A 144,179-nucleotide genomic window follows, 5' to 3' on the forward strand; every position below is an offset into this window, starting at 1 on the left:
TGTTTGCCAAGACTCTCCACGGTGGATGGAAGAAGTATCAGGGTGAGGATTCTGTTGACCAGACTCTTGGCTACTGAGACTCTACTTTGTGGAAGACAGGGTGGTGCTTAACCGACTGGAAGCATTATCTGCTACAATCCAACCGACCAGCTGGTTGCATCGGTCTGACTTTGAGAGTGGTGTCCTGCGCCTCCCTGCAAACTGGGACATGAAGCTAAGTATCGTGGATGAGTTTCTTGTGCTCTGGCAGCAGGCACAGTTTCACCGTGCCCAGGGCCACAGCCTCTGCATGCACCATCAGCAGCACGGCCACTTCCCTGTCCTTTACTGCTCACCCTGCGCATATTAAATAGTATATATGCTTGCAAGTATGTCATGCGTACAGTAGCGCAGGTTTTGTAAGTGTATGCGCAAATAAAGTACACAGAATATCACAGATATTTTTAGGATGCGCACACACGCTAAATAGGAGGTATAGCGCAAGTAATGTTGCTGTCACCACCGCCTAATAAAAAATTACACTGAATGAATATCACTGATATTTAGGATGCACAAACGTTATACAGGAGGTATACCGCAAGTAATGTCACTTTCACCACAGCCTAATAAAAAGTTACACTGAATTAATGTCACTGATATTTAGGATGGGCAAACGTTATACAGGAGATGTAGCGCAGGTAATGTAACTGTCCACAGCAGACACCGTCTACAGAAAAAGTACACTGGATGTCACAGATATTTTTAGGCTGAGCACAAGTTACACAGGAGATATAGTGCAAGTAATGTAGCTGTCACCAGCGGCGAAAAAATGACACTGAATGTTACTGATATTTCAAATATGCAAATGTTATACAGGAGATGTAGCACAGGTAATGTAACTGTCCGCAGCGGACATCGTCTACGGAAAAAGTACACTGGATGGCACAGATATTTTTAGGCTGCCCCCTTGTTAGACAGGAGATGTAGCGCAGATAATGTCGCTGTCTGCAGCCACCAAACAATTGCAAGCTATTTAGCGCAGGTTGCGCTAAAAATATATATTGCTGCAAGATACAACTATAGTCCTTAAAAGGACTTTTGGGTCTCTAACATGTTTTAGCAATTTAGTGCAGGTTGCACTAAAAATAAATATTGCTGCCACACACAATAGTCCTTAAAAGGACTTTTGGGTCTCTAACAAGTTTTAGCAATTTAGTGCAGGTTGCGCTAAAAATATATATATTGCTGCCACACACAACATTAGTCCTTAAAAGGACTTTGGGGTCTATAACAAGTATAAAAGCTAAAATATTCCCTTTTCACTTCCTACACTATCTCTCCCTTCTGCTCTCCAGCTCTCCCTGACTAAGACTGAGCCGAACACGTGTCACCGGGTGCTATATAGCACCTGATGATGTGTTCCGGCCAGCCAATCACTGTAATGCCAGTAGCCAAGATGGCTATGGCATTACAGCAAATTGGCAGCACTTATGCGCACATTTATTGGCTGCGTAGCAGCCAACAAACGTGTGGGGAGGAGACTCGAGCATCACACGGTATTCGGCCAAACACCACGATGTGCTGAGCATCGCAATGCTCGAGTAAAATTAGTGTTCGGCCAAGCATGCTCGCCCAACACTAGTAACAACATTTAATAATAAAATGTATTTATATAGCGCCACCATACTCTGCAGCGCTTTAAAAGTTCATAGGGTTCATATACAAAACAAAAATAACTGAATAATATGCAACTGAAACACTAGGAGTCAGGGCCCTGCTCGCAAGAGCTTACAATCTTATGAGGAATTGGGGGTGACACATAAGGTAGTTGATTGTGATAAGTACGATTCGAGCCATTATTGAAATGACAGGCGTGGTGCTGGACGATCTGCTTTGGGTTTGGGACTACTAGAGGATCGAGTTTAGGCCAGAGGAGTTGGTGGGGGGAGGTTTAGTCGGGGAATAGTCAGTTTAGGGAGCTTGATAAGCCTGCCTGAAAAGATGTGTTTCTAAGGCACGTTTGAAGGTGGAGAAGTTGTGGATTGACCTAGTATTCTGGGGCAGAGTATTCCAGAGAGTAGGTGCAGCTCGAGAAAAGTCTTAAAGACGGGAGTGAGAGGTACGAATTATGGAGGTTATTAATCTTAGGTCGCTAACAGAATGGAGAGCACGAGTCGGGTGGTAGATGGAGATTAGGGAGGAGATATATAGAGGTGCAGCACTGTGGAGAGCTTTGTGGGTGAGAAGTTTGAACTGTATTCTCTGGTGGATGGGCAACCAGTGAAGTGACTGGCACAGGCTAGTAGCATCAGTGTAGCGGTTGGATGGATAGATGAGCCTGGCTGCAGCATTTAGGACAGATTGAAGGGGCGAGAGTTTAGTGAGAGGGAGACCGATTAGTAATGCGTTGCAATAATCAAGACGAGAATGAATCAAGGCAACAACAAAAGTTTTTGCCGTTTCCACCGTAAGAAAAGGGTGGATTCTGGCGATATTCTTGAGGTGCAGATGACAAGAGCGTGTAAGTGAATGAATATGGGGAACAAAGGAGAGATTGGAGTCAAATGTCTAAAATCAGTTTTGAATAACTTGAGGGGTGTAGTTTCTAAAATCCTCAAAGTGACTTCAGAACTAAATTGGTCCTTAAAAAAGTTGATTTTGGAAATTTTCTTAAAATTTTTAAAAATTGCTTCTGAAATTGTAACCCTTCTAATGTCTTAAAAAATAAAATAACATTACAAAAATAAAACATAAAGTAGACATATGGTGAATGTTAATTAATAACTATTTTATGAGGTATCACTATCTGTCATAAAGAGGTTGTCCGAGTTATGAAAAAAATATATATACTGTAAATCTGATGGACAGTAATATATAACTGAGCTAAGAAAGTTTTAAGTGAAAAAAATTATATTTCGTCATTTCCCCGATTCTCTTCTGGCTCTTTGTTTACCTGCAATAACAACAATCTCTGCCCCACCCCCTGCTGTGCAAAGGGAGTGAATACAAGTGCTGCCCCGAGTGATATGTCTGCCTGTTGGTAGACTCAGCAGAATGTTGTATTTGTAGGACTACAAGTCCCATCTGTACAATGACACTGCTGATACACACAGGATCTTCCCCCTACCTGTTCTTGTGCAGAACTCCTCTAGTCTGTGAGCTCCTGTGCCCAGCATTTGTCTCCTCACTGCCTGCAGCTGCTCAGTAAAGCCTTCAGCCCTGATTCTGTGCAGTTGAAGGGGTTAAGAATCCAGGGAGAGAGCAGACAGCAGCAGATGGCAGAGAAGGGGGGCATGGCCAGCACAGTGATATCTCGTTTACAGACACACATCTGTTCTTTCAGGCTTGTGCACAAATCATCAGAGCAGGGAGAGAAGCTGACATCACAGGTCATGTGACCCTCAGTGAAATCTGAGAAACCAGCAACTGGAAATAAAGTAAGTGAATTGTAAAGTCCTTTCATTTGCCTAGTTAGAAACATACAAAGAAGAAAAAAATAACTCGGACAACCCCTTTAACCTTCTCCCGACCGCCTAACGCAGGGATGCGTCCTGCGGGCGGCCGGGTTGGTCCTCATTGACGCGCTGGCGCGTCATCCCGCGAGAGCGACGCGCTGCTCTGAAGTTATACTACAGCCTGCCAGCGATGATCATTCATTGTATAAAAAAATGGGAAAAGTTGTCTTTTACAGAGATATTTATCTCACCCAGCATGGGCATATGTAAAAATACACCCCAAAACACATTGCCCTACTTCTTCTGAGTACAGCGATACCACGTGTGACACTTTTTTGCAGCCTAGGTGTGCAAAGGGGCCCAAATTCCAATGAGTACTTTTAGGATTTTACAGGGCATTTTTTACGCATTTGGATTCCAAACTACTTCTCATGCTTTAGGTCCCCTAAAATGCCAGGGCAGTATAAATACCCCACAAGTGACCCCATTTTAGAAAGAAGACACCCCAAGGTATTTCGTGAGGGGCATGGTGAGTTCATGTAAAATTTTATTTTTTGTCACAAGTTAGTGGAAATTCCATTTCCGCTAACTTATGACAAAAAAATAAAAACTTCCATGAACTCACTATGCCCATCAGCGAATACCTTAGGGTGTCTACTTTCCGAAATAGGGTCATTTGTGAGGTGTTTCTACTGTCTGGGCATTGTAGAACCTCAGGAAACATGACAGGTGCTCAGAAAGTCAAAGTGCGTAAATTAATTTTTTTTGAACCATAGTTTGTAAACGCTATAACTTTTACCCAAACCAATAAATATACACTTATTGCATTTTTTTTTATCAAAGACATGTAGAACAATACATTTTGAGAAAAATGTATATAGAAATGTAGTTTTATTTGAAAAATTTTACAACAGAAAGTGAAAAATGTAATTTTTTTGCAAAAATTTCGGTCAATTTTGATTATTTTCAAAAAAAATTACAATGTCAGCAGCAATGAAATACCACCAAATGAAAGCTCTATTAGTGAGAAGAAAAGGAGGTAAAATTCATTTGGGTGGTAAGTTGTATGACCGAGCAATAAACCGTGAAAGTAGTGTAGTGCAGAATTGTAAAAAGTGGTCTGGTCATTAAGGGGGTTTAAGCTAGGGGGGCTGAAGTGGTTAAAAGCAGAGAGATTCAAATTTTGAAAATAATTTTGTTTTCCAAAGTTTCTGTAAATGTGTGGTAAAAAATATTGAATCACAGAAAATAATGCACTATAATAATAGATGCAAGCATAACATATGGACTAAGCCCTCACTCTATTGATAAAATCTGAGACACTTAGTCAATACATTTTGATCAAAACACATCTAAGCCCACCTATTAAGCGACAAGGTGGTCTCAGTTCAGGCTGGTCATACACTAAACCTGCCTATGCCATTATACATTTATGTTCAGGAGCGTAGACCCCGCACATATAGTGTGTTGCTCCTAGTTACCTCCATGTGCAACAGCAACCGGTGGGAGGAGGAGCACACCACCTTAACCACTTCAGCCCCGCTAGCTGAAACCCCCTTCATGACCAGAGCACTTTTTACACTTCGGCACTACACTCCTTTCACCGTTTATCGCTCGGTCATGCAACTTACCACCCAAATGAATTTTACCTCCTTTTCTTCTCACTAATAGAGCTTTCATTTGGTGGTATTTCATTGCTGCTGACATTTTTACTTTTTTTGTTATTAATCGAAATATAACGATTTTTTTGCAAAAAAATGACATTTTTCACTTTCAGCTGTAAAATTTTGCAAAAAAAACGACATCCATATATACATTTTCCGCTAAATTTATAGTTCTACATGTCTTTGATAAAAAAAAAATGTTTGGGCAAAAAAAAAAAATGGTTTGGGTAAAAGTTATAGCGTTTACAAACTATGGTACAAAAATGTGAATTTCCGCTTTTTGAAGCAGCTCTGACTTTCTGAGCACCTGTCATGATTCCTGAGGTTCTACAATGCCCAAACAGTAGAAAACCCCCACAAAGGACCCCATTTCGGAAAGTAGACACCCTAAGGTATTCGCTGATGGGCATAGTGAGTTCATAGAACTTTTTTTTTTTTGTCACAAGTTAGCGGAAAATGATGATGATTTATTTTTTTATTTTTCTTACAAAGTCTCATATTCCACTAACTTGCGACAAAAAATAAAAAATTCTAGGAACTCGCCATGCCCCTCACAGAATACTTTGGGGTGTCTTCTTTCCAAAATGGGGTCACTTGTGGCGTAGTTATACTGCCCTGGCAATTTAGGGGCCCATATGTGTGAGAAGTACTTTGCAATCAAAATGTGTAAAAAATGACCGGTGAAATCCGAAAGGTGCACTTTGGAATGTGGGTCCCTTTGCCCACCTTGGCTGCAAAAAAGTGTCACACATCTGGTATCGCCGTACTCAGGAGAAGTTGGGGAATGTGTTTTGGGGTGTCATTTTACATATACCCATGCTGGGTGAGAGAAATATCTTGGTCAAATGCCAACTTTGTATAAACAAATGGGAAAAGTTGTCTTTTGCCAAGATATTTCTCTCACCCAGCATGGGTATATGTAAAATGACACCCCAAAACACATTCCCCAACTTCTCCTGAGTACGGCGATACCATATGTGTGACACTTTTTTGCTGCCAAGGTGGGCAAAGGGGCACATATTCCAAAGTGCACCTTTCGGATTTCTCAGGCCATTTTTTACACATTTTGATTGCAAAGTACTTCTCACACATTTAGGCCCCTAAATTGCCAGGGCAGTATAACAACCCCACAAGTGACCCCATTTTGGAAAGAAGACACCCCAAGGTATTCCGTGAGGGGCACGGCGAGTTCCTAGAATTTTTTATTTTTAGTCACAAGTTAGCGGAAAATGATGATTTTTTTTTTCTCTTTTTTCCTTACAAAGTCTCATATTCCACTAACTTGCGACAAAAAAAAAAAATTCTAGGAACTCGCCATGCCCCTCACGGAATACCTTGGGGTGTCTTCTTTCCAAAATGGGGTCACTTGTGGCGTAGTTATACTGCCCTTGCAATTTAGGGGCCCATATGTGTGAGAAGTACTTTGCAATCAAAATCTGTAAAAAATGACCGGTGAAATCCGAAAGGTGCCCTTTGGAATATGTGCCCCTTTGCCCGCCTTGGCTGCAAAAAAGTGTCACACATCTGGTATCGCCGTACTCAGGAGAAGTTGGGAAATGTGTTTTGGGGTGTCATTTTACATATACCCATGCTGGGTGAGAGAAATATCTTGGCAAAAGACAACTTTTCCCATTTTTTTATACAAAGTTGGCATTTGACCAAGATATTTATCTCACCCAGCATGGGTATATGTAAAATGACACCCCAAAACACATTCCCTAACTTCTCCTGAGTACGGCGATACCAGATGTGTCACACTTTTTTGCAGCCTAGATGCGCAAAGGTGCCCAAATTCCTTTTAGGAGGGCATTTTTAGACATTTGGATCCCAGACTTCTTCTCACGCTTTAGGGCCCCTAAAAAGCCAGGGCAGTATAAATACCCCACATGTGACCCCACTTTGGAAAGAAGACACCCCAAGGTATTCAATGAGGGGCCTGGCGAGTTTATAGAAAAATAAAATTGGGCATAAGTTAGCGGAAATTGATATTTTTTTTTTCTCACAAAGTCTCACTTTCCGCTAACTTAGGACAAAAATTTAAATCTTTCATGGACTCAATATGCCCCTCAGCGAATACCTTGGGGTGTCTTCTTTCCAAAATGGGGTCAGTTGTGGGGTGTTTGTACTGCCCTGGCATTTGAGGGTCTCCGCAATCATTACATGTATGGTCAGCATTAGGAGTTTCTGCTATTCTCCTTATATTGAGCATACAGGTAATGAGATTTTTTTTTTCCGTTCAGTCTCTGGGCTGAAAGAAAAAAATGAACGGCACAGATTTCTTCATTCGCATCGATCAATGTGGATGAAAAAATCTCTACCAAAAAAAAAAAATGGAGGGGAAAGGCGTCTGCCAGGACATAGGAGCTCCGCCCAACATCCATACCCACTTAGCTCGTATGCCCTGGCAAACCAGATTTCTCCATGCACATCAATTGATGTGGATGAATAAATCATTGCCGGGATTTTATTTTTTTTACATACAAAGTGTTTGCCAAAGCATAGGAACGCCGCCTCCTCCTCAGCTCGTATGCCTTGGCAAACGTATCTGTTACTGCAGAGTAGAAATCTCGTCTTGCAGCGCCGCATACACCGACTTGCGTGTAATCTGACAGCAGCGCAATGCTTCTGTCAGAATGCACATCAGTGCTGCAGCTGGTCGATCGGTTGGTCCACCTGGAAGGTAAAAAAAAAAAATAAGAAAAAACCAGGCCGCAACGCAATAATTTTATTAACTTTGCAACAGAACATATAAACTTTAACTTTTTAAACTGAACATTAACCTTTTTGCTTACTGGTGTTTTTTTTTTTTTTTTTACCTTTATAGAACAAACCTCTCCTTCCCTATGGGTCAATGTGCAAAGCGCAAATCGCCCAAAGATGTGGCGAAGTGCGTTATGCACTTTGTCCCATGTGAAAGGAGACGTTTGCAGCAGCTGTGTGAGTGAATGGGCCCTAATAGCCCTGTGTGCCTGTCCTGGTGAGATGATCCCTATGCTAATAGTGTACCTGTGAGTGGTACTTTCGGAAACACTCTCCAAAGCATAGGGCAGGGTGGTCAGGACAGTCAGGACAGAAATAGCGGGTGTCACGCCTTATTCCACTCCTGCTACAGACACGACATCTTTTTCGGGGTGACGGTTGGGTTTAGGTACCAGGAACGACATTGGGGAAATGTCGCTCGTGTAGACGGCTAACTACACTGGTGGATGGGGCCACGGAACCTCCTGGGTACAGGAGGTTCTCGATGATCTCTTCCTGAAATTTGAGGAAGGATCCAGTTCTCCCAGCCTTACTGTAGAGAACAAAACTATTATACAGAGCCAATTGAATTAAATATACAGACACCTTCTTATACCAGCGTCTGGTTCTGCGGAAAACTAAATACGGAGACAACATCTGGTCATTGAAGTCCACCCCTCCCATGTGAAGGTTATAGTCGTGGACTGAGAGGGGCTTTTCAATGACACGGGTTGCTCGCTCAATTTGTATTGTCGTGTCTGCGTGAATGGAGGAGAGCATGTAAACGTCACGCTTGTCTCTCCATTTCACCGCAAGCAGTTCTTCGTTACACAGTGCGGCCCTCTGCCCCCTTGCAAGACGGGTGCTAACGAGCCGTTGGGGGAAGCCCGCGCGACTAGTTCGCGCGGTACCACAGGCGCCAATCCGTTCTAGAAACAAATGCCTAAAGAGGGCCACACTTGTGTAAAAATTGTCCACATAAAGATGGTACCCCTTGCCGAATAAGGGTGACACCAAGTCCCAAACTGTCTTCCCACTGCTCCCCAGGTAGTCAGGGCAACCGACCGGCTCCAGGGTCTGATCTTTTCCCTCATAGATCCGAAATTTGTGGGTATAGCCTGTGGCCCTTTCACAGAGCTTATACAATTTGACCCCATACCGGGCGCGCTTGCTTGGGATGTATTGTTTGAAGCCAAGGCGCCCGGTAAAATGTATCAGGGACTCGTCTACGCAGATGTTTTGCTCTGGGGTATACAAATCTGCAAATTTCAGGTTGAAATGGTCTATGAGGGGCCGAATTTTGTGGAGCCGGTCAAAAGCAGGGTGGCCTCTGGGACGGGAGGTGCTGTTATCACTAAAGTGCAGGAAACGCAGGATGGTCTCAAATCGTGTCCTGGACATAGCAGCAGAGAACATGGGCATGTGATGAATTGGGTTCGTGGACCAATATGACCGCAATTCATGCTTTTTAGTTAGACCCATGTTGAGGAGGAGGCCCAGAAAAGTTTTAATTTCGGAAACTTGGACTGGTTTCCACCGGAAAGGCTGGGCATAATAGCTTCCCGGGTTAGCGGTTATAAATTGTGTGGCATACCTGTTTGTTTCGGCCACAACTATGTCTAAGAGCTCCGCAGTCAAGAACAGCTCAAAAAATCCCAGGGCCGAACCGATCTGAGCTGTTTCAACCCGAACTCCAGACTGGGCAGTGAAAGGGAAAACTACAGGTGCGGCTGAAGTTGGGGACTGCCAATCAGGGTTTGCCAGCACCTCTGGGATTCTAGGGGCTCTACGGGCACGTCTTTGTGGTGGCTGCGACGGGGTCACTACTGCACGTGCCACCGTACCAGCTTCAACTGCCCTTTTGGTGCTCGCTACTTCACCAGGTTGTACGGCAGTGCTGGTACTAGGTCCAGGAAGGGCTGGGCTGCTGGTGTATGCCTCACCACGTAATCCGACAGCACCAGCCCCACTCTGCTGCTCTTGAAGCGGATCCTGCGCAACCAGCGGTCTAGCGACACGGGGCCGGGTACGCCTGGTGCTATCAGGGACCTCAGCCTCCTCGTCCGAACTTTGGGTCAGAGAGCCACTGCTTTCTACAGGTTCGTATTCTGACCCGCTGGATTCATCAGATGAGGGTTCCCATTCCTCATCCGACTGGGTCAGAAGCCTGTAGGCCTCTTCAGAAGAATACCCCCTGTTTGACATGTGGGCAACTAAATTTAGGGGTATTCCCTGAGACTACCCAAGAAAAAAAAGCAAGCCTGTCTTACAAAGGGGAGGCTAGCGAAGTACCGGAGGCCGCTGCGGTTGATAAAAAATATCAAAACTGATTTTTTTATCGCCGCAGTGCGTGTAAAGTGAATGTGCAGCGATAAAAAAAAAAATTATTTTTTGTCACTGCGGTGGGGCGGGTGTGGGCGAACGCACGTGTGGGCGACCGATCAGGCCTGATCGGGCAAACACTGCGTTTTGGGTGGAGGGAGAACTAAAGTGACACTAATACAATTATAGATCTGACCGTGATCAGTTTTGATCACTTCCAGATACTATAAAAGTACAAATGCTGATTAGCGATACGCTAATCAGTGAATAACGGACTGCGGTGCGGTGGGCTGGGCGCTAACCGATCCCTAAACTACCTAACCAAGGGACCTAAACTATACCTAAAACCTAACGGTCAATAACAGTGAAAAAAAAAAGTGACAGTTTGCACTGATCACTTTTTTCCTTTCACTAGTGATTGACAGGGGCGATCAAAGGGGTGATCAAAGGGTTAATTGGGGTTCAGGGGGGTGATCTGGACCTATGTGTGGTGTTGGTGGGTACTCACTGTGTAGCCTGCTCCTCTGCTGGATCCAACCGACGAAAAGAACCAGCAGAGGAGCAGGCAGCCATATAACAGATCATATTTACAAATATGATCTGTTATCTGGTGCTCTGATTGGATTTTTTAAAAATCATCAGCTTGCCAGCCACGATCATTGGCTGGCAAGCTGATGACGATTTACTCCCTGACGAAATGCCGGCCCGAACTGCGCATGCGCGGGCCGGCATAGCGCGTCATCTCGCGTCTCGCGAGATGACGCGTATATGCGTGACTCTGCGCAGCGATGCCGCCTCCGGACCGCACATCTGCGTTAGGCGGTCCGGAGGCGGTTAAATCAAGGTCGACTATTAGATAGGTGGGGCAAAAGTGCACATGAATACTACTCCGAAAATAGGAGCGTATTCACAAATCAAGGTGCCACTCCTTCAAGACAAGTTAAACAAATCACGGAAAAAAATATATAGGGCTTAGTCCATATGTTATGCTTGCATCTATTATTATAGTGCATGGTGCCATATTTAACAATAAACCCATTAATAGTTAATAATAAAACACAAACTTCAGGATGGATGAAAAGGCCGCGGTCTTTATTAAATTCTTGGGGGTTACATAACTCAACCACTTTAAAACCATATTGAATAATATTAAAGTCCATATACTGAAATAATTTAAGTCCACCCAGAATTCTGAGCGACCAACCCCCCCCTAAAAATGAAACAAAGACCGCAACAAATTGCAGGGAGGGCGGGCGGGACAAGCTTCTTCACTTCTTCTTGACACGGCGACTGATCTCCTCAGGTACGACACCTTCTTAAATAGGTAAACTTCCCGCCACACCGCACTATTAGCCAATCCAGCACCTAGATAAAAATAGAACAAGGCCCAGCAACCGGACAGCAACAGATTAACCAATGACAAGGACTGACCCTTCAGCTAAACCGACCAATCCTGAAGCTGCCCGGTATCCAGCTGGCTTACTTCACCTGAGGAGAAATAAACACATACACCACACGACAGAAAACCAAAATGGGGGGGGGGACCAAAACCCACCAGCCCCATATGTCTCAATGGCACCATGAGGTGCAAAGCCCATTCAGGCCATGCCCCTATCATTATTTTCTGTGATTGTATAAATGTAGCCATGTACATCCGCAACATTCATTATCATATCGTGCAGGATGTTTTATTTTATTTTTTCCGTAAATGCAGACAGCACACTGTGTGCTGTCCGCATCTATTCCGTCCCCATAGAGAATGAATAGGTCCAAAAATTGCGGAACGGATGCGGACCCATTTGCGGACGTGTGAATGGAGCCTAAAAGACTCCATTACCTCAGCCCCACATGGTAGCACATGTTCTATTAGTGGGCATTAACGAAAACCAATAGAAACATGAATAAATAACGACAAACACTAATATATGGATGAATAATGGCAACGATCTTTATTAAGTGGTTACACAATGGTTATAATAAAAACTTTAATTCAATAAATAAATACCAGAAAAATGTTAAAATATAAACCGTTAATAATCCATCAAGCTGAACCATGTCCACCCAGCGTGAGCTGGGAGACTAACCCCCTTTAATAAACACCATGACAGCTGGTCTTCTTTCTTTTCAGACTGGCACCGAACTTCAGATGGTGAGGTCTTGTAAAGGGCAAATCTTCCCGCCACAAGCTTGAATAACCAATCAGCTGTTGTCCATGATATCCCCAGCAACAGCTGAAGTGACCAGAACCAGCTCATACCAGATATACAGCTTGACCCACAGATAGCCAATTGGTAAGTCCACTGTAAAACAAGGGGGGAGGAACAGAGGACCGTACCAATACAAGTAAGCCCACAGAACGTGTGTCCCCCAAGCTAAACGCTCTGGAGGGCCGTATCATTACCACAGTCTGTCTCTGTTCTTCATGTCTCATTTACTCCATTCCTACAGAGAATCAGCTGAAGATCTTATCATCTGGATTCAGGATCATAACCCCAGACAAGTAGAGCAGAGAGGAGGATGAGGCAGCTCTTTACCTCAGTGCTCTGAAGAAACTTGTCCTGCTGTGTGACTAGGGCAGGTTTTGTGTTTACGAATAGGACGGCGGCCATTCTGTTTCTCCTAATCATTGCTCCCCAGACAAAACGTGCCATTATAACTAATGTAAGGTAGTTGGGAAAATATTTCTAATAAATAAATGAATAACTGATAGTCGGCAGTCCCCCACCTTAAATGACTTGTTCCGACTGATATAGTAAAAAAACATTTATTTGTTCACATATGATAATAAAAAAATATCATATCTGATTATCCGCAGGGCCCTGCTGATATCAATATTTTATAGATTTTTCTTATCATATGTGAACAAATAAATGTTATTTACTTTATCAATTGGAAGTCATTTCAGATGGGGGAGTGATAGTTATTCATATAACCACCAACCTGACCAGTTGTCCTCCTGGGTGGGCCCCTTCTGTGGACGGGCCCCAAAGCAGCCGCTTCCCCTATAGCTACACACCCTTGGACCGGATATTGGGTAGTCAGCTAGTAGAGCACCCCCTTAATCCATAGTCTGGGAAGAGGTGAGCCTGGAGAAGCCCTTTTTAGACAGACACATGGGGTAGACAATAATGGGGGCACACGGGGTAGACAATAATGGGGGCACATGGGGTAGACAATAATGGTGACACACGGGGTAGACAATAATGGGGACACATGGGGTAGATAATAATGGGGGCACACGGGGTAGACAATAATGGGGCACACGGGGTAGACAATAATGGGGACACATGGGGTAGATAATAATGGGGGCACACGGGGTAGACAATAATGGGGACACATGGGGTAGAGAATAATGGGGGCACACGGGGTAGAGAATAATGGGGGCACATGGCGTAGATAATAATGGGGGCACACGGGGTAGACAATAATGGGGACACATGGGGTAGATAATAATGGGGGCACACGGGGTAGACAATAATGGGGGCACACGGGGTAGACAATAATGGGGTAGATAATAATGGGGACACATGGGGTAGATAATAATGGGGGCACACGGGGTAGACAATAATGGGGAAACATGGGGTAGATAATAATGCGGGCACACGGGGTAGACAATAATGGGAGCACAAGGGGCAGACAATAATAGGGGGACATGGGATAGACAATCATGGGGCACACAATAATGGGGGCACATGGCATAGACAATTATGGGGCACACAGGTTAGAGAATAATGGGGGCACACGGGGTAGACAATAATGGGGCACACAGGTTAGAGAATAATGGGGGGCACATGGGGTGGACATAATGGGGGCACATGGGATAGACAATCATGGGGCACACGGGGTAGACAATAATGGGGGCACATGGCATAGACAATTATGGGGCACACAAGTTAGAGAATAATGGAGGGTGCATGGGGTAGACAATAATGGGGGCACAAGGGGCAGACAATAATAGGGGGCACAGTCAGCAGACAGCCCAGGTGTATCTGGAGGGAATAAAGCAGCACCTCAGGGCAAACACTAAAAGGGGCACCAGACCATCTTAAGGACAGAGCCCCGCGGCACACCATGACTATATACATGTGGAGGCACCCCGCACTTATGGGGGGATCCCGCATCCTTTCCACACATGTGAAGGCAGCACGTCAGCAGATTTGCCACCGCATGCAATGACTGTGAAGCACATAAAGCCTAACGCCTGGGTGTCATGATGACGGCGGAGGATTTGTATAGGGAGCAGTACATTGCCAGCCCTGTGCCCCTGATCCACACACGTTCCCGGCGACGTGAGCCGGCCCCGCCCCTCCCGTGACGTCACCGTGCCAGTGCTGAGCTGAAGGAAGAGCAGCGGAATCAGGTCCACTTCCTGCACACACAGTGCAAGTAGCAGGCACACACTCTGCCCCTCCTGCCATGGATCTGGATGCCATCCTAGACAAGCTGGAGACTGGAGAGCAGGAGCTGGTGCAGAAAGCACTGATCGAGTATAACAAGGAGGTAAGGGAGGCACCAGGGTGATGGCTGGATGGAAGGAGGAAGCATTCAGCTTCTAACCCTAGAAATGGGGGTGGGGGGACTGCATGCAAATCCTCTTTACAGGGATCTCTTTTCTTCCTTCCTCATTATGCTGCCTGCAGTCCTAGAAATGCACTTGTTATAATGACTTGTTCTCATCTGGGGAACAGTAGCAATGATGTCACCTTGGTTATAATGTCTTGTCATGTGTTCGGTGCACTACAATTGCTAGTTTGTGGTCCTGGGTAGAGGACCTGATTTGTAGATGGGTTTAATATGTGTTTTAAGCAAAAAGGACTGCTTCTTTAATAATAATAATAATAATCTGCAGTACCAGACACAACCCATGGTCGGGAGTGGCGCTGTTTATGGAAGAAAACCGGAGGTATTATTATAATTCTGGAAACCCTTTTAAAGCTAAAATCTATTTACCATACAGTTAGTCCCAATATGATCGCCCCTGTGTCGCACTCACAGGAGTCTAGGAGCACTGTGGTTTTCGTGGTCAGCAAAAGTAGCTCTGCAGGGTTAAAGAGGACCTGTAAGCTCTTTAGTAACTGCTTGAATAAGTCTGGAGCATCTATTCATATGGCTTTATGTTGCAATCCCTATTATTCCTACTAGAAATGTATGAATGAATTGCCAGCAACCAGTAGTAAAGGTTGAGCTGGGTGTTACCAGTTGGGCTGTGTCCCTGGAGATTGGCAGCACTGTTTGGATTCGGCTGACTTAGCAGGAACCCCCTATAAAATCCTATATGTTCCTGGGGGCTAATTATACACATATAAAAAATAAAGGGGGAAAAAAAACCACCCACACAGTAACCTAAACAGTCACCATAGCTGCATTGTCAACCCAACATTATACATATTAAGTATCAAAATGTCACAAATTAAGGACGACATTGTAATAACTTTTGTGAGAATTTGCCACTTTAGAGAATAAATTGTTATAATTTGAAAGAAGAAAATCAGCATTTCTGTTTTACCTTTTTGTTCCTTAAAGAGGACCTTTCATCAGGCTAGCTCTAGTCTAATTATTATCCTACCTTATAGGGCTGCCCCCACTAATGCCATGGCACTTTTTTTTCTTTCTACAGAATCCCCCCGTTCGTCTGCTGTTGGCACCTTATATTATAATGAGGCGACTCGGTTATACTAGGCGGAGACTTGTATTTTCCCTGGCGCAGTTATCTTCTCCTGGCTGTGAGCGCATCCACTCAGAGCGCCCCGCTCTTAGCCAGGGAGAATGAGCTCGAGTTCTCGCGAGAACTTGAGTGTGTAGACATCCTTGAGCTCATTCTCCCTGGCTAAGGCCTCATGCAATCCGCAAAAAAACGGAAGCCACCTATGTTGCCTTCCGCAACAGGCGCCGGCAATATAAATGCCACTCAGTGTGCTGTCCGTATCTTTTGCGGCCCCATTGAAGTGAATGGGTCCGCATCCGAGGCGCCAAAACGGCGGCTCGGATGCAGACCCAAACAACGGTCGTGTGCATGAGGCCTAAGAGCGAGGCGCTCTGATTGGAAGGCGCCAGAATATATGGGGCCAACAGCGGACAAATGGGGGGTTCTGTAAAAAAATTAAAAAGTGCCATGGCATCAGTGGGGGCCGCCCTATGAGGTGGGATAATAATTAGACTAGAGCTAGCCTGATGAAAGGTCCTCTTTAAAGCTGGAAAAGAAAAAAAAAATGGAAAAACATAAATATACAAGCTATTAAAAAATTTAAATAAAAATGCACTAAATTGCAAACAAATGTCTGGACAGGAAGGGGTCAAGGTCCTCAACCAAGGTCAGCACGGCATGGTCATTGAGGGGTTAAAACAGATCCCGCCTGCTGTTTTCTGGCCCACTCCAGGTCCAGTAATGGGGCGTGTTGTTAAATGGCTGTTGATGATAAAAGAGAGAAAATGATGGCGGCCGATGTGTTTCCTCCATGTCACAGGCAGGCCGCTGTACAGGGTGAGGTCTCCCATATCTCCCCATATGACCTATTGTTGTAGAACTACAAGTCTCAGGATCCCTGATCCGCTTTCCTCCCATTCCCACTGTGCAGTAGATTAGTAGTGGTGAATGTTTTCTTCCATTCCCATCACAGACTCCGGGTAATTTATCACGTATGTCGAGGCCCCCAACCCTTAATGGGTTTCTGCCATATGATTAATGCGCCCAGCATGAGAACTGCTCCTGTGTATGAACGGCGCGCCGCGTTATCTAGGTGTAGAGGGAAACAGCGTGGGGGGAGAGAACCTGATTGGATGACGGTAGGGTCTAAGCGGAAAAGTACCATTTGGGTATACATAGTCTATCACATATGATGTTTCTGGGTCAACTCGATTGGCTAAGACATTTTTGCCCTCTCTGAGACCGAACGGAGCGTATTACAAGCAGCGTAAGGCCTTGTTAAGACATCAGTGACTCACGGACGTGTTCTGTTCTCTATGGACAACGCACCTACCCATTGATTTTAATGTGTGTATTCACATATCCGTGATTTACCACGGCGCATAGTTACACCAGGGAAGCATGCCCTATTTTCATCTTTGTTTACGGATCCATCTTGTTTCGCCTAGGTTTCACGGATCGTTTCTAGGAGACGCTCTTGAAATTAATTTCCAACTGAGCTGTGTCCGTGGAATGCGGATGACACACACAGGGCAGAAAACGGAAACACAGATCCTTCACGGATGAACCACTGACTGTCTTTTTACGGATGTCATGATGGACGTGTGAATGAGGCCTGAGGCAAAAAAATAGAACATGTCCTATTATTGTCCGCATTACGGACAAGGATAGTATTGTTCAATTAGGGGCCAGCTGTTCCGTTCCGCAGAATACGGAATCCCCACGGATGTCATCCGTATTTTCTGTGGATTCGTGTTTTGCGGACCGCAAAATACATAATGTCGTGTACATGAGCCCTTAGGCCTGTTTCACACATCCGTATGGCTTTTTCAGTTTTTCACGGATCCGTTCCATTTTGTTTCCATTTTGTTTCTGTTTCTGTTCCATTTTTCCATTCCGTTTTCCTGTATGGCGTATACAGTAATTACATAGAAAAAATTGGGCTGGGCATAACATTTTCTATAGATGGTTACGCAAGAACGGAACGGATACAGATGCATTTCCGTATCTGTTATTTTTGCGGACCCATTGACTTGAATAGAGCCACGGAACGTGATTTGCGGGCAATAATAGGATATGTTCTTTCTTTCAACGGAACGGAAACGGAATGCTTACGGAGTACATCTTGGTTTTTTTTGCGGAACCATTGAAATGAATGGTATACAGACCGTGTACGGAACGCAAAAAAGTCCCGTAAACGAAAAAAAAAAAAAGGTCTGTGAAAGAGGCCTTAGGTTACATGCACACGAATGTTGTTTGTTTCCGTGTCCGTTCCGTTTTTTTTTTTTTGCTGATAGGATGTGAGCCATTTATTTAAATGGGTCCGCAAAAAATGCGGATAGCACACCGCGTGCTGTGCGCATCAGAATGTCCGTTCTGTAGACCCGCAAAAAAAAAATAGAACATGTCCTATTCTTGTCCGTTTTAGGCATTGTTACAGTGGATTTTCCCCCCCAAAAGTATGGCGTACGGATGCCATCCGTTTTTTTAATTTTTTTTGTGGATCCGCAATTTGCAGACCGCAAAACGCATACGGTCGTGTGCATGTAGCCTTAGGACTCCTGCACACAACTGTATGGCTTTTTCAGTGTTTTGCGGTCCGTTTTTAGTTGGATCCGTTCTGTTTTTTGTTTTCGTTGTGTTTCCGGTTCCATTCTGTTTTTCCGTATGACTTATACAGTAATTACATAGAAAAATTGGGTTGGGCATAACATTTCCAATAGATGGTTCCGCAAAAACGGAACGGATATGGAAGACATACAGAGCGTTAGTTTTTTTTTTTGTGGACCAATGAGGTGAATGGAGCCACGGAACGAGATTTACAGGCAATAATAGGACATGTTCTGTCTTTCAACGGAACGGTAAAAACGGAAACCATGCATACGGAGTACATTCCGTTTTTTTTGCAGAACCATTGAAATGAATGGTTCCGTATACGGAACGCAAAAAACGGCCCATAAACTGAAAAAAATAAAATAAAACGGTCGTGTGCAGGAGGCCTTAAGATGAGATTTTTAAAATCTCATCTACACGGTGCGGAAATTGACTTGTGTTGCAGCTTTTGAAATCCGCAGCATGTCAATTGTTTGTTCGGATTTTCAGTGCAATACGAAGGGTGATATTTGGGACAAAATCCACAAGTAATACATGCAGATTTTTGTGTGGGAAACCCCCAAAAAATCTGCATAAACTACACTGCTGTGTGCATGTACCCTTGTGACTAGTGCATTTGATTTAGGCGCTTGCAGTTTTGATGTATTACATGGACTTTACCCTTTACGGTATTTAGCAATAATCCATACATTGGAAAATCTCTGCTGCGTCTGCTATAACGCTCGCAGCCCTTGGAAATCTTACCACGAGACGCTCCCGAGTACATGTGCAAGATGTCGACTATTCAGGAACGGCAGTTTTGGAAATGGGTCGTGTGTAACAACTTCCAAATCGTGAAATATTTAGAGCTGGCAGGAAGCATGGTCTTTAGTGACCTTTTATGCAATGCTGACACGTTTTGTACATTGCACATACAGAGGATTTAGTTTTAATGCTAAATAACCACATTGTTTGTACCTTGTTTTAATTTATTGCGTTTTTGAATCCTCCTTAAAGGGTTTTTCCATCCTGCTTCTTCATCCTCACCTGCAGCCAGCTCTGCCGTTCACTTCCTGGTTTCCTGCAGCTAAGGCTGGGCGGGCTGAGGCAGTGTGAGTGAAGGCTGGCCACGCCTCCTTATGACATCACACCGAGAGCTCAGTCCTTGCGTGCTCGTTCATGTGGATAGTATTCCCACTCCATAGCGTCCTCCCCCAGCCTCCCTCCACTGCATAGTGTCCCGCATCAGCCTCCAATAACCCCCTTGATTGTCATAAAAAATATAAAATCGTTGGTGGATTTGAGCGGCCAGCTGGGTGAAAATAAAGTGTCTTCTGCGGAAGCGCGGCCCTTGGGTTCGGGAGATGAAGCGGTGGCCATATCTAATGGTTACCTTGATACAACAATGGGGTAGGAGGGAAGGAATTTTGTCAAAAAGTGTGGGAATTCGATAAAACAACATAATTACAAAAATGATCCATGGCACCTAAGTAAAAGCTTACACTGTGATCAGTGAGGATGGGAATACCCCTTTAAGGGATCGCTGTCTACATTATTTTATACCTTTTATTATACTAGGTTGTTTTAGGTCTATCAAGATACGGTTGCTAGGTTGCATTTAAACCTTTTGGCACAGTGGCTAACTTTATTTTTTCAATTTTGTGTTTCTTTTCTCGACTTCCAAGAAGGTGTTGTGTGTGTGTGTGTTTTTTTTTTTTTTTTATATTCACATAGCTGTATAAGGACTTGTGTTTTTTAGCGGGACAAGTGATGTTTTTTTTAATTTAGTTTTTTGTGACTTTCACTGTGCACTAAAAATGACATGGCAACCTTATTCTGCGGGTCAGTACATTACTTTAAAAAAAATGGAAAACCTTTGAAAAAATAATAATTTTCTTTGTGACAGACACTTTTTTTGATATATTTCTGTCTACAGAACTGTATGAGGGCTTGCATTTTGTGGGGCGAATTTGTAGTTTTTACTGGTACCATTTTTGGGGTATGACTTTTTCTTATAGCTTTGAAGAGAATAAGGCTACTTTTACACTTGCGGCAGAGTGATCCAGCAAGCGGTTCCGATCCCGATCCGTCTCACAAATGCATTGCAAGAACGGATCTGTCTGCCTGTTTGTCATACGGACAAACGGATCCGTTTCAAATTTTGAAATGCGCAGACCGGAAGGACGTATTCTTAGCATTGCAGTATTATAAAATGCCGGATCCGGCTCGAATACATTCCTATGAAAAAAAATCAGGCAAGTGTTCCGTTTTTTTGGCCGGAAATGAAACCGTAGGATGCTGCGGTATTATCTCCGTCCTGAAAAGTCGAAGACTGAACTGAAGACATTCTGATGCATCCTGAACGGATTACTCTCAATTCAGAATGCATGGGGATAAAACTGATCGTTCTTTTCCGGTATTGAGCCCCAAGGACGGAACTCTATGCTGGAAAAGAATAACGCTAGTGTGAAAGTATCCTAAGATGACAAAAATGTCAAATTAGGCATTTTTTCTCCCGCTACGCTGTTCATGGCACTGAAAAATATTTATTTTAATAGTTTGATCCTTTTGGGAAGTGGCGATAACTGTTATGTTTATTTTTTTTTTATTGTTTATTTTTATTTGTAGACTAGGGGAAGGAGGTTGAATTTTCATTTATTTATTTATTTTAATATATTTTAAAGCTTGTTTTCACTTAAAGAGGACCTTCATCGGTCCAAACATTGTGAACTAAGTATCATGATATGTACAGCGGCGCCCAGCGATCTCACTGCATTTACTATTATCCCTGGGCGCCGCTCCATTCTCCCGCTATGTCCTCCGGTATCTTCAGTCACTTGGTTATAGTGTGCGGACTGCCCTTGTTCTCCTGGGCGCCTCCTTCTCCCAGGCTGTAGCGCTGGCCAATCGCAGCACAGGACTCACAGCCTGGGAGTTCTTTTTTCTCCCAGGCTGTGAGCTTTGCGGTGCGATTGGCCAGTGCTACAGCCTGGGAGAAGGAGACGCCCAGGAGAACAAGGGCAGTCTCCTCCTACTATAACTAAGTCCCCTAAGTCTCCGCCTACTATAAGCAAGTGACCGAACATACCGGAGGGCATAGCAGGAGAACGGAGCGGCGCTCAGGGATAATAGTAAGTGCAGTGAGATCCCCGGGCGCCGCTGTACAGATCATGATAGTTCACAATGTTTGGACCGATGAAAGGTCCTCTTTAAACATGCAATTGTCTGATCGCTGCTCCCATAGATTGCAGTAATTTACGATTAGCAAATATCCCATAGATTGCAGTAGTTTACGATTGCAATCTATGGGAGATTTGCTATGTTCCGATAGGAACATCTCTGTGGTAAGCCAGGTGGTCTCTAGCAGGCTCTAGCAGTTGGCACCCACCATGTACACTTTACCCATACACTCCCATACACTACGCCAAGTGTAGTCCCACTGTGCTCTGGTTGCTATGGGTGACAAGGTCGTTGTCAAGGCTAAGCTAAATGTGGGACTGTGACAGCCCCTTTATAATAAGTACATAGTTGTCAACTGTCCCGAATTTGCAGCAACCGTCCCTGATTTTCAGAGACATTGCTGACAAATTTGGGCTGTCCCAGGCCATAAATGGGTGAGGCTAACATTAACACTGTCCAAGGTGGTCGGTCCTGGCTGGGGTTGGGGTGTTCCTGAGTGCGGTGCTTAGATGCCCCAAATTTACCAACTAAAATGTTGGTAAGTATACCAGTACAGATGTGAACTAGTGCGTACTTACCAGTGTTTTAGTTGGTAAATTTGGGGCATTTAAGTCCCACAAGGAGGAATGCCCGGGGTGCCCACTTAGAGACAAGTTTACGGTTAGCCCCTCCCATTTTTGACTCGGGACAGTTTTGTCAGGACTGTCTCTGAAAATCGGGGAGAGCCCCTGCAAATTCGGGACAATTGCCAAATATGCTAATTGAAACAAAGACATAGGGTGCAAATGTACCCGCCAAACAGGCCCCCAAAGTGTCATACAGGGAGGCTGAAAAGGAACACTCCCTTTTTCTGGGAAGTTTACATTGTGTATCACATGCGCTTGTCTCATTGGCTCTGGAAGTAATTGGTAATCCATTGTACCGCCTGTGACTGTATCTGAATTGCTGACTGGCTTCAGACATGGTGCAATTGCAGTGGTTGGGTGTGAAATCCACAGCAGATCTGCAGCAAATTCCACATTCATTTACACATAGGATTCGTATTGAACATGGTGTGCCGTTATCAGGTAGCCTTGAATCGGCCTCCACATTGTCCTTGATTAATTATTTTGCGTCTGCCCAGAGACTGTGCACATACGGCAGGCGGGAGTTTCGATTCTCTCCTCGCTTATCGGTATAATGGAGACATATGATCTTCATAAACAAGGTTTAATTGCTCCCTGTAGAGCTCTCAGGATAGAGATACTGTGTGATTATGTACCTCGCGTCTCTTAAGACTTTTTCTGTTTTTTATTTTTTTATATTAAACATTTCAGTATAAAATTTTGATTTCTTTGATATCTATTTTATACAGCCTGTGGAAAAAGTATTAGAACTCTTTCATAAAACATTCACTAGCAGATTCAGTATTCATCCAGTCTGTTCCCCAAAGGCCATCGATATACCAGAGCCATACTTTAAAGAGGCTCTGTTACCAAGATCAACCCTATTAAACCAGGCATACTGCCTGGTAAGGCTCCTCCATGCTGATTAAAACCATCCTTTTGTCTGTATGCTAAACAGCTGCAGAGATATCGGTGTTGTTATTCATATGCAAATTAGCAAGTTAAAGCACCCGGAGGTAGGGCTGAATACTTTGAGCAGTGCTTTGTAACACCCCTTGTGCTCTGCTCACTCCCCCCTTCCCTTGATTGACAGGGCCAAACATCAGCATGCTGAGGGCATAGCTGTTTCCTAGCATGTACGTATCGTATACACTATGTACTATAGCTTCACCACACTAAGTTCACACTTCAGTTATTTTTATCAGTTATTGTGAGCCAAAACCAGTAGTGGAGGTAATCGAAAGATCTGCATCTGCTCTGTATTTTTGACCCGTTTTTTTTATTTTTTTTTTGCTTAGAAACCTGGAACCTATTACTGGTTTATTCACAAGCACAATATATGATTATTAAGAAACCAGTCTAAAACATAATTCTCAATATGATAAAGATATAGGGGGTCATTTATTAAACAGAAATACGCCTCTATTAGACATATTTCTGATGCAGATTGCGATGCAAAAGTACTTTGCGCCGCAATCTGCGGTTTTATTTTTTCCCCACTCCTACCACTCGCTTTCCGATGCTCACTAGGTTGCTGCTCCTGCTTGTTTACCTCAGATTTTGTCACTCAGGCCATCAATTGATCCTGTCTATACACAGGCTGGAAGTAAGCAAGCTGGGAAATGGAAGGTACCCTACACTAGGGGGTTACCTTTAAAAATTGTTTCAATCCTGGAATACCCCTTTAAGGGAGTTATTCTTATGAATAAGAACATTTTATGAACTATCTTTCTGTATTTCATCCATCCATAACTCCATGGCTCTATGTCAGGGGGCCAAATTATTAGACACTTCTCACTATTGGACATACAGGTATATACTTAAATTCTATGTGCACCTTTTTAGATCAGCTCTTAAATTACAGAGGTTTATGGACAGTGTCTCAGATACAGAATGAGTAGGTGATAGAGGTCTCGGCCCATTGGAATTGATACCTATTTTGTATCTGACCCCTGGTATCCTCCGTTACATGGAAAGCTAAAACATAGTTTTTTTTAACATTTAGTTTATAGTAGGAACAATAGGAATATGTGTTAATGAGCTGAGTTACAACTAGTTATTTGAAATGTGTTGGACCGCTAACCAGAGGCCAGTACCTTGGCTGATTGCCTAGTGTACAAGCCCATTATAGCCGATAGAATGGGTCCTTGAAATCCGAAGTTCTGTAGGACCTAATCCAGGAACCCCCAATGTACCCTGTCAAACGCTTTTTTGGCATTAAGACAGACAAATAGTGTGGGGGCCCTGGACAGGTAAGCCAGCTGAATAAGGTCAACCATGCGCCTAGTGCCATCCCTGCACTGCCTCCCAGGAACAAACCCCCCCCATGTCAATATTCACTTGTTCACACAACCATGGTTTTGGTCCGCATCCGAGCCACATTTTTTGCGGGTCAGATGCAGACCCATTCTCTTCAATGGGGCCGCAAAAGATGCTCCATTCCATGGCCCCGCAAAAATTTAGGAATGTCCTATTGTCCGTTTTGCGGACAATAGGCATTTCTATAATGGGCCTCCTGTTCCATTCCGCAAATTGCAGAAGACACACGGGCGGCATCCGTGTTTTGCGGATCCGCAATTTGCGGACTGCAAAACACAGCGCGGTCGTGTGAACAAGCCCTTAGGAGGGAAGGAAAGTGTTAACACGAGTAGCCAAAATTCAATAATGATGTAGGACATAAATTTGCAGGATCATCAGGGGATTTACCGGGCTTGGGGAGTGTGACAATGGTAGCCATCAGCATATCTGGGGGGATGTCTCTCATGAGGACAAAGCCATTGTACAGCTTGCTTAAATAAGGAACCAGATGCGACTGGAAAGTTTTATAATAATTGGAAACAAAGCCATCAGGGCCTGGAGCTCTGTCTAATGGGGTGGCTTTAAGGGCTGATAGAATTTCATCATCAGAGATGGGCCTGTTCAGAAACGTGAGCTGTTCACTTATGAGGGAGGGCAAGGCTATCGATGCTAGGAAGGATTGAATATCCTTCTGAGTAGGTTGAGGGATGGGGGTATCGCTATTTAGATTGTACAGCCGGGCATAATATGAGGCAAATACGTTCGCAATCTCCTGCGGGTGGGTGACCACTGATGCATCATAGTAAAGCTTCTCTATTCTAGCCTCCACCACTCTGCGTTTAAGTCGGCGCACGAGCAGCACTTCCGCCCTAACCCCCATGTGGTAGAAGTTTGTCTGCATACGTCTCAAAGCCCATTCATGTTGGTACAGGAGGAGAGATCTCAGGTGTATCCTGTGGGACTGTATCTCTGCTAACAAGGAAGGGGAAGGCTGAGTCTTAGCCTTCTCAAGTTTTAATAACTCCTCAAAGATCAGACGTTCTCTGAGTCTTTTGAGACGAGTAGCAGATTGTAACAATATCCCACTCATATATGCCTTATGTGCGAGCCACAGGGTTGGTACAGATGCATCTGAAGTATCATTAAGGCTGAATGCACACGGCCGTGTTTCACTACAAGAGTTCTTTAGTATTAGGCCGAATGCACATGGCCGTGAGCGGTCCGTGGACCCACGGGCTGAATTCCTGCTGAGAGCAGGAGCGCATGGCGTCATTGGTTGCTATAACACCGTGCGCTCCCTGCTGCTGCCGCAATACAGTAATACACTGGTATTATCTATACTGGGTCACTTTCTTTAATTGACCCAGTCAATCTGCCAACATCTTGTATTGAAAAGCTCCAGCTTATAATGATGAGTCCTGAATATTGATGAGCTCCTGACTCTCCCCGCCTACCTGCTGCTGATTGACAGTTATTTTCCATAGGAATCAGCAGCAGGTGGGCAGGGGAGTGGCTATAGCTCTGAATTAAAAAAATGCTGGACTCCTTGACATCACGCTGGACTCAAATCAGCTCATTAGCATGCGGCATGTGGCATCTTTGTGTGTATATTAGGAGATAACAATCTGTCACACCAGTAAGTGAATACATCTAAGGTACTTTTTAGTAGTTAATGATTGTATATAATTAGTTAGATTATAATCAAATATCCACATGACAGGTTCCCTTTAAGTATGTATGGGTTTAGTATCCATTGCGGGGGCAGCATTAAACCAGCATTAATCTCTAGGCTGATGGGCGCATGGTCAGACCAAGAAGCGTACCCAATGTCCGACCTGACCACCTTGTGTATTAAATCTAATGCAAATAAAGGTCCTCGTTTTCCGCTTCTTGGCGGCTGGTGAGTGAAAGATGCGAGGGAAACGACGGTGTACACATCTCTGCAGGTCTAAATCCTGACTCAGGGCAACATCGCATTTGGCCTTAAGTATATCAGACCAAAGAGAGCTCCTGAAAGATGAATTCAGACCTCTCACATTATTAGAGTAGACCTTCAACCCCATACCAGGAAAGTAGATGATTTGCTAGACACAGGTGCCTGTAAGCATACAGGACAATTCTCAAACCGGTATATGCATGCATGGGATAAATTGCAAGGCTCTGAGCCTCAAGGACAAGTCCAAAACTAACGAAACAAAAAACAGTCTCATTAGGTAGAACTGGTGCGGCTAAAAGCTAACATTGAGAAAACAAGTAGCTGCTCAGAGGAAAAACATCTCCACGGAACAGAGCAGATGGTGTGGGGAATATTGCAGGTAGTAGTCACTTACGTGTCCCGTCCCCCAGCGGACGATCTGGGAGGGGGGCAGGGGGCTTTTGAAAAAAAAACAAAAAAAAAAAACACTTATGGCATCAGTGGGGGCCGCCCTACAAGGTAATACCATAATTGGCCTATGTCAAAACTGATGAAAGGTCCTCTTTAAATAAGTATTTATGCTTCTCAGTAGTTTAGAGATAAGGTTTGTTTGATACTTTTACTTTGTGCCATAATCTGTCACACACTTAGAAAAACAGTTAATTCTTTGTGACAGAATGGCTCAATATTTTTAATAAAGGCCAATTAAAAATATAATTGTTAGCCAAAAATAAGTTCAAGGCTATCATAAAAAAATTGCCTCCAAAGGTGTACATAACCTTTAATTTCCCAGGTCAGTGGTCGGTCCACATAATCTGTTGGCTTCATGGCTGATGTTTATGTCTAAGTTCATTTGGAGAAAAACCTACACAGACTACCTATGAGGGCCACATATATTGATTAAATCACAGCCTATACCACTCTGTGCATACCCAGATCACCAAAGAAAAAGCGACCATATGTAAGCAAAAAATATATACTTTATTAGAACACCACAATAAAACACGTATAATGGAGTCTTACATCATTGGCTGGAGTAAAAAAGGTATAAAAGAGGGACACAGGGGGGAGGGGACCAATACATGTGAATACATATAGGGGAAGCAGCAAATGTAATTAAATAAAAAAAACGCTACCCCAAGTTAGTAACAGAAAATAGATACTACAGCAGGTTTCCACACAGGCAAAGAGCCTAGTAAAGTACATAGCAATAGTGCCTCAGGTAGACCAGGAACCACATATAGTAGCTCATTCAATTGTAAACAAACGTATTAACGGTCACATCACCCATCCAGTGTCCCTCACTTATCCTACGTGTTTTGCCGACTTCGTCAGGGGAAGTTCATATGGAGCCCTGATGATGGTATATTGTTAGCACCTCTGCATCCATGTAAGAGTTTAAACTTCAGTGTGAGCTGTGGAGCTACTGAGGACCTGTCAAGTCTGACACAAGACTATTTTTGTTAGGAGGATTTTCCTGTGAATGTAGTATATACCTGGAGCCCATTAATATGATCTGTTGTCTATAGATCTGTATACAAGGCAGAGGAAAACTGGGTATGTTCAGGTAGATAATAAGAGTTACTATGGATCTTCAGTCGTAAACTGGACTATTGTGGTATGCTGGTGAATTTTCTTAGTCTCTTTGAGTTAATGTGGTTTTCTTTTCTCTTTCAGAATTCTCAATGTTTCTTCTTCAATTCGGAGCAGAGAGAGCAGAGAAAGGTGAGAATTGTCTTTACAGGGGGTTAAAACATTTGCCAGTCTTCAGTGACCTCATGCCCTGTTCTGTGCAGATCCAACCTTTATTTTTCTCTTTTAACCTGCCCCATTCTTGCATTTTAGGGTGTGGCATTTGAAGTTGCTTAGCAACCACTTTAGGATGTGTCTGGGTGACAACTGTTTGAGTTTGTGTTGATTTATCCACTATACTATATCCTAAAAGGTATTCTAGGATTTTAATATTGATGGTCTTTCCTCGGGATAGGCCATCAATATCAGATCTGCGGCGATCTGAAACCCGCACATCCCGATCAGCTGTTTCAGAGTGGCACTGGCGCTGGCACTACTTGGCTCCATGCATTCTGTAGTGGTGGTAACTGCAGCAGTTACAAGCTCCATCCACTGCCCAGTGGATGGACCTGTGTTATTCCACTGATGACCTCCAGTGCCAGAACTATTCTGAACAGCAGGGGTGTTGGACCCCCACCGATCAGGGGAAAGGCCATTCAATATAAAAATCCTGGAGAACTCCTTTAAAGCGGTTGTCCAAAGATTTAAAGTTATTTCCTTCCCACAGGATATGTATGTCTGATTAGTGAGTCCAACCACTGGGACCTCCAATGATCACGAGAACAGAGGTCTTGTGAAATGGCAGTCCAGCATACACAGTTCCCTTCCATTTATCTCTATAGAACTTACTGGCGATAGTTGAGTACCTTCATGAGTAATGGCGTGGCCGCTTTACGGCTCCTTTCATACGAGGTGGGGTCAAGGACCCAATTTTGTGATCAGTGGTGATCCCAGTGGTCAGGCCTCCCATCATTCAGACGTTTATTGGGGTTAAGTTAAAATCTTCGGACAACCCCTTTACTATGAAACCTGTAAACTGTTATGGCATCATTCTGTGCATCTCCAATTTGTTAAGGAAACATATGGAGGTTTTATTTATTTTTTTGGTTAGAAAGAAGTGGGGTAAACAAGTGTACTGTGCTCCATTATGTTTTCTTCTCTAGAAGCTTATGATGGCAAGAAAAGAAGAAATGTGTTTAACATCACTTCAACCATGTGTAGTATATCATCCAGCTTTTTGTCATCTGGATACATTTGGGCAAATCGCTCTCATATTTACTTTGTGTTGTTCTGTCTGTCTCCTGGTTGCCATGGATTACAATATCTTAAGCCGTATAGCTCTGCATTATCACATTTTTTAATTATCCACCCTCCCTTTTTTTTCTTTCTTGAATTTACTTTCTTCTGTGTCAACTCCTTAAACTGCAGCGCCAGGAGCTGGAAGAGGTAACATAATGCCATAGTCTAGGAGTAGGCGGCACCCTCCCTTTGTGGACCAGTTAGATCCGTATGTGCTGATGAATGCAACTGGTTTATGTGAATGGAGTAAATCTTTCAGCATATTCTACAGTTGTTCTCCATGTCTTTGCATCTGTGGCCAGACGTTTTCTGGGTGTTTAATATTGATGTCCCATTGTATTGTCTGGGTTGCTGGACCATGATATGGATCATCTTCCCCATCTCTAGTCTTAAAAGGAACCTGTCACATTTAATCAGATTTTCAGGCGGCATGTATTTTATTTATTTAAAGGGTTGTCTTACAAGTTAAATTTAATTTGCATATATGTTGATGCTGCTGTGGTGATAATCCATAATCACTATTGTGTTTACATACCACTTGTTTAATAAGATTCCGTGCATAGCAACCGCTCCTCACAAGACTTTTTTCTGACTATCTTCTCAAGATGGCCGCCGATACCCTTACCCTCCGTAACTACCCAGAATTCTTTCAGCTCATCTCGGGAACGCGCAGCCTCACCCCAACCAATCGGCTTTCTCCAGACTTAAACATGCCCTCTTCCTCCTGAGTAATCTCAAATTTTTATTGTGAATATCGGCACTATCCCAATACAATGGGAGTGTGTACGCATCGATTGGTACTGCCCACTACTACAGGGCTCCAGATGGCGACCAAAATGGTCGCAAATGCAACCTAAAATTGCTAAATGGCGACAAGACTTTGTAGTCTTGTCGACATTTGTGCCTAGACCCGCCGCTTTCACAATTAAACTGACATGGCACGTGCCATGTTCTCCTCAACAGCACAGGGGAGAAGGAGGCAGTCCCTCCCCCCTGTACCGCTGCCACCAATGGTCTGATAGCAGGGAGGAGGAGGGGCTGTGCCACCAATGATTCTACTTTATAATACTGGGGTTGGGGGGGGGGGGTGCAGTGCACTGCGCCACCAATGAATATCATTTATGCTTCATACAAACGCAGGCTGCGCTGTGGGTGCCGGACATATCCCATACCCGGCACCCAGCCTCTATGTCTGCACGCTGCAATCCGCTGCTATTAACCCTTCAGGTGCCGCACCTGAGGGGTTAATGGCGGCAGATCGCAGTGCGCAGACATAGAGGCTGGGTGCCAGCTACGGGACATGTCCGGCACCTCCAGCCTGCATTTGTATTAAGCATAAACTATATTCATTGGTGGCGCAGTGCACCAAACCCCCAACCCCAGTATTATAAATCAGAATCATTGGTGGAGCAGTGTCCCCCCCCCCCCAAAGTATTATAATCATTGGTGGTGCAGTGCGCCCTCAACCCCCATCCCTCAAGTATTATCATAAGGGGGTAAATAGGTATTAAATAAAAAGTAAAAACAAACAAACACCAAAATAGTAAGTTTAAATCACCCTCTTGTCCAATTTTACATCTAAAATATATAAACAATAAAAAAAAATGACATATCGCCACGAACTAAAAATATCTCCTATGCGGTGAACGCCGTAACATAAAAACAAAACAAAAACTTGCAATTTGCCATTTTTTGGTCACATTGTCCCGACAAAAATTAGGATCGGACTGTTCTATTATGGTCCAGACGTTCCATAAAATCTGGAATGCACGCGGCTTTTTTGGTGGTTTTATTTTTTTCACATGAGTATCGCAATACTTTTTTATGGTATCGAAATCAAAATGTTGGTATCGTGACAACCCTAGGTAAGACATGTGTGATTTTTATTTTTTATTTTTTTATTATACCGTAATTATATGTATTTTAAATTTGGCAACTAAATTTTTCAGGTTAGGAGCCAATGGCTCCTGGATATTTTCTTTAGTCTGGAGCCCTGTACTACGTCCTTCGTCTTCTGTATATAGGAGACGGAGGATACCTAGCAACGCTGTTTTAGCCGCACCACTGAAATGCCTGGGGGAGAAAAGAACATGCTGCAATTACTGGGTAATTTAATACCTATACAAAAGTATTAACTAGGGAAATAAGGTAAACTTAGTCAGACCAATCCAATTACATAAAAAAAAAATACATATATGACAGTTTCCCTTAGACAAAGTTAATACAAGGCACTTACTAATGTTTTGTTATTGTCCATATTACCTCCTTTTGTTTCATTTTTCGATCACATTATACACTGCTCGTTTCCACAGTTACAACCACCCTTTCGAGCCAGCAGCAGTGTCTGATGGCTGGGAACACTGGTGTGCGCATAGGCTGGCACTTTTTCCTACCTATCTATCAATCTATATTTATTTATTTTGATTTTGGGGAAAGGGGGGTGATTTGAATTTTTATTTTTATATTTTTCAAAACCTTTTTTTTTACGTTTTTGTTAGGTCCCCAAGTGGACCACAATTTGCAATCATCAGATTGCAACTTGTACAGAATAATGCAATTTCCTCCATTATTCTGTACAGAAATCACTATATTCCAGTTCAGTGTTGCCACCTGTCGGCCAAAACTGGGATATACTAATAATGAGCCTGGAAGCCTAGTACAGGCTGTGGCTCATTACTACAACAGGGTACTTTCTCCCGATCTCCGCTGGGGGAAAGCGCGTCTGACCTGGAAGCATGCTCTTTTTGGTTTTGGCGTTCACAGATGCCATGGTCACATTTGACAATGGCATCTGAGGGGTTAAATGTCTGCGGTCGGCATTACCGCCATTCGCAGACATTAGCCGCGGGTGCCTGCGGTATGAAACGGCAGGCGGCTATGGCGCTCACTCCGCTCCAGAGTGGGCACTATATTTAAAGACCCGACGTACGGCTGATGTCGAGAATGGGTTTAAAAAAAAAAGGCCAATTTTTTTTCTAACGGTGCTGGACTGGTTCTCCTGTCGCTGATTGTTTACAAACTGCAGTGGGGATGTGGCAGTGGCATGTGACCACTGCAGCCAATCGCCATCCTCAGCAATCTGACGCTACAACGTTGCATACACCTGCACTTCACTGTGTAGATCACCGATGCTGTGCTCCCAACACTGTCACATGTGTGGTGATGTGCAGTTGTACATAATGTCCCTGCGGCAGCAAATTGCTGACCTTAGCAGTTGTACAGGACGTCGCTGCTGCAGACAGTCACTGTTCTCCTTCTGACAACATCATAAACAGCTCCAGGAGGACCAGACCAGCATCACAGAGAACATAACATTTTTTTTTTTTTTTTTTTTTAGACTATTGCAGGATTTATCTAAGGTAGTTAATTATCTCGGACAACCCCTGTACTAGAGAGAGGGCGGCTAAAGGATGGTCCTATGGAATATATATAAGACAAGTAACTAAGAACCCCTTTGAAGGTAACCTGTCACCTGTACTATGCTGCCGGCACTGATGCAATGTGAGGGAGAGAAGTCTGCCGAGGCTCGGTGCCACCGCCCTCCCCCACCATCTCCTGACGATGACAGATGGGTTTCTTTCCTGTTACACATAGGAAAGAGACCTGTCTGTCATCGTCAGGAGGCGGTGGAGGGTGGGGACAACGAGCCTCATCGGACTCCTCGCCCACGCATTGCTGGCCTGCGCTGTGAGGTTCAGCATGTCAGCAGTGACAGACCGTGTGGTAAGCCTTCAAGCCATTGTAACCCGCAGTAATAGAACTTGCCACTTATGAAATAGAACAGACGTCATTTGTTTTATTCTGGCTGATGCTGTTCTCAGTGATCACAAAGTGGTGGCGTCATAGTTATCCCTGGGGTTGGGAAGGATGAGATATGTATTCCTTAACAATGCTAAATGTGCGTCAGCTGAAGATTTGGTTAAAGTCAAAGCCATTCTTCTGTACGAGAACATTCATTCACTGAAGCAGTCAATGGCTTACAATAGGCTCACTCGGTACTGATGGAGATCACGGAAGGAGCAAAAATGGAATCTTCAATGATAGTTCCCATTATGTTCTCCTGAGTATAACCAAGGAATACAACTGGACCAGGAATAGAAATTTCCCTTTGTTGAGTTTAAAGGGTTTTTGTCACCAGAAATACCTAAATTAAACTGGTTGACATTAGCGATGTGCTAATGTCATATGAACCTAACTACCCTATTCCTAGTTTTATCCATGTCCCCGTTACTCCATAAATGTAACTTTTATAATATGCAAATTAGCCTCTAGGAGCAGGGGGGTGGGGCGTTGCTCCTGCTCCTAGAGGCTCTGTTCTCCCACCTCTGTCACCTCTCTCCAAGTCTTGATTGACCAGGCCAAGCAGCGTTAACATCCTCCTCCTGAGGTGCATGGTAAATCTCACGCCTGCGCCGTGCCGTTTAGTATTCGGCGCAGACATAGTGAAGGAAGGACGCTCACTGGCTGCCGACTTCCTTACTACGCCTGCGCAGAACACTGAACAGCATGCCGGAAGCGAGAGATTACCATGCACTCAGGGCCGGCAGGAGGATGTGAACGTTGCCTGGCCCTGTCAATCAAGACTTTGGCAGAGGTGGGAGAACGGAGGCTCTAGGAGCAGGAGCAATGCCTCCCTCCCCTGTTCCTAGAGGCTAATTTACATTTATGGAGTAACGGGGGCATGGATAAAACTAGGAATAGACTAGTTAGGTTCAGCTGACATTAGCGCATCGCTAATGTCAGCCAGTTTAATTTAGGTATTTCTGGTGACAGAAACCCTTTAACTTCAGGAACCTTAGTTACCTGTGACCGCAATGCGTAGGATACACACTGCACGCGTGGTATATCAGTGATCTGAATATTAAAGGGAACCTGTCATCAACTTTATGATGACCTGACTGAGGGCAGCATAAAGTAGTGACAGAAATGCTGATTTCAGCGGTGTCACTTATGAGCTAAAAGTAAGTGGCTGCAGAAAACCAGCATCATAATCATTGCAGCACAGGCCTTGAAAAGAGTCAAATCTACCTGAGAAGAGTCATGGTTATACATAATCTCCTGCTCTCTCGCCCATCTGCTGATGATTGGCAGTTCTCTCCTAGAGAGAAAGGGAGAAAACTAGGTAGAAGACGGTCAGTCATCAGCAGGTGGGCAGGAGAGGAGGAAGTCATGAATAACCAGGACTCTTCTCAGGTGGCCAGGACGCTTTTCCAGGCCCAGTCTGCAATGATTGTGATGTTGGCTCTCGGCAACCACTTACTTTTAACTTATAAATGACAGACCGCTGAAATCAACTCACCTGTCTCTACTTCATTCTGCCGTTAGTGTGGGTAGTATAAAATTGATGACAGGTTCCCTTTAAAGGGGAATTCTACCGTATTGATAAAAATAAATATTTCCCCAGAGAGTCTTAATGATTATTGGTAAAGGTCAATAACACTGAATCCTACACTGCACGGAGTTCCTACACAGAGTCTTTCCTAGAAAAATACCATCAAATCAAACTCCAAGTCGGTTCTGGGCTGTTACAATGAGCAAGCTATTAAGCCAAAAACTTGCCACTGATCAGCTCATCTCATGCCACCCAAATTCTGGGTTGTTTGAGAGCTTTAACTTCTGCAGCCATTTATGGAATGGTGTGTATTGGTGTCCATATGGCATATTTGTGGCTATTATATAATCCTGAGCACCCACTCTCCACCTTCATTGTTCCCACGTCTCATATGAAGCAGTAGGAAACAGAATGGTCTTTGTGGGGTGTTATAAGTGACACGTTTTGACAAGTTGACTCATCTATAGGTCCTTTATTCGTCACATTTTATACTTTAAGCAAATCCAGAAATTGGCATTCATACCAGTGGTGAGAATTGTCAGTCAATTCAAGAGGGCAGTGGATAGAAGTCTATTGATAACTCAAGGTAAACAGAATTCTCTCAGATGCGATTGATGGTTATTAATATGACATTGTGTTATTATTTGCATGAAATTTAAGATGTACTCAAAGGAGTTGTCCAAGAGGTAAAAATGACTGGGAAAGGCCTCAGAGTGGGATAAAAGGAACTGTACTCGCCCACACCATCTCCCACTCTGTTGCTTACCAGGTCCCCGCTGGTTTCTGCTTCCGGGTCCCATCTCACCATGCAGGAAACGCTTGAAGATACATGCTCAGTCAGTAACTAGCTGAGAACGGCTTCTTTTATGTTTTTTTTTTTTTTTTTATACCACTCCCAGGCCTCTCAATAATATTTAGTTTTCAGCTTCAGTAGAATTACATGTGACTATTTTGCTGTTGATGTCCATGCCCACTCTGCTTACTATTTACACCTAGTGGATGTCTACGCTTGCTGTTGTCTTCAATTCCCAAGCTCCTTCAATGTGATAGGGATTGTAGTAAAGCTATGCATGTTTTCCTCCATTTTAGAATCATTGGTGTTCTACTCCGTTTTACAACTTTTACCCGATACCTATTGTTTCTGCCCATCGCCTGAATTCCCTTTGTTTTTCATCTTCATTTTCACCCCCCATTCATATCGCCTGAATTCCCTTTGTTTTCCATCTTCATTTTCACCCCCCATTCGTATCTGTAGTTCAGGAAAAAGAAATTCCGAGACTGGGTCCCCAAGTCAGACTCTGACTATGACTCGGATTATTCGGAGGATCAGGATGTTAAACTGCGACAGGTGAGATGTGGTAAATCAATTGTACATTCGGTGACAAAAAAAAAAGGAGTTGTTGAAATCCAATGAAACTATGTGTGAATGCAAAGATGACATATGTAAGTGATTACAGTATTAGCGCGAAAGGATACATTTATTGGGGAAAACTGTGCAATTGAACCGAGGCTCTAGTATCTTGTTTGGGCCACCTCTAACCTGGATACAAGATGAGGTATACAGGTTCTATATGGTATCCTGCCCCACATTTACCTACAGATGTAGCAGCTTGGCCTTTAGATCTTGCTGGCCCCATAAATGCTCGATTGGTGATAAATCATCATCACCAGCTCCACAGCCAAGGCAGGATGAAAATGCTCACCACAGGGCCTCCAAACTTGAACTCAACCATCGTCTGATCCCAAACAGAGCCTGGATGCAGTGCTAAAGACTAGAGATGAGCGAACTTCTGTTTTAAGTTCGTCGTCTAAAGTTCGGGTTTGGATTAGCGGAGAATCCCGATCTGGATCCGGATATGGATTCCGACTTCCGTTGTGGTCCGTGGTAGCGGAATCAATAATCGGCCATTATTGATTCCGCTACCACGGACCACAACGGAAGTCGGAATCCATATCGGGAACCATATCGGGATTCTCCGCTAACCGGAAGCCGAACTTTAGACGCCGAACTTAAAACAGAAGTTCGCTCATCACTACTAAAGACGATACAGTTCCAGTCTGTAGAAGTCCAGGTTTCTTTATTCACTGTAAACAAAGGCGATGGTGGCTGGCTGTTAATGGCAGGACACATAATGAATACTGTGACACCAAATTTCCTTCTCCTTTGTGCCTGGAAATGGTATGGACAGAGACAGGGATGTGTAATGAAGTTTAACACCTGTGTCTGGATGGTGTAAAACAAAACCATGGGAGCTGCTCTTGCTTGTCTGTGGATCAAGCGATACTCTCTACTGGTGGTTTGTATGGGCTGCCCAGAACCTGACCGACACGTGTATGTGCCCTCATATAACCACTTCTCCCAACAACTCCTAATAGCTATGTCAGAATGGCCTTGATTGCGTTGACTGAGTTGAAGCAACCATCCTGCTTCTCTCAGTCCAATGATGCACCCTGGGCCTTGAGCAGGCTACCAGGGGGACGTTTTGGCCAGCATCACCATCATGTATCCTCTGATGGGATGTATATTTCTTGCCACTCGGTAACCCTTTAACCTCCGGCTCCCCTATGAAACATCTCTAGCTAAGTATTGCTCCACTTTTATTATCGCCTTGGTATCATTGTTCACATCTGTATCATGGTCGGGCTATGTCCAAATGTCTACCTACCTCCTGATGAGCCTGCCTTGTTTCAGGTGAAACGCATTGAGGTCTGTGTACTAAGATGTGCATATTAAAAACGTGCGTACTATCTATTAGAGAGGATTGGTGATCATCCAATAATCTGGACCACCCCCTCCACTCTTTGTATTTGCAATATTAATGATTGGTTTTCTGAGAGGGCAGGTGGTGATCCCATATTTCTGGACCACCTTCCATGGTCGATATATCATCTTTTTTAACCGTCTTTTTGTATCTAATTTTCTTCCCTGGTTAGGGTTGATCTAGGGATCGAATAGTCTTAGGTTCGGGGACAGGGAACCCCCACCATCATGGGGCGACCCTGGGCTGAGCAGTTAATAGGGCCAATAGGGTAAGTGTTAGTCTGCCCTGCCCTCTCTCAGACTCTGTCCTTTTTTGGCATCTTTTCTCGAACCGTTAAGCCTATAGACAGTAATGTGTCACCAGTGAATGTTGAAGTCTAGGGGTCACTACTCCCCTATCAAAAGAAATTTATATATAATCCTTTTGAATTGTAGTACACTTGTTGGTATATACATACCTATACCCGCATAATCACAAATAAAGGTATTTTTTAAAGTCACTAATTCTAAAAGTAATACTTTGAAAACTCGTGTGATAAGAAATACAAAAAATCAAATTATTAGGCAATTGTTGAATGATGCACCCCCTTGCAAAGTCTGTCAGCTGGGCAAAATATCTGAGTGCATCAGAGAGGCATGTCTAGCAGTCAACAATCTTTCAACAAGAGGTACATTACCCCAAAGTAGCTTCTGATAGCCTTTTGTTATAGCACTTTTCTGCCCTCTTGTGGCAAGACTCAGTGTCTCTGCCTGACACATAACTGCATGCCGAGTTTTGCTAAACTAAAATTTCTATCTGGATGCATTATTATTTTCTTTTGTTGTCAATGAGTATATAAAGATTCATTTAAATAAAGCATTCTAGCCAAAATAAATTTTCTGGATAAATATATAAATATGTTAAAGGGGTTCTCCAAGAATTTAAGAAAATACTTAAATATTACTTTATTATAAATATATTCCCAAATACCTTTGATTAGTTATAATGGCTCATTTTGTCTGGGGAGCAATCATCAGGAGAAATATAACGGCCGCCCTCCTATTAGTCCACACAAAACCTGTCCTAATCACACAGGAGGACAAGTTACTTCACAACACTGAGGTAAAGAGCTGCCTCATCCTCCTCTCTGTTCTACTTGTCAGGGATTGTGATCCTTCCTGAATACAGCTAATAAGATCTTCAGCAGAATCTCTGTAGGAATGGAGATCATGAGGAAACAGCTGAAGTAAAGAGAGGACAGTCAGGACAGGCTGTGGTAATAGAGACTGCATACAAGTGCTGCGGCCAATCAGGCACACCCCCACCTCCTCTCTGTACTTCATGTCTCCTCAGAAACTCCATTCCTACAGATCTTCAGCTGAAGATCTTATCATAATCCCTGGCCAGCAGAGAGGAGGATGAAGCAGCTCTTTATCTTAGTTCTGTGTGATTATGACAGGTTTTGTGTGGACTAATAGGACGTCGGCCATTTAACCTAATAATTGCTCCCCAGACAAAATGTGCCATTATAGCTAATGAAAGGTATTTGGGAATATATTTATAATAAAGTAATATTTAAATATTTCCATTTTATTAATTCCCGGATAACCCCTTTAAGTTTGTATGGGTTTGCCTCTTACCAGGTCCTACAGCAAGATGTCCTGTGTGGACAAGAATTGTTTCAGTGGGTGCTGTACCTCATGTAACTCTAATGCTTCCTCACTTACAACTGCCTCCAAATCAAGAATTTGGGGTTTTATATTTGTGGACTGGGACCAATAGATTGGTGTCCTTAAACTTCCATATAGTTTGGTCACTAAATTGTAATTTACAGTGGTTTCCAAAAGGAGATTTACTATGTTGGGATTTTCTACAAGGTGAATGAAAACCCTTTAAAAACATTGTTAGAAGTGTATCTGTTTTCTTCTCTTACTCACTTCACATTTTGTTTCTTGTGCTTTTAGAAACTCGGAGAAGTGGTGATCAAGTTCCTAGAGCGCGATCTGCAGCCTTCCTGCCAATTAGTCTGTCTAGAAACCATACGCATCCTTTCTCGAGACAAATATGGATTAGCCCCTTTCACCAGCCGCTCTGCAATGCAAATCTTGGCCAGATATGCAGGTCTGGACTACTCTGATGAGATGGAGGTGTCTTGTATCCCAGATAGCGAGAGTGCAGTCGAAGCTCTGAAGGGCCTCTGTAATATTGTTTACAACAGTGTTGAAGCCCAAGAAGTGGCCACTGAGTTGCGTCTGGTGTGTGGCTTGGCTCGTCGCCTCAAGCTCTACAATGAAACCAGGTCATCTCATGAGAGCAAGTTCTTCGACCTTCGCTTGCTCTTTCTTCTCACAGCTCTCAGAGTGGATGTACGGAGGCAGCTAGCCCGAGAGTTGAGAGGGGTCAGTCTTCTGACTGACGCTTTGGAAAGCACACTGGCTTTGAAATGGTCTGACATCTACGAGGTGGTAACAGATCATCTAGCGCCACCTTTAGGCAAAGAAGAAACTGAAAGAGTGATGGAAATCCTAAAGACCCTCTTTAACATTACGTTTGATATCAGCCGAAGGGAAGTCGATGAGGTGGGTGTTACATTTTTTACATAGTAATAAAAAACCCTTTCTAAAAATCTGTTTCCACTTGGAGAGGAGGCCATAAATGCCTGCTGACGGTCTATTAAATACACACAGAGTAGAAGAAAATATTAAAAATGGGTTTGATGATGGCTAGGAAATGCATAATATCAGAAACACTGAGAGTCTTGTGGAAACAGAGTCAGTTTTATCTGTGGTCCTTGACTCTATTCTGGGTCCCCACTTAAGGATGGCGAGTCATGTGAAGAAGACACTAAAACTGAGCTTGAAACTTAGGGTTATCCCATGACGAATGTAAAAAATGAAAATCGGACATCATATAGTACATGACAATCTATTTCTAAGAAAACTAGAATCAGCCCTGTACCTCACATGGATTCAGGGTTCTCCCTATTCATTGCTCTGCTAGATTTATATCGAGCTGAAAGCTCAAGGGGCGTGTCTTTCTGCTGCAGCTCAGGGGGCGTGTCCAAGCTCCCCCTATCGCAGCTCGGGAGGCAGTTAAAGGATGAAACTGAGCATGTGCGGCCTTCTCAGTGAACAGGTCAAAGAAATAAGAAAAAAAAAAAAGAAATTACTAAAGTATTCAGATCCAGGTGCTGGTTTGAAAACTATTGAATATTTTTCGCGGGATAACTGCTTTAAATTACTGCCGCAGGAGGCACAGTGTTTAGCAGTTAGTCACAACTGGGTACACAGCTTGATGGTTACAGAGGTTTCATAAGTTTACTAGGGGTAACTAAATAATCTTCTGTGAAGGTAAGGAGCCTAATAGTACACAGCACGTCTTCTATATACAGTACCTCTCCCTGGGGGCCCTAAGCACACTGCTCAGTGTCTGACAACAACTCCTCCTAGAAAGATGGGGCAGAGCACATGGATCAGCACTCTCTGGTCATAGCTACACTATGTATGATATCAACAATCTTCCTGCTCCCAACTTTCATCCTCCCGTCAACTGCCTCTCTCCTTCCTCTGATTCAGACTCAACATCCGATTGGCTGTCGGCTCAGCGCAATTCTTATTGGTGCATGGTCCTCTTTTAACCACATGTACCCTTCATACGCAAGAGGACAGACAGACATAGAAACAGGGACATCTCCATTACACTCAAGTGATATATGAAACAATGTAAAGGGGCTTCCCCACCCTCTTTACACACCCATTAAAATCGGTGGATGTGTAAGGGAGTTATGTTTTAAAAGGGTTTTCCAGGATTTTTTTCCCCTCTGGATAAGTCATCAGTATCGGATCGGTGTGGGTTCAACACCCGGGACTCCTGCCGATCAGCTATTTTGAGAAGGCAGTGGCACTCCGCTGCCTTTTTGCAGCTTACTACGCACAGCACTGTACATGCTTGCACTCAGCCCCATTCACCTAGAAAAAGCAGAGAGAAGGATGAGGTGCCCACAGGAGTGCCACTGCCTTCTCTAACAGCTGATCTGCGGGGGTCCTGGGTGTCAGACCCCCTACGAATTGGATACAGATGACCTATCCAGAGGACAGGTCATCAGTATGAAAATCTCGGAAAAAACCCTTTAAGTATTGCATTAATTGAAGTTTCATGCCCTGGACCTGCCAGCTTGGTGGAGTACAACACCATCAAGTTGGTAGGCATTAGGACCAGGCTACCCGGCCAGAAGTCTTTCTCCACCTCTTGCTGGGTAGCGTGAGGATTAGTAATGGAGCGAGCTCCTGAGGATCTGGTGTAGAGGATGGGAGTGGTAGTGGCCCTAATGAGGTATTATGTCCCAGTGTACGCCCTCAGGCTGTTGCTTCCTGCGGATCAGTGCGCTGGAAAGGTGGTTTGAAGAATCAGACTAGAAGTAAATGAATAAAAGGCTCTCTCTTTACTCAGTGCAAAATATAAGTTGTGGCACATCCAGCAGTAATAGGTACAAAGTGCAGTTTCTGTTGCCAGTTGAGGTATGGTGGCTGGTTATGTGGCAATTAAATGGCACTGTAAAGCTGTAGGTTCTGGTCACTCAGCTGACTAAATGACTAATAGTCTTGATACTGTGAATCTATCTGCAGTAGTGGACTCGCAGGAGAACTTGGTACCTTGAGGAAGGAGCTCTAGCATGTACCTCCTTTCTCTCCACTGTCTAGACTGGAACTCCCCCTACTGGCAGGAAGTAGTATCAGCCTACTCCTACAAAGAAGGAAGGAACAGGGTGATTGACCCTGTCCCTGCCAACCATACCTCTTCTGCTGGATATAATAAAACATTTGTAGATACCACCAGGTCTAGGGTACTACAGTAATATTTCTATCCAGTCTAGACACTCCTCTGTGACCAAAGCAGCCTGGACTGCATTTTCTTACACTGATACATTGTAGCTAGGGATGAGCAAATCGACTTCGGATGAAACATCCGAAGTCGATTCGCATAAAACTTTGTTCTAATACTCTATGGAGCAGGAGCTCCGTACAGTATTAGAATGTATTGGCTCCGATGAGCCAAAGTTATTGCTTAGCGAAGTCTCGCGAGACTTTGCGTAATACCTTCATAAATTAAAAAACTATTTCCCGAACTTGGGTTTAGTTCCAAGTGGTAACTATCTACAGTAGATAAAGACATGCTTCTGGTGTATTCAACTCACACAGGATTTCCTGTACTGGAGGCCAATAGATGTGAGTATTAATAGATCTGTACAGGTTTCCAGGCTTTAGATGTAAACTAGAATGTTGCTCTTCACTGACAGCAACATAATCAGAGATAAAGGGCTCATAAATAGATAATCTTGTATCTCCGTGCAGATGGTCTCTGTGGTAGATGGTCTATTTCCGGCAGTGTCCATGCCATGCTGTGTTCTAATACTTCTCAGACCTAATTAACTGGAAATTACCCAGTGTAATTTACATTAATTACTGTCATAATTACTCTTAGTAATGAGGGCCTTGCAGCACCAAATTACAAATACAACCTCTTATGAGAGATCAGCATAACTCAATTCTAGCGAGACCGACCGAGGAAGATTTACTAAAGTAAATGTTATGTGATTATTCATTAAGGTGCAGAAGTTTAATGGCTGTCCACCTTTGGTTATAAGGGAGCAAAGGTTTGATGTGCCCCAGATATTCTGTTGTAATAAATCCTAGTATTCTTCATTAAAGCTAGAGCATAAAAAAGCACACCATCCAAAACTATAGAGAAAAGGAAATATTTCTTAGTTTCTATTTGCTTTCGTCGTCTTCAGTTTTATTTCCTCACTTTGGAAGTCATGTAAAGGGAAATTCTCATTCACCCAGAAGCATCCGGATCATGCTCTTTGGCTGGTGACAAGATCAACACTGCCGTCTAATGAGAATTTTACAGTATTACATGGATCAAATGACAAACCCTTCTCTAAAGCCAGGACTTTTCCATATAACTCATTAGTTCTCCTGAGTTGTAGCCTATGGGCCACCATGTCTCCTGCTATGTTCCTGTGGTCAACAGATGTCGTCTAGCTGACCAGTTAATTTATTAAGAAAATTGAACCTTCTTCTGCAGATTCCAAATATGATTTTTGTTAACGTGTTTCTTGTTTGATCATTTAAAAAGGGCTATTGAACAGGATAAAAAAACGATAATACAGCTATTACTAACATTTACTAGTAGGGATGTAGATGTTTCCAGTAGCAACTTACTGTTCTGTCACTTTTGTCTCCACTTTTCTACACTGTGAATTCATTTTTATTTGTCTCCTAATGATCGCAGGAAGATGCAGCTCTCTACCGCCATCTGGCTGCTATTCTTAGGCACTGCTTACTCCGACAAAGTGACGGAGAAGACAGGACAGAGGAATTCCATGGGTAAGATCCCTACTTGGCGACGCAGTTTTTATAGGCATCCGTGATATGGAAAGAAGATTATTATAAATAGAATTTTAGAAATTACTGATCTGAATGGTAATAAATTGCAAACAAATGTGCTTTCAGCTGATCTATATAGCTCAAAGGATGCAATGAGCAGTATGAAAATAAAAAATCTAAACAAATCTCTTCCAGCTGCAATTCTATATACAATTAATATATAGAGGGAGATTTATTAATATCATAAGATGTATGAGCACAAATATTGCTAACACATTGCATTCCTATATGCCATCTTACAACTGCACATATACATCAATATATGAATGTGTATAGTAAGAGTGGATAAAGCAGGCTTTTCAGGTTTTCTCTAAGTCGGGGGGGAGTAGGAGTCATGGGGGTTTTCCATGAGTGGGCAGGGGAATCAAACTCGTAGGCTTTCTGTGAGTGGGCAGAGGAAAGTAGGACTCACAGGCTTTTGCTATGAGTGAACAAGGGACATCAGGACCCAAATGTTTCCTGTAAGATTGAGGGGGAAAGCAGGACACACAGGCCTTCTCTATAGCTGGGTGAGGAAAAGTAGGAGTCACAGACTCTTGCTATGAATGAGCATGGGAAAGTAGGACTCAGAAGCTTGCTCTAAAACAGTGAGTGGGAAAACAGGGCTCACAGGGTTTCTCGAGGAGTATTGGTAGCATTTTTCTATAATTCTATGTAATTTTATTATAAAACCAAAACCATGGTCAATAACATCTGTATTCTTGTACAGACACACGGTGAATCTTCTGGTCAATCTGCCTCTGATGTGTCTTGATGTTCTGCTGACTCCTAAGGTTGAACTTGGCTCTGTGGAGTACATGGGAATGAATATGGATACTGTGGAGGTTCTGCTTCAGTTCCTGGACAGGAGGTTGGACAGGGTCAGTAAAAAGTATTTTGAAACATATTTTGTTTTCTTTTTGGGCCCTGCTGTAGGCAGACTGGGCATACTGGGAGTTGTCATTTCACAAACAGCTAGAGAACCGCTGTTTACCCATCCATATTCTCTTTCTTCTCTCTCTCTCTCTCTCTCTCGCTTTTTCTCTCTCTCTCTCTCGCTTTTCTTTCTCTCTCTCGCTTTTTCTCTCTCTCTCTCGCTTTTTCTCTCTCTCTCGCTTTTTCTCTCTCTCTCGCTTTCTCTCTCTCTCTCTCGCTTTTCATTCTCTTCTCTCCTCTCTCGCTTTTTCTCTCTCCTCTCTCGCTTTTCTCTCTCTCTCTCTCGTTTTTCTCTCTAGCTTCTGCTTTTTCTCTCTCTCTCTCTCGCTTTTTCTTCTCTCTCTCTCGCTTTGCTCTATCTCTCGCGTTTCTCTCTCTCTCTCTCTCGCTCTAGCGTTTTCTCTCCTCGCTCTCTCCTCTCTCTCTCTCTCTCGCTTTTCTCGCTCTCTCTCTTTTCTCTCTCTCTTCTCTCTCTCTCTCTCTTCTCTCTCGCTTTTTCTTCCTCTCTCTCCCTCTCGCTTTTTTTTCTTTTTCTCTCTATCTCTCTTCGCTTTTGCTCTCTCTCTCTCTCTCTCTTTTCTCTCTCTCTTCTCTCTCTCTCTCTCGCTGTTTCGATCTCTCTCTCTTCGTCTCTCGCTCTCTCTCTCGCTTTTTCTCTCTCTCTCTCTCTCTCTCTCTCTCTCTCTCTCTCGCTTTTTCTCTCTCTCTCTCTCTCTCTCGCTTTTTCTCTCTCTCTCTCTCGCTTTTTCTCTCTCTCTCGCTTTTAAAATGATGATACTTTTTGTTGCTGTAGGGCCACAAGTTACGAGAGACTCTGACTCCTGTTTTGAACCTCCTTACTGAAAGTTCACGTGTCCATCGAGAGACTCGAAAGTTTCTCCGAGCTAAGGTGAGACAGTAACCCGTTACATCTCTGACCCCAAGCTGTTAATTACAGCTCACCTAGTAACTGGTAACTCTCCACATCATTCCCTAGTCATCTGAGAAATCCTGTGGATAATTGTAGAGGTTTTCAATAATAACATTATATTAGGCACTATTAGGAAATTCTCTATTAGAGGGGTTCTCCAAGACCGAGAACCTTTATTTTATTTTTCATTTGGCCAGGCAGGGTGCATGGATTAAAAAAAGCTTACCTGCTCCTGACATTTCTGGTTCCAGTACCAAGATCCCTTCTCCTCCCCTTCTGGTCATTGCTAGATTGGACATCCTTCTGGACAATCAGTGGCAACATGTGCAGGTATGTCACATGACCGCTGAGGCAATTGAGTGGCCGCCAATGGTGATGTGTGTGGAGGAGAAAGGAGCTCAGTGCTGGAACCAGAGCACAAGTGACAGATGAGTCTTTTGCACCTTGCCTGGCCATAAGAATATTGGCTCCTGATTTTAGAGTACTCCAGAGGACTCTTGTTTAACAGCCTATGAGCATTTCTTTCTGTAGGACCTGGTAAGTCAGTGCATTAACCGGAAATACATTGATTTCAATGGGGATTGTGTGGTGCTTCATTTTTCCAGTGGTGGTGTGATAGGGAATAAACTCCACAAATTACATCTAATTGCTGGGGCTCCCACCAGCGGGACACCCTATGATTAGCTCCATGCCAGGCAAACCTTCTAGCAAAGGAAACAACTCTGAGTGCTCTGAGAACTTTGTAGTGCTTACCAGAATGTCTGATTCCAGGTGTTACCACCTTTGAGAGATGTAAAGAACCGCCCGGAGGTTGGAAATACCCTGCGCAATAAGCTAGTCCGCCTGATGACCCACGTAGACACAGATGTAAAACATTGTGCAGCAGAGTTCCTATTTGTCCTTTGTAAAGAAAACGGTGAGTGGCAGATGACTCCTCCTCCTTGTAATCTGGATTTTACAGCAAAGTGTTGTGTTCTTGTCATAACGGTAAAAAAGGGGCACTGTGATAACAAAGTGACATTTTATTTTTCATTTTTTATTTCATGTCAATTTATGGAAAGATAAATCATGACATATTAAAGGGGTTCTCTCTGGGAATAATAAAATGTTATCAAGTGCCAGAAGCCGATCTCTCTAAACAGATTATTTATACTTACTTGATTCCTGCCTTGTAGTTTTACAACAGCTGGAGGACCGCAGTTTGAGGATGTCTGATCTAAACCTTTCCATTGTAGCTCTGGCTTTATGTTTAGAGTTGTTGTCCTGCTGAAAGGTGAACCTGTGCCCCAGTCTGAAGACCTCTGCAGCCTCTACCAGGTTTTCCTCCAGGATTGCCCTGTATTTAGCGCCATCCATCTTCTCATTAAAGGAGTTCTCCAGGAATTAAGAAAATGAAAAATACTTAAATATTATTTTAGTATAAATATATTCCAAAATACATGTCATTAGTTATGATAGCTCATTTTTTTCTAGGAAGCAATCATTAGGAGAAATAAAATGGCCGCTGTCTTATTAGTACGCACAAAACCTGGCCTAATCAAACAGAAGGACAAGCTACTTCACAACAATGAGCTAAAGAGCTGCCTCATACTCCTCTATGCTCTGCTTGTCAGGGATTATGGTCCTGAGAAGATCTTCAGCTGAATCTCTTTAGGAATGGAGTTCGTGAGGAGACATGATCTACAGAGAGGAGGATGGTGATGTGGGTAATGAGCAGCAGCACCTGTATGCAGTCTCCATTACCACAGTCTGCCCTGTCCATCATCTCTGTACTTCATGTCTTCTCATGAGCTCCATTCCTATAGAGATTTAGCTAAAGATCAGCTGTATTCAGGATTCTAATCCCTAACAGAGTGGAGGATGAGGCATCTCTTTACCTCCATGTTCTGAAATGTCTTGTCCTCCTGTGTGATTAAGAAAAGGTTTTAGTCTCATATGACCAGAGGCCCTTCTTCGACATGTTTGCTGTGTCCCCTACATGGCTTGTGGCAAACTACAAACAGGACTTTTTATTGCTTGTGAGGTGATCGTTCTCTGCTTAGACCTTGCGTAAACTTTTATTATGAGGTCATTAAGTAATATCATTAATAGGCTAAGGCTAGAACAGCTGTATAAATTGTGACATCACATGATACAAACACGGCGCTAAATCTAATATATTAAGAGTATTACATAGAGCACTTTTATATTCAAATGAATCCATCTTTATAAAATAAACAAATGTTCATTTTTCTTTAAAAATTTTTTTTATATATGGTTCCCAATTGAGATAACCATTATTTGTGGTCACAACCAGTCTGCATTGATCTTGTCAATATACACCAAACCCAAAGATGCTGAATGTACACTGGAGGCTGGAATCAAATGTGCTGTTTTTGTGGCAGCTTTTGATGCAGTTATTTTATTTACTAGATTTTACGTTGTTAAAGTCCTAATTGAAGAAAATCACAGAAAAAGATACAAAACATCCTGCACGATATGATAACTGAATATGCCAATGTACAGTACAGACCAACAGTTTGGACACACCTTCTCATTCAAAGAGTTTTCTTTATTTTCATGACTATGAAAATTGTAGATTCACACTGAAGGCATCAAAACTATGAATTAACACATGTGGAATTATATACATAACAAAAAAGTGTGAAACAACTGAAAATATGTCATATTCTAGGTTCTTCAAAGTAGCCGCCTTTTGCTTTGATTACTGCTTTGCACACTCTTGGCATTCTCTTGATGAGCTTCAAGAGGTAGTCACCTGAAATGGTATTCCAACAGTCTTGAAGGAGTTCCCAGAGATGCTTGGCACTTGTTGGCCCTTTTGCCTTCACTCTGCGGTCCAGCCCACCCCAAACCATCTCGATTGGGTTCAGGTCCGGTGACTGTGGAGGCCAGGTCATCTGGCGCAGCACCCCATCACTCTCCTTCATGGTCAAATAGCCCTTACACAGCCTGGAGGTGTGTTTGGGGTCATTGTCCTGTTGAAAAATAAATGATGGTCCAACTAAACGCAAACCGGATGGAATAGCATGCCGCTGCAAGATGCTGTGGTAGCCATGCTGGTTCAGTATGCCTTCAATTTTGAATAAATCCCCAACAGTGTCACCAGCAAAGCACCATCACACCTCCTCCTCCTCCTCCATGCTTCACGGTGGGAACCAGGCATGTAGAGTCCATCCGTTCACCTTTTCTGCGTCGCACAAAGACACGGTGGTTGGAACCAAAGATCTCAAATTTGGACTCATCAGACCAAAGCACAGATTTCCACTGGTCTAATGTCCATTCCTTGTGTTCTTTAGCCCAAACAAGTCTCTTCTGCTTGTTGCCTGTCCTTAGCAGTGGTTTCCTAGCAGATATTCTACTATGAAGGCCTGATTCACACAGTCTCCTCTTAACAGTTGTTCTAGAGATGTGTCTGCTGCTAGAACTCTGTGTGGCATTGACCTGGTCTCTAATCTGAGCTGCTGTTAACCTGCGATTTCTGAGGCTGGTGACTCGGATGAACTTATCCTCCGCAGCAGAGGTGACTCTTGGTCTTCCTTTCCTGGGGCGGTCCGCATGTGAGCCAGTTTCTTTGTAGCGCTTGATGGTTTTTGTGACTGCACCTGGGGACACTTTCAAAGTTTTCCTAATTTTTCGGACTGACTGACCTTCATTTCTTAAAGTAATGATGGCCACTCGTTTTTCTTTACTTAGCTGCTTTTTTCTTGCCATAATATAAATTCTAACAGTCTATTCAGTAGGACTATCAGCTGTGTATCCACCTGACTTCTCCACAATGCAACTGATGGTCCCAACCCCATTTATAAGGCAATAAATCCCACTTATTAAACCTGACAGGGCACACCTGTGAAGTGAAAACCATTTCAGGTGACTACCTCTTGAAGCTCATCAAGAGAATGCCAAGAGTGTGCAAAGCAGTAATCAAAGCAAAAGGTGGCTACTTTGAAGAACCTAGAATATGACATATTTTCAGTTTTCACACTTTTTTGTTATGTATATAATTCCACATGTGTTAATTCATAGTTTTGATGCCTTCAGTGTGAATCTCCTTACAATTTTCATAGTCATGAAAATAAAGAAAACTCTTTGAATGAGAAGGTGTGGCAACATTTATAAGGAAAAAAAAATCACTGAAAATAATGCACTAACACAATAGATGCAAACATTATATATGGACTAAGCCCTCACTCTAATGATGAAATCTGAGACTGACTGCATTATTTTCCATTATTTTTTCCCCCCTTACAAAGTCCTTATTGACCTGCTCTTATTTTGACAATCTTCTATCTGGAGGTGCCATATGTGTACTGTATGTGCTCTGTGGGTATTGTGTGTGTATGTATGTATGTATATAATATACTTTTTTTTGCTACTGTATGTGATTATGTGTGTGTGTGTATGTGTATATATATGTGTGTGTGTGTGTGTGTATATATATATAATATATATATATTAATATATAATATAATATTTTGTGGGTTCTATATGTGTTTTCTGTGATTCCTATATGTGTACTCTACTGAATATACAATATACTGCATGGGTATTAAGTTGCATTAGGGCTGTGTGTACATATGGGTTTTGTATCAGAGCTGTATATGTTATGTATGTGTGCTCAATGGGTGCCATATGTGTGCTGTATATGGATGTTGTATGGGTATCGTTTGTGTGCTATATACATGTGTGCTGTAGAGCAATTGAAAGTGCTCTGTATGATTGGGTGTTTATGGCTGCTGTATGAGTATCATGTGGCTGTTTTATAAGTATTGTGTTGTGTGGAATTTCTGTGTGTACTGTGTATATGCTGTCTGCTGTATGTGTACTGTATAGATGCTGAATAGGTGCTGTATGTTTACTGTATATATGCTGTATGTATGCTCTGTGGGGGCTGTGTATGCACTATATATATATATATATATATATATATATATATATATACTGTGTGTACTGTATATATGCTGTGTGGGGGCTGTATGTGTACTGTATATATGCTGTGTTGGAGCTGTATGTATGCTGTGTGTGGGGGCTGTGTGTGCTGTATATATGCTGTGCGGGCTCTGTATGCATGCTCTGTGGGGGCTGAATATATGTACTGTATATATGTTGTGTGGGGACTTTGTGTGTACTGTAATATATACTGTGTTGGAGCTGTGTGTGTGCTGTATATATGCTGTGCGGGCGCTGTATGTATGCTCTGTGGGGGCTGTATATGTGCTGTGTTAGCGCTGTATGTATGCTGTGTGTGCTGTATATATGCTGTGTATGTACTGTATATATGCTATGTGGGGCCTGTGTGTCTACTGTATATATGCTGTGTTGGAGTTGTGTGTGTGTGTGGGGGGGGGGGGGGGGGGCTGTGGTGTATGCTGTGTGTGTGTGTACTGTATATATGCTGTGTGGGCGATGTATGTGGGGGGGCTGTATATATGCTGTATGTGTGCTCTGTGGGGGCTGTATATGTACTGTATATATGGTGTGTGGGGGCTGAGTATGTGTGCTGTATGTATGCTGTATGTATGCTCTATGAGGGCTGTATGTGTACTGTATATATGCTATGTTGGCGCTGTATATATGCTGTGTGGGCGCTGTATGTGTGCTCTGTGGGGGCTGTATATGTACTGTATATATGCTGTGGGGGCTGTGTATGTGTGCTGTATGTATGCTCTATGAGGGCTGTATGTGTACTGTATACACTACGTGCAGAATTATTAGGCAAATGAGTATTTTGACCACATCATCCTCTTTATGCATGTTGTCTTACTCCAAGCTGTATAGGCTCGAAAGCCTACTACCAATTAAGCATATTAGGTGATGTGCATCTCTGTAATGAGAAGGGGTGTGGTCTAATGACATCAACACCCTATATCAGGTGTGCATAATTATTAGGCAACTTCCTTTCCTTTGGCAAAATGGGTCAAAAGAAGGACTTGACAGGCTCAGAAAAGTCAAAAATAGTGAGATATCTTGCAGAGGGATGCAGCACTCTTAAAATTGCAAAGCTTCTGAAGCGTGATCATCTAACAATCAAGCGTTTCATTCAAAATAGTCAACAGGGTCGCAAGAAGCGTGTGGAAAAACCAAGGCGCAAAATAACTGCCCATGATCTGAGAAAAGTCAAGCGTGCAGCTGCCAAGATGCCACTTGCCACCAGTTTGGCCATATTTCAGAGCTGCAACATCACTGGAGTGCCCAAAAGCACAAGGTGTGCAATACTCGGAGACATGGCCAAGGTAAGAAAGGCTGAAAGACGACCACCACTGAACAAGACACACAAGCTGAAAAGTCAATACTGGGCCAAGAAATATCTCAAGACTGATTTTTCTAAGGTTTTATGGACTGATGAAATGAGAGTGAGTCTTGATGGGCCAGATGGCTGGATTGGTAAAAGGCAGAGAGCTCCAGTCCGACTCAGACGCCAGCAAGGTGGAGGTGGAGTACTGGTTTGGGCTGGTATCATCAAAGATGAGCTTGTGGGGCCTTTTTGGGTTGAGGATGGAGTCAAGCTCAACTCCCAGTCCTACTGCCAGTTTCTGGAAGACACCTTCTTCAAGCAGTGGTACAGGAAGAAGTCTGCAAGGTAAGAAAAACATGATTTTCATGCAGGACAATGCTCTATCACACGCGTCCAAGTACTCCACAACGTGGCTGGCAAGAAAGGGTATAAAAGAAGAAGATCTAATGACATGGCCTCCTTGTTCACCTGATCTGAACCCCATTGAGAACCTGTGGTCCATCATCAAATGTGAGATTTACAAGGAGGGAAAACAGTACACCTCTCTGAACAGTGTCTGGGAGGCTGTGGTTGCTGCTGCACGCAATGTTGATGGTGAACAGACCAAAACACTGACAGAATCCATGGATGGCAGGCTTTTGAGTGTCCTTGCAAAGAAAGGTGGCTATATTGGTCACTGATTTGTTTTTGTTTTGTTTTTGAATGTCAGAAATGTATATTTGTGAATGTTGAGATGTTATATTGGTTTCACTGGTAAAAATAAATAATTGAAATGGGTATATATTTGTTTTTTGTTAAGTTGCCTAATAATTATGCACAGTAATAGTCACCTGCATACACAGATATCCCCCTAAAATAGCTAAAACTAAAAACAAACTAAAAACTACTTCCAAAAATATTCAGCTTTGATATTAATGAGTTTTTTGGGTTCATTGAGAACATGGTTGTTGTTCAATAATAAAATTAATCCTCAAAAATACAACTTGCCTAATAATTCTGCGCTGTATATATGCTGTGTGGGCGCTGTATGTGTGCTCTGTGGGGGCTGTATATGTACTGTATATATGCTGTGGGGGCTGTGTATGTGTGCTGTATGTATGCTCTATGAGGGCTGTATGTGTACTGTATATATGCTATGTTGGCGCTGTATATATGCTGTGTGGGGGCTGGTTTGAGGTTTATTAACATTTTGGATTGACCGACAGCACTCTAGTTGTTTAATAAAATTAATCCTCAAAATACCACTTGCCTAATAATTGTGTACACAGTGTATTGCTGGAACCTGAAAAAACTCACCATGCACTATTGCTGGCTGCTTCTGTACGTTGTTAGATAGTTGCATGATAGTTTTTGATTTTTGGCATACAGTATCTCGTTTTGTGAAATACACTGGATACGGTAATGCAGCTGGCCTACTTGCTGCCCGGGGATTGCTGGCAGGCGGACGCGGAGAAGGGCGATACTCTGAGGATGAAGACACAGATACAGAGGAATACAGAGAAGCTAAACCAAAGTAAGTGGACCGCTCATTTACCATTGTGATCAGTAGAACACCATATGCTCAAGTGTTTATGATGCATTTGGGATAAGAGGCTGGCTAACATCAAAGGAGAAGAGCAAATGCTTTAGTAGTTGATTGTAATATTTCCTAAGGGGCCGCTGAAGTTATCAAAGCTAGAATTGAGACAGCCCCCATTCCCTTAAGTTATAATTGTATTATTTGATGTTGGTCCCAAAGAGAATACGAGGCATGACACAGTGGGGTCTTGGTACTGAGACCCTCTACTAGCTTGTAGGATAGGAATTTGTACAGTCAGTTATATAGAATTTTTGGAGTCCCCCTGCTATTTCAGGTTGTTAAAGGGAAACTTAAGAGGACCTTTCGCTGGTCCTAGCATTCCAATATTATTACCTGGCAGTGTAGGGCTTTATTAGATGTCAGGGCACATTTTGTTTTTCTGCTCAGCTTCTCCGGGGGGGTTCACTTTTCCCTCCCTGTATGCTAATTGGCAGCAGCGGTACAGGGAGAAGTAGACAGCCGAGTTTCTCGAGGGGTGTCTCCTTCTCCCTGGCTGTAGCGCGGTCCAATCGCAGCTGAGAGCGTCACAGCCAGGGAGAAGGTGAGCTTTTTTTTTTCTTTTTTCTCCCGGTTCTGACGCACTCCGCTGCGATTGGGCAGCTCAAAGCCAGGGAGACGGAGATGCCTCTTGAGAAAATCAGCCGTTTTCTCCTCCCTGTACTGCTAATTGGCATACAGGGCAGGAAAAGTGAACAGGGGGCACAGCGGTGGAACGGAGTAACCGAGCTGAAAAAGAAAAGGCACCCTGACATCTCCTAATAAAGCCCTGCACTGCCAGGTAATAACATTGGAATGTTAGGACCAGTGAAAGGTCCTCTTTAGTCAGGGCGAAAGGGGTCTCGCCATTTTGCAAATCAGTGGCTCTCCAAGATCTCCATCTTCAAGAATGTGATTTTTTTTTTACTTGTCTATCACCTGTCAGAAGATAATTGTCACTAATTTTCTCTGTGAATTCTTTTTAATGATTAGTTTTCAAAAAATTATTTAGTCTTTTCTCCGTTGTTTTGGTTTTATAGGGATTTAGGTTTTGAGAATCAAAATGCTTGTGATAATCGTTCCTATGGGGGTTGTCACTCAGCTTGCCCTGTCTCCTTTATTGGACATTGGCTCAGCCATTGGCTGTATCCCTAAATCTCAGCTGTGGTTTTTAATTATTATTTTTTTTTTTACTTCTTATTTTATATGGTTGTTTCTATGTTAAAAAAAAAGCTATGTTTTAAGATGGTATTACAGTTTAGGCAAATAACATTTTTGATTTTGTATAACTTGATTTTCCATATAAATTCCTTCTAGTTTTAAAAACTTCTGCTTGCTTTTATTCAGTAAGAGCTGTCTTTGTATACGTCCAATGGATAAAATTCTGTTCTAGTCATGAAATGGAAATATCAAATCTATCCATAGGCCCTCATTTACCTCAGGGAGGCCGAAAGGATATCCTTTTGGCCTCTGTTTGGCTTCTATGTCAGCAAACTTTTTTTTTTCTGCTGTATGGAATATATGTGCAATATATATATTTTTTTTAAACTCGTTTTATTGAAGTATCAATAAAAAAAGGCATACATCAAGGCATCAATAACAAACCTGAAGCAGCCCACGCAGGGGAACTCCAGGTACCATGGTAGTTACATAAAAAAAAAAAAAAAAAATCACCTATGGGCAAGGCAGCATCCAGGAGCAGGAGCAATGTACTCAAATAAGCATAACATCGTGTTCCATAACTCACTAAGCAGGCATTGAATATATCTATACACAGTAACCACCATAAAATGCATCATGCAGTTCCTGCCTATATAGAGTGCATGTGCATGGGTTGCAAGGTTAAGGTTGAAGAGCACCACTCTCCCCATACCTTTTGAAATTTCTGCGGGCACCTTCTATGAGCATATACCACTTTCTCCATAGCCATGGCTTGATTAACCAGTGCTTTCCATTGATTGACAGTTGGGGGCCTGTCAGCCATCCACCTCAGCGCTATTGCCTTCCTAGCCATGAATAAGGCCTCCCCTAAAAATATCCTCTGGTGATGCGTCCACTGCTCCTCATCCAAGATTCCCAGGATGCAAACTTTAGGGCAAATGGCTAGCTGGGCAGGGACCATTGTTGATAGAACGTCCACAACCTTATCCCAGAAGGCTTGAATGTAGCTGCATCCCCACATCAAATGCCAAAAATCAGCCCTCTCCTCCTGGCACCTATGACATCTGCTGCTAGGAGACCTTCCCATTCTATATAACCTTAAAGGAGATAAGTAGCTCCTATGGAGTATAAATAGCTGGGTCAGTCTGTTGTTCACTGAAGGGGAAACCTTAGCAGGCACCAGCAGGGCCTCCTCCCAATCCTCGGCATCAAATGAAGAAATGGATTCTCTCCACTTTGCCTCTACCCCCAAAGGTTGGAGAGCCATGCGTTCTCCCAGAAGATGAGTGTATAGCACAGAAATTACACCCTTGGGGCCCTGTGACCTTAATACCCCTATCAAGGGATACTTAGAGATGTTCCTATTCCCCCCTCTAAATTGAGCAGTCAGGGCATGTCTCAACTGAAGGTACCTATAGAAGTGTGTATGAGGGATCTCAAACTTCTCCTGTAATTGCTGTAAGGACCTCAGAACGCCACCTATATATAAGTCCTCCAGGTTCCGGATCCCTTGCTCTTTCCAAACCGCCACTCCCTCCAAATTCGCTAAATGTGGAAACATGGGATTATCCCAAAGAGGAGCAGCATCCGGTAAGCCCTTGTACGAATTAAGTTTGGCCGCCCTCCAAATTTGGTTGGCTAACTTATGGGCAGGGAGAAGCCTTCCAGGCACCAGATTAGGGGACTCTAACACAGGCCATAAAGTGGCTAAGCTCAGATATTCTTTCAGCCAGTATTCCGGCCCCGGCAACTCCTCCTGCCCTACCCATGCCGCTACGTATTTCAACTGACTAGCTAAGTAATACAGAAAAAAGTCAGGCAGGGCAACTCCACCATGAAGTTTGGACCTCTGTAGAACGTCCAGGGAAAGCTTCCTCCTAGCTCCCCCCCAGACAAAGGCCGCTGTAATCCTGTGCAGTCTGTCAAAGAAAGCCTTAGGGACCGGGGCACAGGCGTGTGACAGGAGATAAAGACCCTTCGGAAGTAGTACCATTTTGACCAAATTCAATCTACCCATTACCGAAAGCGGCAAAGACTTCCATGTTTTAAATTTGTCAATGAATAAAGATTCTATAGGGTCTATATTTCTTGCCACTGATACATGGGGATCCCTAGTGATCACAATACCAAGGTACTTGAAATGATCCACTACTGGTAGGTTAAGCAGCCTTCCGGGCCAGTCATGTGTCCAAAGAGGCATGATAGCAGATTTTGTCCAATTTATGTGCAAGCCCGAGTAAGTGCCAAACCTCTCTATCACTTCCATCGCCCTCCGGAGGGTACTCTCAGGCTCATCCATAAACAGGAGCAAATCATCAGCGTAAAGCCCTACTTTCTCTACTCTTTCCCCTCTGGAGATCCCCAGAAAGGCCTCGTCTTGTCTAATGCGTAGCGCAAGATGCTCAATCACGACAGCAAACAGCAGCGGGGAAAGGGGACAGCCCTGCCTCGTACCTCTGTGAAGCGCAAAGGAGGCAGATTGAGTGCCATTCACAAGTATGTTTGCTCTGGGTCTCTGATACAGTATTTCAATCCAGCTTACAAACTGAGGACCGAAGCCAAAGTCTCTCAAAATCTGCAGCAGGAAGGGCCATTCCACAGAGTCAAAGGCCTTAGCAGTGTCAAGGGACGCCAGAGCCCACCTCTTGTCTTCCGCCGCCCCGATCTGTGCTATTACCTGCGCCCTTCTAATATTATCAGAAGTCGTCCGGCCTGGCATAAATCCAGCCTGATCTTTATGTACTATGGATGTCACCACTTTATTTAGGCGTGAAGCCAATAGCCTAGTCAATATCTTATAGTCTAAATTTAGCAATGAGATAGGTCTATAAGACCCACACTCATCGGGGTCCTTGTCCGGTTTCAGAATTACTACAATGGTGGCATCATACAGGGAGTCAGGTAACAAACGCAGTCGAATCGACTCCGAATACAATTTAAGGAGTTGGGGTCCCAGGATATTACTATATCTAGCATATACCTCCACAGGGATCCCATCCGGGCCCGGCGCCTTTCCCTTAGGTAGGTCCTGAATGGCTAGCTGAATCTCCTCTAGTGTTATCTCTGCATCTAGCAGCCGTCTATCCTCCGCGCTAATTTTAGGGTGGGACACCTCGGAAATGTAGTCACACAGCTCCCCATCAGAATACTGAGCTGAGGAACTGTAAAGCGACTGATAGAAGCATCTGAAAGTGTCTAGAATACCCTCCACTGACTCCAGCAGTTGTCCCTCAGAGTTTAGTATGCGCAAAACAGGGGGGGACATCTGATTGGTTCTTGCAATCTGGGCGAGGAGTTTGCCCGCCCTATCCCCAGACTCGAATGACTGCTGCTTCATGAAGAACATCCTGCGCTCGCTTTTTTCTTTAATATGCAGCATATAAGATCGACCCTTCTCCATCCACTCAATTCTATTCGCTTCTGTGGGATCTAAGCAAAAAGTGGCTTCTGCCTCTCTGCATTTGGTGTGCAGTTCAAGCTCCTGACGTGCCGAGCACTTCTTTACATAAGAAATGGAGGACTTCAGGCAGCCCCGCAGATAGGCCTTCAAGGTATCCCATAATAACAAACCCTCTGTCTCATCTCCCTGCATCTCCAAGAACACCTCTAGTTGGTCAGGAATCCTATCATTCTGAGTAAAGAGCGTGAGCCAAAAAGGATGAATCCGCACTTTACCCCCCCCAGAGACAGCGCCAGGACCATTCAGACGCGCTACTATTGGAGCATGATCCGAAGGGCCCTGCGGCTCATAGGTAATATCAATCAGGTCTGTGTACACTGTAGCGTTGCCCAAGACATAGTCGATTCTAGATAATGCGCCCCTAGCGGGGGTGAAGCAGGAGTATTCTCTCACCCGTGGGTTCCTAAGTCTCCAGAGGTCCAGCCAGCCCAGCTCCGCAGCAATTCTAGACATCGCAGTGTCAGAAGAGGAATCATCTATCTGCATCCCGGGTGGGCGGTGTCTGTCTAGCACCTCCCCCATGACCATGTTGAAATCACCCGCGCAGATTAAACGAGCCGAGGGATATTGTGCTGCAAATCCCAACGCCGTCTGCAGAAGTGAAACCCTGGCCGGAGGGGGATTATATAGGTTAACAATAACGTAAGGCACATGATTTATAAACCCGTACACCATTAGATATTGCCCCTCAGGGTCCACAACGGTCTGTTGCGGCTCCCATACAAGGCCCCTGCGAACCAGTATCGCTACACCTCTAGAATGTGTGGTGCCATACGCCTGTATAGACCACTGCACCCATGATTTAACTATTCTGTGCCCAGTTTCTGGTGTTAAATGAGTTTCCTGAAGTCCCAGAATGTGAGGGCAATATCTCCTGACATGCGAAAATACCGCAATCCTCTTATTCGGTGCGCCCAAGCCTCTCGCATTCCAGGACATCATTGTTAAAGACCCCATGACTTAGCCATCAATACATCTCCCGAGTATATGAGGGTCACCCTGTCGAATCTAGCATAATGACCCCCCTTTCCAAGTGATCGCTTCGCCTCCTCCGCCCATGATAAACCTACAGATGCCCATGCCTTAATCAACCGTAGAAACATAGAACATAACAAATGGTGAACTAACAGCACTAGATATTCATCCAGTGTAACCATTAATGCTTCAGTTTTGTGACAACGTGTTCGGGGACCGGTATAGCAAAGAAGTTGTTCAAGCCCATACCGGTGGCCGGACATTCCCTGTACATGTTGTAGTACAGCTGTAATTATGAAAAGGAACAGCAGATAACAAAATATAGTGCGCAACCAGGCCCACACCTACTATTAATGAACAGCGATGTCCAGCATTACAATTCTAGAAGGCCCAATAACTGAGTGTATCAGTGACACACAAGTGGAAAGGAAAGCATATTATCACAGGCACATGAACATTGCGGTAAGGTACCATGTTACTCAGCACAATACCCTAAGATATTTGCGACGCAGTCCAGTGTCCCGGCTAACGCGGTCTCGGGCGCCTAGACAACCAGTCCTCTGCTTCCTTCGGATCAGTGAAGAAGAGTGGTCTATCCCCATCAATCACACGGAGACAAGCTGGGTAGGCCATCGAATATTGCAAATTTAATTCACGGAGTCGTCTCTTTACCGAGACAAAAGTGGCCCTCTTCTTCTGCAATTCCGCAGAAAAGTCCGGGAATAATGACACGTTAGCGTTGTCACTAGGGATGAGCGAACCCGAACTGTATAGTTCGGGTTCGTACCGAATTTTGGGGTGTCCGTGACACGGACCCGAACCCGGACATTTTCGTAAAAGTCCGGGTTCGGGTTCGGTGTTCGTCGCTTTCTTCGCGCTTTTGTGACGCTTTCTTGGCGCTTTTTGAAAGGCTGCAAAGCAGCCAATCAACAAGCGTCATACTACTTGCCCCAAGAGGCCATCACAGCCATGCCTACTATTGGCATGGCTGTGATTGGCCAGAGCACCATGTGACCCAGCCTCTATTTAAGCTGGAGTCACATAGCGCCGCCCGTCACTCTGCTCTGATTAGCGTAGGGAGAGGTTGCGGCTGCGACAGTAGGGCGAGATTAGGCAGATTAACTCCTCCAAAGGACTTGATTAACTGATCGATCTGCAGCTGTGGATCATTGAGCTGCTGATCCTCAATTGCTCACTGTTTTTAGGCTGCACAGACCGTTTGTCAGTCTCATTTTTCTGGGGTGATCGGCGGCCATTTTGTGTCTTGTGGTGCGCCAGCACAAGCTGCGACCAAGTGCATTTAACCCTCAATGGTGTGGTTGTTTTTTGGCTAAAGCCTACATCAGGGTGAAGCTGTCACACCAAGTGCATTTATCCAGCAATAGTCTGTTCATTTTTTGGCCATATACAAAATCAGGGGCAAGCTGCGCCTGTCACCAAGTGCATTTAACCCTCAATGGTGTGGTTGTTTTTTGGCTAAAGCCTACATCAGGGTGAAGCTGTCACACCAAGTGCATTTAACCAGCAATAGTCTGTTTATTTTTTGGCCATATACTACATCAGGGGCAAGCTGCGCCCGTCACCAAGTGCATTTAACCCTCAGTAGTGTGGTTGGTCAAGCTGTGACACCAAGTGCATTTAACCAGCAATAGTCTGTTCATTTTTTGGCCATATACAAAATCAGGGGCAAGCTGCGCCTGTCACCAAGTGCATTTAACCCTCAATGGTGTGGTTGTTTTTTGGCTAAAGCCTACATCAGGGTGAAGCTGTCACACCAAGTGCATTTAACCAGCAATAGTCTGTTCATTTTTTGGCCATATACAAAATCAGGGGCAAGCTGCGCCTGTCACCAAGTGCATTTAACCCTCAATGGTGTGGTTGTTTTTTGGCTAAAGCCTACATCAGGGTGAAGCTGTCACACCAAGTGCATTTAACCAGCAATAGTCTGTTCATTTTTTGGCCATATCCCAGTCTAATTCTGTCACTAAATCCATACCGGTCACCCAGCGCCTAAATACTAGGCCTCAAATTTATATCCAGCTAAATCTGTCCCTAGTGCTGTAGCTGGGCGAGTTATTTAGTGTCCGTTCAAGCACATTTCTTGTTCTGGGTTGAAATACAATTCCCAATTTAGCAATTTCATAATTTAGTGGTTCCTGCTATATCAGAGCTCTTTGAAATCTATCCCAAAAAGGGTATATAATATTGAAGGTGCACATAGGGTCATTCAGAGTAACTTCACACACACCCGCTACTGTGTATTTCCAAGTCTAATTCTGTCACTAAATCCATACCGGTGACCCAGCGCCTAAATACTAGGCCTCAAATTTAATTCCCTCTAAATCTCTCGTTACCCACCGCTGTACTGTTGTTGCTGGGCAAGATATTTAGTGTCCGTCAAAGCACATTTTTTGTTCTGGGTTGAAGTACAATTCCCAATTTAGCAATTTCATAATTTAGTGGTTTCTGCTATATCAGAGCTATTTGAAATCTATCCCAAAAAGGGTATATAATATTGAAGGTGCACATAGGGTCATTCAGAATAACTTCACACACACCCGCTACTGTGTATTTCCAAGTCTAATTCTGTCACTAAACCCATACCTGTCACCCAGCGCCTAAATACTAGGCCTCAAATTTAAATCCCTCTAAATCTCTCGTTACCGTTGTCCTGTTGTAGCTGGGAAAGTTATTTAGTGCCCGTCAAAGCACATTTTTTGTTCTGGGTTGAAGTACAATTCCCAATTTAGCAATTTCATAATTTAGTGGTTCCTGCTATATCAGAGCTATTTGAAATCTATCCCAAAAAGGGTATATAATATTGAAGGTGCACATAGGGTCATTCAGAATAACTTCACACACACCCGCTACTGTGTATTTCCAAGTCTAATTCTGTCACTAAATCCATACCGGTGACCCAGCGCCTAAATACTAGGCCTCAAATTTAATTCCCTCTAAATCTCTCGTTACCCACCGCTGTACTGTTGTTGCTGGGCAAGATATTTAGTGTCCGTCAAAGCACATTTTTTGTTCTGGGTTGAAGTACAATTCCCAATTTAGCAATTTCATAATTTAGTGGTTTCTGCTATATCAGAGCTATTTGAAATCTATCCCTAAAAGGGTATATAATATTGAAGGTGCACATAGGGTCATTCAGAATAACTTCACACACACCCGCTACTGTGTATTTCCAAGTCTAATTCTGTCACTAAACCCATACCTGTCACCCAGCGCCTAAATACTAGGCCTCAAATTTATATCCAGCTAAATCTGTCCCTAGTGCTGTAGCTGGGCGAGTTATTTAGTGTCCGTTCAAGCACATTTCTTGTTCTGGGTTGAAATACAATTCCCAATTTAGCAATTTCATAATTTAGTGGTTCCTGCTATATCAGAGCTCTTTGAAATCTATCCCAAAAAGGGTATATAATATTGAAGGTGCACATAGGGTCATTCAGAGTAACTTCACACACACCCGCTACTGTGTATTTCCAAGTCTAATTCTGTCACTAAATCCATACCGGTGACCCAGCGCCTAAATACTAGGCCTCAAATTTAATTCCCTCTAAATCTCTCGTTACCCACCGCTGTACTGTTGTTGCTGGGCAAGATATTTAGTGTCCGTCAAAGCACATTTTTTGTTCTGGGTTGAAGTACAATTCCCAATTTAGCAATTTCATAATTTAGTGGTTTCTGCTATATCAGAGCTATTTGAAATCTATCCCAAAAAGGGTATATAATATTGAAGGTGCACATAGGGTCATTCAGAATAACTTCACACACACCCGCTACTGTGTATTTCCAAGTCTAATTCTGTCACTAAACCCATACCTGTCACCCAGCGCCTAAATACTAGGCCTCAAATTTAAATCCCTCTAAATCTCTCGTTACCGTTGTCCTGTTGTAGCTGGGAAAGTTATTTAGTGCCCGTCAAAGCACATTTTTTGTTCTGGGTTGAAGTACAATTCCCAATTTAGCAATTTCATAATTTAGTGGTTCCTGCTATATCAGAGCTATTTGAAATCTATCCCAAAAAGGGTATATAATATTGAAGGTGCACATAGGGTCATTCAGAATAACTTCACACACACCCGCTACTGTGTATTTCCAAGTCTAATTCTGTCACTAAATCCATACCGGTGACCCAGCGCCTAAATACTAGGCCTCAAATTTAATTCCCTCTAAATCTCTCGTTACCCACCGGTGTACTGTTGTTGCTGGGCAAGATATTTAGTGTCCGTCAAAGCACATTTTTTGTTCTGGGTTGAAGTACAATTCCCAATTTAGCAATTTCATAATTTAGTGGTTTCTGCTATATCAGAGCTATTTGAAATCTATCCCTAAAAGGGTATATAATATTGAAGGTGCACATAGGGTCATTCAGAATAACTTCACACACACCCGCTACTGTGTATTTCCAAGTCTAATTCTGTCACTAAACCCATACCTGTCACCCAGCGCCTAAATACTAGGCCTCAAATTTAAATCCCTCTAAATCTCTCGTTACCGTTGTCCTGTTGTAGCTGGGAAAGTTATTTAGTGCCCGTCAAAGCACATTTTTTGTTCTGGGTTGAAGTACAATTCCCAATTTAGCAATTTCATAATTTAGTGGTTCCTGCTATATCAGAGCTATTTGAAATCTATCCCAAAAAGGGTATATAATATTGAAGGTGCACATTGGGTCATTCAGAATAACTTCACACACACGCTTCTGTGCATTTCCAAGTCTAATTCTGTCACTAAATCCATACCGGTGACCCAGCGCCTAAATACTAGGCCTCAAATTTAATTCCCTCTAAATCTCTCGTTACCCACCGCTGTACTGTTGTTGCTGGGCAAGATATTTAGTGTCCGTCAAAGCACATTTTTGTTCTGGGTTGAAGTACAATTCCCAATTTAGCAATTTCATAATTTAGTGGTTTCTGCTATATCAGAGCTATTTGAAATCTATCCCTAAAAGGGTATATAATATTGAAGGTGCACATAGGGTCATTCAGAATAACTTCACACACACCCGCTACTGTGTATTTCCAAGTCTAATTCTGTCACTAAATCCATACCGGTGACCCAGCGCCTAAATACTAGGCCTCAAATTTAATTCCCTCTAAATCTCTCGTTACCCACCGTTGTACTGTTGTTGCTGGGCAAGATATTTAGTGTCCGTCAAAGCACATTTTTTGTTCTGGGTTGAAGTACAATTCCCAATTTAGCAATTTCATAATTTAGTGGTTTCTGCTATATCAGAGCTATTTGAAATCTATCCCTAAAAGGGTATATAATATTCAAGGTGCACATTGGGTCATTCAGAATAACTTCACACACACACGCTTCTGTGCATTTCCAAGTCTAATTCTGTCACTAAATCCATACCGGTCACCCAGCGCCTAAATACTAGGCCTCAAATTTATATCCCGCTGAATTTGAATACAATACATTGGGCCAAATAATATATTTGTTGTTGTGGTGAACCATAACAATGAGAAAAACATCTAGTAAGGGACGCGGACGTGGACATGGTCGTGGTGGTGTTAGTGGACCCTCTGGTGCTGGGAGAGGACGTGGCCGTTCTGCCACATCCACACGTCCTAGTGTACCAACTACCTCAGGTCCCAGTAGCCGCCAGAATTTACAGCGATATATGGTGGGGCCCAATGCCGTTCTAAGGATGGTAAGGCCTGAGCAGGTACAGGCATTAGTCAATTGGGTGGCCGACAGTGGATCCAGCACGTTCACATTATCTCCCACCCAGTCTTCTGCAGAAAGCGCACAGATGGCGCCTGAAAACCAACCCCATCAGTCTGTCACATCACCCCCATGCATACCAGGGAAACTGTCTCAGCCTCAAGTTATGCAGCAGTCTCTTATGCTGTTTGAAGACTCCGCTGGCAGGGTTTCCCAAGGGCATCCACCTAGCCCTTCCCCAGCGGTGAAAGACATAGAATGCACTGACGCACAACCACTTATGTTTCCTGATGATGAGGACATGGGAATACCACCTCAGCATGTCTCTGATGATGACGAAACACAGGTGCCAACTGCTGCGTCTTTCTGCAGTGTGCAGACTGAACAGGAGGTCAGGGATCAAGACTGGGTGGAAGACGATGCAGGGGACGATGAGGTCCTAGACCCCACATGGAATGAAGGTCGTGCCACTGACTTTCACAGTTCGGAGGAAGAGGCAGTGGTGAGACCGAGCCAACAGCGTAGCAAAAGAGGGAGCAGTGGGCAAAAGCAGAACACCCGCCGCCAAGAGACTCCGCCTGCTACTGACCGCCGCCATCTGGGACCGAGCACCCCAAAGGCAGCTTCAAGGAGTTCCCTGGCATGGCACTTCTTCAAACAATGTGCTGACGACAAGACCCGAGTGGTTTGCACGCTGTGCCATCAGAGCCTGAAGCGAGGCATTAACGTTCTGAACCTGAGCACAACCTGCATGACCAGGCACCTGCATGCAAAGCATGAACTGCAGTGGAGTAAACACCTTAAAACCAAGGAAGTCACTCAGGCTCCCCCTGCTACCTCTTCTGCTGCTGCCGCCTCGGCCTATTCTGCTGCTGCCGCCTCGGCCTCTTCCTCCGCCTCTGGAGGAACGTTGGCACCTGCCGCCCAGCAAACAGGGGATGTACCACCAACACCACCACCACCACCTCCGTCACCAAGCGTCTCAACCATGTCACACGCCAGCGTTCAGCTCTCCATCTCACAAACATTTGATAGAAAGCGTAAATTCCCACCTAGCCACCCTCGATCCCTGGCCCTGAATGCCAGCATTTCTAAACTACTGGCCTATGAAATGCTGTCATTTAGGCTGGTGGACACAGACAGCTTCAAACAGCTCATGTCGCTTGCTGTCCCACAGTATGTTGTTCCCAGCCGGCACTACTTCTCCAAGAGAGCCGTGCCTTCCCTGCACAACCAAGTATCCCATAAAATCAAGTGTGCACTGCGCAACGCCATCTGTAGCAAGGTCCACCTAACCACAGATACGTGGACCAGTAAGCACGGCCAGGGACGCTATATCTCCCTAACTGCACACTGGGTAAATGTAGTGGCAGCTGGGCCCCAGGCGGAGAGCTGTTTGGCGCACGTCCTTCCGCCGCCAAGGATCGCAGGGCAACATTCTTTGCCTCCTGTTGCCACCTCCTCCTTCTCGGCTTCCTCCTCCTCTTCTTCCACCTGCTCATCCAGTCAGCCACACACCTTCACCACCAACTTCAGCACAGCCCGGGGTAAACGTCAGCAGGCCATTCTGAAACTCATATGTTTGGGGGACAGGCCCCACACCGCACAGGAGTTGTGGCGGGGTATAGAACAACAGACCGACGAGTGGTTGCTGCCGGTGAGCCTCAAGCCCGGCCTGGTGGTGTGTGATAATGGGCGAAATCTCGTTGCAGCTCTGGGACTAGCCAATTTGACGCACATCCCTTGCTTGGCGCATGTGCTGAATTTGGTGGTGCAGAAGTTCATTCACAACTACCCCGACATGTCAGAGCTGCTGCATAAAGTGCGGGCCGTCTGTTCGCGCTTCCGGCGTTCACATCCTGCTGCTGCTCGCCTGTCTGCGCTACAGCGTAACTTCGGCCTTCCCGCTCACCGCCTCATATGCGACGTGCCCACCAGGTGGAACTCCACCTTGCACATGCTGGACAGACTGTGCGAGCAGCAGCAGGCCATAGTGGAGTTTCAGCTGCAGCACGCACGGGTCAGTCGCACTACAGAACAGCACCACTTCACCACCAATGACTGGGCCTCCATGCGAGACCTGTGTGCCCTGTTGCGCTGTTTCGAGTACTCCACCAACATGGCCAGTGGCGATGACACCGTTATCAGCGTTACAATACCACTTCTATGTCTCCTTGAGAAAACACTTAGGGCGATGATGGAAGAGGAGGTGGCCCAGGAGGAGGAGGAGGAGGAGGAGGAAGAGGGGTCATTTTTAGCACTTTCAGGCCAGTCTCTTCGAAGTGACTCAGAGGGAGGTTTTTGGCAACAGCAGAGGCCAGGTACAAATGTGGCCAGCCAGGGCCCACTACTGGAGGACGAGGAGGACGAGGATGAGGAGGAGGTGGAGGAGGATGAGGATGAAGCATGGTCACAGCGGGGTGGCACCCAACGCAGCTCGGGTCCATCACTGGTGCGTGGCTGGGGGGAAAGGCAGGACGATGACGATACGCCTCCCACAGAGGACAGCTTGTCCTTATCCCTGGGCAGCCTGGCACACATGAGCGACTACATGCTGCAGTGCCTGCGCAACGACAGCAGAGTTGCCCACATTTTAACCTGTGCGGACTACTGGGTTGCCACCCTGCTGGATCCACGCTACAAAGACAATGTGCCCACCTTACTTCCTGCACTGGAGCGTGATAGGAAGATGCGCGAGTACAAGCGCACGTTGGTAGACGCGCTACTGAGAGCATTCCCAAATGTCACAGGGGAACAAGTGGAAGCCCAAGGCCAAGGCAGAGGAGGAGCAAGAGGTCGCCAAGGCAGCTGTGTCACGGCCAGCTCCTCTGAGGGCAGGGTTAGCATGGCAGAGATGTGGAAAACTTTTGTCAACACGCCACAGCTAACTGCACCACCACCTGATACGCAACGTGTTAGCAGGAGGCAACATTTCACTAACATGGTGGAACAGTACGTGTGCACACCCCTCCACGTACTGACTGATGGTTCGGCCCCATTCAACTTCTGGGTCTCTAAATTGTCCACGTGGCCAGAGCTAGCCTTTTATGCCTTGGAGGTGCTGGCCTGCCCGGCAGCCAGCGTTTTGTCTGAACGTGTATTCAGCACGGCAGGGGGCGTCATTACAGACAAACGCAGCCGCCTGTCTACAGCCAATGTGGACAAGCTGACGTTCATAAAAATGAACCAGGCATGGATCCCACAGGACCTGTCCGTCCCTTGTCCAGATTAGACATTAACTACCTCCCCATAACCATATATTATTGGACTCCAGGGCACTTCCTCATTCAATCCTATTTTTATTTTCATTTTACCATTATATTGCGAGGCTACCCAAAGTTGAATGAACCTCTCCTCTGCCTGTGTGCTAGGCCTAAATATATGCCAATGGACTGTTGCAGTGGTGGGTGACGTGAAGCCTCATTCTCTGCTATGACATGCAGACTGATTCTCTGCTGACATGAAGCCAGATCCTCTGTTACGGGAGCTCTCTCCTCTGCCTGGGTGCTGGGCCTAAATTTATGACAATTGACTGTTGCAGTGGTGGGTGACGTGAAGCCTGATTCTCTGCTATGATATGAAGACTGATTCTCTGCTGACATGAAGCCAGATTGTCTGTTACGGGACCTTTCTCCTCTGCCTGGGTTCTGGGCCTAAATTTATGAAAATTGACTGTTGCAGTGGTGGGTGACGTGAAGCCTGATTCTCTGCTATGATATGAAGACTGATTCTCTGCTGACATGAAGCCAGATTGTCTGTTACGGGACCTTTCTCCTCTGCCTGGGTTCTGGGCCTAAATTTATGACAATGGACTGTTGCAGTGGTGGCTGACGTGAAGCCTGATTCTCTGCTATGACATGCAGACTGATTCTCTGCTGTCATGAAGCCAGATTGTCTGTTACGGGACCTCTCTGCTCTGCCTGTGTGCTAGGCCTAAATATATGCCAATGGACTGTTGCAGTGGTGGCTGACGTGAAGCCTCATTCTCTGCTATGACATGCAGACTAATTCTCTGCTGACATGAAGCCAGATTGTCTGTTACGGGACCTCTCTCCTCTGCCTGGGTGCTGGGCCTAAATTTATGACAATGGACTGTTGCAGTGGTGGCTGACGTGAAGCCTGATTCTCTGCTATGACATGCAGACTAATTCTCTGCTGACATGAAGCCAGATTGTCTGTTACGGGACCTCTCTCCTCTGCCTGGGTGCTGGGCCTAAATATATGCCAATGGACTGTTGCAGTGGTGGCTGACGTGAAGCCTCATTCTCTGCTATGACATGCAGACTAATTCTCTGCTGTCATGAAGCCAGATTGTCTGTTACGGGACCTCTCTGCTCTGCCTGTGTGCTAGGCCTAAATATATGCCAATGGACTGTTGCAGTGGTGGGTGACGTGAAGCCTCATTCTCTGCTATGACATGCAGACTGATTCTCTGCTGACATGAAGCCAGATTGTCTGTTACGGGACCTCTCTGCTCTGCCTGTGTGCTAGGCCTAAATATATGCCAATGGACTGTTGCAGTGGTGGGTGACGTGAAGCCTCATTCTCTGCTATGACATGCAGACTGATTCTCTGCTGACATGAAGCCAGATTGTCTGTTACGGGACCTCTCTGCTCTGCCTGTGTGCTAGGCCTAAATATATGCCAATGGACTGTTGCAGTGGTGGCTGACGTGAAGCCTCATTCTCTGCTATGACATGCAGACTAATTCTCTGCTGACATGAAGACAGATTCTCTGTTACGGGACCTCTCTCCTCTGCCTGGGTGCCGGGGCCTAAATATCTGAGAATGGACTGTTCCAGTGGTGGGTGACGGGAAGCCAGATTCTCTGCTATGGAACCTCTCTCCAATTGATTTTGGTTAATTTTTATTTATTTAATTTTTATTTTAATTCATTTCCCTATCCACATTTGTTTGCAGGGGATTTACCTACATGTTGCTGCCTTTTGCAGCCCTCTAGCTCTTTCCTGGGCTGTTTTACAGCCTTTTTAGTGCCGAAAAGTTCGGGTCCCCATTGACTTCAATGGGGTTCGGGTTCGGGACGAAGTTCGGATCGGGTTCGGATCCCGAACCCGAACATTTCCGGGATGTTCGGCCGAACTTCTCGAACCCGAACATCCAGGTGTTCGCTCAACTCTAGTTGTCACACGTCAACGCTCCCTTGCATCTTGCCTGGCTGAGGATTAAGTCCCGGTCCTTCCAGTTGAGCATGCGGGCCAGCAAAGGTCTCGGCGGGGCTCCCGGGGGGGGCGGTCTAGCAGGGATTCTATGCGCCCTTTCAACCACATACGCTGTCGAGAACGCGGCATCGGGAAACTGGGCCTTGAACCATGCCTCCAGGAAATTAGCAGGATCCCTCCCCTCCGCTCTCTCAGGCATACCTAGAATCCGCACGTTGTTGCGGCGGGACCGATTCTCCAGGTCGTCGCACTTCTGCCGCCATAGCCCCACTGATCTCTCCACCTCCTGCAGTCTGGTGTCCAAAGGCCTAGTATAATCCTCCAGCGCCGACACCCGGTCTTCCGTCTGCTTCACCCTCTCCCTCAGCTGCTGTACGTCCTGTCTCAACAGGCCCAGATCCACCCGTACCTCCTCAATCTTACACGTGAGGGAGGACTGGCAAGAGGAGATCGCCGTTAGAAGCTGCTCCGATACTGCTTTCAGGGTAATTTCTGGTTCCCCAGCATCTTCAGGCTCTAACTGCTGCGCAGCCTGACCGCGAGTAGCCGCGCGTGGAGTGGCGGGAGCAGCGGCGCCCTGCTGATTGTCTTGGCGGGCATATTCCTTTAGCTTCTCAGCCGCCGATTGCGTCTTGCTGGGACCCATATCAGGGTGCCTGGTCTTCCCTCTTTTCCTCTGCACTTGCCACTCGGTATTTGGCATAGACAGCTTGGCAGGATTGATCAGGATTTAGTACAGGGAACGGAGCCGCTCTCAGGTGCGTGCTCTCATGCCGGCAGTCAGGCCACGCCCCCGCAATATATATTTTTAATGGTCAATTTGCACTATTGGGGTAATTTATCAAATTGGTTTAAAGTAGAACTGGCTTAGTTGCCCATAGCAACCAATCAGATTCCACCATTCATTTTCCAAAGGAGCTGTCCAAAAATGAAAGCTGGAATCTGATTGGTTGCTATGGGCAACTAAGCCAGTTCTACTTTACACCAGTTAGATAAATGACCCCATATGTTTGTAGTGTAGTAAGTGTACGTCAGAGGTATAGGGCCAATGCCTCAGATGTATGCCACTGCAAAGCCATACAGTAGCATCTGTCATCCATAGGCTGCTATATTAAAAACATATTATACCATGCAGTATATTGCATGTAGAATAGTGCAGAAGACTAAAAAAAATCCTACACCAGCCCCGTGCAGGCCAAAATGGCGCTCTTATCTGCCTCTATCGAGTGAAGTGGGACCAATGACTGTGTCTGAAGTATGCAGTGCATATGGCGAATGGACACTCCAACCACAGTGCAAATGTAGCCTATGGGCAACGTGTACCTCCCAGTGTTCACCTCCAACCTGCCCTGTTAGCACCGTGGGAATTATCCCCTCCAGTACAGTTCTCAGAGCTATGTAACAGGCCATGAACCTGTGTCTTTATTACATTAGCAGGATTTTGATATGCCGGATGTAAGCAATGATGCTTTCTATTGAATGACTGCAAGCAGAGATCTGGAAACTGAGGAGCTGATCCAGTTAAGTATGACAGGGTGGATGTTGAGGTGACTTCCTTTCTTCCATTAATGTATCTGTGCAGCATTAACCCTGTGACCGGACGTGTAGAAGAGAAGCAGCCCAATCCTATGGACGGGATGACAGACGAGCAGAAAGAGTACGAGGCTATGAAACTGGTCAGCATGTTTGACAAGTTATCTCGGTGAGAAATTGACCACTTTGGTTGTTGTACTTTTTTTTTTTTTTTTCTTCCTAGGTAGCTCCTTAGTTATATTGGGTCAAATGAAGCATCTTTATGACTAATCAGCCTGGCACAGGACCGCTGTGCAAATATCAGATGTCCTTACAGCAGAGAGTCAGTAGGTTTCACAATGTCTGTCCCATGCGTGCACGTTGCATATACCCACAGTCAGGTGGTAAGTGGCTAGGCGGCTCTCAGTTAAAATGGTAACCGCGTATACAGGCCCGTGTCATGTGCTAGGTGGGCCTATCCTAGCTGCATTAAGGAATATGAAATGAAAGATTATGGGGGGAAGTTATCAAAACTGGTGTAAAGGTAAACTGGCTTAGTTGCCGATGGCAACCAGGAGCTCTGAAAAATGAAAGGCAGAATCTGATTGGTTGCTATGGGCAACAAAGCCAGTTTTCCTTTACACCAGTTTTGATAAATCCCCTCCATTATCTCTATATGAAGACGTCTTCCTTGACTTTTCCCATACTGGTACTTGGTTGACCCAAGAGAACATATTACTTAGGGCCTAAAGGAGTGTTCCAGTTACAACTTGTTATCCACTGGACAGAGTATAACCGTAAGGGTCCATTCACACGTCCGCAATTCTGTTCCGCATTTTACGGAACGGAATTGCTGACCCGTTCATTTCTATGGGGCCACATTATGTGCTGTCCGATCCGCATTTCCGGATCCGCAATTCTGTTCCCGAAAAAAATAGAACATTTTCTATTATAGTGCTGGCGATGTGCAGTCCACAAAATGCGGAACGCACATTGCCGGTGTCTGTGTTTTGCGGATCCGCAATACACATACGCATGTGTGAATGGACCCTTAGAATGATGACAGCTGGAACCCCCACTGGTTTTGAGAACAGGACACCCATGTCTCCCATTTGAATGGAGCACTGGTTGCACATGCACATCACCACTCCATACAGTTCTAAGGGGACTGCTGTAGATCGCCACGTACATTGCTCAGCTATCTTTGGCTGTCCCATAGAGGTGAATGGAGCGGTGGGGCACACTGCTCCATTCAATCAGGTGACACTGGTCCCCCATTGTTATGATAATCTAAACTCCTTGTTGGCGGACTCTCACTAAACAAGCAGTTATCTCCTGTCCAGGGAATAACTTCGTCTAGCCAGAATACCCTTTTAAGGGTTCATTCACACTTCTTCTGACCACTTCTTCCGACCATGTGCGGACCGCACATGGTCGGCACTTTAAATAGAAATGCCTTTTCTTGTCCATGTCTACAAATGAATGTGTCCGTCCGTATCCGTTCCACAACATTGCGGAACAGATCTGGACCCATTTTTTTGCGGACGTGTGAATGGACCCTGAAAGTATGATATGCTAATGAGGCTCCAAGGTGCCCAGAGGGGCGTTTTTTTCCTCTCTGGTGCCCAGTGACTCCCCCCCCGGCCCCCCCTGCAGTGCCCTGCCAGCCTTGATTTGAATCCCAAGAACGCCTCCTGATCCTGAAATATCCTCCCACAGCCCCGGCAAACGGTTCCGCCCCCTCCCCGTGTCATCGTCTACCTTCTAGAAATGCCCCGTCCTTCTTCCTGTCGGCGGCCAGAAAACTCGCGCAGGCGCAGTACCGCCTGCGCCTGCACGATCATCAAGCTCCTGAGGGCAACAGCCTCAAAAGTCTTACTGGGCATGCGCCGGGCCCAGTGACGTAATCTGAGCGCTGTTGCCCTGAGCAGGTTGATGATCACGCAGGGCGCATGCGGTACTGCGTCTGCGCGAGATTTCTGACCGCCGACAGGAAGAAGGACTGGGCATTTCTAGAAGGTAGACGATGACGCGGGGAGGGGGCGGAACCGTTTGCCGAGGCTGTGGGAGGTTATTTCTGGATCAGGAGGCATTCTTGGGATTCAAATCAAGGTTGGCTGGGCACTGCAGGGGGGGGGGGGGGGCGTCACTGGGCACCAGAGAGGAAAAAAACGCCCCTCTGGGCACCTTAGAGCCTCATTAGCATATCACAAAGAGGGCTTTTTTATCAAAAGGACAAAACGAAATAAAGTAAGAAGACGACTGCAGGAAATCAGGTACTTTAGTGAACATGGCGATGGTGACAGCTTAAAATGGTAAAAGCAGGTGACAGATTCCCTTGAAGTCAAGGAGGCTGGCTCTTACATTCTTCAAACATCTGCCCCATGGTTGATGTTTCAGGGCAGTGGCAACGTCATTCCCTTATGGCCCCACATCTTGCACACACAGCACAGTACATGGGGGGAGAGTTGTAGAACTGGCTTAGTTGCCCATAGCAACCAATCAGACTCCATTTTTCACAGCTCCTTTGGAAAATGAAAGGAGGAATCTGATTGGTTGTTATGGGCAACTAACTAGTTCTACTTTACACCAGTTTGATAAATCTCCCCCATGGTGTTTACAGACATTTTCCTATAGACTTTATTGGCAAGAGGTAATGGGCGTGCTGGGTTACGTCTCCATTCAGTCTCCCCCTGTATTAGATACCTCTCATGGTGTATCATTTGATGGACCCCTGTTCACCTAGTAGGGGAGGTCCCAGAAGTGGTCGAAAGACCACTTTAATATTTCTTTGTGTCTTTGACAACAGTTTGGAGTCATTGATATTTAATCAAATGTGTTTTTTTTTTGTGTACAGAGAGCAAATCATCCAACCCATGGGAGTAACATCTGATGGAAGGCTGGAGCCTTTAGATGAAGCTGCACAAAAGATGCTACAACAACAAGAATCTTCTGATCTGGAGACTGATTCAGACTAAAAGTCTTCACAAGCTATAAGCACATAGAAGTCGGAGCAGAAACCGAGCCCGAGAATGAGAGACTGCGATCAGCTCTATAGGCACCATAAACGACATGGGAAACTAAATGTAGATTACTGTAGATGTATCTTTAAGACCTTGGCGGTAGACCAGACACTGGGGTGTTATATTGTATAATATGACCCTACCTAGGAGCACCTTCAGCCGCTAAGGACATAGAAATGTAAAATGCCTACTGTTTCCTGAAGACCTTGGCACGGAGTGCTAGCTGCTCTGCTTGGGTAGATGTCCTGTCAGGCATGTGAGCTTTGTCAACTGTTTTAGAGAGTTGGAGGTAAACATATTTTTACCACTAGAGGGCAGTACTTGTTAGACAAACTGCCAACAGAGGGCGACTGTTTTAATATTAGATGTCAGTAGATCGAAGCAAAGAACTTAAAGACTGCAAGAATCTTGATCAACCTAAAAAAGTGATCCCCAAGAATCCTGGAAGTCATTTTCCAAAGACAAGACGATGCTTTTAGATTCAGTGGTTCAGGCTATACTGAAGCATAGTGTAAACAATGTATTAAAAGCTTTCAGTCAGTCCCCCATACAGTCACAGTAGTTACAAACTTAAGAGGAGGTGGGATTCAGTTCCTTTAACAACATAGTGATGAGCAGATGTGAAGAAAAACATATATAAACCGAAAACCTATATAGCCATGTATGTCTCAAGTCAGTGTGACAAAGCTGCTATAGACGAAGGTGAAGAATTTCCTTATCATGATGGATGTACGTTCAGGAATTTCAATATTTAATGTGCGTGAAAGGTTCGCATTGTTATCTGGTATATTACAAAGAGAACCCTCAAGAGTGAACAGATTAGAAACACAGATTAAAACCTGTAGTGAATTATCAATGATCTATTTTATAAAATCGCCAAATATTTCATTGTGCTGCTTGTTTTTATGTTTTATATTGGTAGCTGACCTACTATAGTAAATATTACTGTGTGTGAAGCCAAAGAAATTGAAATACTAATTCCACCACCGGGGACCAGCAACCATGCTCTGTCTATAACAGGAGTACTGAACTGGTGCACTACTTTCTGAATATGGACCGGGGACACCAACTGTTCAGACCCTATAGCCCTACTGCCATACATGCTCTGGAAGAGGGGCATAGATGGAAGTACTGCTGAGGGCCCAAGAAACACCATGTCCTGGCTCTGGCCAGCATCAGTCTAGTGGTGTCTGGAAGTGTTGAGTATATATATTTTTTATTTTCTGGTCTAGGGTCTGAAGTATTTGTAGGGCTTAGTCTGGGGTCAGAATTAATTACAGGGTGCTGGTCTGGGGTCTGAACTAATTGTAGGGGATGTAATTCTTTAAAGCGTTTGGTCAATTCTTACCATTTTTCCTAAATGGTCTTAAAGTGTATAAAGTAGCAGCTGTTACAGCAGTATAGAAGTATTTCTCTTACCACTTCCTTGCTGGTTAGAAGGCCCCCTGCTGTCCCATCATATGATCTACTGACAGTTTGCTGCATCCTCTTCTGTGCAGGACAGCAGCCGAACCAGTCCAGCGACGGGAAGAGGATATAGCCAGGAAAGAGGTAATGTAAGGCCTCATGCACACAACCATAGCCATTTTATGCAGAATACAGAAGCGGTCTGTGTGCCATTCGCATTTTTTTGCAGACACATTGACCTTAATAGGTCTGTGGTTTGCATTTTGCATTTCTGCATCTTTTTACGGAACAGACATACGACTGCGGAAAGTACATGGATGATCCGTGTGCTATCCATATAATTTGTTCCGCAATAACATAGAACATGTATACTGGTAGTCAAAGGGTCCGCAAAAAATGTACGACATGGACGTTATTTGTATTTTGCAGATTGCAGATGGTTGTGTGCATGAGGCCTAAATCACATGACTGCTGCCAGCTTGATTCTAAAGGACAGGACCGGCACAGCTCGCCATTGTTTACATGGGCCAGTGGCAGCCGGGTGACTTGTAGCCAGCGATGAAGTGAGAGAAATGCCTCTGTACAGCTGCTAGGGACACTGCATGCATTTAGGAAAAAAATTGGCCTACCCCTTTAAACTTACACATTCCAGGGTGACTTACCTCTCATCTAGCCAATCATTAAAGTGTAACTGTCATTTATTTTTATTTTTTGGGTAATGTGTAGGGACAGGGAGCATTTTTCTAATATACTTTATTTAGGCAAAACGTTTATTTATAGTAGAAAGCTGAAATGTCCATTAGCAGTGATCTTTTTCAGAGAGCTAAGGCTACTTTCACATCTGCGCTTTGTACTCTGGTTTTGAGATCAGGAAGAGGATCTCAAAACCGGAGCAAAACGCTTCTGTTTTGTCCCCATGCATTGTCAGTGGGTACAAATCAGATCAGGATGCAAGCTGCAGTCCGGTCTACGAAATGGAACAAACCAGATCCAGCACTAAAAACAATGTAAGTCACTGGTGCCAGATCATTTTTTTTTTTAAGATCCTAAAAAAAAAAAAAAGGATCCGTCACCCATTGACTTACATTGTTTTTACTGACGGATCCTGTTTGTTCATTGTCTATTTAATACAACCACATCCAAACAGAACGGATGCATCCTGATCCGTTTTGTTCCGGTTTTTAGATCCTATGCCTGATCTTAAAACCAGAATACAAAGCACAGATGTGAAAGTAGCCTAAGGGACATCCATCTTCCTAACAGCAGAGCGCTGCACTGACTAGGAAGATGGGCTGGGAGGTGCTGAGCGTCTGCCATCACTACTCCCTCATTTAGTGGGGACGATACAGTCTTAACTATAGAGAATATATATTCATGTATAAATATATACATTTAGTTCCTGCTCACTGATCAGCGTGGCCAGCACTGTCAGTGAGCTCTGCTCCTGTACTCCCGCCACGCTGTGTAATTAAACCACCGCCTAGAGAGAAGCCTGGATTACCAGTAGCAAGCGCTTACCGCTCACACAGGCATCGCTCCCTGCGGCGGGTTCATTGGAGCGTCTCGGGAGTACAGGCGAAGAGCTCGCTGACTGCGCTGGCCACTCTGATCAGTGGGCAGGAACTAAATGTATATACGGTATTTATATATTTAGTTATCACTGTATCATTCCCACTAAATGATTGAGCAGTAAGGGCAGACGTCCACCATTTCCCAATTTTGTCTGGTAAAAGGCTATTATTCACTGGGGACACCCGATGAACCCCGTTTTGGCGAATGGGATTCATTGGGTACCGGCAGATGCTGGATACGGCTGTTCCAGTATTCTGCCGAAACAGAATACCGGAATCTAAGCAAAGATGTGCACTTGGCTCTAGCTGAACAGCCTGGACTCATTGGTGTATTGTAGCAAACTATTAGTTCACTACTGCTGTGTTCAGTAATGATGATTCCCTGGAACTATGAGAAATGTAAGGTCACAATGGATTTTAATTGTTTGAGTGAAAACAAGAATGGTTCCATTCACCAACAGCAAACGGATATTGAGAAGATAAATCGCAAACTAAAAGTCCTAGAACTTTTCATTATTCAGTCATCTAAAAACTCTTGTAAAACGACTGCAATCACAAATGGTACCTTTTATTGCTTTGTCTGATGGTTAAAAAATTAACTTTGAAGCCATATGCCAACGAGCTTGCAAATGCCCAGGGGCGTTGTCTATTGCTGCAAGTGCCCGGGTCCCCAAGACTTTAACCAGGCATTACTCATTGATAACTCCTCCCGTCTGGCTATAATCCTGCCTAGTATCCTCCTGATGTCATTATCCCCTGCTACCCAAATTCTGCTTCTGTGCACATCATGTGCCATACAATACCAAATGTGGGCTGCGACATCAATGAAGGGACTGCGCATGTGCCGCATTTGTGATCTGTATTTGAAACCTACAGTGTGATTTGGGCAATTCTATATGAATAAAATAGATGACAGACTCCCTTTATAATGTCCTTCTGGGCTTGTAGTGATGACATCACATTCATAGTTCATCTGAGCACTGCAGTCAGTCTCTGGCCCCAGTGGTCATATATGCACGAATGGTACATCACCGCTGAGGCCAGTGATTGGCTGCAGAGTAATGTGTACGACACATGACGCTGCAAGGATTGAAGCAGTGGGGACTTTGTAAAATAGAAAAAATGTCCCTTTATAATGTTCCCTGCCTAATAAAAAAATTAATATGGGAACTCCTTTAAGCTGTTTTCTGGTTTTATGCCAGTAAATCTTAGTGTTATTCCTCTTTAACATGATTCCCTGCTATAGGCAGCCATTGTATTGCCTGTAGAATGTAGACTATTTGTCAGTACCTTCTACACAGATTTGGTCAGGAAGCATCACCGTAATGTCACTTCTCCAAAGTAATGGGCAGTTTGCATTTCCTCACAAAATGGGTGGTAACACTTTTTAACCACCGTTTAGTTAATTTAATGCAGGGGCCTTTTAAATAGTTAAAGGGGTTATCCAGGAATTTATATTAAATACCTATCCTCTAGATAGTTCATCAATATCAGATTGGTGGGGGTCCGACACCCTGGACCCCAGCTGAACAGCTGTTAGAAGAGGTCAGCACTCTGTGAGTAGTGATGGTCTTGCGGTTTGCGGATGGAGAGGTTGCTGTGTGGGGCAGGAACAGACTGTTAGGGACACCAAACGCTAACTAATAGGGCCACAAAAGTCCTTTTAAGGACTGGTATAGGTGTGCTATTGATAGGTGTGACTTACTGAGGGGTGTAATATACTTATAATATACTTTCTAACATAGAATGCATATTATAGTGGATTTGTATTGTGCAGCAGTGGTGGTGACTAGTGAGCGGTTCTGCTGAGATACTACAAAGAGTGACAAATGCAATTACAAAAAATAATTATAACTGGTGTGATATACCAGTCTCCCCCAAAAAACTGATAGAAGCGGGGTGTTATATACCAATAATATACTTTCTTTATAGTGCATTTGGTTACTGCAGCATTTGTTTGCGTTTTTTTTCTACGTTCCCTCAGCTACACACAGTGACAAACGGTATTGGAAAAAATTAATTATAACTGGTGTGCGCATGCGAAAATTATTTTGCCGATATTTAGCATTTAAAAAAAAAAAATGAATGGAGATTGCAAATTCGAATAATACATCTGGTATGTCACTGTCCATATTGTGCGACGATTTGTGCACTTCTAGTAATTATTTCTTGGCTGCAAATATGAGCTGAAGGTTTTTCAGGTTCGCCTGCCATTAAAATAAATGGGACCCGCCGCAAACTTGCAGTTCGCGAATATTTGATTGCGTTCGCGAACCGTCCCAGCAGATGTTCGTCCATCACTATCTGTGAGAGCCCCGGCCTCTTCCTAGGCCATGTGATGTCACTGTACATTGGTCACATGGCTTGGTTGCAGCTCAACCCCATTCAAGTCAATGGGGCTGAGCTGCACTGCCACTATACAATGTACGGCTCTGTGCTTGGAAAGCTGCCAGGAGCTCCGGCGAGCATGGCACCTCCCTGAAATAGCTGATCGGCTATTTGGCTGTGGATAGGTCATCAATATCAATTCCTGGATAACCCCTTTAAAGTTTCATAGAAAAAGACATCCCTTTAAAGGGCTTCTGTCAGCCCACTAAACAGTTTTTTTTGTTTACTAATAATCCCTATACTGCGAGCTCCCTATACATAAGTTAAATAATCATTTTGGTTCAGTAGAATTTTATAAAAAGCTATTTTTAAAATATGTAAATTACCTTGCTACCAGCAAGTAGGGCGGCTACTTCCTGGTAGCAGCCGCATCCTCCGATCCTAATGACGCCCCCTCCGCATTGTGATTGACAGGGCCAGGGAACGGAATCGTTCTCTGCTGGCCCTGCCTGCGCCGGGTGTAGATGTGACGTCATCGGCGCAGACGCATTGAGGATGGAGCGCCTGCGCACATTGAAGATAGGTACGGCCGCGGCGCAGGCGCCGGATTTTGAATGCAAACAGGCAGGGCCAGCAGAGAACGATCCCGTTCCCTGGCCCTGTCAATCACAATGCGGAGGGGGCGTCATTAGGATTGGAGGATGCGGCTGCTACCAGCAAGTAGCCTCCCTACGTGCTGGTAGCAAGGTAATTTACATATTTTAAAAATAGCTTGTTATAAAATTCTACTGAACCAAAATGATTATTTAACGTATGTATAGGGAGCTCGCAGTATAGGGATTATTAGTAAACAAAAAAAAAAAATGGTTTAGTGGGCTGACAGAAGCCCTTTAAGTGTTGCACAATATTACATAACCTGACTTTCTTGACGGCTGTTGTCCGTTAGAATGCAGTTTCGCAGCGTCAGCTCGCTGAGATATTCAGTAATTATGTTCCCTCCAGCTTGGGAGCTGTCTTGTTTGTCAGCTTTGCTTGTGACGAGGAGAGACTTATTTGTGAATATCCATTGCGTGTAATCCTAGGGCTCATAAAAGACATCTGATAATCTGAAGGTGTCACTGTGTGCTGTAAAAAGATTGAGCATACAACTGTCCAGACCTGTCGATGCAACCTGCAGCACCACTAAAACGCGTCTCTCAACTCAAGGAGGACATTTTTTTAACCCCTTTCCATCGACACCACATAACTTACTGGGCTAATTGCACAGACCTTATACAGAGCTCCAAGTCTCCAGCATAGATATAGAATTAAAGGGGTTTGGCACAGGAATCATTTTTTGCTTAAATTAATTATTACTCATCTCAGTGATTCCCCCACCGCTGTTGTGCTGATACTGCCCTGTTCTTCTAATTTCTAGTACCTGGCTCTACACTGGAAAAAGCTTGGACTGGTCGCTCATCCAATCACTGTTAGGGTCCATTCACATGTCCGCAAAATGGGTCCGCATCTATTCCGCAATGTTCATTTTCAAAAGATGCGGACAGCACACTGTTCCGCGGGCCCGCAAAAACATAGAACATGTCCTATTCTTGTCCGCAGATACGGACAAGAAAAGGCATTCCAATTATAGTGCCGGTCATGTGCGGGCCGCAAAATTTGGAACACATATGGGCGGTGTCCGTGTTTTGCAGATCCGCAATTTGCAGACCGCAAAACCGTTGCAGATGTGTGAATAGACCCTTTGAGGCAGGTCAGTGGAATAACATATTATCAGAGGTTGATCTGTAAGTTTCAGTGAAAGGTCCCGTTCTGACCTCCCCTTCTCTGATGGGATGGATTTATAATGCGTGTGACCAGGGGTGGAAAAAAACCTAAAAGTGGCCCCTTGTTTTAGGCGGGTTCAAATTGACAGAAGGCAACACAAGTAGGCAGGGTCAACAGAAGTAGGCAGAGCCAGCAATACCATAGTGCAGAACCAAATACCACAGTGCAGCACATAATACTCCCACCTGCTCCACAGTATTCAACTGAGGATAGTGATACAGTTGAAACCAGGAGGGCACCTGTGGCTGTTGGCCAGGTGCATAGGAAAGAATCATATCAATATGTTCCCCGCTGGTGGCTGTGAGGAGGACTTGGGTGGCCCCCCAAGGCATCGGCCCAACGGGAAATTTCCCTGTAGGGTTTATAGCTAGTGATGAGCAGCAGGGGCAATACTCGAATTCGTGATATTTCGCAAATATTTGGGCGAATATTCACCATATATTCGAGAATTCGTTATCTCCAGTCATTATTTTCTTGATTGCGGAAATCGGCATTTGAAAAATTTGCATTACGAAAATTCGCAATCAACACTACTCCTAAAGTCAAAGATTGCAGCCTTCTCATTGGCCCACAAGCTAGAAGCAGGGAGGGATCATGTGTACTGATTAAAAAAAAATCTTGAATATTCAAAATTACGAATATACACTCACCTAAAGAATTATTAGGAACACCATACTAATGGACCCCCTTTTGCCTTCAGAACTGCCTTAATTCTACGTGGCATTGATTCAACAAGGTGCTGATAGCATTCTTTAGAAATGTTGGCCCATATTGATAGGATAGCATCTTGCAGTTGATGGAGATTTGAGAGATGCACATCCAGGGCACGAAGCTCCCGTTCCACCACATCCCAAAGATGCTCTATTGGGCTGAGATCTGGTGACTTTGGGGGCCATTTTAGTACAGTGAACTCATTGTCATGTTCAAGAAACCAATTTGAAATGATTCGAGCTTTGTGACATGGTGCATTATCCTGCTGGAAGTAGCCATCAGAGGATGGGTACACGGTGGTCATGAAGGGATGGACATGGTCAGAAACAATGCTCAGGTAGCCCGTGGCATTTAAACGATGGCCAATTGGCACTAAGGGGCCTAAAGTGTGCCCAGAAAACATCCCCCACACCATTACACCACCACCAGCCTGCACAGTGGTAACAAGGCATGATGGATACATGTTCTCATTCTGTTTACGCCAAATTCGGACTCTACCATTTGAATGTCTCAACAGAAATCGAGACTCACCAGACCAGGCAACATTTTTCCAGTCTTCAACAGTCCAATTTTGGTGAGCTCGCGCAAATTGTAGCCTCTTTTTCCTATTTGTAGTGGAGATGAGTGGTACCCGGTGGGGTCTTCTGTAGGGATCGACCGATTATCGGTTTTGCCGATATTGAGGATTTTGACTGTTATTGGTATCTGCATTTATTTTGCCGATATTCCGATAACTTATGGGGAACACAGATCGCGCTGCTCTCAGCGCACTCATGTTCCCTCAGCAGCAGCACAGGGGAGAAGGAAGCAGTGTCTCCCTCCCCCTGTGCTGCTGCTGCCGCTGCAGCCAATGGGAGGACAGGGGACAAGAGAAGGGGAGGGGCTGTGGCCACTGCGCCACCAATGAAGAGAAATCTCTCATTCATTCAAATTGAACAGGAGGCGGGAGCTGCAGAATTACATAGCCGGCTCCCGACCTCTATGAGCAATAGCTGCGATCTCCGGAAGTTAACCCCTCAGGTGCCGCGGATCGCAGCTACCGCTCATAGAGGTTGGGAGCCGGTTATGTGATTCTGCAGCCAGCTCCCGCCTCCTGTATGAGAGATTTAACTTCATTGGTGGCGCAGTGGTGGCCACCCCCACCCCAGTATTAATCATTGGTGGCGCAGTGTGCCCCCCACCCCCACATTAAAAACATTGGTGGTGCAGTGTGCAGCCCCCCCCCAGTATTAATCATTGGTGGCAGTGGCCACAGGATCTCCTCTCCAGCAGTGTAATCCTGGGGCTCCGATCAGTTACCATGGCAGCCAGGACGCTATTGAAGCCCTGGCTGCAATGGTAAGCTCCATGCTGCTGTGTGCACAAAGCACAGAGCAGCAGGGACAGTGTGAGCTCCTATTCACCCTGATAGAGCTCTATCAGGGTGAATAGGACAAGGGTTCTAGTCCCTAAGGGGGCTAAAAGTTAGTAAAAAAAACAACCAAAACAAAAAGTTCCAAAAATAAAAATAAACACCAAAATATTAAGTATAAATGAAAAAAAGAGTTACAAAAAAAAAAATACACATTAACAGTAAACATTAATTTTCAGCAGATTTGTGTAGGAATTTTTCTTTTTTTTCAAAAATGAAAATTCCCAGAATATCTGTATAAATTATTGGCTATCGGCCTGAAAGTTCACAAATTATCGGTATCTGTATCGGCCCTAAAAAATCAATATCGGTCGATCCCTAGTCTTCTGCTGTTGTAGCCCATCCGCCTCAAGGTTGTGCGTGTTGTGGCTTCACAAATGCTTTGCTGCATACCTCGGTTGTAACGAGTGGTTATTTCAGTCAATGTTGCTCTTCTATCAGCTTGAATCAGTCGGCCCATTCTCCTCTGACCTCTAGCATCAGCAAGGCATTTTCGCCCACAGGACTGCCGCATACTGGATGTTTTTCCCTTTTCACACCTTTCTTTGTAAACCCTAGAAATGGTTGTGCGTGAAAATCCCAGTAACTGAGCAGATTGTGAAATACTCAGACCGGCCCGTCTGGAACCAACAACCATGCCACACTCAAAATTGCTTAAATCACCTTTCTTTCCCATTCTGACATTCAGTTTGGTGTTCAGTAGATTGTCTTGACCAGGACCACAACCCTACATGCATTGAAGCAACTGCCATGTGATTGGTTGACTAGATAATCGCATTAATGAGAAATAGAACAGGTGTTCCTAATAATTCTTTAGGTGAGTGTATATCACTATATTCTAAATATTCGCGAATTCTCAAAGTGCCGATATTCGCAATAAAAATTCGCAATTCGAATATTCGCAATCAACACTATTTATAGCCAATACGCCCCTGTGTGTGACCCCGAGAGTGCTGGAATCTACTGAATTACACTGACATAATGCTGTAATACAATAGATTCCGGGACCCTCATGGTTAGGATGCTGTCAAAGGAGTGGAAGTCTGAATGGTACCTCACACTGACACACGCTGAGAGTTCCTCGCATCCAACTCGCTTGTGTGGGTCTGGCCTGAGAAGCTCATTGTACAAAGTCTTTGCGCTTAAAATTGTCCTAGGATGAGTATGTGTTAGGCCTCTTGCACACGAACGTTGTGGCCGTGGCCATATTGCAGCCTGCATACAGCGGGTCTGCAATACACGGGCACAGGCCCGTGTGTACTCCACATCACGGATGTGGACCCATTCACGGAGATGCGGAATGGAACCCCATGGAGTGCTTCCATGGTGTTTCTGTCCGTGCCTCCACACCGCAAAAAAATAGAACTTGTTCTATTTTTTTATGTGGTTCGGATGGATCACAGACCCATTCAAGTTGAATGGGTCTCGATCTGTCCCGGACGCCGCACAGACGTTGCCCGTGCATTGGGGAGCGCAAATTGTAGTCCCCAATGCATGGAACGGATGCACAACATTCATGTGCAAGAGGCCTAACCATACACCCATACATCGATGAAAAAACAAAAAAAAGGTTTTGGAGAGCAACTATGAAAATAGAAAAGAAAAAAAAAATGACATTAACCCCTTAAGGACCCAGCACTGGTGGACATGACTTAAGGACCTGTGGTGTACATGTACGGCGGGCTGATCGGTCGGGTGCAGGAGCTGCTCCCGCCCGATCAGCGGCACGGACTCTGCAGTCACTGACAGCTGAGTCCCCTGCTGCATACACCGGCATCGGTAAAAGGCTGGGTCTCACAGGCAGGCTGACAGCCAATGCATTACAATACAGGTTGTACTATAATGCATTGCAGAGGGGATCAGACCCCAGAAGTTGAAGTCCCAGAGCGGGACCAAAAAAAATAAGTTTAAAAAAGTAAGAAAAAATATATAATTTTTCATAATAAAATAAAAATTTAAGTTTCAAGTAAAATAAATAAATACAATTTCCCAAAATAAAACACATAAAATTGTAAAAAAAAGAAAGAAAACCAGACATATTAGGTATTGCTGCGTCTGTAACGACCAGCTCTACAAAAATATCACATGATTCGCCTCCTCACCTGAATGCCATAGAAAAAATTAAATAAAAACTGTGCTAAAATAATAATTTTTTGTCACCTTGCATCACAAAAAATGCAACACCAAGCGATCAAATAGGCGTATGCCCCCCAAAATAGTACCAATCAAACCTTCACCTCATCTCGCAAAAAATGAGCCCCTACATAAAACAATCGGGCAAAAAATAAAAAACTATGGCTCTCAGAATATGGAGACACTAAAACATGATTTTTTTTGTTTCAAAAATGCTGTTATTATGTAAAACTTAAATAAAAAAAGTATACATATTAGGTATCGCTGTGTCCGTAAGAACCTGCTGTATATAAATATAACATGAACTAACCCCTCAGGTGAACACCGTAAAAAAAAAAAAACATAAATAAATTTATGAAGTTATTATGCGAAGTCTCGCAAGACTTCGCGAAGCAATAACTTCGACTCATTGGAGCCAATACATTCTAATACTGCACAGAGCTCTGCTCCGTACAGTATTAGAACAAAATTTTATGCAAATCAACTTCGGATGTTTCATCTGAAGTCAATTCGCTCGTCCCTACTAGGGGTGCATCAGGGGGTCTTCAAACGTGACATGGCAACTTTAAAACTATCCCAGTGAAATCTGCCTTCCAAAATCCATATGGCGTTCCTTTCCTTCTGCGCCCTGCCATGTGCCTGTACAGCAGTTTACAACGACATATGGGGTGTTTCTGTAAACTACAGAATCTAATGAATATTGAGTTTTGTTTGGCTGTTTACCCTTGCTTTGTTATTGGAAAAATTGGATTAAAATGAAAAATTTGCCAGAAAAGTGAAATTTTATCTACATTTTCCTTTAATTCTTGTGGAACACCTAAAGGATTAACAAAGTTTGTAAATTCAGTTTTGAATACATTTTTGGGTGGTTTCTATTATGTAAGCTTCACAAGTGACTTGAGACCTGAACTGGTCCTTAAAAAGTGGGTTTTGGAAATTTTCTGAAAAATTTCAAGATTTGCTTCTAAGCCTTCTAACGTCCCCAAAAAAATAAAATGTCATTCACAAAAATGATCTAAACATGAAGTAGACATATGGGGAATGTAAAGTAATAACTATTTTTGGAGGTATTACTATCTATTATAAAAGTAGAGAAATAGAAATTTGCTAATTTTTCGCAATTTTTGGTAAATTTGTTATTTTTTTTATAAATAAAAAATAAATTTTTGGACTCAATTTTACCACTGTCATGAAGTACAATATGTGACGAGAAAACAGTCTCCGAATGGCCTGGATAAGTAAAAGCGTTTTAAAGTTATTACCACATAAAGTGACACATGTCGGATTTTCAAAAAATCGGCTGGGCAGGAAGGTGAAAACTGGCCCGGGGTTGAAAGGGTTAAGGTGAAAAAAGGGCAGGGTCCTGAAGGGGTTAATAGTCAAACAGGCCTAGTACGCCTGGTCATTGAAGGATTAAGGCTAGGTCTACACGACGACATTTGTCGCGTGACAATAAGTCGCGCAACAGATAGGGCTCAACTATACTACAACATTTGTCGCGCAACATTTTGTTAATGGCAGTCTATGGTGTCGCACTGCAACATGCGACATGCTGCGACGCGACAGTCGCAGAAAAATCCATCTCAAATGGATTTTCTGTGACTGTTGCGTCGCAGTTGCTGCATGTTGCAGTGCAACACCATAGACTGTTATTATAAAAATTGTCGCGCGTTATTGGTGCAACTAAATGTCGTGCGACAAATGTCGTTGTGTAGACCTACTCTAAAAGGAGTCTGTCACCAGGAAATGAATTGTTAAATAAGGTACAATGGGGGCATTTATGAATGGTGCTACACCAGTGCCTTTTTTGCGCCACATTCTACACTTAGGAGTAGCAGAGGCTGGGCTCTCAGCCCCAACAAATTTACTAACATTTACACCTGGAGGCGGAAATGTTGGTGAAAAACGACTCCAGTCAGAGTAGTTCTTACACTTGGCACACAGACTGCTCGAGGTGTGCCTAATTTATAAAGAGGCACATCGTCATAAATTCTGTGCCTCCTTTGCCAGCGCAGTGGGGAAACAAAGGCCGACATAAAAAGACAGTCTTTGTTAATGACCCCCAATGTCTTGTAGAGCTAGCTCAGCTGAATATAATGATACCTTTCATTTAGCAATCTGTTCTGATTGTAGACTGGCAAAGAGGAACGATCAACAGGTCAAATGGAGCCCAAAAATAAATCCTTTGAATTTCATTTAACCCATTAAAGTCTATGTACTCATCATGGTACACGTCTGAATACTAATTTTGGGTAATCAGAGGTATACCACTGAAAGACACAACACAGAGGGCCAAAACGCTATATGAATGTAGCCTTAGCAATGACAGGAGAAAATGAAGAGGAGAGCTAGGCCGGGGGCAGGAATGAAAGTGAAACCATGTTGGGAAGCAAGAATTAGAGGGCTGCCGTTCTGGGGAATAAGAATGAAGAGACCATCTTGAAGTAGGAAAGGGGTCACAATGTGGACAGAGAAAGAAAGGGGGGCCACAGGTGTTTTAATAGTCTGGTCCTGGTTCTGTGTGATACACTGATGTTAAGCCAAACATACATTACATTATTTTGGGGTCATTCATCATTACATAAGCTTGTTTTGGTGCTGTATGTGTTTTGTGACTCCATTAGAAACTTTAACCCTTATTCTGTATGCTTTTTTCTTTGACAAAAGACCATTTTATTTTTCTGTGCATATTTGGGCATTTGGCTAAAAGAGGTGTCACTGTATATGGCAGCCTCTAACTGCATAAAAAGAACAAGGAGGAACTGGTCTTAGCACAGAGTCCACTGGCATAAGATGTGACACATTTATTTAGGCCTCGTGCACACAACCGTATTTTGGGTCAGATCCACAATTTTTGTGTATTGCACAAATGCAGACAGCACATGGAAGTCATCTGTGTGCTGTCCGCATCCGTGTGGCTGTTCGAAAATTCTAGAACATATCCTATTCTTGTCCATTTTGCAGACAACAACGGGCATTTCTATAACGAAATTCCACCTGCACATGGACATTATCCATATTTTGTATTGAATCTGTGGTTTGTAGACCGCAAGAACGATCTGGTCATTTGCATGAAGCCTTATTTTATTGCATCTTCTGGAGGCCTACTGTAATGGAAACTGCCTGGCCACTTTTCTGAAGTGCTAAGTGTCACATGAATGAGTAAAAAGTTACAAATTTGTGCATATGGGATTATAGATCATAATTACTTTATAAGCTAAACTAAAATACAAATAAGACACGCGGACACAATCGATCTAAGGAAGAATCTGGGCCGTGGCCAACTTTATTAAAGAGCATCTCAAAGGGTAGCTATATAAGAGATTATTCATACGACCATATGTGTTTTTTTGCAGTCTGCAAATTGTGGGCCCGCAAAACATGGATACTGGCCGTGTGTGTTCTGCATTTTACGGACCAGCCGACCCTATGATAGAAATGCCTATTCTTGTCTGAAATAATAGACAAGAATAGGACATGTTCTATCTTTTTTGCGGGGCCATGGAACGGAAGAATGGATGTGGACAGCACACAGTTTTGAATGGGTCTGCATCTGTTACACAAAATTACGTAACGGATACAGACTCAAATATACGGTTGTGTGAATGGGCCGTAAATCCAGGATCCTGCCAATCTGTAGAATGGTGCGGAGCTACCATACCTGACCTAGAAAAATGCTATGGTAGGCCTAGTGCATCTTGGTTTACATTATACTCCACCAACATAGAAGGTTCAAAAGCAGAAATTTTTTAAGGATGGCTATAAGTGATTATTTTGTGGGATCTCGTGACCAAGGTCAGCTTTGTTTGAGAACACAGCATAGCTAATTGTAGTGAGCAGGTTTGTACTAGTCCTGATGTTTCTCAGCGCCGCATACTGTGGAATGCATCATACCTCCACTTAGATCACCAGACAAGAGTGAAACATATATTGAGTGGACATCAGTGGCAAACAGAGGCATAATTGTTTCTGTACATGCGCATTGTTTCTGTACGTGCGCATGGCTTTGTTTTGGGTCTATGTATTCATACTTGCCTACTACAAGTGGATCCCATCTGAAGAAGGAGCTGAAAAAGGGGGAAGACGGTGAAGACTGCTTCCACCAAACATTGATTGAGGGCTGCGATATACCTGCTTTCATAAAATACTGATTAAGCGGTTTGATATACCTGCTTCCACATAATACTGATTCAGGCCAGAGATATACCTGCTTCCACAAAATACTGATTACGGGGTTTGATATACCTGCTTCCACCAAATACTGATTGAGGGGTGCGATATACCTGCTTCCACAAAATACTGATTACGGGGTTTGATATACCTGTTTCCACCAAATATTGATTGAGGGCTGCGATATACCTGCTTCCACAAAATCCTGATTAAGGTGATTGATTTAACTGCTTCCACCAAATATTGATTGAGGCCTGCGATATACCTGCTTTCACAAAATACTGATTAAGGGGTTTTGATATACTTGTTTCCACCAAATATTGATTGAGGCCTGCGATATACCTGCTTCCATAAAATACTGATTAAGGGGTTCGATATACCTGTTTCCACCAAATATTGATTGAGGCCTGCGATATACCTGCTTCCACAAAATACCGATTAAGGGGTTTGATATACCTGTTTCCACCAAATATTGATTGAGGGCTGCGATATACCTGCTTCCACAAAATCCTGATTAAGGTGATTGATATAACTGCTTCCACCAAATATTGATTGAGGCCTGCGATATACCTGCTTTCACAAAATACTGATTAAGGGGTTTTGATATACTTGTTTCCACCAAATATTGATTGAGGCCTGCGATATACCTGCTTCCATAAAATACTGATTAAGGGGTTTGATATACTTGTTTCCACCAAATATTGATTGAGGCCTGCGATACACCTGCTTCCACAAAATACAGATTAAGGGGTTTGATATACCTGTTTCTAGTGATGGACGAATATTGTCCGGGATGTTTGCAAACCGCGCGTTCGCGGTGGGCCCCATTCACTTTAATGGCAGGCGAACCTGAAAAACCTTCAGGTCATATTTGCAGCCAGCAAACACTTACTAGAAGTACACAAATAGTCCCACAACATGAATGGATGTGGACAGCACACAGTTTTGAATGGGTCTGCATCTGTTACACAAAATTACGGAACGGATACGGACTCAAATATACGGTTGTGTGAATGGGCCGTAAATCCAGGATCCTGCCAATCTGTAGAATGGTGCGGAGCTACCATACCTGACCTAGAAAAATGCTATGGTAGGCCTAGTGCATCTTGGTTTACATTATACTCCACCAACATAGAAGGTTCAAAAGCAGAAATTTTTTAAGGATGGCTATAAGTGATTATTTTGTGGGATCTCGTGACCAAGGTCAGCTTTGTTTGAGAACACAGCATAGCTAATTGCAGTGAGCAGGTTTGTACTAGTCCTGATGTTTCTCAGCGCCGCATACTGTGGAATGCATCATACCTCCACTTAGATCACCAGACAAGAGTGAAACATATATTGAGTGGACATCAGTGGCAAACAGAGGCATAATTGTTTCTGTACATGCGCATTGTTTCTGTACGTGCGCATGGCTTTGTTTTGGGTCTATGTATTCATACTTGCCTACTACAAGTGGATCCCATCTGAAGAAGGAGCTGAAATAGGGGGAAGACAGTGAAGACTGCTTCCACCAAACATTGATTGAGGGCTGCGATATACCTGCTTTCATAAAATACTGATTAAGGAGTTTGATATACCTGTTTCCACCAAATATTGATTGAGGCCTGCGATATACCTGCTTCCACAAAATACTGATTGAGGGCTGAGATATACCTGCTTCCACAAAATACTGATTAAGGGGTTCGATATACCTGCTTCCACCAAATATTGATTGAGGCCCGCGATATACCTGCTTCCACAAAATACTGATTAAGGGGTTTGATAAACCTGCTTCCACAATATACTGATTAAGGGGTTTGATATACCTGCTTCCACCAAATATTGATTGAGGCCTGCGATATACCTGCTTCCACAAAATACTGATTGAGGGCTGAGATATACCTGCTTCCACAAAATACTGATTGAGGGCTGAGATATACCTGCTTCCACCAAATATTGATTGAGGCCAGCAATATACCTGCTTCCACAAAATACTGATTAAGCGGTTTGATATACCTGCTTCCACATAATACTGATTCAGGCCAGAGATATACCTGCTTCCACAAAATACTGATTAAGGGGTTTGATATACCTGCTTCCACCAAATATTGATTGAGGCCTGCGATATACCTGCTTCCACAAAATACTGATTAAGGTGATTGCTATAACTGCTTCCACCAAATATTGATTGAGGCCTGCGATATACCTGCTTTCACAAAATACAGATTAAGGGGTTTGATTTACTTGTTTCCACCAAATATTGATTGAGGCCTGCGATATACCTGCTTCCATAAAATACTGATTAAGGGGTTCGATATACCTGTTTCCACCAAATATTGATTGAGGCCTGCGATATACCTGCTTCCACAAAATACCGATTAAGGGGTTTGATATACCTGTTTCCACCAAATATTGATTGAGGGCTGCGATATACCTGCTTCCACAAAATCCTGATTAAGGTGATTGATTTAACTGCTTCCACCAAATATTGATTGAGGCCTGCGATATACCTGCTTTCACAAAATACTGATTAAGGGGTTTTGATATACTTGTTTCCACCAAATATTGATTGAGGCCTGCGATATACCTGCTTCCATAAAATACTGATTAATGGGTTTGATATACTTGTTTCCACCAAATATTGATTGAGGCCTGCGATACACCTGCTTCCACAAAATACAGATTAAGGGGTTTGATATACCTGTTTCTAGTGATGGACGAATATCGTCCGGGATGTTTGCAAACCGCGCGTTCGCGGTGGGCCCCATTCACTTTAATGGCAGGCGAACCTGAAAAACCTTCAGGTCATATTTGCAGCCAGCAAACACTTACTAGAAGTACACAAATAGTCCCACAACATGAACAGTGATATACCAGAAGGGTATCATTGGCAAAAATTCCCACAAAAAATATGTATTTTAATCAGGGGCCATTTTTATGCTTCTTAAAGGGAAACTCTCAAAAATGTGTCCATTAAAAAAATGTTTCCTAAGGATCATTTTCTACTGGGAAATACAGGGCACAGTATAATACACTAGAATCTATATAATATAAAGATATTAGCCATACCCCCAAATAATAATACAATTAGGTGGTAATTTATTATATAGAAATACGTCTATGTTACGTGTATTTCTGACACAGATGGTGGCGCAAAGGTCCTGAGCACCGCATTCTGCATATTTTTCCCACTCATGCCAGGTCTAAAAAAGGATGGCGTGGATACCAGTTATTGGATACCATCGCCATACATTTACGGGATAACACCTCTGTACAGTAACCAGATAACACCGTCATACTGTGACCGGATAAAAGGGTATAAGAGGGCACAGTACAGGGAATGACTAGAGGCACTGCACAGGGTGTGGTAAGAGGGCATAATGTAGGGTATAAGGGGGAACAGTACAGGGTGAGGGGCACAGTGCGGGGTGGGAGGCACAGTCACATGACCCTGTGACATTAGAAATAGAGTTGAGCGGACACCAGGATGTTCGGGTTCGACGGGTTCGGCCGAACTTCACAAAAAAGTTCGAGTTTGAGACCCGAACTTTGGAGCACTAAAATTGCTCTAAAAAACGTAATTGAAAGAGCCAGACGGCTGCAAATGGCATAAAAAATGTGGTTAAGAGCATGGCAAGTGCTCTGCAAACAAATGTAGATAGGGATATGACTTAAAATAACATAAAATACGCAAAAATATAAAATAATAATCTTGATCTCAATCTTGATTGAGTAGGCAGTGGATGTGCCAGTGTAGGTGGAAGCGGCGGTGGAGGAGGAGAAGGTAGCCAACACTGGTTTTTGGTTTTTATTTTTTTGTCTTTTTTTTTGTTTAAATTAGGGTAACCCCAAAACATTGGGAAATATAACCTGTGATAACCCCCTCCAGCCATGCTAAACAAACCTTCAGACAATACACTGGCTGCAGGGCAGGCCAGCACATCCAAGGCATAAAGGGCTAGTTCAGGCCATATGTCCAATTTGGAGACCCAGAAGTTGAAGGGGGAAGACCCATCAGTCAATACGTGTAGACGTGTGCACACATACTGCTCCACCATGTCGCACGTCCCTGTGATGTCCATGATCCAATTGAATATCTGCTCGATCAACTTTCGATGTTCTTTTCTGCACCTACCATGTTGATCACGGTTATCGATGAATTAGGGTTCCACGCCGGAGAGGGAGCGTGAGAAAGAGAGACCACATCCAAGGGAGGTCAATGTATGAAATTAAATGTGATCGAGCGGAAATGTGGGACAAACTATTGAAGCCAAAGCTTCCAAGTAAAGGAGGGGGCGCGCAGCAATTACCAACTCCAGACTCGGGGAGGTAGTGACGATAAATAACAATACAGGACTCTTAAGATGCCCTGTTATTGGAATGATTAATAAAAAATTATAGGAATGTCACTGGGGTATTTTTGATTTGGAAACGTTAGACAGGAGAGGCCCTGCTGCCGCTTTGTTGATTCTAGATAACTTTTGCCTGATCGCACATCCCCGTGACGTCCAACATCCATTTAGATATCTTCTCTATCAACTTTCGATGTTCTTTTCTGCGCCTAGCATGTTGATCACGGTTAACGGTGAATCAGGGTTCCACGCCGGAGATGGAGCGTGAGAAAGAGATACCACATCCAAGGGTCAATTGCTCCAATGTGATCGAGCGGAAATGTGGGACAAGTTGTTAAAGTTGAAGCATCAAATGAAAGGAGGGGGCGCGCGTCAATTAAAGACACATTTTTTTAAATTTAATTCCCTGTCACCTATGCAGAGCAGGGGTTTTTCATCGGCAAAAATGGGTTAATGTCACCCACCAATGGAACAGACGATTTTTAAAAATTTCGGTCCCTGTCACCTATGCAGAGCAGGGATTTATTCACGGCAAAAATGGTAAAATGTCACCCAAGAATGTAACAGACGAATTAGTGATATGTATTTCCTTGTCCACTAGGTAGAGCAGGCGTATATCACAGCCAAAAATTGGTGAATGTCAACCAACAATGTAACAGACAAATTTGTGAAATTTATCAACCTGTCCACTAGGTAGAGCAGGGGTATATCAGAGACAAAAATTGGTGAATGTCACCCGACTATGCAACAGAAAAATGTGTGAAATTTATTAACCTGTCCACTAGATATAGCAGGGGTATATCAGAGCCAAAAATTGGTGAATGTCACCTGACAATGTAACAGAATTATTTTTTAAATTTATTAACCTGTCTACTACGTAGAGCAGGGGTATATCACAGCCAAAAATTGGTGAATGTCACCCGACAATGTAACAGGCAAATTTGTGAAATGTATTAACCTCTCCACTAGGTAGAGCAGGGGTATATCACAGCCAAAAATTGGTGAATGTCACCCGAGAATGTAACAGAAAAATTAGTGAAACTTATTAACCTGTCTACTAGGTAGAGCAGGGGTATATCAGAGGCAAAAATTGGTGAATGTCACCTGACAATGTAACAGACAAATTTGTGAAATTTATTAACCTGTCCACTAGGTAGAGCAGGGGTATATCACAGCCAAAAATTGGTGAATGTCACCCGACTATGTAACAGAATAATTTGTGAAATGTATTAACCTGTCCACGACATAGAGCAGGGGTATATCACAGCCAAAAATTGGTGAATGTCATCTGACAATGTAACAGAAAAATTTGTGAAATGTATTAAACTGTCTACTAGGTAGAGCAGGGGTATATCACAGCCATAAATTGGTGAATTTCACCCGAAAATGTAACAGACAAATTAGTGAAATTTGTTTACCCGTCTGCTAGGTAGAGCAGGGTATATATCACAGCCAAAAATTGGTGAATTTCACCTGAAAATGTAACAGACAAATTAGTGAAATTTGTTTACCTGTCTACTAGGTAGAGCAGGGATATATCACAGCCAAAAGACACAAATAAAGTTTCTGTGTGATACCAGGAATAAATGAGCAGCAGTCCCAAAAAGTCGGAGTGAGTCCCTTCTCCAATAAAATCCAAAAGAGTACATACATATGGGTCCGTGCTAAACTTGAATGGGGAGTGTTTCACAAACAGGAAGTCTTCACGGAGATTTCGCAGCTTCATAAATGCATCCCTGGTATATGGTCTCGATACCAACCAGCAAAGCGACTTCCTTCAAGAGGAACAGATCATAGTGCAATACCCGAATCTTTTTTAAAAGGTATAATTTATTGTACTTACAATAAAACAACTTGCATATAGCGTGTAAACTTGCCCGACCTGGGTTTCGCCTTCGCTTCGTCTGGGGCGTCACAATCAAATCCACCCGAACTCTGATCTCGTGAGCTTAGGGTAAGCGATAAATGCAGAAATCACTCTGTCCGAGTGAAGGCGAAACCCGGGTCGGGCAGGTTTACACGCTATATGCAAGTTGTTTTATTGTAAGTACAATAAATTATACCTTTTAAAAAAGATTTGGGTATTGCACTATGATCTGTTCCTCTTGAAGGAAGTCGCTTTGCTGGTTGGTATCGAGACCATATACCGGGGATGCATCTGTGAAATCTCAGTGAAGACTTCCTGTTTGTGGAACACTCCCCATTTAAGTTTAGCTCAGACCCATATGTATATACTCTTCTGTATATCACAGCCAAAAATTGGTTAATTTCACCCGAAAATGTAAGAGACAAATTATTGAAATGACAAAAAATAAAATACGTACAAATTAAAAATAATAATCTTGATGTATGAGGTAGAGGTCCATATGGAGTAGGAGGTTGAGGACGAGGTAGCCAACACTGTTTTTTGTTTTATTTTTTTAAATTTAAAAAAAAATTTGGGTACACCTCAAAAGAGTGGCAAATATCAAAAATACAACAATGAGCAATTGCGCTGTACTATAACAATTGCTGGCTAAGGCCGGTATACATGTCTATTCTGCACAAGGTACGGAAAAGTCCTGTGTGATCCATGCCTGGTTCATTTTAATGAACGTGAGCTTGTCCAAATTGGCTGTGGACAGGAGGCTGCGCTTGTCTGTGATAACGCCCCCTGCCGTACTAAATACATGTTCAGACAATACACTGGCTGCAGGGCAGGCCAGCACCTCCAAGGCATAAAGGGCAAGCTCAGGCCATGTGCCAAATTTGGAGACCCAGAAGTTGAAGGGGCAGACCCGTCATTCAGTACGTGTAGGCGTGTGCACGCATATTGCTCCACCATGTTGCTGAAATGCTGCCTCCTGCTAAGACATTCCATATCAGCTGGTGGTGCTGGTTGTTATGGCATGCTGATAAAGCTTTTCCACATTTCGGCCATGCTAACCCTGCCTTCTGAGGTGCTGGTAGTGCCCCAGCTACGTTGGTGACCTCTTCCTCCTTCTCTGCCTTCGTCTTGTGCTTCCACTGTGCCCCCGCTGTCAGATGGGAATGCCACCAGCAGCATGTCTACCAGCGTGCACTTGTACTCGCGCATCTTACCATCACGCTCCAGTGACGGAATTAAGGACGGTACATTGTCCTTGTAACGAGGATCCAGCAGCAGGGCCACCCAGTAATCAGCACAAGTTAGAATGTGAGCAACTTGGCGGTCGTTGCTGGGACACTGCAGCATGTAATCGCTCATGTGTGCCAGGCTGCCCAGAGGCAACGACAAGCTGTCCTCTGTGGGAGGTGTATCGTCTGTATCCCCCCAGCCAAGCACCAGTGATGGCCATGAGCTGGTTTGGGTGCCACCTTGCTGTGAACACGGTTCTTTCTCCTCCATCTCCTCATCTTACACCTCATCATCCTCCAGTACTGTGCCCTGGCTGAAAAATTGTGTACCTGGTGTTTGTGGGTGCAGGAACCCACCCTCGGAGCCACTTGTGAATGACTGGCCGGAAACCCTATGAAATGATCCCTCTTCCTCCTCCGCCTCCTGTGCCACATCCTCTTCCATCATCGCCAGAAGTGTTTTTTCAAGGAGGCATAGAAGTGGGATAGCAACGCTGAGAACAGCGTTATCGGCACTGGCCATGTTGATAGAGTACTCGAAACAGCGCAACAAGGAACACAGGTCTCGCATGGACGCCCAGTCATAGGTGGTGAAGTGGTGCTGTTTCGCAGAGCAACTCACCCGTGCGTGCTGCAGTTGAAACTCCACTATCGCCTGCTGCTGCTCGCACAGTCTGGTCAGCATGTGCAAGGTGGAGTTCCACCTTGTGGGCACGTCGCATAGGAGGCGGTAAGGCCGAAGTTAGCTGCAGCACAGACAGACGAACCCGCACTTTCTGCAGCAGCTCTGACATATTGGGGTAATTTTTAAGGAACCTCTGCACCACCAAATTCAGCACATGTGCCAGGCAAGGGATGTGCGTCAAACCGGCTAGTCCCAGAGCTGCTACGAGATTTCGCCCATTATCGCACACCACCAGGTCGGGATTGTGGCTCACTCGCATCAACCACTCATCGGTCTGTTGTTCCATGCCGGTCCACAGCTCCTGCGCTTTCCATCTTTTGTGTTGAATAAACTGGTGGAGATTATCTCTGGTAAAAATAAATGCCCAGTCCTGGTGACGGGTGATTTCAATGCTGTAATGGAGGCTGGGATTGATAGACAATCCACCTTGATAGACCATAAGGCTAAAATAGGGCCCCCTTTTCTTTTATATAATATTTGTCAGGAAATGGCGTTAATCGATATATGGCGGTATCTCTTTGGAAGTAGAACGGCTTTTTCCCGTTTTAGCCGTTCCTATAACGCAATGTCCAGAATATGTCCTTGCCAGTAGCGAATTTACTGATAGGATAAAAAAAAAAAAAGAGAGATATGAAGCCCATGGCATCTCTGATCATTCCCCGATTCCATTATTAATTACTGAACAGGATATGAGGATTGAGAGTAGGCGGTTTAGGTTAAACTCGCATTGGATACAATTATTAGCAGAACAAGTATTAATAAATAATGAGATCTGAGTTCTGGAAATGAAATAAAGATTCCGCCCATGTACATATTGTTTGGGACGCTTTAAAAGCTTTTTTACGTGGCCTCTCCTGCTATAAAATAAGGAAAAAGAGAATACAATATGCGGAAACTGAGAGAAAAAAACTGGAGGAGAAAGTTATTCAATTAGAATCTGACATCATTATAGATAATAATTTGGTTATTCAAGAGCAATTAAAAGAGGCTAAAAATAAATAAAGTATACAACCTGATGATTGCAGTTGCCTTGATTGACTGTTGACAACCAAGTCCACCTTCATGTAACTTTGCATAATATTGTAATATTTGACCATCATCCACAAGTGTTAAAAGCTGTAGTCATTGTACAGTATGTCTGTTACCAAAATCCACATTTTGCACACACATCATGTATAAAAATAAAACCTAATAATTAATACACACAAACACCTCCATACAACTTTGTATCAAACAGTGATTATAAGCAAAAGTGCACAAAAATTCTAATTTGCGACTAAAACACGTACTCGAGCAGATTTCTTATGCAAATAAAAAAAAACAAGATGTGAGCAGTTTATACATACACATCTTCACTCCCCGCTGCATGAGTTAAAGAAACGCTGGAATGCGCCAACAAAGGTATATAATTTTTCATCCCAGTATACAAACTGTAATTCTAATTAAATATTATACAAACCTACTATAATGCATTAACTAAGGCCGCTTTAAGGCGGGTGTAACGCAGTTACTTTATTCCTCCCGTACACATCTGGTATCGCCGTACTCAGGAGAAGTTGGGGAATGTGTTTGGGGATACGTTTTAAAACTGCCTGCTGTCGTTTACCCCTGGCTGTGCGGAAGTTGGTTGTGAAGGTGTTATGCTGACCGGATGAGGAGGCGGTAGAGGATGAGGAAGCGGAGTAGGAGGAGGAAGCAACAGGAGGAAAAGAGAAGCGCCCTGTAATCCTCGGTGGTGGAAGGACATGCGCAAAACTGCTATCTGCCTCAGGCCCAGCCGCCACTGCATTTACCCAGTGTGCTGTTAGGGAGATATAACGTCCCTGACCGTGCTTACTGGTTAACGTATCCGTAGTTAGGTGTACCTTGCCAGAGATGGCGTTGCACAGTGCACACCTGATTTTGTCCCCACTTGGTTGTGCAGGGAAGGGATGGCTCGCCTGGAAAAGTAGTAGCGGCTGGGAACGATGTACTGTGGGACAGCCACCTCCATAAGGCTTAAAACTCTCTGTATCCACCAGATGACAGCATTTCAAAGGCCAGTAATTTTGAAATGCTGGAATTCAGGGCCAGGGATCGCGGGTGGGTAGGGGGGTACTTCAACTTCCGCTTCAGTGTTTGGGAGATGGAGAGCTGAACGCTTCCATGGGACATTGTGGAGATGCTTGGTGACCCAGGTGGTGGTGTTGCTGGCAGATCCTCTGTTTGCGGATGGCAGGTGCCACTGTCACTTATCCAGAGGTGGATAAAGAGGCCGAGACTGCAGCAGAAGAGGAAGCAGGAGGAGCCAGAGACCTTTCTTGGTTTTTGAGGTGTCTACTCCACTACAGCTCTTGCTTTGCACTTAGATGCCTGGTCATGCAGGTTGTGCTCAGTTTGAGAACGTTTATGCCTCACTTCAGGCTCTGATTGTACAGCGTGCAAATCACATGTGTCTTGTCATCATCACATTGTCTGAAGAACTGCCATGCCAGGGAACTCCTTGGAGCTGGCTTTGGTGTGCTCTGTCCCTTGCTGCGGTGGGCAGTAGCAGTCGTACTGTCTAGGGGACCGCCTCTTCGCTTTTGCACCCTACTCCCTCTTCTGCTGTGCTGGTGGCTCTGTGCGACCACCGCCTTTTCCTCCGAACTACACAGGTCACTCGCATGACCTTGATTCCATGTGGGGTCGAGAACATGGGACATCGTCCTTCACATAATCTTCCACCCAGTCTTCACCCCTGCCCTCCTTGTTGGTCTGCACACTGCAGAAAGCCACAGCAGTTGGCACCTGTGTTTCGTCATCATCCGAGACATGCTGCAGTGGTACTCCCATGTACTCTTCTTGAAACATAAGTGGTTGGGCATCGGTTCACTCAATATCTCCCACTTATGGGGCAGGGCTATGTGGATGGCCCTGGGAAACCCTGCTAGCAGAGTCATCAAAAAGCAGAAGAGACTGCTGCATGACTTGGGGCTCAGACTGCTTTACTGATTTGCAAGGGGGTGAGGTGAAAGACTGATGGACATCGGTTGCAGGTGCCAACTCTGATCTTTTAGCAGGAGATTGGGTGGGAGACAATGTGAAGGAACTGGAGGCACTGTCAGCAACCCAATCTACTATCGCCTGTACTTGTTCTGGCCTCACCATTCATAGAGCCGCATTAGGCCCGACCAAATAACGCTGAAGGTTCTGTCGCCTACTAGCACCTGAGGAAGGTGTTTCATTTGTGCGTGTAGCTGGCACACATCGACCACATCCTCTCCCTGCAACAGGACCTCCACCAGCAGCACCACGACCGGGGCCACATTCCTTATTTGACGCTCTCCTCGATCTCCGCAAATTTAGGATCTTGCCAAAAATTGGTGTTTTTTTAATAACAGAATATAACAGCAATATCTAACGTGTGTATTTCACACTGACAGATGCAGCAAAGGCTGCAAATTTCGTATTTTGCCCACCTAACTAACAGACTGATAAAAGTTATTTTTCTATGTCACTGGGCTCAGGACAGGGTAAAAAGATTGTGCACTGCACCCACAAAATAAAATCTATGTAGATCGCTGAGTTAACAAGCACTTCTGATTAAAGATTCTTTCCTATTCTCTCCCTCACAGCAGCAGCATGCTATCCCTACACTAATCAAAGCAGAGTGACGTGCAGCGCCATTTGACTCCAGCTCATATAGAGGCTGGGTCACATGCTGCACTGGCAATCAGAGCTTCTGTGATGGCTTCTAAGGGCACACAAGTTAAACGCTTGTTGATTGGCTGCTCTGTAGCTTTTCAAAAAGCGGCATTAACTCGCCGAACGCCGAACCTGAATCCAAACTTTTACTGAAAAGTTCGGGTTTGGGTCCGGGGTACAAAAATCCTAATGTTCGGTATGAACCCGAACTTTCACAGATTGGGTTTGCTCAACCCTAATTAGAAGGTCCTTATGGTGAATGCGGTTCATACGCCACCATAATGAGAAGCAGAGGAGTGAGACAAGGGTGTGATTATATGGCTAGAGATAAAAAATTTAACTGTCGGCCAGCACAGGCCCCAAAAATTAGGCAATAGGCATTCACCTGACAGCAAAGAACTTTGGATTCTGTGGCTGGAGGTACATTTAGTGGTCACAGGATAAATATGTATCTGTCGGCCAGTACAGGCCCCAAAAACTAGGCAATAGGCATTCACCTGATAGCAAAGAACTTTGGATTCTGTGGCTGAAGGTACATTAGGCCGTCACAGGATAAATATGTAACTGTCGGCCAGTACAGGCCCCAAAAATTAGGCATTCACCTGACATAAAAGGCCTTTTATGCCGCTGTATATATATAAGGCAAGGACCATTCTTTGTTCTGGGTTGTGGCGGATATGTGTGGGCTGGCATGAGGAAATTCAATCACACGTGGTCATCACAGGTGTTGAATTCCTAATTCATTTTTTAAAATGTGAGGTAGTCGTGAGCTAGACGAGTGCGCTTATAGGTCAAGATCCCCCTGCTGCGCTGAACGTCCTTTCAGACAGGACACTCGACAAGGGGAAAGCCAAGAGTGTCATGGCAAATTGTGCCAGCTCTGGCCACAGGTCAAGCCTGCACACCCAGTAGTCAAGGGGTTCCTCGCTTCTCAGAGCGTCCACATCAGCCATTAACCCGATGTAGTCGGACACCTGTTGGTCTAGGCGTTAGGATTGGTACCACACCTGTTTCGCTGTGGGTGGAAATCCTTCTGCCAGTGCCCGCAACAGCAGAATGTAGCATCTCTCGCAGCAAGGCCTAGAAATGCTGCATTCTGCCAGCCCTCTGTGATGCTGGTAACATGTCTGCCATTTTGTGTTTTTACCGTGGGTCTAAGTACTTTGCCACCCAGTACAGGTCCTTGACCTTTATGCTTTTTATACGGGAGTTCCCCTTCAAACATAAGAGCATGAAGGCCCCCATTTGCACTAATTGGAAGCGGTGGAGCGCCCTGGCTCCTGCTACTCGCCCAGGAGAATGTCATCCTCGGTCACCTCCCCCTGCCACGAACAACACCAGGGATCCCCGAAAACTTTAAAGCCTGCTCTTCTTGCTCCTCCTCATCCTTCCCCCAGGCACGATCCTCCTCTGACTTCTCTTTAGACTCCTGCTGACTTGCCTCAGATGGAGTAGCCCACCCCTGGGAATTCATTCAGCATTGCGACTTCCTCATCTTCCAGCTCCTGCTCCTCGACGGCTTGATCAATGATACGACGCAATGCACGCTCCAGAAAGAAGGCGTAAGGTACGATGTCACTGATGGCGCCCTGGCTGCGACTGATCAGTTTGGTTATCTCATCAAATGGCCGCAGAAGTCTGCATGTGTCTTGCATGAGCAGCCACTGGCGCGGTGAAAAGAAACCAAGCTTCCCAGAACCTGTCCTGCCTCAGAGTTCATACAGGTAGTCATTACAGGCACGTTTCTGCTGGAGCAGCCTATCAAGCATAAACAAGGTGGAGTTCCAGCGTGTCGGGCAGTCACAAATTAGACATCTGACGGGCAAGTGGTGTCACCGCTGAACGTCAGCAAAGCGAGCCATGGCTGTGTAAGATCTTTTAAAATGGCTAGAGATTTTCCTGGCCTGCTGCAAGACATCCTGGACGCCGGGCTATTTTGCAACAATTCGCTGCACGAAGTTCAGGACGTGTGCCATGTGTCATCTTGCCCTGTTTCAGCATGCTCAGCAGATTGCCACCGTTGTCGCACACCACTTTACCAACTGTCAAACTGAGCGAGGTTAGCCACTGATCGGCCTGTGACTGCAGAACTGAAAGCAGTGCAGGATCGGTGTGGCTCTTGGCTTCCAGGCACAACAGCCGCAGCACAGCATGGCAACGTCTCACCTGGCATGTCGAATAAGTTTCTACACTGTGTTCCAGAGATACAGTCAGGTCCATAAATATTGGGACATCGACACAATTCTAACATTTTTGGCTCTATACACCACCACAATGGATTTGAAATTAAATGAACAAGGTGTGCTTTAACTGCAGAGTGTCAGCTTTAATTTGAGGGTATTTACATCCAAATTAGGTGAACGGTGTAGGAATTAAAACAGTTTGCATATGTGCCTCCCACTTGTTAAGGGACCAAAAGTAATGGGACATTTGGCTTCTCAGCTGTTCCATGGCCAGGTGTATATTATTCCCTCATTATTCCAATTACAATAAGCAGATAAAAGGTCAAGAGTTAATTTCAAGTGTGCTATTTGCATTTGGAATCTGTTGCTGTCAACTGTCAAAATGAGATCCAAAGAGCTGTCACTATCAGTAAAGCAAGCCATCATTAGGCTGAACAAACAAAACAAACTCATCAAAGAGATAGCAAAAACATTAGGCGTGGCCAAAACAACTGTTTGGAACATTCTTAAAATGAAGGAACGCACTGGTAAGCTCAGCAACACCAAAAGACCCGGAAGACAATGGAAAACAACTGTAGTGGATGACCGAAGAATTCTTTCTCTGGTGAAGAAAACACCCTTCACAACAGTTGTCCAAATTAAGAACACTCTCCAGGAGGTAGGTGTATGTGTGTCAAAGTCAACAATCAAGAGAAGACTACACCAGAGTGAATACAGAGGGTTCACCACAAGATGGAAACCATTGGAGAGCCTCAAAAACAAGAAGGCCAGATTAGAGTTTGCCAAACAACATCTAAAAAAGCCTTCACAGTTCTGGAACAACTTCCTATGGACAGATGAGACCAAGATCAACTTGTACCAGAGTGATGGGAAGAGAAGAGTATGGAGAAGGAAAGGAACTGCTCATGATCCTAAGCATACCACCTCATCAGTGAAGCATGGTGGTGGTAGTGTCATGGCGTGGGCATGTATGGCTGCCAATGGAACTGGTTCTCTTGTATTTATTGATGATGTGACTGCTGACAAAAGCAGCAGGATGAATTCTGAAGTGTTTCGGGCAATATTATCTGCTCATATTCAGCCAAATGCTTCAGAACTCATTGGACGGCACTTCACAGTGCAGATGGACAATGACCCAAAGCATACTGCAAAAGCAACCAAAGAATTTTTTAAGGGAAAGAAGTGGAATGTTATGCAATGGCCAAGTCAATCACCTGACCTAAATCTGATTGAGCATGCATTTCACTTGCTGAAGACAAAACTGAAGGGATAATGAATAGCTGCTGAACGTGGCTATATCGTTCAGGGATGCCCTTCTGGAAGAAATATTTCCTTCCGGGGACCTTCCATTGCGGTGTGCAAATGGCCACAAAATTTCTAAAGGCCTCCGAGTCCACCAATTTATATGGCAGTAGTTTGTGGGCTAAGAGTTCCGACAAGCCAGCGGTCAGCCATTGGGCAAGAGGAGTATCCATTGTCACAATGTTTTTACGCTCGAAAATTTGGGTCACGGAAGCCTGCCTTCTGCCAAATGAATGCAACGACGGCACGGTGGATGGTGGAGTGGAGGACAAATGGGAGGAGAGAGGAGAAAGAGAAGAGGGTGGACGAGAAGCGCCGGGAGTGTGTCTTTGTGGGTTCTGACGGCGTTGCTCCCACTGGGCTCGGTGATGGGAGGCCAGGTGCCTTCTTGAGGCGGTCGTCCCTATGTGAGTGTTGGGCTTACTGCGACTTATGCGTTGACAGCACCGGCTGCATATGGCAACACTATTATCAGCAGCTGACACGTAAAAAAAGCCCACACTGCAGAGCCATGTGATGGCATCCCGGGAGCGCAAGATGTGACCGTGCATGGTGGATGGCTCGCTCCAGATACATTTGCAGTCTGCTTTTTGCCTCCTGTGCCCTGCAAGCTCTGCCTGCTTCTACTTCTTCTCATCCGTATCTGCTACTCCCTCTCTCCCTCTGAACTCCCCTCCTCTTCCTCTCTTGTGGGCACCCACGTGACGTCCATCGACACGTCATCATCGTCACCTTCACCACCACTGACATTAGAGATCTCGGAGTAGGCAGCAACAGCGGGGACCACACTCCTTGGGCTGATCTGGGTACTGTCGTCAGACCGTCAAGAATGGCTGTGCATCGGTAAGGTCTGGGAATGGATTGGAAAATAATTCTTCTGACTTGAGTGGAGGGGCTATGGTGGTGGTGTCTTTGGGGGTGCACACAGCACAGAGTAAGGAGGGTGCAGATTGAGAGGATGAGGAGGGTGCAGAAGCGTAAGACTGCAGTGAGCTCAACCAACTCTGGTGCGTCCTTTGACATAATCGCACGTATTTTCCCTGTGCCAAAGTCCCTAGAAGAAGACCAGTATTTGTGGAAGCTGGTATATGGAAAACCTCTATCACTATTTTGTGGAAGCTGATATATGGCCAGCTTTAATCAGTTGTTAGTTGAAGCTGGTATATCACCCTCAAGCAGTAATTTTGTGGACGCAGGTATATGGAAACCCTCTATCACTATTTTGTGGAAGCTGATATATGGCAGCCCTCAATCAGTTGTTAGTTGAAGCTGGTATATTACCCTCAAGCAGTAATTTTGTGGACGCAGGTATATGGAAAACCTCTATCACTATTTTGTGGAAGCTGATATATGGCAGGCCTCAATCAGTTGTTAGTTAAAAGTGGTATATCACCCTCAAGCATTAATTTTATGGATGCAGGTATTTGGAAAACCTCAATCACTATTTTGTGGAAGCTGATAGATCGTATCTCTCAATCAGTATTTTCTGGAAGCATACAAATGCACTATAATATACTTTCTATATCACACCCCTCTGTGTATCACACCTATCGATAGCACAACGTTACCAGTCCTTAAAAGGACTTTTGTGGCCCTATTAGCTAGCGTTTGGTGTCCCTACGTTCCTAACAGCCTGTCCCTGCTCCAAAATGCAACCTCTCCCTACACTGGCAAAACATATAATGTAAAATGGCTGCAAGATCGAGTTCTGTTATAGGGTTGGGGGTGTGTCCATGTGCTGAAACGTCTCAATTGGCTGTCCTGTCCTACCTGATGGATGTGTCATGAGTCAAAGTTTGGCGCAATGCAAAATAATATGGAGCGCGGGTATCACCATATGTTCGCATGTTTAGTGGATTGCGAACACGCAAAGTTTGCCGTGAACCGACCGCCGGGTGAACCGCAAGGTCTTCACCACCTGTTTCCACAAAATATTGATAAGGCTGGTGATATTCCACAAATACTGCTCTTCTCTAGGGACTTAGGCACAGGGTAATTTTGAAAATGACAGGCAGAGGAAGAGGCAGGCCGTTTCACAGGGGTGGTGGGGGTCGGGCAGGTGCACCAGTGGGAAGTTGAAGAAGGCGCGTGCGATTACTTTAAAGGATGCACCAGAGTTGGTTGAGTGGCTCATTCAGCCTTTCGCTTCTGCACCCTCCTCATCCTCTGTATCTGCACCCTCCTTACTCTGTGCTGTGTGCACCCCTAAAGACACCACCACCACCATAGCCCCTCCACTCGAGTCAGAGGAATTATTTTCCAATCCATTCCCAGACATTGGATAAGGAAAAGGAGGTGGCAACGGCCGCCACACAGCGGTCTGACGACAGTACCCAGATCAGTCCAAGGAGGGAGGTCCCCGCTGTTGCTGCCTACTCTGAGATCTCTAATGTCAGTGGTGGTGAAGGTGATGATGATGACGTGTCGATGGACATCACGTGGGTGCCCACAAGAGAGGAAGAGGAGGGGAGTTCAGAGGGAGAGAGGGGGCAGCAGATAGGGATGAGAAGGAGTAGAAGAAGGCAGAACTCGCAGTGCACAGGAGGCAAAAAGCAGACTGCAAATGTATCTGGAGCGAGCCATCCACCATGCACAGTCACATCTTGCGCTCCCGGGACGCCATCACATGGCTCCACAGTGTGGACTTTTTTTTTACGTGTCAGCTGCTGACAATAGTGTTGCCATCTGCAGCCTGTGCTGTCAACGCATAAGTCGCGGTAAGCCCAACACTCACCTAGGGACACCTGCCTTAAAGAGGACCTTTCACCGATTATGACACTGTGAACTAAGAATACAGACATGGAGAGCGGCGCCTGGGGATCTCACTGCACTTACTATTATCCCTGGGCGCCGCTCCGTTCTCCTGCTATGCCCTCCGGTATCTCCGGTCACAAAGTTATGGTAGGCAGAGTCTGCCCTTGTTCTTCTGTAGCGCTGGCCAATCGCATTGCAGAGCTCACAGCCTGCGATTGGCCAGCGCTAGAGCAGAACAAGGGCAGACTCCGCCTACCATAACTTAGTGACTGAAATCTCTGCCTACTATAACCTAGTGGCCGGAGATACCGGAGGGCATAGCGGGAGAACGGAGCGGCACCCAGGGATAATAGTAAGTACAGTGAAAACCCCGGGCGCTGCTCTCCATGTCTGTATTCTTAGTTCACAGTGTCATAATCGGTGAAAGGTTGTCTTTAAAGTGAACCTATCACCAGTTTTATGGTGTCCTAACTAAGAGCAACATAAATAAGTGACTGATTCTCTTAGCAAAATGCTGGGTCACTTTCTTTAATTGACCCAGTCAATCTGCCAACATCTTGTATTGAAAAGCTCCAGCTGATAATGATGAGTCCTGAATATTTATGAGCTCCTGACTCTCACCGCCTACCTGCTGCTGATTGACAGTTTTTTTTCCATATGAATCAGCAGCAGGTGGGCAGGGGAGTGGCTATATCTCTGAATTAAAAAAACGCTGGACTCACTGACATCACGTTGGACTCAAATCAGCTCATTAGCATGCGGCATGTGGTATCTTTGTGTGTATATTATCAGGTAACCATCTGTCACACCAGTAAGTGAATACATCTAAGGTACTTTTTAGTAGTTAAATTATAATCAAATATCCACATGACAGGTTCCCTTTAAGAAGGCACCTGGCCTCCCATCACAGAGCCCAGTGGCAGGGCCGGCCTTAGGTGTTCAGGCGCCCTGTGCGAGCTAACCTTCTGGCGCCCCCCCCTCAAAAAAAAAATATTGTGTGGCACAGTGTAGGCTATATGTGTATAACAAACATATTTCACATGAAAACTTACAGTTACTTGGCTTGGCCCTTGGGGATCTCGGACTTCCACTTCCACACTTTGGCCGGGGGCTCGGTGGAGCTGATGAGGTGTTTTATCCTAATGAGAAAGATTTCATAATAAGTATGTAACGGATCTCCTGGCACCCGGACTGAGTACCTCCGTTTACGGATGCGCCTAGCGTTTTCCTGAGGCTTCCAAGCACTCTGGCAGACACCACAATCACCGAACCAGCATATAAATCCTCTCCCAGCAATGAATGCTGTAGGCAGTTGAATAGGAACCATACAAATAGGTTTTCACTCCTAGCAGTCAAACTGGGACAGCATGCAATAAATCCTCCCCCAAGAATGAGACGACACTTCACCTTGAGGTTTAAAACAGGAACTACTTTATTTTAACACAAGCATTGATTTATACACCTCTTCCAGCAAGGTACCACCCACAGCCAATCATATGTATCTACAGTATTTAAACCTTCCCAGCAATTGTACACAAAATCCCCTCCCCTCTATCTGTAACGCAATAAACAAAACACAATGAGCATTGTCTGAGACGTAATTACCAACACAATAGCCTTGTCTCAGACGCAATCCACAAAATACAATTATCAAACGTAATGGACTAACTTGACCCCTGGCATACACATATACAATGTAACTGAACACATAATAACATACATAGTATTTAAGACAGCCTGAATGCAATCTGCTACACAGTCTTAAAGGGGCATTGTTCCTAAAAGTCAGACATGTCCCCGGATGGCCATTAAAGGGCCAGTAGCAGCAATATAAAATAGCACATGCCCAAATATTGCATTCAAATGTACCAAATCACCAGGGGCCATAGTCAGCAGGTAGGAGGCGGCCAGCCAGGCCTCTCCAATGCCCAGTGGCGAGGCGGGTTCCGCCACATTTCTCCCCTTTCCCATTGAGACTATCCAGACTCCAGACCTCCAGGCGGTCTGGGGCTCTGATAGTCAGCCGGCCTTTCTCCAAGGGTGTAGTTGTCCCTGTGGCCCCCTGCCACTTGTGCCCAGTTGTAGATCCATGACTTGGGGGGAAGGTAACCAGGGTGCCCTCTCCCCTGGTTGAACAAAGCTGTTGCTGGGGGGAAGGGGTAACAGGCTCCTCTCTCTGCGACACCCTCTCTTGTTGTAGGGGAAAACAGACTGCCTCTCCTTCCAATACATTGTCCTGTTGTTGTGGACCAGGACAGACTGTCCATATCTCCAGTGGTGCAGGTACAGAGACTACGGTCCCATCTGCACTGTTGTGGGGCTTACTGTCTCCCCTTGGTGTGCTAGGCAAACTGCTGGGGCTACTTGGGGAACAGCGGCCAGCGGTGTTCTGCACTGATGCCAGCACTTCTGCTGGGGCGAGGGGGGTACAAGCCAGCCCTGTAACAAGGGGGTCGGTGGAGCAGAGGCTAGCGGCTCTCTGCCCTGATGCCAGCTCTTCTGCTGGAGGGACTGGAGTACAGTCCTGCTGGGTAGTAAGGGGACAAGTAGGGCAGAGGCCAGCGGCGCTCTGCCCAAATGCCAGCTCTTCTGCTGGGAGGGGGCCAGAGGGGGCTAACGACTCCTCTACTGACCCCAGTACCTGGTTTGGAGTTGGCTGTGGAGGGGAGGGGTTGCTTACCTCCTCCTCCTGGTACTGCTGCTGGAGTTGGAGATCTGGGCCGGCTGCCCAGTATCTCTGTAGGGCCGGTAGAGAGATCTCGGTCCCATCTCCACCTGCCATCTGTGGGTCTTCCCAGGACCAGTCGATAAGGTCCCTCATTTCTGGGGCTGGTTGGGGAGTAGGAGGTACCGAATGCAGGTCTCCTGATGACGGACTTAGTTGTTGGGGAGGGGGAACGAAACTCACCGCTCCCAATGGTGTACAGTCCATAAGCCCCATCAGGTTAGAGACAGGCGGTGTCACTTGATTATATAAGTCCGCATAATTCCGTTCGATCTCCCATTGCTCTGGTGGTACTTGCTGGGTATAGGGTGACTGACTGGAGCTGAACAGGTGCTGGTAATCCTGCTCCAGTTCCCATTCCTGGACAGCCAGTTCAATCAGGTCTGGCCTTAGGTCTTCGGCCATAGGGAGATCCAGCACGGCCTCTCTGTAGTCACAAATGTCCCAAAGCCGTGACTCTGCCGCACTCCCAAATTCCGGTTCTGCAAAGGCCCCCCATAATAAGCCAGGGCCATTATAATCCATGCCCTCGGGTTTGTCAAATTTGGCCATTCCGGGAACCCGCTGAACCGCGTACCAACGTAGCGCTTGGTATGCATCATCGAGACCCAGTTCCCTCCATGCCAGTGAATTAAGTTGCCTCACCAACTCCTCCTGGGCCTGTTCTCCCAGCATAGGTATCCGTAGGGCCACTCTGGCTTGTAACCGCTGCTCCTTGCTGGGAAGACGCTCACTACGCCAACGCTGGACACCTTCTAGGGTTTCTTCCCACATCTCTTGTCGGGCGCTCTCTCTGCAGTCCAACCTGGTTGCCTCTCCTATTGGCTTGACCAGTGGTGCCAAGAGGTTCTGTAACCTCCGGTTACATTCCTTTTCTACCTCGAGCGTCGTCCAGGGACTCGCTGGTTCTATGCCGCTCCATAATAATTCCTGTGTCTCCAGGGTGTTGTTCCTCTCACACCAGGACGCCATCCCACTGCTTGCCACCAATGTAACGGATCTCCTGGCACCCGGACTGAGTACCTCCGTTTACGGATGCGCCTAGCGTTTTCCTGAGGCTTCCAAGCACTCTGGCAGACACCACAATCACCGAACCAGCATATAAATCCTCTCCCAGCAATGAATGCTGTAGGCAGTTGAATAGGAACCATACAAATAGGTTTTCACTCCTAGCAGTCAAACTGGGACAGCATGCAATAAATCCTCCCCCAAGAATGAGACGACACTTCACCTTGAGGTTTAAAACAGGAACTACTTTATTTTAACACAAGCATTGATTTATACACCTCTTCCAGCAAGGTACCACCCACAGCCAATCATATGTATCTACAGTATTTAAACCTTCCCAGCAATTGTACACAAAATCCCCTCCCCTCTATCTGTAACGCAATAAACAAAACACAATGAGCATTGTCTGAGACGTAATTACCAACACAATAGCCTTGTCTCAGACGCAATCCACAAAATACAATTATCAAACGTAATGGACTAACTTGACCCCTGGCATACACATATACAATGTAACTGAACACATAATAACATACATAGTATTTAAGACAGCCTGAATGCAATCTGCTACACAGTCTTAAAGGGGCATTGTTCCTAAAAGTCAGACATGTCCCCGGATGGCCATTAAAGGGCCAGTAGCAGCAATATAAAATAGCACATGCCCAAATATTGCATTCAAATGTACCAAATCACCAGGGGCCATAGTCAGCAGGTAGGAGGCGGCCAGCCAGGCCTCTCCAATGCCCAGTGGCGAGGCGGGTTCCGCCACAAAGTATTTGGAGAAGGGGCAGAGGGATAGCAGAGCAAGGAGAGGCCGGTGCTGCTACTAGGGGGTCATACCATGGGGGAGTAATAAAGCCCACCATAATGCCCCCCCCAGTAGTAATAATTCTCCTTATAATGTGACAGTGCAAAAAATACCCCCTTGTAATGCCCCCATTTGAGCTAATGTCCTCATAGTGCCCCCATAATGTGCCAGTATAAAATACCCCTATATAGTGCCCCTAGTAAATGACCCCATAGTGCTCCACACCCTCCTTCCTCCTAGTGCCCCCCATAATGTACCAGTATAAAATGCTCCAGTAGATGCCCTCAGTGTCCCCCATAATTTGCAAGTATAAAATACCCCTTCTTAGTGCCCCCCCGTAGATGACCCCATAGTACTCCTCTCCCCCCTTCCCCATAGTACCCACCATGTGTCCCAGTATAAAATTGTACTGTACAGAGAGCCCATATAAAATACCCCTTCTTTGTGGCCTCAGTAGATGCCCCTATAGTGCCCCCAATCATGTGCCAGTATTAACAGCCCCCCCCTGTGCCAGTAATAAGAGCCCCCTATGCCAGTAATAGCAGCCCCCATGCCAGTAATAGCAGCCCCCAGTAATAAGAGCCCCTCTGTGCTAGTAATAACAGCCCCCAGTAATAAGAGCCCCTCTGTGCCAGTAATAACAGCCCCCAGTAATGAGCCCCTCTGTGTCAGTAATAACAGCCCCCAGTAATAAGAGTCCCTCTGTGCCAGTAATAACAGCCCCCAGTAATAAGAGCCCCTCTGTGTCAGTAATAACAGCCCCTCTGTGCCAGTAATAACAGCCCCCAGTAATAAGAGCCCCTCTGTGTCAGTAATAACAGCCCCTCTGTGCCAGTAATAACAGCCCCCGCCAGTAATAACAGTCCCCCCTTTGCCAGTAATAACAGCCCCCGCCAGTAATAACAGCCCCCCCTTTGCCAGTAATAACAAACAGCCCCCCCTTTGCCAGTAATAACAGCCCCCGCCAGTAAAAGTATTGTACATAATAAAAAAAAACACATACTTACCTCCATGTCAGTGATGCGATGCAGGCCTCTTCTGGCCTGTGTCCCACGCTGTATGGCTCAGGCGGCGCGATGACGTCATCGCGCCGCCTGCGCCGGCCTCTGATAGGCTGCAGACACTAGGCCGGCAGCCTATCAGAGGAAGGGAAAGGGACACGCCTCTCCCTCCCCTACCGCAGAACAGGCAGGCATCTGTATCGCTGTCCTGAGGACGGCGATACAGATGACTGGAGATGAGCGCTTCCACAATGGAAGCGCTCATCTCCCTGTGCCCAGCCGCCGCCGCCAGCTCGCTCGCCTGCCGCATATTACACTGCGAGCTGTCGGCCGCCCAGCGCCCCTGTTGCTATGGCGCCCTGTGCGGCCGCACAGCCCGCACACCCCAAAGGCCGGCCCTGCTCAGTGGGAGCAATGCCGTCAGAACCCACAAAGCCACACTACCGGCGATTCAACGTCCTACCTTCTCTCCTTCTCCTCCCATTTATCCTCCACTCCACCTCCTACTGTGCCATCATCGCGTTTATCTGGCAGAAGGCAGGCTTCCGTGGCCCAAATGTTTGAGCGTAAAAAGTTGATGATGCTGGATAACCCTCTTGCCCAAAGGTTGACCGCTGGCTTGTCGGAACTGCTAGCCCGGCAACTACTGCCATATTAACTGGTGGACTCTGAGGCCTTTAGTGGCCACTGGCACCCCGCAATGGAAGGTCCCCGGAAGGAAATATTTCTCCCAAAAGGGCATCCCAGAGCTATATGGGCACATTTAGCAGCAAGTGAATATATCTCTAGCACACAGTGTCCGTGCCAAGATGCATCTGACAATAGACACGTGGTCTATCAAACACAGCAGGGAAGGTACATAACTTTTACTGCCCACTGGGTGAACCTTCTGACGGCCATCAAGCATGTAACCCGTGGCTCCGATGTGGATTTGGTGTTACCGCCACAGATTGCATGCAGGCCGGCCTCTTCTCCTCCTCCTACTCTATCCTCCATCTCCTCCTCGGCTGACTCCTCCTTTAGCACTGCTACCGCCTCTTCCACTGTCCCCCCAAGCTCCCCAGAACCTTTTCGACATGCCAGGTGAGACGTTGCCATGCTGTGCTGTGGCTGTTCTGCCTGGAAGCCAAGAGCCACACCGGTCCTGCACTGCTTTCAGCTCTGTGGTCACAGGCTGATCAGCGGCTAACCCTGCTCAATTTGACAGTTGGTAAAGTGGTGTGCGCAATGGTGCCAATCTGCTGAGTGCACTGAAACAGGGCAAAATGACACACTTGCCGTGCATGGCACACGTCCTGAACTTAATCGTGCGGTGATTCGTTGCCAAATACCCTGGGGTCCAGGACGTCTTGTGGCAGGCCAGGAAAATCTCTGGCCATTTTAGAAGATCTTACACGGCCATGGCTCGCCTTGCTGACGTTCAGCGGTGACACCACCTGCCCGTCAGACGTCTGATTTGTGACAGCCCGATGCACTGGAACTCCACCTTGTATATGCTTGATAGACTGCTCCAGCAGCAATGTGCCATTAACGACTACCTGTACAAACTCTGCAGCAGGACAGGTTCTGGGGAGCTTGGTTTCTTTTCACTGCGCCAATGGCTGCTCATGCGCGACACATTCAAACTTCTGTGGCCATTTGATGAGCTCATCAAACTGGTCAGTCGCAGCCAGGGCGCCATCAGTGACATTGTACCTTATGCCTTCTTCCTGGAGCGTGCATTGCGTCGTGTCATTGATCAAGCCGTCGAGGAGCAGAAGCTGGAAGATGAGAAAGTCGCAATGCTGAATGAATTTCCAGGGGGGCTACTCCATCTGAGACAAGTCAGCAGGAGTCTGAAGAGTAGTCAGAGGAGGATGGTGGCTGGGCGGAGGAGGAGCAAGAAGAGCAGGCTTTGAGGGGGACTTTAAATTTTTCGGGGATCCCTGGTGTTGTCCGTGGCTGGGGGGAGGAGACCGAGGATGACATTCTCCTGGGCGATGAGCAGGAGCCAGGGCGCTCCACTGCTTCCAATTTAGTACAAATGGGTCCCTTCATGCTCCAATGTTTGAAGAGGGACCCCTGTATAAAATGCATAAAGTGCATGGACCAGTACTGGGTGGCAATGTACTTAGACCCCCGAAACAAACACAAAATGGCAGACATGTTACCAGCATCACAGAGGGCTGGCAGAATGCAGCATTTCCAGGCCTTGCTGCGAGAGATACTGCATTCTGCTGTTGCGGGCGCTGGCAGGGGAATTTCCACCCACAGCGAAACAGGTGCGGGTACCAATCCTACCGCGCCTGCTATAAGAGGGCGGTTTAAAGATGTGTTGGTCACTTCGGGTATGAGATCATTCTTGCAGCCAACCCATCATCAGCCGCCCTCCAGATCCAGCCTCAGGGATCGCCTAGACCGACAGGTGCCCGACTACATCTGGTTAACGGCCGATGTGGACGCTCTAAGAAGCGATGAACCCCTGGACTACTGGGTGTGCAGGCTTGACCTGTGGCCAGAGATGGCACAATTTGCCCCTCGTCGAGTGTCCTGTCCGAAAGGACGTTCAGCGCAGCAGGGGGGATCGTGACCGATAAGCGCACTCGCCTAGCTCACGACATTGTGAATTACCTCACATTTCTAAAAATGAATGAGGCATGGATCTCTGAGGAATTCAACACCTGTGACGACCATGTGTAATTAAATTTCCTCATGCCAGCCCACACATATCCACCATCACCCAGAACTAAGAATGGTCCTTGCCTTTATCCATTAACTGCCTAATGTACCTCCAGCCTCATAATCACAAGTTCTTTTCTGTCGAGTGAATGCTTAATTTTTGGGGCCTGTACTGGCCTACAGTAATTTTTTTATCCAGTGACTGTCTAATGTACCTCCAGCCACATAATCACAAGTTATTTTCTGTAAGGTGAATGCCTAATTTTTGTCACTACCAGAGCTTTGAGACGTTCTCACAGCTCTGTTTCTCCACCCCTGTGATGATGTCACTACTAGAGCTTGGAGGAGTTCCCTCTGCCCTGTTTCTCCGCCCCTGTGATGAGGTCTTTACTTTCGGTTTCCTTCCTCCCAGCTGTCCCTCCTTTGATTTCGCTGCCTTACTTTTCATTTGAGCTGTATCTCTCGCTTGAGTATCTTGACCTGTGTGTTATCGTTTCACTGGATCTGTCGTCTGCTGAAGCAAGTACCTCGGATATTGTCTCCTGACTTTGGATCTGTTTTCACTGCAGCTGCCACTCCTTCAGTTAAGTGTTCAAACATTGTGTGTTTCTGTTTCTTTGCTGACTGGATCCGAGGCGACCCCGGTTCCGTCCATATACTGAGCAGGGCACCGGTGGCCGTGCACCTTCCACTATTGTAGGGGTTTCAGTTGTCATCTCCCTGCTCAGGCGTAATGCTCAGACTTGGGCTTTTTCGTTGCCATCTGGGGATCCCTCCCTTCGATCCGTGGAAAGATTTTTTGTGGCCCTGGGGCAGATATATGACAATCCTCGCCCTCTGTTCCTCATTACCAGAGGAATGGGGACACAAGCAAAAATGGAGTTTGCATGCCTCTCTGAAACGAACAAAATTCTCACTGCCCCCGGAGAACGCCTCCGGAAGTGAGACCTTTGGCTCGCAACAGACTCCATGGGCCGGAGCAAAGCCCAATGCTTGAAGCTGAGTCATAGATTGACGGAGATCCGCTACCTCCAAAGAAAGACCCTGCATGCGGTCAACCAGGTCAGAAAGCGGATCCATGTCAAAAAAGGACGGTTTGGCGGATTATAATGTCACGGCTGTAAGTGAGCAACAAGAGCCTACACAGTGAATAGCAACTGACCTGACCCAAACTAGGGAGGATAAAGGGTGACCCCTGTCAGACCCTAAAAGCTCTCCCTAAGCTGCTAAGCACATGTCCGGATCCGAATGGTGGATCGAGACATGCCCGCGTACCTGAGGCTGATGACCACTGAAACCCCTACAATAGTGGAAGGGGCACGGCCACCGGTGCCCTGCTCAGTATATGGACGGAACCGGGGTCGCCTCGGATCCAGTCAGCAAAGAAACAGAAACACACAATGTTTGAACACTTAACTGAAGGAGCGGCAGCTGTAGTGAAAACAGATCCAAAGTCAGCAGACAATATCCGAGGTACTTGCTTCAGCAGACGACAGATCCAGTGAAACGATAACACACAGGTCAAGATACTCAAGCGAGGGATACAGCTCAAATGAAAAGTATAATCCGCACCTCTACAAAGGAGGAGGGGTGATTTAAAGGCAGCGAAATCAAACACAGGAGGGACAGCTGGGAGGAAGGAAACCGAAAGTAAAGACCTCATCACAGGGGCGGAGAAACAGGGCAGAGGGAACTCCTCCAAGCTCTAGTAGTGACATCATCACAGGGGTGGAGAAACAGAGCTGTGAGAACATCTCAAAGCTCTGGTAGTGACAGTTTTTGGCGCCTGTACTGGTCCACAGTAAAAATTTTATCCAGTGACCGCCTAATGTACCTCCAGCCACATGATCACAAGTTATTTTCTGTCAGGTGAATGACTAATTTTTGGGGCCTGTACTTCTGTGGCATAAAATAAAAATTTTCTAGGCTCCAGCAAGGAACATTTTTGAGAGTTTCCCTTTAAGACGCATAAAATGGCCCTTGATTAAAATTTATATTTCTTGTGGGAATTTTTGCCAATGATCTCCCTTTGGTATGTCAATGTCTATGTTGTGGGACTATTTGTGCACTTTTAGTAAGTATTTGGTGGCTGAAAATATGACCTGAAGGTTTTTCAGGTTCGCCTGCCATTAAAGTCATTGTGGCCCGCCGCGAACGCGCGGTTCGCGAACATTTGATCACGAACACACGTTCGCGCCCGCAAACCACCCCGGCCGATGTTTGTTCATTACTACTTCAGATCTCAGCAGAGTTTCACACAGCTCGAGTGTCAGTGAGGAATAATCCAACCACCTGACACTGCTGGCTGTTTTTTATAGGCCTGTCAAAACCCAGCCTGGATCGTGGGGAGTGGTCACCCACACAGCACTTTGACTACTCTCAGTAAGTGGCAACTGCCACTTTGTGAGTCCACCTGCCGGCCCCCGTGGTTAGAGACACCAGGCCAGTGGGATAGTCTTTTAAGTCCCCATGAATGCACATGACCCCGACTTTCCAGCCAGTATACTCAGCGTACTGTACCAGCGAAGCCCTTTCTAGGGACACCAGACTCCCTGAGTCCAGAAGGGCCTCTGCTGGAGTGTCTCCCACTTCCACCTGGCACAAGTGGTTTAGAGTTTCTGAGGTACCCGCTGCACACAGCTTCCTGGCATATAACAACTAAAGGAAGCTATAGATCGTGTCCATGGGTTCCACCTTATGTGGACAGTCAGCTCGTACATGGCCAGGCTCCCGACACCGCCAGCAGACTATCGGAGCCTGATCCATAGGGGGTACATCCCATGTGTGTTTGGTTGGCACAAGTCCCGGGTCTGGGGTGGAGATTTATGGGGTTTGACTGCCCCCCTCCCGAAAGTACCCCCCTTAAGATTCTTAGTAGCCTCGTAGCGCTCCACCAGGTCCACCATCTCCAGGGCATTGCCAGGAGACACCTGGCCGATCCAGTCCTGGAGAGGGGGTGGCAGAGTGCTCCAGAAGATATCGGCCAATAGTCTATCCAGCATAGCCGTGGGACTCAGCACATCAGGCTGTAGCCACTTTTGCAAGAGGTGGAGTAAGTCATAATATTGGGGTCTCGTGGGCTTAGCCGGCTTAAACCCCCACTGATGTACCCGCTGGGCCCGGACCAACACATTCACCCCCAGTCTAGCCAAAATCTCACCCTTTACTTTTTGGTAGTCAGCCACTTGATTGTCCGTCAAGTCGCAATACACCCGCTGGGAATTGGAGGCCAGGAACAGAGCGACGACCTCGGCCCACTGGTCTCTGGGTTGCTTTTCCCTTGTGGCCATTTTATCATACATCGCCAGGTACGTAGGTTTCAATGTCGTCTGCGGGTGTCATCTTAGGGATTGCTGCACGTACTGCCTTACAGGCATCGTGGACGCTCGGGGTTGCTCCTGCTGTCTGCAAAGCCATCACATGTTGTAGCAGCAACTGGCTGGTTTCTTGCTGCTGCTGCTTATTAGCCTCGTGTTAGTGCCGGTTTGTTTCCCGTTGCTGCAGATTAGCCTCCATGAGGGCCTTTACAACAGCCTCCATGTTGTCGTGGGGCACGGGTTGTAATACAGCTGGTTTAATATATGACATACAACCATGCCTGAAACAATGCAGAAACCAAAAATATTGGTGTTCACGCCAGCCTCACTGCTCTTGCCCGCACCCTCCACCAATTTTGGGGATTCGCTCTGGTAGACAGGACAAGCGGGTGCAGTATAGAGGCAAACAATCAAAAACTCAAAAGCTACAGTGTTTATTCACACTAGTTGCAGGTTCACAGTATGACAGTCCATTTTCAGTATTGGTGTTAGTTCACACCCAAAACAGTTCATACAGAAAAACATTCACCTTTGATCTTGGGTATTTAATCCACACCCGGCTGAATGCTCAGCCTCAGAAAGTCCACCTGTAGGCTTTAGGCGGCCTGCTCGCCTGACACACTGTCTTAAGATTTCAGCCCACACACATGCCTTAGATGACAGCAGAGTTTCGCACAGCCCCAGTGTCAGAGAGGAGTAATCCACCCACCTGACACTGCTGGCTGTTTTTAATAGGCCTGTCAAAATCTGGCCTGGACCATGGGGGGTAGTTACCCACCCAGCACTTTGACTTCTACCAAGTAAAAGCTATACCAGAATAGGCTATTTACAGCCATACTAGATAGCAAGGTGTCACACAGCAACTACTGCTGACACAAGAAAACTGGCTCTTACTCCACCGAGGCCAGGAACCTCGGTGACACATACCTATCATCCACGATGATTCCTGGTACCTTATTACACTATATATAAATACAGTATATCAGGGGTCAGAACAGAGATCTCTCCCATCATCTATTTATCCCAAGGACTGTGACAAGGGGACATCCTCTGTGTCTGGAGGAAATAAGGTTTGTACACAAACATAGAAGAGGATTCTTTATGGTAAGAGCAGTGAGACTATGGAACTCTCTGCCTGAGGAGGTGGTGATGGTGAGTTCACTAAAAGAGTTCAAGAGGGGCCTGGATGTATTTCTGGAGTGTAATAATATTACAGGCTATAGCTACTAGAGAGGGGTTGCTGTTCCAGGGAGTTATTCTGATTGCCTGATTGGAGTCTGGAAGGAACTTTTCCCCCCTTAAGTGGGGAAAATTGGCTTCTACCTCACAGTTTGTTTTTCCTTCCTCTGGATCAACTTGCAGGATAACAGGCCGAACTGGATGTAATTTTTTTTCCAATTCCTTCCCACTTGGAATTTTTTTCCAGCTTCTCATTACATCGTATACAATTTTAAATAGTGTCATTAGAAAGTACAACTTGTCTTGCAAAAACAAGCCCTCACACGGCTATGTGAATGAAAAAATAAAAAGTTATGGCTCCAGGAAGGCAAAGCCACAGCCTGTACTAGGCAAAAACGGAAAATCGCCCAGGCTGAAAGGGTTCATTTTTATGGTATGTATAAGTTTATATGTGTAACATCCTGAAGTATGTCACTAAACGTCTGTCACCCTGCTTCATAATGTTAGGTGTATATGTGTATTTCCATCTTGTGTTATCCAACTGTGCATTACCAATATATGTATTTTTAGGCCTGAATGATGTATTAGCTGTCATTTCAATGTACACCAGCAGGTGGCAGCAGTATGTAGCAGGTCATAGTTAGTATCTATAGCCTGGAATAGTGCATTCCAGGCTAGCTTCCCCCTTTCTGAGGGGGAGTGGAATGTTCCCACTTCCTACCTCATGGGGAGGAAGGAAAATTCTAGTCAGTGTGAACCAGCCTCCCACTGGGGAAGGCTGTGTTGGTAGGAGCTCCCAGTTACAGGGACCCCAACCTAGGATCCAGCCTCGGCTGAGGTAAAGATCCATCTTCCCAGTCTGAGTCACCTATATCAGCTGGTGGACAAAGAAAGCAGCCATCTACAGAACTATAGATCTCCAGGAAGACACCACCATACCCTGCGAGCAGTCCTGTAAGTACAGATCCACAGACAAAGAGAAGATAGATACCTCTTCAGCTAGTCAGGCCCAAACAAAGCAGACTACAGACAGAGCAGAAGATAGATACCTGCCAGATTCTACTAGGCGTATGTACAAGAAGCAGAATAGATAAATTCCTGCCACATATTGCCAATACCGGCTGGGACCCTAGATTATTGCTGTACCTGTATGGATCAAAGCTGCATATCACCAAGTAAACTCAAGTTGGACTCTATTACCTGTTTGGATCTCAATTATTCCTCAATTACTCCTGCTAACCACACTCAATTTTATTGCAAGTGAGCCAGGATCCAGGCGTCCAGCCATACCAAGGTAGGAGACACCGTTGACACTACCATATCTGCTATACAGAGACATTATCCTCCTCTGGCATTCCTCACCTGGTACGTAAGTTATAACATCTTAAAGCGCCCTGCTACAGTACCTGCGCAAGCTGCAATTGGCGTCACGAACTATTACACATATATACTGACCCACTGCATAGCTGACCCACTGTACCGGTGTCCTGCTCACTGCATATGTATCTGAAGATCAAGGGTCCTACAGTATGGAAGGATTTAACTAGCCTTGCACTCCACAATTCTGGCTTTAAAAAGTGTCAAAATAGGGCCTTGTGACTTCTTGGGTGTATTTGTGCAAAAATTTTGCGATGTTTCATTTTTGTACCACTCCAGTTTTTGGTGAGAAAATGGGTGTGGTTAGTCATCAAGCTTAATAAAAGCAGATTTTTCATCTATATCTTAAAAAAAAAAAAAAAATTGTACAACGTGGAATAACATCTTTAAGACAGAAGTGTTAGAACTTAAAGAAGCACCAAATGTATCAAACATTGTGCAAGATTACATCATCACCGTCTCCTATAAAAGTTTCTTAAAAAATTCTCATGAAAAATCTGTCCCATAGTGTTTTTGATCGATATTGTAAAACAGTATCTTGTCACGTTAAACTTGCATTACCAGGAGAGACCACAAGGTGTCATAAAACCCTTGTGCAATCTGCTACCAGGTATTCAGTGAGAAGAAATGGACATTGAACGTAATGTGCTAATTCAAAGATATATTGTATAGACTGAAAATATGTACTTTATCTCATTAATTCTTTCAGAAGAGTGTTCATTATAATATTTGCCCCCAGTCTATTTTTGAAAACTAAAGCTGAACTTTGAAGCTACCACACGGGACTTCTATAAATTCAATCGTGACTTTAACAGAGCTGGGAAAAATATGATTATAAGCAACGTCATGTCTACAGGGCCAGCGTTAGGGGGTGCAAACTGGGCAATTTCCCCTGGGTTAGGCGTTCCTGCTCTGACTCCATATAGGGATGTTTCCCTATATAGAATCAGTGTTATGAACATGAAAGGGATATTCCCAAGCATGGCCATTATGCTTGGGGACACCCTGTGTATACAAGTCTAATTTAGACTCTATTTTTGAAATGTTTCTGTGGAGATTTGAATTCACAACCATCTACATTAAAGGCAAGAACCTTAACCACTGGGCTATAGAGCTCAATGATAAGGCATAGCTGAAAAACCCCATAGAAGTTTATCTTGTGTAATATAAGAGAAACTTCTATGAAGTTTTTCAGCAGTGACTTAGCATTGAGCTCTATAGCCCAGTGGTTAAGGTTCTTGTCTTTTATGTAAATGGTCGTGAGTTCGAATCCCCACAGAATCTTTTAACATTAAAACTTAAATAGACAGGGTGTCCCCAACAGAGAAAAGTATAGCAAAATGTATAATATGATCAAATAACACCCACGTTAACCCACACCAACCTTTTTAACTTGTGTAACCAGTATTTTTTGTTGGGAAAGGTGGCAACCCTAACAGCACCCCCGCTCAGGACATCTATAGGCCTGGTCACTGCAGCAAGCTAAGCCTCACCAGGACTCACTTTGTAAATGTAAATTGTAAATTGTAGATTCACACTGAAGGCATCAAAACAATGAATTAACAGATGTGGAATTATATACATAACAAAAAAGTGTGAAACAACTGAAAATATGTCATATTCTAGGTTCTTCAAAGTAGCCACCTTTTGCTTTGATTACTGCTTTGCACACTCTTGGCATTCTCTTGATGAGCTTCAAGAGGTAGTCACCTGAAATGGTCTTCCAACAGTCTTAAAGGAGTTCCCAGAGATGCTTAGCACTTGTTGGCCCTTTTGCCTTCACTCTCTGGTCCAGCTCACCCCAAACCATCTCGATTGGGTTCAGGTCCGGTGACTGTGGAGGCCAGGTCATCTGGCGCAGCACCCCATCACTCTTCTTCATGGTCAAATAGCCCTTACACAGCCTGGAGGTGTGTTTGGGGTCATTGTCCTGTTGAAAAATAAATGATGGTCCAACTAAACGCAAACCGGATGGAATAGCATGCCGCTGCAAGATGCTGTGGTAGCCATGCTGGTTCAGTATGCCTTCAATTTTGAATAAATCCCCAACAGTGTCACCAGCAAAGCACCCCCACACCATCACACCTCCTCCTCCATGCTTCACGGTGGGAACCAGGCATGTAGAGTCCATCCGTTCACCTTTTCTGCGTCGCACAAAGACACAGTGGTTGGAACCAACGATCTCAAATTTGGACTCATCAGACCAAAGCACAGATTTCCACTGGTCTAATGTCCATTCCTTGTGTTCTTTAGCCCAAACAAGTCTCTTCTGCTTGTTGCCTCTCCTTAGCAGTGGTTTCCTAGCAGATATTCTACCATGAAGGCCTGATTCACACAGTCTCCTCTTAACAGTTGTTCTAGAGATGCTAGAGCTCTGTGTGGCATTGACCTGGTCTCTAATCTGAGCTGCTGTTAACCTGCGATTTCTGAAGCTGGTGACTCGGATGAACTTATCCTCCGCAGCAGAGGTGACTCTTGGTCTTCCTTTCCTGGGGCGGTCCGCATGTGAGCCAGTTTCTTTGTAGCGCTTGATGGTTTTTGTGACTGCACTTGGGGACACTTTCAAAGTTTTCCCAAGTTTTTGGACTGACTGACCTTCATTTCTTAAAGTAATGATGGCCACTCGTTTTTCATTACATAGCTGCGTTTTTCTTGCCATAATACAAATTCTAACAGCCTATTCAGTAGGACTATCAGCTGTGTATCCACCTGACTTCTCCACAACGCAACTGATGGTCCCAACCCCATTTATAGGGCAAGAAATCCCAGTTATTAAACCTGACAGGGCACACCTGTGAAGTGAAAACCATTTCAGGTGACTACCTCTTGAAGCTCATCAACAGAATGCCAATAGTGTGCAAAGCAGTAATGAAAGCAAAAGGTGGCTACTTTGAAGAACCTAGAATATGACATATTTTCAGTTGTTTCACATTTTTTTGTTATGTATATCATTCCACATGTGTTAATTCATAGTTTTGATGCCTTCAGTGTGAATCTACAATTTTCATAGTCATGAAAATAAAGAAAACTCTTTGAATGAGAAGGTGTGTCCAAACTTTTGGTCTGTACTGTATATATATATATATATATATATATATATATATATAGAGAGAGAGAGAGAGAGAGAGAGAGAATCCATAACATAAGTACAGAAAAATAAGTACACAAAAAGGGGGAGAATGAATCCGGAAAAATGCATGTGGGGTAAAGAAGGATGTTTAGGTATATACATAATAACTCATGCATGAATGGCCCAACAAAGGAATTATAGATAGTGATGGACATAATCAGATGTAATTTTATATAAAGCATACATATGAGATGAATTCATTGAGACTCTCCGGTCTCACAGTTCGTAGCCTAAATGTCCATTCTGTTTCTTTTTGAAGCCGTCTTGTCATAATCCCCACCTCTCGGCAATCTTCTTATCGCTTCAATACCCTGGAATTTTATGGTGTCTACTTTGTCCTCATGTGTGGTACAAATGTGGCGTGCAATGGGAGTATCCGCCCCTTTTCGGATATCATTTAGATGTTCCCCTATCTGGAGTTAAAACTCACGTATTGTCTTGCCCACATATTGTAAACCACATATGCATGTGGCCAAGTAAATGACACCGCTTATTTTACAGTTAATGAATGAGCGAATTTCAAACTTCTTCTGTGTAACTGTGCTGGTAAAACTGTTACCAAGTTCAATTGCTACGCATGCTACGCATCCCCCACAACAAAATGTACCAAGGGGTTGACGGCTAAGCCTTTTAGTTGGCTGTGGGCCTTGATAGAAGCTGTGAACTAGTCTGTCCCTTAGATTGCAGCCTTGGCGGTACATTATAGTCGGAGTAGCATCTACAAGATGTCCTACATCTGGGTCGGACTGTAGGATGCCCCAGTAGCAAGTGATAATTTCCTGTATTTCCTGATGTACTTCATCGAATGTAGCGAAGATACGAATTTTATCATTTTCATTCTCTCTCTTACGTGGTACCAGTAGTGAATTGCGTTCTACTGATAGTGAATGCTGACATGCGTTCTTCAGGACCTGATTCGGGTAACCCCTCTTTTTGAAACGGTTTTGGAGATCCTGAGCTGCTACCCTGTAATCCGACATCCTAGAGCAATTACGGTGTAATCTCAAGTATTGCCCTTTGGGAATGCTCCTTTTTAGGGCCACCGTGTGGCAACTCTCCCATTGCAGAAGACTGTTCGTAGCTGTCTCTTTTCAAAATAGTCTCGTGCTGAGGTTGCCCTCAATATTCCTGAAGATCGTCACATCCAAGAATGTCATTTTATTTTTATGAATTTCAGATGTGAAATATAGACCTAGCTCGTTGTTATTTAGATCCTCCACAAAGCTCTCAAATTCCACTGCACTACTAGTGATGAGCGGCAGGGGTCATATTCGAATTTGCGATATTTAGCGTGTTGATTGCGAATTTTCGTAATGAGAATTTTCGTAATGAGAATCAATGAGATCGTGAAAACTCAGATCCGATGGTATATTCTAATCCCCAGGCGTTCCCATGGTGATGAGGACGCTTGTCGGGGAGGAATATGCCAAAGTGGAACAACTGTACAGATTTTTTTTTAAAAGACGAATATTCTAGAAAACGAATATATTCAAAAACAAGAATATATAGCAATATAGCGAATACTAAAAAAAAACTAATATAGAGCAATTTAGCTAATATAGTGCTATAATCTTTGTCTAAAAGTTGTAGTTTTTTTCTCATCTGAACTTCAAAATTACAACTATTAAAAAAAAAGATTATAGCACTACATTAGCTAAATTGTTCTACATTCGTTTTTTTCCCGAATATTCGCTATATTGCTATATATTCTTGTTTTAGAATATTAGAAAAATGAATATATAGCACTATATTGAGTATATTAGATTTTTAGAATATTCGTCTTTTTTTTTTCAATCTGAAGTCATGATTCCTCCCTGCTTAAGTTACTTAAGCAGGGAGGAATCATGACTTCAGATGGAAAAAAAACTATGGAAACTTTTTTATAGCCGCGATTTGATCTTGTAGAAGACGTGTATTTTTTTCCCGAATTACCTTTTCTTCCTCTAAGAGAAGTGTCATGAAACGTAGAGAGCTATGAATGGACTCCCTTTCCCATCTTTTATTAAATTCATAGAGTAAGAATATCGTATTGGGTTGCTCAACCGAGAGTATAGATGGGTAGGTGCAACTGCTAGAGACTCACCCAGTCTAAAACATATAAGTACATAAACAAGTAGTAGCAGGCACACTTACATATGGAGTATAGGTGTAGGAATAAATATTAGCAGCATATATGAACCAAAGTTAATATCCACTGAGGTAATAAAAAATGTCTCTATTGCAGTAACAATAATGGTGGGTTTTCCAATTTCAAAAGGAATGTATGGAGCTTTAATTTGAGTCAATGTCCTGGAATAGTTTTATCGACATAAAGTTAATGTAAGAAGTATCAAAATGTACACCAATTGTTGGGCAATCAAGTTGATTGTGGTTGATATAATAATTAGTCCAAAAACAACAATTCCCAATAGGTAGTGATATGTAAAGCAGCAGTGCTGACTATATAATGAAGAGTTCAAAGGATTCAGGCGGTATCAGCGCTTGTAAATTATAACAGAGTCAATTCACCACATATTAAATGACAAAAGGATGAATGCCTCAGCAGGGCTGTTTCTAGGTGAAATGGGGCCCTGGGGCAAAAAACAATAAGGCCTTCCCCCACATGACACTTGCTGACTTTAACGCCTCATATTGTAAACAAATGCAAGTGGCAAAGCAACATGTACAAGTAAAAATGTTTTATATAATAGTGCCACCTAGTAATGTGCCAGTAAAAAGTGCCCCAATAATGTGCCAGTAGATGTCCCCCAATAATATGCCAGTAATTAGTGCCCCCATAGTGCACCCTATCAATGTCACATTTCTCCCCCTCCATGTCACGTCATCACACCCTCCTTTTTACATCACCCCCTTCACGTCACATTATTTACCCCCCCTCCATCATGGCAGCACACTTCCCCCCATCCATCCCCCACCACCGAATGCCACATTTCTCCCCCTCCATGGGCCAGTGGCAGCAGAATATCTCTCCTCCCCCCATGGCACATTTCTCCCCCTCCATGGGCCAGTGGCAGCAGCACATCTCTCCCCCCCCAGCCCCCCATGGCACATTTCTCCCCCTCCATGGGCCAGTGGCAGCAGCACATCTCTCCTTCCCTCCCCCCATGGCACATTTCTACCACTCCATGGGCCAGTGGCAGCAGCACCCCCCCCCAGCCCACCATGGCACATTTCTCCCCCTCCATGGGCCAGTGGCAGCAGCACATCTCTCCCTCCCCCTCCCCCCCATGGCACATTTCTCCAGCATATGCACATCTCTCATGAGTCATTCTAAGCACACACACCCCGCCAATAGCACATTTCTCTAGCAGTGCACATGCATTCTAACCCCTAATTTGCCACCCCCCCTCCCCAAATGCACATTTCTCCAGACCAGAGACCAGGGCTAGTACATCTCTGCTCCCACTGCCACTGGCACTGGGACTGGTGAGATCCAACTTATTTGTACCGGTTCTGTTGCTGTTGGAACTTGGCTGTGTGTGGGCCTTCCCTTTCCCTGGCAGAGTCTGTGGCTGGCTGGCGCTCGCTCCTTCTTCTCTGGGGGCGGAACTGGTAGTGGCAACGTCAGACGCGAAGACGTACCTGTGCGGCAGTGGTGGCTCCAGCAGCCACTGTTCTCTTAAAGAGGCAGGCAGCAGAGCGGTGCTCAGAGCGGCAGCGTGCCCCGCCTCAGTCTTTCCATTAGTTCGGTCGGACCGGGACTCCATGCACTTAGTGCGGTTAGTACTCGTGGGCCCGGGGGCAATTTCCCCCCTTGCCTCTATGGAAGCGCCGACCCTGCTATAGACTAAAGGCTCTGCCCTCCATAGTTCAGGGAAAGCAGCCTATCTCACTCGACGCGTTTCTCTGGTGACTTTTACTGCCACCAATTCATCAGGAGCGCTTGTAGACACACACAAACAACTGTGCTGACACACTCTGGTGCATAGCGCGCAGCACGTAGCCTGCGGCACTGGGACGGCCGTAGCGCAGCCGCCCTACACTGCCGCTGATAAAGAGAACACAGCGCCCCCAAATCCAGACTCATCTCGTGGGAACCAATAGCTCCGGGGTACAGTTAAACACAAACGCTCCACTGTCCCGCCTCTGTACAGTATTCTCGGAGGCATAGGAGGTAGGAGACATTAATGAAGTGACTAATAGGCGGTTTACTTAATACCAGGTGTAGTATTGCTCACTAAAGATACTGGCCAGGAACCCTGTTAAGAAACATGTACACTAGCAAAAACGCTACAGCTGGCATGTGTGAATGGTTGCCAAGCGAATGAACTCTTGGAAACACATGAAAGCAAAATAATGCCCATATGGCATCCATCACAGCCACATGGGCAAAATGCATAACAGCAATTTTATATAAGAATAGACCAGGGTCACGAAAGAAAATATGCAGAATGGCTTTACACGTGTAAGCCATTATCTGTTATGATAGATCATGCTGGCATATTCATACTTCGACCAGAATAATGTCACTGAATGAAGCTGGTATACGAGATGAAATCATTCAGTCCACATGGTTTCACCATCTGTAGCTTTAAAGTCCATTGAGCCTCTTTGCGAAGGATGAGATTGTCCACATCTCCCCCTCGCGCAGATGTTCTAACATCAATTCCTTGAAATCTAAATCAATTCCTTGAAATCTAATGCATTCAGCAATGTCAGGATGTTGCTTTAGGATGTGCTGAGCAATTGGTGAATCAGCTTTGTTCGAGATATCACATAAATGTTCACCGATGTGATGCCTAAATTCGCGCTTCGTCTTCCCCACATATTGCAATTTACAGATACATGTTGCTATATATATCACCCCAGATGTTCTTCAATTAATGAAGGACCTCATATCTCTTGCCCGTGGTCGTGCTCACCACCTCCTTCCCCTTCTTAATGACCTTACACGCATCCACTACAATTAAAGGTGCTCGATGGTCTATTGGGCAACAACGTTTCCGACACTGGGGTAGAGAAGGAACTGTGTACCAATCTATCTCTCAAATTACCACCTCTACGGAACGTTATGAGAGGGTAGTCTCCCACCACGTGCCTCACTATTGGATCACACTGTAGGCGGCCCCAGAACCTTGCGTATTTCCCTATGCGCTATATCAAATGTACCTATGATCCTCGCTTTAGTGTCATCACTGATGGCCACTTTTGGATGCAGCAAACTTTCTCTGTTGCATCCAGCGGCATAATATGCTTTCTTCAATGGTTCTGCTGGGTAGCCTCTCTGACTGAATCTAGTTCTTAGATCTTCGCCGCAGTCCTAAAATTGCCCCACTTAGAACAATTCCGCCTTGCCCGCAGATATTGTCCTTTAGGGATGCCACGCTTCAAGTGGGTGACCACTATCCCATTTGAGTAGCATGTTTGTGGCTGTCGGTTTTCTGAACATGTTGGTAGTGATTGTCCTATCCGGACAAATCTTGATGCACAGATCAAGGAATGTCAGTTTGGTGTCATTGATCTCACTGGTGAAGTATAATCCTAGATCATTCTAATTAAGGATGGAAACAAGCTCTTTGAACACTGAAGCATTATTATCCCAGAAAATGAACACGTCATCGATGAACCTCAGCCACAATGTGATGGATGAGGCCCATCGACCCATGTTCTCCCTAAAGACAACTTGTCTCTTCCACCAGCCCAGGTATAGGTTGGCGAAGGTTCGGGGCACAGGGGCTGCCCATCGCCACCCCCCTGAGCTGGTGGAAGACCTGTCTGTCAAAAAGGAAAATGTTATTCTTCAGGACAAAGTCCAGCAACTTGATGACAAAATAATTGTGTGACATTAAATGAGCCCCCCTTTCTGCCAGGAATGCCCTCACAGCGTCACACCCTCTCTCATGCGGAATGGAACTGTAGAGGGCCTCCACATCCAAACTGGCAAGGAGTGTGCCACTCTCACATGTCACATCATTCAAACGCCTCAGCACATCCATTGAGTCCCTTACGTATGAAGACAAACTCAACACGAAGGGGCGCAGGATCACATCGACATAGTTGCTGACTCTTTCTGTAAGAGCCAGCAACCGCCACGCCATAGCTACCGTATCAATATACAGTATACACATAAAACCCAACTGTTCTATAGGGCCCTCCATCTTCCCAGACGCCAAAAGAACCCCGAAAAGGCAAGACATGGCCTCAAACGAATGCAACATTAATGAAAAGCCATTCAAACTTGGCGGCCCGATAAACAAAAAATCATCCAGATAATGGATAATGGTACCCCAAACTGACCACTCTCGTACCGCCCACTCCAGGAAAGTGCTGAACCGTTCAAAATATGCATACAAAACCAAACAACTCATGGGCAAACACCGATCAATGAAAAATCCCCCGTCCCAAAAACACAGCAACAAGTTCTGACTTTCCGGGTGCACCGACAAGAGCCGAAACGCCGCCTCAATATCCACCTTGGCCAACAACGCTCCCCTCCCATAATACTGTACCCAATGAACCGCCTCATCAAATGACGTATACACGACAGAACCCAATTCCGGCACAATCCCGTCATAAACCGTGCCCACTTTGGGGAACGAAAGGTGATGTATAAGGCAAAATTTATTAGGCTCCCTTTTCACCACAACCCCTAACGGTGACACCCACAAATCGTGCATCGGCAATACCCTAAAGCAGTGTTTCCCAACCAGCGTGCCTCCAGCTGTTGCAAAACTACAACTCCCAGCATGCCCAGACAGCCTTTGGCTGTGTGGGCATGCTGGGAGTTGTAGTTTTGTAACAGCTGGAGGCACACTGGTTGGGAAACACTGCCCTAAAGGGCCCTGCCATGCAACCTAACTCCACCTGTTTCCGCAATTTTTCCGTTACCACTTCAGGATGCTCCGTTGCTGACTTTAAATTCTTCCCCCCCTTGCCAAACGACCCCCTCCACAAACGGTATACGAAAACCTTCCCTAAAACCTGTCAATAAGAATTCCGCCGCCACCGGATTCGGGTACCTATTTAGAAAATGCTCCATCTCGGTTACCTGGATTGGCGTCCACCCCTTTTCCCGCCGCATCACCCCAACTTTTTCCTCTTCGCCCCTTGAAGCACCTCTGTGCTCCGTGATTCCCACTGCATGAGGAACACTCGTGCTTAAATTTGCATTTGTCCCCATACATGCATCTTCCCTAATTGAATAGAAAACATAACCCTTAAGCGAGGCTGCCGAGCGCTCCGATTGTCCAGAACCCCCGGTGCCCCCCGGAAAGGGCTGCCCTGCCCTGACCGGAGTCATCACCCGCATCCACAGACCAATGTCCTTATTGTCCCAGCGCATACTAGACCGAACAGCCTTTCGCTGCTGAAACTGCTCATCGTACCTCAACTACCCCTGCCCCTATACACTCGGTACGCTTCACCTATTGAGTCCAAGTAACAGAAAAGCGCCAAACAATTTTCCATTGCTTTTTCCCCAATAACACTGGCCAGGATCACAAACGCCTGCAACCAGTTAGAGAAGGTCCGCCTAAATGCCCCGCTACTCACTGCGGCGCGTGCCGAGGGTCCCCGGAGAGGCTCCTTACCCGGCGCCGAACCCTCGCGGTAACTTCAGGGCTAAGGCGTGCCAGAGGTCTCATCCTCCGCAGCCGGTTGATGTGGAGAGCAGATGGCGCTAAATCCCCGGACCCCGGAGGCAGGCCTTGAACCAAAGCCTGCAGCCATCCCGATCCTCTACTCTCTGTTGCCGCACAGAGCTGTGCCAGGATTAAAGGGCTTCTGTCACCCCATTAAACCGTTTTTTTTTTTTCTTTACTAATAATCCCTACACTGCGATCTCATCATACATAAGCTAATTAATGATTTTCGTTCAGTAGAATTTGTTAAAAATCGATTTTTGAAATATGTAAATTACCTTGCTACCAGCAAGTAGGGCGGCTACTTGCTGGTAGCTGCCGCATCCTCCGATGGTAATGACGCCCCCTCTGCTTGTTGATTGACAGATCCCGTCCGCTGGCCCTTTCTCTGCTGGCCCTGCCTGTTTTGATTCAATATCTGGCGCCTGCGCCGCGGCCGTACCTCTCTTCAATCTGTGCAGGCGCACTGAGAGGCGGCCACTCGCTTGGCCGCTCGCTCCTCAATGCGCCTGCGCCGGGTGTAGATGTGACGTCATCGGCGCAGGCGCATTGAGGATGGAGCGGCCGAGCGAGTGGCCACCTCTCAGTGCGCCTGCGCAGATTGAAGAGGGGTAGGCGCCAGATATTGAATCAAAACAGGCAGGGCCAGCAGAGAAAGGGCCAGCGGACGGGATCTGTCAATCAACAAGCAGAGGGGGCGTCATTACCATCGGAGGATGCGGCTGCTACCAGCAAGTAGCCGCCCTACTTGCTGGTAGCAAGGTAATTTACATATTTCAAAAATCGATTTTTAACAAATTCTACTGAACGAAAATCATTAATTAGCTTATGTATGATGAGATCGCAGTGTAGGGATTATTAGTAAAGAAAAAAAAATAAACGGTTTAATGGGGTGACAGAAGCCCTTTAAATCCACTTCCAACATCATAGGACAAGAACAGCGACACAAGAGGTACTGCAGCTACTCAGACACAGGCTGCTGCCACACTGCTTTCCCTACAAAATGTACCCTTTTTCCCGCTCTTGCTCCCCCTTTTACGCCCTAAACCCCACCCCTAGTACCCTTCCTATCACTATTCCTCCTCCTTAACCCCATACGTCCAAGGCTCCACTTTCTCCAAGCCCCCGTCTTGCCAGGCCTCCACCCAGGCTTGCAGCCCTAATTCCGGCTTGTACTCTAAGGGAACATAACAACTGTGTGCGACACTAAGGGGGCATAACTAATGTATGCAACACTAAGGAGACATACAGTAACAACTTCGTTCAACACTAAGGGGGCATAACAACTGTGTGGGACATGACTTCTATGTGTAAAACTAGGGAGCATAATTACTATGTGCGATATTAAGGGGGCATAACTACTGTATGTGACAATAAGGTGGCATACTGTAATGTAAACTCTTGACTCCTCCTGCCCAGTGCTTATTTTCATACTTTTAACATGAATAAGTGAGGGGGAGGTTGTATGCCAACAATAGGTGGTGTTGACTAGCTACAGAGGAGGGTTGTCAGATAGTTTCTGAGGGAAGCAGACTGCCTTTTCTAGTTATGCCTCTGACCTCTCCTAGCATGTCTGTTTTAGTGACTATTTGTATTCCCATAATATAATTCCAGAGAATATTTCTAAGAATTCTGTATTGTTATGTTACTCTTTTATTCCTGCTAGAAATGTATATAAAAAAATAGGCATTAATAAGGCTGTTACCAGGTGAAATTTACAATTGCACAGTTTGACACTGGGAGCTGTGCAATCAGTGCTGATAGTATCAGACTGTGGGGACACGCACCTTTGACATGAAAAATGCTAGAATCCAGTTTGTCATTTATTGATATGTTTATAGGTGGAATAACAGAGGAATGAGGTGTGGTCTATATAAAAGGGAGTGGTTTGTGTGATTTTTGTTTCAGCTGTCCAGAAAATATTTAACCCCTTAAGGACGGGCTCATTTTCACCTTAAGGACAAGGCCATTTTTTTGCAAATCTGACCAGTGTGAATAACTTTTAAACGCTTTTATTTATCCATTCCATTCTGAGATCGTTTTTTCGCCACACATTGTACTTTATGACACTGGTAAAATGGAGTAAAAAAAACCATTTTTATTTATAAAAAATACAGAATTTACCAAAAATTTGGAAAAATTTGCAAATTTCCAAGTTTCAATTTCTCTACTTCTATAATACATAGTAATACCTCCAAAAAGAGTTATTCATTTACATTCCCCATATGTCTACTGCATGTTTGGATAATTTTGTGAATGACATTTTATTTTTTGGGGTCGTTACAAGGCTTAGAAGTTTACAAGCAAATCTTAAAATTGTTCAGAAATTTTCCAAAACCCACTTTTTAAAGACCGGTTCAGGTCTGAAGTCACTTTGTGAGGCTTACATAATAGAAACCACCCAAAAATGACCCCATTTTAGAAACTACACCCCTCAAGGTATTCAAAACTGATTTTTTACAAACTCTGTTAACCCTTTAGATGTTCCACAAGAGTTATTAGCAAATGGAGATGACATTTCAGAATTTCCATTTTTTTTTTGTGCAAATTTTCAAGTAACAAAGCAAGGGTTACCAGCCAAACTCTATATTTATTGCCCTGATTTTGTAGTTTATAGAAACACCCCATATGTGGTCGTAAGCTACTGTATGGGCACACGGCAGGGCGCAGAAGGAAAGGAACACCATATGGTTTCTGGAAGGCAGATTTTGCTAGACTGGCTTATTTACACCATGTCCTATTTGAAGCCCCCCTGATGCACCCCTAGAGTAGAAACTCAAAAAAATGTACCCCATTTTGGAAACTACACCCCTCAAGGTATTCAAAACTGATTTTACAAACTTTGTTAACCCTTTAGGTGTTCCACAAGAGTTATTGGCAAATGGAGATGAAATTTCAGAATTTAAATTTTTGGGCAAAAAGGGTTAAAAGCCAAACAAAACTCAATATTTATTGCCCTGATTCTGTAGTTTATAGAAACACCCCATATGTGGTCATAAACTACTGTACGGGCACACAGCAGGGCTTAGAAGGAAAGGAACACCATATGGTTTCTAAAAGGCAGATTTTGCTGGACTGGTTTTTCGTGTTCGTCCGGTTTTAGTTTTTTTTGGCGGGCCCGTTTGCTGAATCATTCACTTTAATGACTCCGTCTGCATTCCGTTTCCGCATGTCCTCATGGCCGTTCCGTAAAAAAGGAAAGAACATATCCTATACTTGTCTGTTTTCCAGACAGAGATAGACATTGTTACAATGGATCCGACAAAAACAAAACAAAAAAACAGATGCAATACTTCATCTGTATTTTATGCGGAGCCTTGGGGGCTCATCATCACTAGATGATGATGAGGACGCAGATGACAAGAGGATAGTGGGGTCATCCTTGTCCTCACTGGGGCTCTCGGAGTCAGAGACAAGCACGGCATATGCCTCCTCGGCCGAGAACGTCCGCCGGTCCATAGGGGAGTGTGTGTGTGTGCGTAAAACTTTATTTAGTGTGCGTGTGTGGGCGGACGGGTGTTCATGTTCACTTATACCCTACTCTAATCCACCCTAAACCTAACAGATTTTTTTTTTTTTACTAAATAAAAAAAAGGAAAGCCTTAAAAATTTGGAAAAAAGGATGGCGGCCACAGTCAGCGCACGCACAGAGGTGGGGGTGGGGGGGGGACAGGGGGGCAAGCTGCAGCTGAGGACCCCAGACACCCGATAAGGGTGAAGCCCAAAAAACTATCCCTCAGTCTCCCTGCCTAATCTAACCTTTTCCTAAACCTGTCCCTAATAACTTTTGAGCGCCAGATGGCACTATGGTGGCTCACGTGGGGGTGCTGGGCTCAGAGGTGGACGGACGGGCTCATCTCTCCTGGCTCCACGGAAGCAGTGTGGAGGAGGAGAGCAGAGCTGGGGGAAGTTAACCCCCGCCCGTCCAGCCAATAGGATGCGATCCTAAGAGGCGATGTCACCACCACCTCTCAGGATCGGAGACCCGAATGACCAGAAAAGTAGCAAACCGCAGGTCTGAATTGACCTACTGTTTGCTGCGATTGCCGATACAGGACCCCCCTCGGCATATTCACAGAGTGCCTGCTGAATGATCTCATCAGGCACTCTGTTTCGATCACCCCCCGTCGCGTGGCGGGGATCGGAAATACACAGGGCGTACCTGTACGCCCTGTGTCCTTAAGGACTTGGACATCAGAGCGTACCTGTACCTGTCCTTAAGAGGTTAAGGGTGGTGGGCGACCCTGCTACAGGAGCATGTTAATGGTCCATTATAGGAGAACATGTGTGCGGATTACTGATCTCTAATGACGTTATGAAAAATATAATATTATATATTATTTATTTATTTTTTTACTATATTATTTAGGCTACTTTCACACTTGCGTTTGATCGGATCCGTTCTGAACGGATCCGATCATATTAATGCAGACGGAGGCTCCGTTCAGTACGGATCCGTCTGCATTAATAACTTAGAAAAATTTCTAAGTGCGAAAGTAGCCTGAGCGGATCCGTTCAGACTTTCAATGTAAAGTCAATGGGGGACGGATCCGCTTGAAGATTGAGCCATATGGTGTCATCTTCAAGCAGATCCGTTCCCATTGACTTACATTGTAAGTCTGGACGGATCCGCAAGCCTCCGCATGGCCAGGCGGACAGCTGAACGCTGAAAGCAGCGTTCAGCTGTCCGCCTGGCCGTGCGGAGGCGAACGGAGCGGAGGCTGAACGCCGCCAGACTGATGCAGTCTGAGCGGATCCGCATCCATTCAGACTGCATCAGGGCTGGACGGAAGCGTTCTGCTCCGCTCGTGAGCTCCTTCAAACGGAGCTCACGAGCGGACAGCAGAACGCTAGTGTGAAAGTTTCATCTATATATTTTTATTTATTTTAATCACTTTGCACGTTGTCTATTAGGTCAGTCACATGACTTCCTAGCCCCAGGCCCTGCATAACCCATATCATTCAGATAGAACACCCTGAGGTTGGGGCTATGCTGGGAGGTATAATTCCTTAGAAGGAAGAACATCATTGGTTGCTGTATGTTATAAATCCAGAGGCACGAGCTCTGCTAGGAGTTGTAGTTAGAATGTACTGGTTTATTTAGAAAAAAATTTAATGTTTTATATTGTTTAAAAACTTCCATTAACAGGACTGCCGATTGGCTGCCGATACTTGTGATGTCATCACCTTCTAGAATGGCTCCGCCCCCAAGTGACTGTGACATCACTCAGGAGTTCTATGTCTGGCATTGGAACCATCATTTCTGTGCAGTTGTATTGGTATTGCTCAGGAGACTGCAGCGTATCATTGACTGCTCCCCATTTTTGGGAATATCGTACTTATTTTGTATCCAGAGTCTTTGACCATGGAAAATCGCAGAAATTCTACCCGAAGAGGTAAGTGATCTCCTATGTACATAACATACATGTTCTGGTACCTACCAATCACCGGCCTCAGGTGAGATTGTTGGGGGGGGGGGGGTTATATGGACATTTTAGTCAATTATATGATGTCTTGTTATTAGGACACAGATCGGGAAGATCAGCCCCGGATGGTGCCGCTCGTACACGCGGTCTTCCTGGAGGACAGAATTCCAGAGGACGTCATGCTCGACCGGCGCCATATGGACAGCGGACAGCCATGACTGGAGAGGAGCGGGCGTCCACAGCAGGGAGACGCAGAAGAACATCTACTGCCCCAGATAACACCACTGGCTGGAGGAGGACACGGCAGGCAGTGCGCCAGTTACACCAGGCGCTGGAGGAGCTGCCCAGTAACATCATGGGCACAGCCGGCTCCAGAGGAGGGTGTGTCATCTGCCTCCTGGAGTTCGAGGCGGGAGAGTCGGTCACCACTCTCCCCTGCTCCCATGATTTCCATGGAGCCTGTATAAGACCATGGCTCCTGGAGAATCCTGTCTGCCCCCTGTGTCGCTCCCCGCTGCTGACCAGATAATGGATGACGGATATGGTATGTGGATTTTGTGCCCTGTAAAGAATAAGCCCCTTACACAGAAGTCACCTCATCAGCCGACTACCAAGGAGCTGGAGGGTTGTCAGGTGAAGCATTCGCAGAATGCACGGCCGGGCATTCTCTTTCACTTCCTTGTGTATTGGCCCCAGGACCAGTTATTGGGGTCTTTTCCCTGACCTGGTAGCGCTGGTTCTGATCCTGGATTTTGTATTTGATTTTAGTTATGATCGGCTCTGTTTTTGACTATGATTTTGGATGATCCCTCTGTACCGCGAACTCGGCTCTGATTGACCCCCGTTGCTGACCCTGGACTGTATGACTATTCTTCTGCCTCCTGATTCTGTACCGCGCACTCGGCTCTGCTTGATCCTCGTTGATGACCCCTGGACCGTAAGACTATTCTTCTGCCTCCTGATTCTGTACAGCGCACTCGGCTCTACTTGACCCTAGTTGCTGACCCTGGACAGTACGACTATTCTTCTGCCTCCTGATTCTGTACTGCATACTCAGCCCTACTACATCTTCATTGTTCCTCTTCGGGTTGTCTGACCATCCTCCTGATCACTGCACCTGTTCTACGATCTCAGCTCTGCTAGTCCGATACATCATGGTAGGTGAATAGACTTTCCATTCGGTGTCCCTCATTGTACTCGTACCTCTAATCCTCCTAATGAACCAGTGGGCAAGTGATGAGCACCAAGTCCTGGCCCCAACACAGATCCTTACACCCCAAACTCAGTCATAAGAAGGGTTTGCAGGGGAATTGTGCCGTCCTGGAGGAGATTTCTCTAGACATGGGAGACGCAGATGGTGACAATTCTGCATCTTCCATCTTCATTTCAGCAGGTTCTGAAGTTCAGATCTGGAGGATCCTGTAAATGCAGACGTTACTCCCAAAAGATGTTGTCGCGTCTATAAGGTTGTATTTTCTATTTTTCAGATTCCTTGCGGATGATTCGTGGCTTCAAGGGGAAGATCATCTCCAGTTTTCGCCAGTCCATGCTGTGGACACAACGGATTCAGCTCGGCCACATCCAGTGACTTCTGCTCCATCTTGCTATCTGCTCCATGTCGGCAGCTGCTGCCTCTTCCTGGTTTGTGGCGGTAATGGAGATTTATGGAGATGACGTTGTCTGGTTTTATCTCTAAGAGCAGAAATATCTGTTCCCCAAATAAATAGCAGACATTTGTAAGAACATGGCGGCTGCAGGTGTATATATATATATCAGACTGGTGAAGACACAGGACACATGTGAGGAGGTGAGAGGGATCTGAGTTCTTCTTACTGGACCTCCACAGCGGACAGAAATGTCGCCAATTATTCGTGTGGATTTATAAATCCAGTAACAGCAAAGTGGATGAGATTTTCCAGTATTTCCACCATGCTGCAGAGATTTTCCTAATGGAATTCAATGGAAATGAAGAAATCTGTGGTCAGGTGGTATAGCAGAGTATTTATCGGTAGATTACCTGGGGGTAGGGGGGGGGGGCCCGTATGCTGAACCATTCACTTTAATGGGTCCACAAAAAAAAAGGAAAAAAAAGATCCCGTCTGCATTCCGTATCCGCATGTCCACATGGCTGTTCTGTATAAATGAAAGAACATGTCCTATACTTGTCTGTTTTCCAGACAAAAATAATAATAGATGCAATACTTCATCTCTATTTTTTGTGGATCCATGTTTTGCGGACTGCATAATTCATATGGTCGCGTGCATGAGCCCTAAAGGCACCCTACCTGCTAAAACCAGGAAGCACTACACAGGGTGTGCATAGTGGGACTACTACCTCCATCATCTGAACTGTAACCCTTTCATCACTGCACCAGCCCTAGGGTGAAGGAGGTTTGGTGGAGAGAGGTTCAACTATACTACCCCTATTGCAGGTGTGAGCATGAGAGGAGCAGGTTTCATCATAAAGGAGTTTTCAAGATCTCTGTGAATTGCTAAAAAAAATCTTTCCTGCGCCTCCATTAGAAAGAAAATGATGTTCTAAGCGTATCTGATTCTACAGAAAAGCCGTCCTTCACAGCTGCCCCTGCTCCATGGTTAAAATGCGGGATATTATATGCGCCATCTAGTACTACCAAGCGTAATCCTGTTAAGTAAGCCGTGTCACCTCTCCCAGGGGCAGAACTACCGCTGTAGCGGTAATTATTACTGTGTGAGCTGGCAGGTGAGGACAAGGCCCTAATAGGTAACAGTCATCAACTGAGGCCCGGGCTTCATCCCGTTCTCTCCCCAGCAGCTACAATGCAGGGATGTCAGAGCCGAACATCATCCCCGGCCTCTGTGATCTCCTGCTCAGCTCAGCAGGCGCCATGATGTCACTGCATTGTATTTACTAGGGAAAGCTCTGTTTATCAGGGAAACGGGGATAAATGAGCTTTACGTTTTAATTTTCTTAACATAACAGGGACTTCACTAGTGTAAGGTGCAGAATTACTGTGTGAAGAAAGAGGCTATAAATACTATGTCCGTCACTAAGGGGGCATAACTACTGTGTGCAACATTAACCCCTTAAGGACACAGGGCGTACATGTACGACCTGTGTATTTTCGATCACCGCCGCGCGGCAGGCGGTGATCGGAACCACGTGCCTGCTCAAATCATTGAGCAGGCACTTGGGGCAATTGCGCTAGGGGGTCCTGTGACCCCCCCATGTATGCCATCGCAGAAAACCGCAGGTCAATTCAGACCTGCGGTTTTCTGAGTTTCCGGGTTATTCGGGTCTCTGAAGACCCGATAACCCGGAACAGGATCGTGATGGTGGTGTGATTTCACCCCACCAATCACCATCCAGCGATCCTGAGTGGTGATGGTGACATCACCACTCAGGAACGCTTCTGATTGGTCTGTGGGCGGTCTGGTGGCAGATTCAAAAGAGGCAGGTGCTCCTCTCTTCCTCCTTTTGTGTTCCAGGGCCGGAGGAGAGAGGAGCTGCCTGTATGTGTCCGCCATCGCTGCCAGCAGCACCCGATCTGTGCCCCCAGGACCCGATCTGTGCCCCCAGCACCCCCCATCAGGTATATAGGGAAAGCATAGGGAAAGTTTGGGTTAGACAGGGAAAAAAAAGGGAAAGTTAGTTTGTAAACTTTTATTGTATCACCCTAGTTAGGGTGTCTGGGGTCAGCTGTGTGACCCTAGACCCCCCAGGGGTGCTGCCGCTTGCCCCCCCCCCCACCTTTTTTGGGGTGCATTTTTATATTCTTTTTGTGTACGCTGACTGTGGCCGGCACTCTTAGCGTCCGGCCACTGTTAGCGCATCGCACACCCCACCGCTGATCAACTTCGGACGGTTGATCAGCGGTTTAGAATTTTTTGTTTAATATTTTTTGCCCTTTTTTTGTTATTTTTTTTTTCTGTTAGTTTTAGGGTGAGTTCGTGAACACCCGTGCCCCCACACACACGCACACCAAATAAAGATTTCCACACACGCACATACACACGCAGACACACACTCCCCCATGGCCCGCCGTATGTTCTCGGCCAAGGAGGCATACGCCCAGCTTGCCTCCGACTCCGAGAGTCCCAGTGAGGACGAGGATGACCTCACATTCCTGTTGTCATCCGCATCCTCCTCATCATCTAGCGATGATGATGAGCCCCCAAGGCGGCGGAGACGCCGCCATGTTAGGGACCCTGTGACCCACACTAGTACGAGCAGCTCTGGGGCTCGTACTGGTTTCCCGGCCCATCAGTTAAATCCACCGGAGAACCCTGCCTGTGAACTAGTCTGGTGTAGCCCAGAGCAATACGATTGTAGGCCAATCAGGAATCCAGATTTCCACAGTGGGCTACACTGAATATGACTTTTTTTGTCATTTTTTCAGTGACCCACTGGTAAATCTGATGGTGGAGCAGACGAACCTGTACGCCCAACAGTTTGTTGCTCAACACCTGGGCTCCTTTTTGGCCAGGCCCGGTGGCTGGACGCCGGTCAGTGCAGCCGAAATGAGGACATTTTGGGGCCTCGTGCTGCATATGGGCCTGGTCAAGAAACCCAGTGCCAGGCTGTACTGGAGTGGGGACGTCCTATACCAGACCCCACTTTACAGTATGGCCATGACACGCTCCCGGTTTGAGGCCATCCGGATAAAAAAAACTGGTTCTCAGACTTGAGACACCCAAAAAAACGAAAATAATTTATTAAAAGTAGACATATTAGGTATCGCCGCGTCGGTAATAATCTCCTCTATAAAAATACACCATGACCTAGCCACCCAGATTAACACAGTGCAGAAAAAAAAAGGTACAAAAAAAGTTTTTTTGTCACCTTACATAATAAAAAGTTTAATAGCAATAAAAAATTAAAAATGACTTTAAATTAAAAATATTTTTGGTATCAAAAAGGATAATATAGTCTAAAATCTAAATAAATGTAAAAAAAGTAGACTTATTTGGTATCGCCGCGTCCGTAAGAATCTCCTCTATAAAAATACCCCATGACCCAACCCCCCAGATTAACACGGTCAAAAAAATAAATAAATAGGTGCAAAAAAATATTTTTTTTGTCACCTTACATAACAAAAAGTTTAATAGCAAGCGATAAAAAAGTTCTATAGCCCCCAAAATAGTGCCAATAAAACCGTCCGCTCATCCCACAATAAATGAGCCCCCACATAAGATAATTGGATAAAAAATAAATAAAAAAAATGACACTTAGACTTTAGAGATACCCCAAAAAAATATTTATATCAAAAAGGATAATATAGTCAAAAACCTAAATAATTGTAAAAAAATGTAGACTTATTAGGTATTGCCGCGTCCGTAAGAATCTCCTCTATTAAAATATCCCATGACCTAACCCCCCAGATTAACACGGTTAAAAAAAAAAGGAAACGGTGCCAAAACCGCTATTTTTGGCACTTTTCCATTTCAATTCGTTTTTTCCGGTAACAAAACAAGGGTTAACAACCAAACAAAAGTTAAAATGTAATACCCTGATACTGCAGTTTACAGAAACGCCACATTTGTGGTCGTAAACTGCTGTATCAGTAAAAGGGAGGCCGCAAAAGGAAAGGAACGACATGGTTTCTGGAAGGCCGATTTTGATGGTCTTTTTTTATTGACACCATGTCCCTTTTGAAGCCCCACTGATGCCCCCCTAGAGTAAAAACGCACTAAAAGTGACCCCATCTAAGAAACTACACCCCTCAAGGTATTCAAAACTGATTATACAAACTTTATTAACCCTTTAGGTGTTCCTCAACAGTTAATGGCAAATGGAGATGAAATTTCAGAATTTCTATTTTTGGTAACCTTGCCTCACAAAAATGTAATATAGAGCAACCAAAAATCATATTTACCCTAAAAATAGTCCCCCAAAAAATGCCACCTCATCCCGTAGTTTCCAAAATGGGGTCACTTTTAGGGAGTTTCTACTCCAGGGGTGCATCAGGGGGGTTGAAACAGGACACGGTGTAAATAAACCGGTCCATAAAAATCAGCCCTCCAAAAA

The 144,179-nt window shown here is 45.0% G+C and overlaps 1 protein-coding gene across 1 annotated transcript; it reads left to right on the forward strand.

Moving 5' to 3' along the window:
• The first annotated feature begins 14,496 nt into the window (after window positions 1–14,496).
• Window positions 14,497–75,279, forward strand: RIC8A (RIC8 guanine nucleotide exchange factor A). Its single transcript, XM_044281593.1, has 10 exons — window positions 14,497–14,659; window positions 28,071–28,118; window positions 39,302–39,916; window positions 43,632–43,726; window positions 44,496–44,646; window positions 45,495–45,590; window positions 46,383–46,527; window positions 53,215–53,359; window positions 71,439–71,558; window positions 74,226–75,279. The coding sequence occupies exons 1-10, from the start codon at window positions 14,576–14,578 to the stop codon at window positions 74,344–74,346; spliced, it is 1,620 nt and encodes a 539-aa protein (XP_044137528.1). The 5' UTR covers window positions 14,497–14,575; the 3' UTR covers window positions 74,347–75,279.
• Window positions 75,280–144,179: the final 68,900 nt, after the last annotated feature.

This window comes from Bufo gargarizans, chromosome 2 (assembly GCF_014858855.1).
Source record: "Bufo gargarizans isolate SCDJY-AF-19 chromosome 2, ASM1485885v1, whole genome shotgun sequence".
Taxonomy (NCBI): Eukaryota; Metazoa; Chordata; class Amphibia; order Anura; family Bufonidae; genus Bufo; species Bufo gargarizans.

Bases quoted from the DNA above. Each gene is read 5' to 3' on its own strand.
- RIC8A (XM_044281593.1), top strand. From the start codon at position 14,576: ATGGATCTGGATGCCATCCTAGACAAGCTGGAGACTGGAGAGCAGGAG. The intron at 39,917-43,631 runs GTGGGTGTTACA...TAATGATCGCAG, and splicing joins GCCGAAGGGAAGTCGATGAG to GAAGATGCAGCTCTCTACCG. The intron at 43,727-44,495 runs GTAAGATCCCTA...ATTCTTGTACAG, and splicing joins AGGACAGAGGAATTCCATGG to ACACACGGTGAATCTTCTGG.